At 37.7% G+C, this 114,378-nt stretch overlaps 9 protein-coding genes across 12 annotated transcripts in view; 5 read left to right on the forward strand and 4 right to left on the reverse strand.

The window, feature by feature from the left end:
- The first annotated feature begins 1,513 nt into the window (after window positions 1–1,513).
- Window positions 1,514–48,682, forward strand: LOC116708993 (probable palmitoyltransferase ZDHHC14). Of its 3 annotated transcripts, XM_032547198.1 has the most exons (11): window positions 1,514–2,045; window positions 2,597–2,895; window positions 18,020–18,180; window positions 28,061–28,213; window positions 32,974–33,111; window positions 35,153–35,201; window positions 38,268–38,370; window positions 39,323–39,432; window positions 41,395–41,500; window positions 47,155–47,177; window positions 47,640–47,852. In XM_032547198.1, exons 2-11 carry the CDS (start codon window positions 2,660–2,662, stop codon window positions 47,689–47,691), a joined length of 1,131 nt encoding a protein of 376 aa, XP_032403089.1. In that variant the 5' UTR covers window positions 1,514–2,045; window positions 2,597–2,659; the 3' UTR covers window positions 47,692–47,852. The 3 variants fall into 3 exon arrangements, with proteins under 3 accessions (XP_032403089.1, XP_032403087.1, XP_032403088.1); XM_032547196.1 differs by lacking the exon at window positions 47,155–47,177 and having other exon boundaries at window positions 47,595–48,682; XM_032547197.1 differs by lacking the exon at window positions 47,155–47,177 and having other exon boundaries at window positions 1,515–2,045; window positions 47,640–48,682.
- Window positions 48,683–49,843: 1,161 nt separating this feature from the next.
- lgals8b (galectin 8b) lies at window positions 49,844–53,747 on the reverse strand. Its single transcript, XM_032547201.1, has 8 exons — window positions 53,538–53,747; window positions 53,256–53,344; window positions 52,560–52,770; window positions 52,362–52,481; window positions 52,245–52,271; window positions 51,218–51,306; window positions 50,871–51,036; window positions 49,844–50,652 (listed from the first exon to the last, which is right to left on the reverse strand). Exons 1-8 carry the CDS (start codon window positions 53,574–53,576, stop codon window positions 50,503–50,505), a joined length of 891 nt encoding a protein of 296 aa, XP_032403092.1. The 5' UTR covers window positions 53,577–53,747; the 3' UTR covers window positions 49,844–50,502.
- Window positions 53,748–54,172: 425 nt separating this feature from the next.
- Window positions 54,173–56,287, forward strand: LOC116708996 (interferon alpha-inducible protein 27-like protein 2A). Its single transcript, XM_032547202.1, has 4 exons — window positions 54,173–54,282; window positions 54,591–54,617; window positions 54,989–55,159; window positions 55,605–56,287. The coding sequence occupies exons 1-4, from the start codon at window positions 54,273–54,275 to the stop codon at window positions 55,802–55,804; spliced, it is 408 nt and encodes a 135-aa protein (XP_032403093.1). The 5' UTR covers window positions 54,173–54,272; the 3' UTR covers window positions 55,805–56,287.
- Window positions 56,288–58,050: 1,763 nt separating this feature from the next.
- Window positions 58,051–64,613, forward strand: LOC116708994 (histone H3.v1-like). The gene is made up of 6 exons (XM_032547199.1): window positions 58,051–58,213; window positions 59,287–60,063; window positions 62,141–62,236; window positions 62,773–62,799; window positions 63,098–63,271; window positions 63,826–64,613. Exons 2-6 carry the CDS (start codon window positions 59,517–59,519, stop codon window positions 64,206–64,208), a joined length of 1,227 nt encoding a protein of 408 aa, XP_032403090.1. The 5' UTR covers window positions 58,051–58,213; window positions 59,287–59,516; the 3' UTR covers window positions 64,209–64,613.
- On the reverse strand, window positions 64,266–69,791 carry LOC116708997 (interferon alpha-inducible protein 27-like protein 2A). 2 transcript variants are annotated; one of them, XM_032547203.1, is made up of 4 exons: window positions 69,521–69,791; window positions 69,416–69,439; window positions 69,151–69,318; window positions 64,266–66,752 (listed from the first exon to the last, which is right to left on the reverse strand). In XM_032547203.1, the coding sequence occupies exons 1-4, from the start codon at window positions 69,534–69,536 to the stop codon at window positions 66,619–66,621; spliced, it is 342 nt and encodes a 113-aa protein (XP_032403094.1). In that variant the 5' UTR covers window positions 69,537–69,791; the 3' UTR covers window positions 64,266–66,618. The 2 variants fall into 2 exon arrangements, with proteins under 2 accessions (XP_032403094.1, XP_032403095.1); XM_032547204.1 differs by lacking the exon at window positions 64,266–66,752 and adding an exon at window positions 67,846–68,293.
- A 2,024-nt stretch (window positions 69,792–71,815) lies between these two features.
- On the forward strand, window positions 71,816–72,701 carry LOC116708998 (interferon alpha-inducible protein 27-like protein 2A). Its single transcript, XM_032547205.1, has 4 exons — window positions 71,816–71,963; window positions 72,095–72,127; window positions 72,243–72,404; window positions 72,504–72,701. Exons 1-4 carry the CDS (start codon window positions 71,954–71,956, stop codon window positions 72,587–72,589), a joined length of 291 nt encoding a protein of 96 aa, XP_032403096.1. The 5' UTR covers window positions 71,816–71,953; the 3' UTR covers window positions 72,590–72,701.
- A 3,647-nt stretch (window positions 72,702–76,348) lies between these two features.
- LOC116708541 (interferon alpha-inducible protein 27-like protein 2A) lies at window positions 76,349–77,328 on the forward strand. Its single transcript, XM_032546413.1, has 4 exons — window positions 76,349–76,496; window positions 76,600–76,611; window positions 76,723–76,884; window positions 77,038–77,328. The coding sequence occupies exons 1-4, from the start codon at window positions 76,487–76,489 to the stop codon at window positions 77,121–77,123; spliced, it is 270 nt and encodes an 89-aa protein (XP_032402304.1). The 5' UTR covers window positions 76,349–76,486; the 3' UTR covers window positions 77,124–77,328.
- Window positions 77,329–79,908: 2,580 nt separating this feature from the next.
- Window positions 79,909–88,460, reverse strand: LOC116709452 (cytosolic 5'-nucleotidase 1A-like). Its single transcript, XM_032547994.1, has 6 exons — window positions 87,729–88,460; window positions 86,164–86,331; window positions 85,890–86,019; window positions 82,693–82,815; window positions 82,405–82,589; window positions 79,909–82,124 (listed from the first exon to the last, which is right to left on the reverse strand). Exons 1-6 carry the CDS (start codon window positions 87,849–87,851, stop codon window positions 81,753–81,755), a joined length of 1,101 nt encoding a protein of 366 aa, XP_032403885.1. The 5' UTR covers window positions 87,852–88,460; the 3' UTR covers window positions 79,909–81,752.
- A 23,557-nt stretch (window positions 88,461–112,017) lies between these two features.
- Window positions 112,018–114,378, reverse strand: part of mycla (MYCL proto-oncogene, bHLH transcription factor a) — a 4,085-nt gene continuing 1,724 nt past the window's right edge. Inside the window, exon 3 of the mRNA XM_032547812.1 lies at window positions 112,018–113,316. Coding sequence (XP_032403703.1) covers window positions 112,760–113,316 — 557 coding nt within the window. The 3' untranslated portion in view covers window positions 112,018–112,759. The remainder of the gene's footprint in view (window positions 113,317–114,378) is intronic.

Raw genomic sequence — 114,378 nt, forward strand, 5'->3', positions numbered from 1 at the left:
AGAGACTTTTTTTGCATATCGACCAAAAGGTTTAAAGATTTTCTCATTATCAGATCACCTTCTTCCACAGCCTGTGCTCATGACAAGCCACAAAGAAGGTTGAATACAGATGAATACCACACATTTCACATTTTTATTTGCAAAAACATTGAAAATACAGGCATCATTTTACATCTACTTCAATTTAGTGTGACTAAGTAGTGCCTTGCAGGCTGTATTTGAACTCTAATAGCGTCTGAGGTTAGCATGCCTTTTGTATACCCTAAAATAACAAACATCAGAAAACAAAAGTAAAATGAGAATGTTTTCCATCTTTGCAAGCTGGAACAACAAAGCTTTCTCAGATTAAATAAAAGGCAACAAGGCTTCTTTACAGAGACAGGATAATTGCACAGCTGTGGGAGAGAATGTGCAGGACTGCCTTGGTAACTTCGGAGAAAAATGAAGAGGTGGGCAAGTGTGTCTGTGTCTACGTAGGTGTGAGGAAGGGGACGGAGAGCTTAGGGAATGTAGGCTGAGAAGGCAGTCAGAAGCTGGACAGGAAATTGATTCATTGGTAACCTGAAACTGGCATTTGAGTGGGGCACGAGTTGTATGGTAGCATCACTGCCTGTTTGTTTTCAGAGAAACGCAGCCAATATGACAAACACAGACTCCATTTACTGCACAATTTTCTTTCAGTAAATGTTGGTTTTGTCTGGTTTTAGTTATTTAATAATCTTTCTTCCTGTTGACCATTTGTTTCAAAGGACACTGCAGAAGAGGTGGAATACAACAGGAATTAGCTCTCTCTCATATACAGATAATTGATGGAGAACTCTTAAGCATCACCTCATACAATATTTAACATTTCCTGGGTTTGTTGTGAACATTTCAGACTGCAATGCGAATTATCAAAAAACCACACTATTATCTTGTGGTGACAGTATTGAAATGTTTAATCACGTATTGTCTAGACCATTTTATCAAGGTTGATTTCTCTCACAGCGGTGTACCACCAGCTCTGCTCCTAATGCAAATAATTAACGACTACTCACAGCAGAAAGACTTGAAACGAATATTCCAGTACTGTTTTACGTCCTCTTATGATAGACAGTCATGTGAAAAAATTAGGACACCTGATGAAATATTCAGAGAATTGATTGTATTTTGATGTCTCACATGTTACTTCTAATTTATATCGGGAAAGGAAACATTTAATGTAGGCCAAGCAAAAAAAGGGACCTTGTTTTACTCATTAAAAAGATATCGATATAAACGTAAATTCTAACTGATGGTAATTGAAGTTGAACCCACTCAAACTACTAGAGAAGGCATTCCATTTTTGATTTTCCCAAATGTACATCTGGAGCATCAGGTCTGTGTTTTAAAAGAATATAGGAACCTGATCTCCAGCTTTGGGAGCGGAGGATCCCCCGCCCCTTGAGCGGACCCTCTAGTGGTCCCCGCACCCCGTTTTGGGAAACCCTTAATCGGCGCTTCCTGTCTCTGCACCTTCATGACTTCAGCCCCGGCTGAAGGGGGAGGAGCAGGCGGCGGAGGCTCTTCTCTGCTCCCATGTTGATGTTTGTTTGCGAGGGTGGCATTGCCGTGTGTGGACGGGGATTGACGGAGGGTTGTCGAGTGGCCTGGCAAGACGCTTTGTTGAGGAAAGCTGCAACTTTGCCCTCACCCCTCCGAATATGAGGTTGAATAACGAAGATTTAACATAATGTCTCATCGATTATTGCTATGAACCGCTTTGCCATATGGCTGTATGATCATGTTTGACTCGCCTCTCTTGACTGACGGCCAGTCCGGGATTTTGGAGCTCGTCTGAGGGCGCTTTCTCTGGATTTTCCTTCCCCTTTCAAAAAAACAAACAAAAAAAAAAAAAAAACGACGAAGTTCCCCCTCGACGACGAGACCCTTTCCAACTCATTTGTTCACCCCTAAACTTCCAAAAATGGTCTTCTTCGCTTTGGCACGAAACAAACCGGGATAACGACGGGAGAAGCTCCGCGACAACACCCCTACCAAGGACAACCAGTGTTACTTTCCCCCTGGTAAGGCAGCGCTTCAGCGGGCAGACCAGACGAAAGCAGCCGGGATGCGACGCCTCGCTGCCTGTTTGTGATACATGGTTGACAGCGCCGCTGAAAACTAGACTTAAACCTTCTTCTTCCTTGCTCACTTTCAGCGGGAAACACTAATGCCAAATAGTTAATTCAAAGCTTTTCGCTATATTTGAACGAACATGGTGCTAACATTTGAATACACAGGCTTATATTAACTTAAATGTATCTCCTCAACTTGTTAGCCACGCTAGCCTGTTAGCGACACTTTATTTATTTAGTTAGATGGAACTAGCAATGTTCCTTGGTTGCAAAGGCAACATAAACTTTTAATTATAGAGCTTTTAAGACTTGCTTGTTATTTTTACCTTCATTGTATTAAAAACAAGATTATATTTAATGTCATGTGGCAAACTGAAAGCTACAACCGAAACGTTAAGGTTAGCAGAGGTATTTTTTTAATAACAGGAAGTGCTGTACTCTCAAACTTAGTCCTATACCATCTTACAAGTTGAGCTAAACTGAACCTCTCTTCTCCGCAGAGGCTGTCCTGGCGCTGGATTTATTCAACTCCTTATTTTTCTTTTTTATTTTTACTGTAATTGATGCATCTTGGGGAGTCCATGAGAGAGTGCGAGTACAGTCAAATCAGCACTCGCAGCTCCACGCCAATGGAGACCCCCTACAAGAAAAGGACCCCAAAGAGGAAGAAATGGGAGGCCTTCCCAGGTCGGAATAAATTTTACTGTGATGGGAGGATTATGATGGCCAAACAGACGGGGGTTTTCTACCTCACCCTGGTCCTCATCCTTGTAACCTGTGGACTGTTTTTCACCTTTGAGTAAGTATTATCTGCTCACATCTGGTACTTGGTTGTGCAAGATGACAGTGTGGATTAGGGATTTCATCTCAAAGGCTCAGATGCCAGAAGAGGAAGTTGCACACAAATCATTGCATGGGTCTGGAGTGAGTATGTTTCCCTTTATCTGACCTGCTTTAGGGAGATGTCAGTATAAACTGGTTGGAGATTAAAGTATCTCATACGCCTTTTGTACAAGAGGATTTTCAGAAGAGCTGCATGTGGAAACTGCAACCAATGTGATGATATTTCAAAGAGCAATTTTTTCCCCCAGTCAGCTGAAGCAAACTCATTTAGAGCCATTTCCTGATATTTTTTTGGTTCATATCTACTCTGTAAAATGTGTTGACATTTTTAAAGAACCACCATTTAAATTTCTTTTATTTTAAGGTTTTAAAATGAAGAAAAACACAAATCCTTTTCTACTGTGGGTGTTTATTTGTCATAAAATCAAATAGTTTGTAACCTAATGACAAGAATGTAATCTAAAATAATATTTATGTAACTTCTCTTCTGTTGTGGAAATATTTCTAAAATCTGCATGAAGTTTAGTACCATTGTGGAAGGTCCAAAAAGGCACTTGGGACTCCAGAGGCAACATCTAAAAATGTTGGTCTATGTTGTTGCAGTTCATCACTGACAAGTGGGACAAAATGAAATTTGAAACAAACAAAAAAACCCATTCTGGCCATTGCTGACAGATTTATTGTTCTTCATATCCTCTGGAATTATAAAATTATGTAACTGTTTTCCTTTAAAATTAACATACAGTAATCAAGTTTGTCTAAACTAACTAAAAATAAATATTTTTATTCCTACTTGTACTATTCCTCTAAATCAATCATTCGGAGGTGCCTAAAAGCTTGCTCCCAGAAAGCGTCACCTAGTTCCACAAAGCTCCTCCTTGGATCAGCCCAACGCTTGTAAGAATGGTTGTTAACAGTATAATGAGAAGCGTTATTATAACGTGCTGAGTGTCTGAAAGAGTAGGAGCTTTTTAGAGGGACAGAGACTCTAAAAAGCTCTGTCCCTCAATTTCAAGGCGTCATATTTCGTTTAAGTTATATTTGATATGTACAGCATTTTAATAACGGAAGATAATATAGTTACTTAATTGTGCTATAAAATGTGCCTAGAAAGTACAGAATACATCCCCTTTAAGTGTCGATAGTAGGCCACAAAGCGTTGAGAGAGTGCAGTTGTTATTTATCAGCGGTTATACAATCGCTCAACTGCTATCAAGATCTTGTCCGTGACTAAGATAAAAAAAATTTTAATTCATTTATTTATAAAGCTCTTCTATAACCAAAGTCCTGTACAGGTGAAAAGGACAATATTATTATTTTTATTTTTCTTATGCATCTCTATGCTGTAATAAATGCTCAGAAAGCTGACTTTTCTATAATAATGCTACACGGGTTCAGTTAATTACGTTCCCAGTGTCGTTAAAAGAGCATTGTTCCTCTTGCGCTTAAAACAATTGTCAATAAACGTACAGTGTGTCCCTCTACATGCTACTCTCCCCCAGATGTCCTCATCTTTCCACTGAGTGGACTGCATAAAGCAGTATGTGTATAAAGGCTGATGTGCTGCCATCGCTGGAGAGTCTGACAAGCGAGTGTGCATTCTTTCTCTGGTCGTTAGCCCATCATTCTGTCATCTATCATGTCAGAAACCCCCTTCTATAGTAGATAAGAGTCCTGCTCTGTCATGAGAATTGTGGAGTTGGTCAGTGTTTTCATCACGATAAAGTGCTTCACAGCCAGAGGATGCTTTATGGGGAAAATTGTGCTGTGGTTGAAGCCTCCTGCACTCTGTCTGCACAGCAAAGACAGCATGTACTACATTACACTATATTTGTACCGACCTTCAATTTTTTTAGATTTATTTCTGAAATTCTGCTGCTCTGAAATCTGAATACATTAGGTGCCCGCATTCATGATTTTGTTTTTTATTTTTTAGTTTGCCAAGCGAACTTTAAACTTAAACTTACTTTTAAAGTATTACTTTTAAAGTTTTTTTCTATATGGGTGTAGGGATGTAATTTTGCAAAAGGTTTGTATCACAATTCTTTTGTATAGATAAATTATTGCATGTATCATCAGTTTAAGGCAGGGGTCTCAAACCCGCGGGCCAACTGCGGCCCGCGGGCCAACTGCGGCCCTCGGGACGATAGTTTGTGGCCCCCGCCTTAATATGAAAGTTTAATGTTAGTGCGGCCCGCGAGTTTGATATAATTGGCACTTTTCAGTGTTGTGTGCGGAGCTGAACGAACTTGCCAATCACGGTGGAGTATATTGCTCTCGGGGGCGGGACATCGGCCGGGCCTATTTGCATTTTCTATTTGTCATTATTTGCTTGCGGTACATGCGCAATTTCCGCGGCCGCTCCCGCTTCACGTGCTTCAGCATCCAGTCTAGACCCGGAAGTTGCTGATCAGTGTAACGTAATTAAGGTTAGGCGCTGTAACGCTTGGGTTGTGTTTAAGGGAGGAGAGGAGGTGGCAGATTCGTCAGGACGGTCAAAAACTCACAACCACACTGGTACTAGGAATTCCACAGTGTTGTCCTTTAATAAATACGCTCTTCACCAACCTTACAAAGCCCGGTTGAACGGCTGCTATATTATCAGACATGAAAATTGAGCAGCGTCCAAACAACCCGTAACATTACTAAAAAGTTAGGGAGCTAACATGTCCGTCTAGCACGTTTCTCCCACGCTCTCTACGGAGAAGCCATACTTCTGACATCATTAGCAATACTAGAGTATCTTAAAGAAACACTACACAATTACGGCTGTTACAGCGCCTGACTACGGCCAAATATGGTAATAGGCAATCAGAAAGGTTCGGCTGAGGAGACCGTATGTGTGAATGCAGCCCAGGCTCACCCAGACTCTACCTCCAGCGGCCCCCGGGTAAATTGAGTTTGAGACCCCTGGTTTAAGGCTACATTGATGATGGTATTGTGCCAAAAGTGGAACCAATTGTATTACTTTGTACAACTGAGTATTATTAGTTTAAAAACTCCTTAAATGTCATCAGGACAATGGTGTCCTCATCTACCCATTGAATTGCACGCTGTCGTTTTGAGGGTGATAGTTAAAGGGTTAATTTAGTCCCAATAGATAAAGTGGGTAACAAGTTTGCATATAAATCAAATGGTTAAATAGTATCTTACTTGACATTAGTTCCTGGCAGAGCGGATGGAGGCCATTGATGGAGTCCAGATTTTTTTTAGATAATCCACTGCATATATATCGAACCTCAAATGCACTTTTTTGCAAGCTGTGGGAAGCAAAAACAACTTTGATTTCATTATCTGTCCACACAACGCCTGGCTGGCTAAGGATATGGTTTATACTTGGAGTCTGATCAGAATTATGTTGCTTTAAGAAAAGAGCTACATGGAATAATCTCATTAGTGATTTGTTAAGCATAGCAGCTTGCAGTGCTATTAAAATAGGTTAATAGGCTAAAAAATGAAGAAGAGAAGGATTAGTTTTTAGCAGAATTCTGAACTTACAGATCAATAAATTGCAAGACATTGAAAATTCTGAGAGTCAGTTTACACATTTTTTTTGGTACTTTCTATACAGAGAACATTAATGTGTATTGTTAGTTTCTGGTAGAGCTGCAGTAAACATTAGACTGTAATCATCATTACAATATTAATTTTTGGAAATGCAATGAATTGCTTGAATGCAGTTTTTTATTCAATGCCTTGAATCTTTAGTTTAAGTGTCAAAGAACTGAGGAAAAGACAGAAACTGGCCTGTCAGTTATAATCGATATCTTCAATTTAGGATTTAGCAATAGTATTATTACATGTTGTTTTTTATGTTTAATAACGCTACAGTTTAGAGAGATTATTTGTTTTAATAGATAAAAAGAAACCAAACTGCTGTAGATACAATATATGTATGCCCTTTGAAATTCATTCCTGCTTATCTGTTTTGTATGGCTTGTGTTTAAAATCTTCCAACCTCAATGCTGTACATCCATCAGCAGTGACCTCTGGACCACTTCAGCTTTCAGCGCATTGTCACTTGAGCATAGATACGAACATAACCCATGACCAAAGGGCAGCCTGCCACAGCACCGCAAGATCTGAGACTAAACTATCCTAAACATGAAACGCCTAAAAAAAGGGAGATGGACTTTGTGGAGCTTTTATCTAAACCTGGAAGTTACTCTGCATCTACATGTAGGATGTCAGATGCTTCCTGATGATAGCTCTCCTGCTGTTTCCACAGATGGCTTCATTTCCTACGGTGTGAGCAGGACTCTTCATTCTATCTTATGTTTGTTGTGACTACACAGGGACATTTTACAGGAACACCATAAAACAAGGTTTCAACTAAGCATTGCCCCATGCCCGAAGGCTGGCTGAGTCCTCCTGACTTTCCCACCCCTCTCCCATCAGCTGAAGGGAGACATTCATCAGACAGGGCGATGGTCAGCAGACCCACACATTGGCTTATGTTGTCATTAACAGTAATGTGTTTCGATTAGTTGTGTATACCTAAGCTCATTCACTAGTTGTCAGCAAAGTGGATTGCAGCTACTCATTCACTTTGCAGAGCTTTCTTCTTTTGCACAATGTTTCCCATCACGCTGCCGCATCATATTCTGCAGAAACAAATCTTAGGGATGAGGCCATTTGCAGTCTTTCTTTATACTTGTTTTCTTTCCTTCTGTCTGAGGGGTGCTCAGCCATGCACAATAAACCGGCCTGTTTATTATTCTGTTTCTGGTCCCCTCCAGATGTCTATGTGGCTTGTTGTTTCACATGTTGCTTTCTGTCCCATATGTGTCATAAAAGTTCACTGAGGCCAATGTCTGAAGAACAGTTTGAGCATTTTTCCAAGTTGGAAAAACTGAACATTTTGATCGCTAGTTGTAAGTAAAAATATGTTGGGTGTGAAGTTTTTTTGTTGGTGATAAATTTTATGCTGTCTTGAACTTTTGATATGGGGTTCAGAGTTAATGTCTCAAAATTAGATTCCTCTGATTATTTTCCTCTTTAAGGTAAAGACTCCAAGCGTGACTTGAAGTAAAGTTCCATCAGGGCTGCAGACAGAAGTTGCTGTTCATGGATATATTAGATATTGCCACAGGAAATGCACTAGTCCTCAACAGTGGATTCATACTTCTTTATGAACAGGGATCATTTCATATATGAGCTTTGTTGAAATTTCCAACCAGAGTATTTTTTCACATCAGTATTAAGCAATCTCCGAATGTGATGAGACTAAAAGTGTAAGAGTAATTGCACAGGATATAAAGCCACTAATCTAGTTCATGGATATTTGACATCTGGGTTTGCGATGATTATTTTTATTTTTTTAAGCAAAGGTTTTTCTCCTTGTGTAAGAATGTTTTCAGCTTGGTTTGCAAATTCACATCATCCTTGTGAATTATCTTGGTATTTTGCTTTTGCTGACTCAACAACGTTACAACGTAAGGCCACAACGTTAATTGTGGCCTTTTTTTCCAATGTGAAAAGCCACCTTATGAATCTCACTAATTGGACTGGGATTGTGCAGCCTTCCTTATTATTTGTGCCTAACAGTTTGTCTTTCATCTCAGCTGGAGATGAGGAGGAAAATTGGAAAGCTAAAGGCACATGACTGTTGGGGAGAGACTCTGACCCCTCCTGCCCCCAGTTTCTGACACAGAATCCACAAAAAAGGATAATTTCACTGCTTTTGAGAACTGCAGTGCTTCATAGATCAGGGTTTTCAAATTGACATTTTGTTCTTAAAATAGGTCTGTTTTAGAGTCCAAACGGAACAAAACGACGTGTTATATCTGAAAGGGTGTTGATTTGAGGCATTCCAGGTGGCAAATAAGGAGAGAAGAACCATGAAATGCCCCTTTACTGTCTTGCAAAATCGGAAACCAACTTGACTATAGTTTGCTTTCACTGTTAGCAGGACATGCAGATTGTAAAACCCACCTAGGTACAGGTTTTGTGTTAAAATATTCAAATACAAGCTTCTTTTTCAGATTTAAGCCTGAATAAGTAAGAAAAACTGGAAAATGGGTTTGAACCTAGTGGTGTGTGTAGTGCTATAACTTTTTTTTTTATCATGCTATGCTGCAGGAGTATTACAACTGATCCTTTTCCAATTTTTATGTGTTTTTTTAATACCACTAACTTGTTGGAACTTGTCTTTTGTATTCTGAATTTCTAATAATCTCTGTTCTCTGACAGTATTTACTTACCATTTTGGTGTGTGCATTTGTTTCTTGCAAACATTTTGTCATAAATCCAGCATATAAATTTTCTTTTTATACAACAGTGTTTCTTGTTGATTGGCTTGGCAATCCAACATTCATATTTATGAATGGAGCAGCAAATGTGATTTAGGCTCTGGCGGCTGTACTCTGGATAAATTAAATTTTTCTCTGTCTGGGACTTGAATCAAAAAAACTGCACATTTAACGTCAGAAGATGGCAACAACGTTGACATTAACAATATCAAAGTTCAAAAGAGGATCCAGAGCACGTATAAATCTGCATGACTCCAAAAGATTAAAAGAATCACAGCTTATGTTTTGTTTTGACACAGTCTACACTTGCTTTTCAGTCGCATAATTTATTGAGATTTTGTTTGAAGTTTAATAGAAACAGAAAAATGACAAAGCAAGACGGATATGGATTAGTCTTTAAAAACTCTTTGCGTATGAACTGGAGACAGAAATACAACACATCTCTGTGGTTCACATTTTTTTTGTTAGTGTGAACACAGGGTCAACATACACACAACTTTGAATAGACTTAATACATTTTTCGTGTTTCTCTGCACTTATGTATGTGCTATCACCATATATCAGTTTTTTTTCTTAAGAGTTAGAATGGCACAATTTTTTTCACCTCAATGCTGAGAGTTTGTCAAAATATCAGGGTTTTTAATGCAAACGATCCTTTATCTGGTAACATAGGTAATTATTCAGCTGTCACCATGTGTCAGCTGTCACCCATTAAGGACCCATTAATGAACATATAGGCATCTTGGAGGTCACAGTTAAGGGGTTAAACAGAGTTAAATGCTTTGCATGCGAAATGGTAAACGGGTTCTTAGTTGTCTTCACTTAAGATGTTAAGAAAATGTCTGTCTTTTCTGCCTTTGTGGACAATAGCTGTCAGTGTGGTTTTCTGGGATCCAAAACTTTAGAAATGTCTTTGTAAGACTTTGCAGGCCAGTAAATCAACGTTTTCAGCAAATATCAATTCTTGAATTTTATCTCGGGACATTATGTGTTGTTTTTGAGATCTTTTGTCCTATTTCATGTTGTCAGATGTGCTCTGTTCAAGTGGTTTCTTCATTCTACATGTCTGGCAGTTGTTAGATTTGGACTTTCTAATAAAATTGAACTCAAGCAGTAGGGTAATTGCAGGTAAATAATGATTTAACAAATGGGATAATCTTTTTTTTATATCAGGCCAGGTTGCTTTGGGTAGTGGTCTTTTCTCTTAGTAAATAAAATCATAATTTGAAAACAATTGGTGAGGTTATTTTTATCTGATATTCAAGAAAAAAGCAGATAATTTAATCTGCAATTTGGGAATCATTGTTTTCACAGTGCATTCTATAAACATCTGTGCAGTTACGTGGTACAGAAATGCTTTAAAGTAAATGTTTAGTGTTGTGTACATTTGTAAGGCTTTTTTACATACCCCCAGTAAATACTGCAGCTGCTTATTTATAGAGATTGTTGGGAACTGAACATTGTTTAGGACGGCTGTCTGACACGCTTCATTCAGGAAGAAATGGATCCTCATTTTGTGCAAGAAAAGGTGTAGAAATCAGTCATTTATCTCGTTTGTGTGACAGATTCGTCAAAAAAAAAGCCTAGCTTTATTAGTAGTTTTTAGGTTTTTTTTACTACATTATAGCAAAAAGGTTGACAGCTGCATAAAACAGTTACAAAAATGTCGCTGCAAGTCAGCTTTTTTTTTGCTCCCCTTCAACCTAATTTATGGGAAGCTGTCTATTCTGCTTTTCATCTACCTGACAGATGCAGAGTTACAGTGATCCTGTTATAATTCCCATCAGGTACATGTATTAAAACTGCTAAAATAAGCAGCGCTTTGATGAGCATTAACTTACATCAAACTCTTAACAGAACCGATTCGCTTTGGGCAACAGTGTTCTTGAAATATGGATGGAGTACTTAGTTTTTTCCATGTGTTTGACAGGTTTGCTCTTGTGGCTAATCCATGCAGCTGGAATGTTTTGGAGGTTGTTGAAGCTAAAACTGCCCACATTTCACATTTGCCCAGTAACTCTCTCAACCAAACAAATAGGCTCTGCCTTCAGTTTTGATTAAGTGGGTTGTTAAAAATGCTTTAAAGTACTTTCAGGTGTAGCTCCTTTGAAACATGCCCCAAAGTGCATGAAAGAAAATCTGTTTAATGAATACCCAAAGCATTGTATGCATACAATTACTCTCAAGATGGCTTTGCAAACATGCACTTAAAAAAGGACAAATTTGTGCTTTTTCTTATCCTCGATATTGTTAGCTTTTTGTAGAAAATTCCCAGAAAGAATGGGTGGAAAAAAGGTTTGCTGCATGGGTGATCAAGAAAATAAGTCCTTTTTTGAGTGTTGTCAGGCAAATAGTTGCGAAACAGACTTTGTCCACATAACTCAAACAGTCACACCCATTGCTAGGCATAAGGAAACAAAAAAACATTCCTCTCACACCAGTACAGTGCCACTTTAAATCTTGTCTAACTGCCTTATGGTTTTTCAAATGGGTGGTTGAATGTGGGGGAAAAAACAAGGTGATCTTCTTTCGAGTGAGTTATCAAACTTGAAACTTTAAAAGTTAGACTTGCAGATGTAGATTATTGTAGAATAATATAAGCACACTTCTTTTTCTGATACTCCAATGCCACCACCAGTTCCACTGGCCTCTCGCTTTTTTTTGTGTGTTGCGTGATTTCTTTCCCCGGGTTGCTTCAAGTCTTTAATCAGTCCTGCACTCTCTGTTTGTCAACCCCCTCCTCCAAGGTACATCCAGGCCCTTCTTCCAGGGGTGATTGAGTGCAAGACCGAGGCTGAATGGTTACACCTCAAGAATTTGTAGGTCTTTGGAAAACATGAGTGATGCATGTTTTGCAGTACACAATTGGCATCTGTCTGAAATCTGGATGAAAATCTCTGGAGACTGTGGAGGAGTTTGGGTAAAAAAAATGCAATTGTTTGCCAAAGCTTGTCATGTTCTCTTGTTTTGCAGACAAATGAGTTGGCCTATGGCTATGAGGAGATTCATATTCTGCCCTGGTCTGCTATCAAACCCAATCAAAACGTTATAAAATCCCAAGAAGACAAAGCCTTTGTTTTCATGTAACACGGATGATTAATGATACTGTAACCTGAAAGGCCAAAGAGGTATTTTAACATGGCATTAAACATATTTGAAGTTCCTTTTAGTGTTAATGTTGACATTTCTTATCGGGTAATCACCCTGAAACCGACTGCAGATTCAGATAACAGCTGTTAACTTTGCATGACAAACATTTTGTTTTTCACAGATCAGTGGATTGCTGTTTTTAGAGTTACCATAAGAAAAAAGAGACCTGTTAATCTCGGAGGACATTGTGAGGACAAACTGGGAACAGTGCAGAGTGAAGCAAGTTTTACTTGATTAAATAAAGCTCAGGTGAAAGTCCTCAATGATTAACTCCCAGTGGAGTCTTGACAAGCTTGATAACATTAGATTTGAGTCATGATTGTTTACATTGTAAGCACATTCAATGATAGGTTTTTAACCCTTTGGAAAGCAAATACATGTGACCTTGTGAGATTTTACTGAAGTGAAGCGTTACTTTTGCTCTTCAGACTTGGCAAAGTTTACCATATTTTAACTTGTTCCATTTGGCAGTCGAGTTTTGTGGTCCTGTTGCTCCACCCTAACTTTTAACTTTTACTTATTGCTTTTTCCATTAGGGAGATGAAAACACTTGGAAAAGGGCTTAAGTTTATTCTTCATTTTAGTCATGAATCAGAAAAGGAGTGGTGAAGTCAGCATTGTGGTTTCCTTTTCTCCCCACGGTATGGCAAGGGTTGTGAAATGTATACATAGGTCAATATCGGATATCGGCCACAACAGCAATATTAATATCCAATATCAATATCGGCACAAATTTTTATATCTGTGCATCCCTAATATTGATTTCTCCCTCACCTGACGTATCGATGATGAGACTGTGACCATTAAAGATGCAGCTTTCACTGCAACCCAGACTTGGTGTAATTAGTGCAAAAAGCTTCTCAACTCTTAGGTTTGTCCTGTTTTAGTCTTCACTTCAGCCTCTGTGTATTCATTGGTTTTAGCCTTATTAGATGTCCTCCTTGTTTTTTCACTACATTTTTTTGTTTCTTTCAACAAGACAGACTAAAAAAAATGGTTAAAGTTTGCTGCTCCTTTCCTATGCGGCTTCAACTCACTGATGTGGCTGTTTCCAGGGTAACCATAGCCCCTTTTGAAACTTACCATGTCTGACATTGCATGCCGTCCGTCTCTATGGCAACGATGCCTCCAAAGTCTCTGTAAATATAAGAAGTGGATTGGAAGAAAATAAAAACGACAATGTGACTTTGTTCGTTTCTGCTCTCTTAAAGTCTTCTTAGGAACGGGAGCTGCTGAAGTAGTCTTACTACCGCTGTTCATCGACAGATGAAGATAAATGTCAGAGATGTTTCATTTGACGGGGCTTGACTGGGCAAGTTTTTGTATATCTGCAGCGCATAGACATGCCTGAGTAAAGATTCACAGGAGGAGTGGGGTTAATGGATATGTCCTTTCTCCCAGGTGGGTTTGGTGTTTAATCTGTGTCAAATGTCGCTTTATGCCACACTTGATCACGTTTTCTTTATGTAACTGATCCGACTCATTGAAACGTCACTCTTAAAGTACAGATGCTGTTGCTTGTAGTGTATTTTTTTCCACTTTCTTTTAAATCATCTGTTTGTCAGTGGATAGGTTTTGAAGTATGACAGGATTTTTACGTTACAGGAGGTTGAGCACCACATCTCTTCAACAAAGTACATAGTATTAATTGTGGTTCCAATGCTGGATTCAGTAAATTTCTTGCCAAATCATTACTTTTATCCATGATCTATGTTGTCTTTAAAAAGCTTTCCCTTCCATGTGTGGAGTTACTTTCAAAATGTGTTTTTTTTTTTTTGGTTCTGCAATTGCAGATTACTGGCAGTTAAAAAAAGCTGTAGGTTTTAGCCTTCACTAATGTCCTATTTAAGATTTTAAAATTCAGAAATTATATTGGGGAATTATTGTGGAGGACTTTGTGGTGGAGTGTGTGTGTGTGTATATACTGTATATACACTTTTGTTTTGGCCAGGCAGTGTATATATACTGTATATATATTTGAAACAATACCTAAAACATGTCTAAATTTAGAAAACCAATGTTTAGCCAACCACTTTTGGGGGGTCATTTCTTCTGCTTTATTTTTGTTTTATCAAGTTTAATGCCTTGTTCAGCAGGGAACCAACAGTAACTGGCTTCAAAAATCTGCAGATTTTGTAACTGAAATTTTGTTTTGCAACAGATGCTTCTGAATTTAATGATTGTTTACACAGAACAGAGTCTTGCAAAGTAGTCTGCTGTTTCTTCACCTTTTAATATGCAATACCATGATGCAAAATTAACCATAGTAAATGGCAGCCGGCTAATTAGAAAAACAAGCTTAAGTAAGGTACAGTTCCTACTTTTAACTAGGTGTTGCTTTTAGTCATGTTTACGTGTCACCACTTAATTTCATTGCGTGTGTAAAGACTAACCCTAAAGTGTCCAACTGAAGTTTTTTTGTTCATTTTTTGGATTATTAGATTTCCTGTTTTCGTCATTTTTGTATAGACTCTTCGGTGGGGAGGAGTGTTTTCAGAGGAACTGTACAAACTGGTGATTTCTGTAATTCCCATTTAAGCAGTGTTGTAGCCACTGAATCTCTTGTGAAGCTTGCTCCTAAGAACAGGATCCTGCCATCTTGACTTACAAGTAAATCCTGATTTTCACGTTGAGACAGTCTCAAAGTGGACTGGGCCCTCTCTTACTAAAAGTATCTGTTGACGGAAAACCTAACAGCAGAATCACAAAAGCATGCAAGCACGCTTATGCCTCGAAAAGGCATTCGGGAAAAACACACAGCTTCTGACCCAGTCAACCTTATTTCTACAATCCATTGTGCATTGCAAAAAATTATTTTCATAACCTCTGGACCAACCTGTGAACAAATGGTCTTTCACAAAGCAAATGCTAATGAAAACATCAAGAAACTAAGCATAGCAGGGCCTTCATTTCTTAAAGATTGCAAGGGCCACCTGAAGAAATTGCCACTGATTATCGATGCTAGCTTAATTAGCTGCTTTGTAGACTGTTGCTGTTGATGGATAAGCTTTGAACAACCTAAGAAGTTCTGAATCAGTATGTACTCAGTTATAAAGTTGGTCACGTTTTGTTGAAGGAAGTCGGGCGCAACCTTGTGTGACTCCAAACAGACATGGAGCTCAGTTAGACTCTGAACAACACTTAGATTCTAGCTACACTGTCAAGGTAAATAAAAATATAACTTAGTTTGATGAGCAATTTTTTCCAAAGTTTTTTTATTTATTATTTTGTAGAACTCTGAGTATCCATTTAGGAGGGGAATGTCAGCGACGCCATATGCTGAATGGACGTTTCTGAAGTCTCCGTTGAGATGTTAATCCTTTTCCGAAGCTGAAATTTCTACCGTTTTTCTGTCGTATTTCAACAAGGTTTTGTGTTTGCGTTTCTGATTAGATTTAGAGACACTTTTATTTTTATCTCCTTGTAATCAAGATAAACTGAATCACACTGGATTGCAGGAGTAATTCAAATTCACTTTTGGTGCAAATTATTGTACACTTGTCGAAGCTGCTAAAATTGAGCTTTAGTTGATTTTTAAGCGGAGTCACAGACAGATGGATAAATGCCAAAACTTTGCAGGAAAATATCTGAGATTATTCCAACAGACGAACAAATATACATTTTAGCTAAACTTTAAAACCATTACTTAAGAAGAAGGCTTGCTACATATGTTTAGCTATGTTCTATTTACTATAAGCTAGTTGTTTAAGTAGCAGTTGCTTTTATATCTGTTGTAGCACTCATCTCTGATCAGCATTGGCTGTTTTGCTGATTACGCTTTGTTCTTTTTCAGATCCTTTTTCATGAAGTGTTGCCACAACCTCCCACAGTGTTGGGCTTTTCATCTACTGTGGCCTGAGCTGATGTTGTAACACAGACATAAGGACTCAGTTAATGATACAGTCAAACAGATTTGGGATCAGTGGATCAGCGGATTTTGTTTTTAGAAACATAATGTCATGCCATAAATCAGTACAGATGATATCTGTGCTTATATTTTGGCTTTACTCCTGTTAAAAATAAGTTTGAAAAAGTTTGTTTACATATATGGCTTAGGGTTTTCCTCTGAAGGAAAACACAAAAAGTGAATATTTGCTTGCATTTTAGGCCTTTCTGCACCTTTAGCCGCAAGTAGCCACAGTTTGCCAGGTTATCACATTGAATGCCTTTTTATTTAATTTTTTTCACCTACACAAATAACTGTAGGTTGTAAATCTTAACGTGTAAAGCAATTTTATCAGAAGTTATGAGGCACTCGCATCTCAAAATAGGGAGTAATGTCTGGCGTCAATATCTCGATTTAGAAAGTCATGATCCTAAATCACCAAATCAGAGGTGGAGGCTGTTTGAGCAAATGCAACCAATAGCTTAGAAATGACACAAAAAATGGCCAATTTTTTTTTAAACCTAAAAAAAATGTTTTTGCTGAACTGTGTTGCCCTGCCTGCTTCCCCCTGCTGATGTCCCAGACATTCATTTGTAGAGAGCAGCTGGATTGCATGTTTCCACTCAGGTTTCTACAGGTCAATGTTCATAGAGATGTTAGGATTATATCTTCAGTTTTTTTAAATTTCTCTAAACACATTTTGCTGACCAGCTTCACATTTAGGTGTGATTCATAAATGATTCATTCTCTTCCATATTTAACTGGCTTGGAAAACAGGTTAAGTTTAGTGTTGAAATACTTTTGTATTAAGTTTGGCTGTATGTTTGCTTTGTGGCTGTAAAGCATGCTGCAAGTTTAGATGGTTCACTTAGTAATTAATCTCTGCAGTAATGAACGAACTGTCCTAACTGTTATTAGGACAGTTCGTTCATTAGGTGGACGGTGCTGACGTTTGTCTTTAGCAATCATTTAGCAGTCAGCACAGGAAACTTAAGTATTCTTTTGTCAGTTTCATCAGAATAAATGTTAAATGTTTTTGAGAAAAATATGTGATATCTATGTTGCACCCTTTAGAAACCTGTAATGCATCATGGGAAAAAGACAGCATCAATTTCATAAAATACCAGAAACTCGTAAACAAAAAGCATAGAGTGCCCTAGGCCCACCCCTGTGGTACTTAATGTGATTTGTGCCGTAACCAGCTGCAGTGTATTTAAAAAAAGTCATAACTTTTTAACTTTTCTGTGTTTTGGGAGATATTTTATGTGATGGATAAACATAGGGTAGAACATAATTGTGAAAGTGTAGGAAAAACAAATCAATCTTCAAAATTCAAGTTTATCCATGTTTCCTTTTACAGTTATGAACTACTTTGTGTTGGTTTATTACATAAACTCCCAATAACAAGTATGAATATTTGTATTTTTAAACCATTTTAAAAGTTGTTAAAGGGGTATACTTTTGCTAGCCAATCTAACCTGTTAAATAGTAAATTTTGAAAGACACTACTTTGAAAGATCTGACTTATTCATGAACCTTTGTTTGACTCTGTTTTGTGGTTAGTTTCCTTTAGTTGTTAAGCAAGAATGTTACTTTCCTTAACCTAAATACCTTCCTCAGTAATTTCCAAGTGTTGTCTTTTGTGCTAATGTTGAAATGGGGGTAAATGAAGTTTTGATGTGCTGGAACATAAAACTTAAACTTTTAGCTTTTCTTTTAGTCTATCAGAATTCTGCATTTCTGCTTATGGTTTGTTGCTGCTCTTTCTTGATCATCTGTTTTTATTTCACCAGTTGTCCGTTCCTGGCACAGGAGCTGACCCCCATCATCCCAGTCCTAGGAGGAGCTCTGTTTTTGTTTGTACTGGGGACTCTATTGAGAACCAGCTTCAGCGACCCCGGCGTCCTGCCTAGGGCCACCCCTGACGAGGCAGCGGACTTGGAGAGACAAATAGGTAAGCGATTTCATTTCAATCATTTTTTTAAAGAAGAACAAAGTCTATGTTAAAATCTTAATTTTGAGGTTTCTCTTCTTGTATTTTTTTATTGTTTTTGCTCCAGTATATAGTGCCACAAATATACTGAGATCCTACATACTTACTTCGAAGTGCTGAAATTCGGTCTCAGTGTAAACACGTGATGAAAATTGTGTAATTTTTGTTCCAAGAGAAATATCCGCCTACCAAACTCTACTCCAGGCCTGGAGCGAACCAGAAAGCAACACTTTGCTCTCTGTGCAAAGTGTTGCGTGACTGGTCAGAAGTTTGTTGCCGTATTTTATGCCTAAATGGGCTCGGACAACAATGTTGATATTTCTATTCAACTATTCTGCTTCCACCATCTTGCAGCAGGAGACACAACATTTTTTTTTGAGGAACACTCATCAGACGTGATAAGAAATTATGTACATTTTTACGGTTCTTCACTAAAAATCTCCTAGAAAAATGGCCAATGGCTAATAACTCTTGGATGGAAATTGTAACATTGTTTTCCACAGAGGAGGCTGTGTGTAGAAAGTGTGATGCTCTCTTTGTGACTGCTACATAAAAACATAACCAAGGATGGAGGGAAGCAGGGGGAACCCTGGTGAGTAGGGACATATACTGAAGCAGGAGGGGTGTCCCCCAGGTGGTCTGTATGAAAGGTGTATGCGAAAACAAACAGTTCGCAACCATGTGACTGTGTCAACTGTTCGGCATCAGATGAAGGATGTGGGATCCTTTAGTGATTCTCCTTTGTATGTTAGAGGAATCTTTTGTGCATGTCCTGTTTACACAGCTCCCATCCGTCTCATCTCCCCTATTTGAGAAAATGTTCCATGCGTAGCTGTATTCTGCTTTTGTGTGGGTGTTTACTGCCTCCCTGACATATTAACTGGATAAGGTGTCCTTGGTAAATCTGCACAGCCAAAGAAATAGGGGCTTCAATTGACTTTAAAGGCACTCTTCATCTTTGCTGGGATGAATTATTGGTACTGCACTGAACTGCTCTGCACAAATGACCTCCGATCTTTTTATTTCAAAAAAGCTTCTCCAAATACCCCCTTTTTGATGGATTACTTGGTCATAAATTGCCATTTGATAAATATTTTATCTAATATATGTTGGCACAAGTAAAACTATTGGTGCATTAGGAAGCACTACTGTAATATTGAACTAACTGAATTAACAGGAATTATGAGGATTTTCAGAAAAATTCAATACTTAATTTTAGTAAATTTGTTCAGTCTGGAAAAAAATCCCATATTAGGAAACAATTCATAACATGGAATAATCTTCCTTGTGCAATTAATACCTCCTACATTAATCCCTTTAAAATGTATTCAGCTGTAGGATTGTTTTTGAAGTTGAGCCTAATTTCTAAGAACATCGTTCTGTTTTCTTGTCCTAGAAGGGTGACATGACATGGAGGCCCATCACTTAGTCACAGGAAACTAGATTGGATGAGGGTCCGTATTTACTTTACCACCTTGCACAGTAAGCAGGTAGGGAAAAGAGGTAATAAAAATCTTCATAGCTCATTATGGGAGAACTGAAGCAAAGAACAGCATCTTGGGGGTCACTAAATGTCCATAACAACCATTAGACAGTGTGTACGTGCCAGTTGTGTGGGAGTGATACAAGAAAAAAAAATCTTTTTCTGTTCAATCATCACAAATATAAAAATGATGAGTTTGATAAAGATCACTGGAAAATCTGCAGTCTCAGCTCAAGTCCCAAACACTCCAGGTGGGTGTGGTGTGAAACAAAGAATGAGTAGTTGGAAAATTCTTTGATGGGCCGGTTCCTAACTTTGGACTGCATGACATCAGACTATTTGAAATAGCTCGAGGTTTTAAAGAAGAACAAACGCTGCAAGTAAACAGAAATTGGGTCGTCACCGGGTCTTACTACAGGTTAATGATCCATAACAAATGACCAAATTTACTCAGAACGGTTAACCAGGCACAAATTCAACCTTTTTCCTTGGCCGTTAAACTAAACAGTGTAAGATAGGATTGGATGATCTAGAGGTCGATCTTATGAAATGTTGCAGGAAAAGACAAAGCAGTGACTTAAATCAGGGAACAATTTTTTTCTACTAGTCACACATACAAAAAAATCACAGAGCTTAATGTACTGCTTTATAAATAGACAGAAGCAGCTGATAATAATGATGGCTCATCTCAAATGGATGTTGCCTTGGCTTAAGGTGATGTCAGGAACATTTGAGGGCCAGAAAAAGGACAATGTGTAAAGCACAAAGGGATGTCATCCTTAGAGGTTAGTTTCTTGGCTAATAAAGATGGTAAATATCCTTTTAATGATTAGCTGCGGGAAAGTTCCTTCACAGTAAGTTAACAAGAGAGTCAACATTTGTTGTCAGTACAAGCAAGAATCCATCCGCCCATTGACTTTATTTCTAGGATTTATTGTGGTTTGCTAAAATGCTTTGTAAGATGTTAGTGACTATGTCAACGTTGCAAAACATATATTCAGTATCAGTGACTCCCAGTGTATTTTTTTTCCTGTTTTTCCTTTACGTTTCCTGCTTCTCTGACTTAACCAATTCATGATTCAAACATCAGTGCTGGTTTAGTGACCAACTCTCAAGGATCTGTTGGTGTCCTGCTGCCCAGTAGCTAAATGGATTATCACAGCTTAGCTCACTAGTTTAGCTGACTTAAAGTGTTCTGTGTAATTGTATAGCTTTGCTTGGAATGTGAAACTTTTCTCAGCCATCATCCTCTTCTGTGCTTCAGGCCATTAGGGCCTCATTAAACAAACTCTGGGCTAGCTTAATTAATTTCATTAGGAGACTTAAAAGCCTTTGGAGGAAAGTTAGAGTACCGAAAACCAGTAGCAGTGGCAGAGACATAGAGTGCAGAATTACCATTTTATGGTGAAATTAAAAAAAAAAATTTAAATAAAAAAGGAATTAAAATATTCTGGCTTAAATCTGAATTCCTTTGGTTGTTGAGTATTTTATTTTTCCTTTGAGTATTGTTGTCTGCAACTGAATTTAAACAAGAGCTGTCAAATACATTTTATTACCAAATATCTTGTCCTGATATTTAGCAAAGTAGTTTTTATTTTTAAGATTTCTATAAAAATGTGTTTGGCTGCTACAACTATATGTTAATGATTGCTTTGGTGCTTAAAGTAGAGCCACAAAATATTATTATGCCATATGATATGAATTCATTTTCCATTCTTCAACCATCTTTGTTCTCAACCATGCTTCTCAGTGTTACATTAGTAAATAAATAATTGTGATTACAAACTTCTTCTTAATTGTGGACATTTTTACCATTTAAATTTTCCTCAGAAGTGTGAAAAAAACCTAAACATCTTTTTCTACTGGTGTTAAACTGTTTTTGTTAGCATTCAGGGATTTGGCTGTTGGATGTTCAGAATTGTAGTGCTGCCATTAGAACATGCCTGTTAGATGAGCCACATGTTCATTTTGCACATAAAATTCTAAGTATTTCCAGATGTAAGACATTATCTAGCATTTAAACACATTTGCACTAGTTTCACATTTCTAACCACACCTCTGGCCTTTCGGTCGCCCATAAACTCCCTTAATTTCCTACTTTCTTCTCTTAACATCAAGTCTCTGCATGCTGCTTTGGGTGTAGTAGTGTGGTTTCTTTAAAATGTGTCCAAATACACCTTGAATGTTGAGGATCTACAGAACAAACGTAGTTTTGGCCATATATATTAGTATAAATTTCAATTCTACGTAAGTGTTTGGATGTTGATGCATTTGTATCTTTAATCTTAAAATCAGATTCCTGTTCTTATCAGCTAGTCTTTGCGCTGCATTGAGCAGATTTTGTTATCCGTAACCCTCTTGTCATTGTGGAATAGACCTGTCCTGTAAGTAGATGACAATGTTTTCAAAACAAAATACCACAAGGCTCAGGTTCAGCACACATCTTATCGATCTGTTGACTAAGCGGTGTTGGGCCTAATCTGTGAACAGTACGGGGACATTTAGGTCTCTCACGTTCCATATCCCAGAAGGGTAACTTGATATCTCTGCTGACTGCCAAACACTTAAGTTCATGTTAGAGTGGATAGCTAAGTATATATTTATCATGTCTTACTATTCTGTCCTGTCACTGAACTGAATGCAATAGAGAAAAAATGTGTACAGCAATTAAGGATCACAAGAAAAATGTGGCCAATATTGTTTAATATTTGTTTAAAAAAAAAAAACATGCTGAGTTTCCCCTTGCCCTACTGCATTTCATGTCCATGCATGTCTGGCTTCCCAATGTGTCGGAGCTAGACAGGCTGGCGTGATTTCAACTTCCATATGCCAGATTCAAAATCCTCTCTGAAGCAGCAATCAGAGAGAAGGATGGATCAGACGGCTTGTTTCTTTCTTTACTCTGAAATGCTCAGAACCTCCCTTTGATTTTCCAGCACAAGTGCTGTATTTTTTTTCTTCTGTTGCCATCGGAGGAAATAGATCTTGACGTGTGGGATTTGATTCGCAGGTGGAACATGCCAAAATTTTAACATTTCTAATTTTAGAAATCATTTACAGTGGGTTGATACAGGAAAAAATTGTGACAGTTTTCTGTCATCATTAAAATGACAGAAAACTGTGGGGATTGAAGCTTGTTTTTCCTGTTAAAACTTTTAACTGATGTCTTTTGTTTTGCTTCATTTTCTTGTAGGAAAACTATTTCAGTTGCCAAATTTGAATACATATCCTATGAAAACAGAGTGACCAGCTAGAGTCTCTTTTTCAGAGAGCAGAGACAGTTTTATGGCATTAGATGCAGTTTTTTTCTATTGCAGTGAGACTCTGTAAAGAAGCTTGTTGGATTTAAAAGCCTTGTAGGTCTAAATCTTGAATTTGCCCTGGCTGGATTTTTGAGACCACAGCACAGATGCATTAACGTGGTTGACTTTGAGACATCTGTGTGTGTAAGAACTAAATGTCATGTATTTTTTACAAGACTTTTATTTATAAGGAAATTTCAGTGACGTAAAATATCAAGAAAATATTGATTCAATTATTTAATACGTATGATGTACAGTATGATGTATTTCAAGTGTGTTCATTTTTAATATTATGGCTTGCATCTAATAAATATTACATTGGTCCAATAACAAAGAGGATTTTTGTTACAGACATGTTGCAACCATTTCATTGGGCTGGTAAATCATAACATAATAGCCAACACTGAGTTGATTTGAGTTATATGGCCAGTTGAATTGCCATGTAGCGAATATGTGTTGATCACAAATTTTATTGATGTCAAAGTTTATTTTAGTCAGTCACCTGACTGTATCCTGTTCTTTTGAGCCTTGCATGAAAAATTAGTAAAATATTTCAGTTAGAATAAATCATTGACTTTTTGATGATCTCACATGAGCCTCTCAGTAACTGGGCATATGGGGATGTACGTAGTGTTTTATTAAGCACCTGTCTGACCTGTTTAATGCTTGTGCAATAATGATTAATAATTAATGTTGATATTTCCACCACCACTGAGATCCCTTTACTTTATAATGGCACATAGCAATCAATGTCCACCTCACTTTCCTTTAACGGGAAAGTTACAAAGCAAAATGCCCCTTCCCTCTAGTATAATGACTTGGCTAAATTATAACTTTAAAATGTAAATATTGAAGACTGGGGCTTCTTCAGCTGCTAAAAGTATTGTCTGATTAATTGACATGATTATAAAGAAATTATGCTTTTCTGCAGCTTTCTTGTGCAAAACCGTTTCATCTTAGTTGAAAACTTGTATACACTGTATTCTTCACTCAATTTTTATGGAAGGAAATTTTTATCATAAATCAAAGTTGTGAATTAAAGCCTGCTTCACTAAAAGTTGAATTCCATTCTCAGGGTTGTTGATGCCTCTTGGTGGGACAGGGCTACAATGCAACATTGTTGTGGGATGGAAGACGAGGCTTTAAATACTTGACTTCTATTATAAGCATTTTTGAAAGAAACGTAATGCTGAACATTTTGTAGTACTTAAAGAGTGGTGTTTTATTCTCCATGAGAAAAATGCCATTTTCAATTCAAAAGCTATTTGGGATTTCTTGACTGAGATGAAGTTTCATCATCAGGCACAATATTATTTTGCATAGACACCGGTACATCAATAATCCTTTAATTTTAAAGGATTGCTGACACTCTTTATCAGCCATTTTACAGTCTTGAAAGTGCATGAGTAAGAAATACTTGTTTTCTTTTTCACTCCTTTTCTTCTGTGTTGTTGGATTTGCAGTGACAGGAACATGAAAAAGATGGACTGAAAAAGGAATATTGTTTGTGACAGAGCTGCTGCTGGGGGAAGCATAAGAATAGAGCTGTCACTGTAGAGCTGTTTAAGTAAAAACTTGTTAGAAAAATTTTACTGGTCTGGACTGAAAGGATATGCTTATCAGCAAATACTCTCTAAACCAGCCATTTTATCTTTGAGCAAGACACATCTAAATTTATTTAAGCTGAAACACAAAGTATACCTGCTGTAAACATCATATACGGTATATTAGCTGAGACATTTTCATGCGTTAGTCTTCTCATCCTTCTTTTATCCAGATAGATGTTCAGCATGAAGCCGCCTTCACTGGCATCCTTTTTAGAACAAAATGCCCCTTCCCTCTGGTCTAATGACTGAACTGAGACTTCATGGTCTCAGTTAAGACATTTCTCCCTTGAGACCTTGTGGACCAGAGGACGACAATTCTGACTCTGTACTATTCTGGACAGAAGGTTCTCACGGATGTTGGATTTATTTATGCCATCTTTCTTCTCATTCTGTCTTAAATATAATGAGATTTGTGTATATATTTATCCCATCTTGTACTAACAGGTGCTTTAAGGTGCCTTATATTTGGTAAATTGGGTTTAAAATATAAACTGTACCCAACAAGATGGCTGGTTCAGACAGCAATTAGTTGATGATTTACTACGTTGAAAATCTGTAAAAAATCAGCTTTTTTGTTTAATAAACTATCACCTCTGAAAAGAATGCTCAGTTTCAGGAGCTTTTATAAATGCTACCTTTTTTGTATGCAGTGTGGGCACATCAGCGCAAGCACAGAAAAATCTAATTAGCTCAGCAAACAGTAATCAGGAATCCTCATGGAAAAACAATGAAATAAAATGGCATCCCACAAGCTTTGCACTGTGGCAACTGTTCAGCAAAACTTGATCTTTTTTTCTAGCCTGCTCAATTTTTATTATTAGTAGACACCTCCAGTTGAATGACAAACACCTTTCATGAGTGTAAGGGGAAATCTTAGCGTGAGGATATTTAATTAAAATAGGCATGTAGGTTTTTAGGCATTTTGTGGAATCACAATGGGCAACATACAGTATATACCGGTAGCAATCCTGTATGACTAAGTTTAGATATTTAGATCTAGTTGTGTGTCTCAAAATAATGATAAACTTGAGAATAGATGGCTTAATTATTATTGTTTTAATCTTACATTTTTGCAGGTCCCTTGTATTCAGCAACATAACAAAATAGTGAATGTAACTATGGTAGTAGGAAAGTGGAGTTGTAGTTACTATGAAGTCCTTGGTACAATTTATTTACATGACAGTGTATGGACATGAAAAGAAAAGCATTTCTGTCGCTCGGTCAAAGTCCAGCCTTCAATGTTGCATAAGGTCTCAAAATGATTGATGTAATTTAATTAGCTAAAGCCATTGTTAATTATACTGTTAATGCCACTGGAACAACATTCCTTTACAATGTGAGGATTAAGGTAAGACGGAAGACAATAGTTTCATGTTAAGGCTGCTTAGAGGGTGTATGGTGAACTTAGTCTTTTTAAAACAGCCGGAATTTAGCTAGGCTGTTAAATTGCCAAATAAAAATGAAAATTTAAGTTGTCTTGTTTATGAGATTGCATCCGAATCCTATGAGATGTGACCCTGTAATGATGATTGTGCTTATGAGTGGGTATGCCATGAGCGTGCATATACAAGTGCTGTTACATCACTCTCCATTGTAACTTGGCCTTGTTTTTTAGCTTCAAGCTCTTAGACCTGGCCTGTCTCTCTAGGGAATCTCCCTCTAGGCACTGATGTAAGGCTAAACTATTGCTGCCCGGATAGCTAAGTGTACAAATGGCTTTGTTCAGGAAAAAAGCTACGTTGACACCCCCGCTTTCACACTACTTCACTGCATGTGGACTGTCTGCCCAAGGAGTACAACAGTAAGGTTCATGCTGTAGATTTGCAGAAATTAGAAAACTTGATCTTCTAAGCCTTATTGTATGCAGAGTATTTATTTTATTAGGTTATCAGGTGGTGGTTTGCAATTTTACTTTTTGGTGGCTACTTTATCAGCACATGTGTATATTAATATATAATATTATAATATAATATTCTACTCAGTTGTAAAATATTTATTACCAAAAAATCTTAATAATTTAAACTTTAACAATTAATATAAACCCTCATTTATTCTGCCTTCAAGTGATGTGTTTTCCTTGTTCTGGGTCCTGAATTCACATCACTCAAAAGCACATTGTGTATGTTAAATATTTCCTTTTCAAATTAAAAATCAAATTGAACCACACACATTACTGTGCATGAATTACCTGTTAGGGTCATTTGATATAAGACCGGCAGAAACTGATGGCTTTGTTTCCAGTGTGTATATTGGTACAGTAAAAAAAAAAAAAAGAATATCATAAAAATTTTAAATATTTTTTTTTTTGCTGTTCCTTTCAGAAAGTGAAACATGTATTCAAAATTCATTCAAGAATTTATAGACAGCTTTGTGTTGGGCTAGAACATAAAATTGTATTGAGATTCGCAGCTGCAACAGGACAAAATGTGGACGACTTCAAGGGACATTGATATTTCTGAAAGAAATTGGTTTTTGGTTTGGTTTTACATTGGTATAAAAACCCAAACATGGTCATCTCCTAGCAGGAGCTGTGAAAGCAGATCCTCCAAATTGCTCTCAAGTTTGTCATTATTGTCCCTCTGAATGTTCTGAGGGCAGGCGATCGGAGCGGAGGAGAGAAGAGAGCATGTTGTAGGCATTCCTCACAATAGGGGCACATTCAATAGAAGCTGAATTTCCAATGCTCTCTTTTAGAAATGTCAAACACCCACATAAGCTTTGCAGTCCCTACCTCCCCACTAATACACACACACATATTCTACTTTAAAGACACAGGCTTCACCGGGATCTCAAAATTATCTTCCTACACACACTATTTTCTTCTTTCTCTATAAGAGTTCTCTGAGGAGGCACAACAGTGGTAGGATACATGCTCTAGTTTTTATCTCATAAAAAATTACTGTCATTGCTTTCATCCTTGCTGTTTAGCCTCTCACCACTGCTTTCTTAGTCCTAAAATCATTCATAGCAGCTTCTTAAGGGGTTATAGAGTGATGTTTCAGTTATTATATTTCTAACTGATGCTAGTGTTACCTGAACCAGCATTATAGGTTTAAAACGGAGCCAGAGAATCGGTGCATACCGCTCAGTAAAAAAAAAAAAAAGCTTTAATGGAGAAGCCATCCATCCAAACAGTCTGAATAGAGACCCCCCGCCCCTTCCCTCAGCTCAATCCTCAAGCACTTCCAGGAGTCCCCACTGGGACTCCATCCCAGCTTTGAGATGTGATGTTGCCAGTCGCTTTTGGTTCTTTCAATAGCTCACCCGTCGGGGAAATTATTGTTGATCTGTCAATCAGCATCACACCTCTACATCATAGGAAAATTTGAAAATTAGGTGTTACTTGTGTCCCACAAAAATATTCATGCACACATTAAAGCCTCATGCACTGAGCTCTGCACGGATTCTCATGCCTTTCTTTGGTTCCCTCTTTCTTTTCTCTTGCCCAGATGTGGCCAACGGCACCACAGGCTACAGGCCTCCTCCCAGGACCAAAGAGGTTGTCATCAATGGCCAAACAGTCAAGTTAAAGTATTGCTTCACATGCAAAATCTTCAGACCACCACGTGCCTCCCACTGCAGCCTCTGCGACAATTGTGTGGGTGAGTTATGGCGTTTTCTAAGTTTTAGCTGGAAATTTTAGTCCTGCATGCTTTTAGCATGTAAGTGCATGTTCTCTGTAGTTTGGAATTTGTATCACACTTCCAAAGAAAAGTCAAGAAATTAATTTTCTCCACTTGGAACATAAACATCAATCATAAAAGTTAAATGAAAAGTTCTCTTTAAAAAATAGTTGTGGAAAGAAACCAAACAAATTTATAAAAACAAAATTCCATTTGTTTGTTGTTTTTTTTTTACATGGAAATGAAGGTCATTGTTTATGCAGTAGAAATATGCTCTTGGTCTTTAGTTTCTCTTAAATGTTTCATATTCAACAACTCCTGTTAGAAATTGATTGGAAGTACTCAATAGTTTTAGTGGACAATTTGTTTCTATGTGGTGTCTGGTCGATTTAGTTAGCTTTTTCTCTAAATAAAATAATTTAAAAACTTTTAGTATTGACAAAGGTTATCTTTATTTGATATTTAGCAGTTTTTGATTAGATACTTTTGCTAAGTTTACCAACAAAAAAAAATCACAGATCTGATGGGTGAAATATTTTATTTCATAATGGAGTACAGTATGTGGACGGAGACCACTGTGACTTCACATTGATTTTGGAAAGATTGTCACTTGAAGTCAAGCTAAATATCTGGAATATGACGCAGACCTGCTTGGAGAAGGGCATCAATTGAAAACTTGTTTACTGAAATTATACTCAGTTCATCCCTCAATTGAATGGAAAAACAGTCTTCATAAAAAAGAGAAAATGTAAAGATTCATTTTCTATTTTTTTTAATTAAACACTATGTGTTAAAAGAAACAGTTATCAGAAGCCTCATTGGTCAGGGCTTCCCACTCTTTAGAGTCAGCTCTGTGTTTCATTGTCTGTTTCCCTGTTAGAGCAGTTGGGCAACATTTGAGACAAAGACAAAGAGCCTATAAAAGAAAACGATGAAAAGATGGTAATCAGACAGTTTATGCACACTGGGAGAAATGAAGGAAAGACGATTTCACAAAGATGGAAGAACAGCTGACAGGCAATTTATATTCTTACATAAAGTTATATTTTATGAATATTGTAAGCAGATGATTCATGTCTAACAAAAAGAGCCAATGAGACTTAGCTGTTCTGTTTCATTTATTTTTTTTAAGATGAGACGGAGCAGGAGGTTTGCATCCAGGCTGCGATGAATTGATTTCTGAAATGACATTGACAAAGACCTGCAGTGTTACAGTTGTATGCTTTGTCTGCATTGTTTAAACACAAATTTAAATTTCCATGCATTCATTATCTAAACACACTTATCCCTGCAGCGACATCAGGGGGGCTGGAGCTCATCTCTAGCAGCCATTGGGCGAGAGGCGAGATACACATCTTGGACAGGTTGCCATGCCATTGTAGATTTTAGTTTGTGAATTGAAATAAATGCACGACACAGATTGGAGCATAATATTGCATCGATTCACAAGGAATGCCCTCTAAAGACATTTGCACACAAAAAACATACAATTTATATACACACAGTCAATTAATTCCAGACTTATACAAAGATTCAGATTCAACTTAAACTGCATTCCAATATTCACTCCTGGCTATTTAACAATGCAGTCAAGTTTAAATTATTATTTAAATTGGTTAAAACTTTTTTGTCCAAGGAAACCCTGCTGATTGCATCGAGCCACTGAATTTGCATCATTCACTCCTCCTGGGTGAGCATGTGGTGCGGTGTCTCTTGCATTGTGTCGCCGACTTTGCATCAATTCCTCACGCCGAATATCAGGAAGGAAAACTCCCTTTTAACAGGAAGAAACCTTCAGCAGAAGCTGGAGGGAAACAAAGCAGGAGAGTCTGCCACAAATTTAGATTTAGATTATTTAGGTTGAGTGACACGGTTGAGGTTGAGTTTTCTGAAAATAACTTTTTAATCTATTAATAAGAAAAGCATTCCAGGCTGGTCACAAATATGTCTTTTCTTAACTCGTTAGCCTTAGTTTTAAAAAGTAATTATGCAATATAAAACCTGAATATAAACAAAACACAGATTTAAAAGAAATGACTGGAACCCTGTGTACAAGTCGTGTGTAATATTTTTTTTATTCATGAAAACTGGGATAATGACTGAAAAATAATTGTTGTGATCTGAAAGTTCATTATTTCCGTTTTTTGGTCCATGTAAAAGCCGGGGGAAAAAATGTCACAATTTCTGGTGGTAAATTTACTAAATTTCCTGAAGCTCAACAGAATCACCATTACAATTTTAAAAATGTTTGACAGGGACAAGATTAATAACAAAAATAGCAAAAAAGCAACAGTAGGTTGTAATCCGCAGACCTTTGGGCAGAACTGAATTTAAATGGACAGTATATTGACTCTAATGGATTTATAAGCATAAGTGCAGAATCCCTGCAGAAAACTGTTCCCAGTAAACACATTCCATCTCTGAATCCAGAGCTACAAGTCTTAGCTCTGCCAGCCAAAGACAAATAGCGCATATAAACAAAAACCAGACATGCAGCTGCCTTCTCAGGGCTAAATCTGAAAACTATTTTTAGACCATTTTGGAAATCCTGGACAGCACATCCGCTGGGTTGAAAAGAATAAAGAGAGATCCGGCTTGTTGTTAAAAGATCTGGGGTTTTTGTGGCCAATTTCTCATCAGAGATTTCAGATTTTCTGACCTGATGATGCAGTTTTTTTTAACAGATTCTGGTGTTTTCTGGAACTAAAAATACAGCTTTGTGAAGATCACATTAAGGGTGAATGAATGTTTTCAGAAGAAAACTTTATACACCTGCAAAGCTCTGTGATCAACTTAGACTGCAGTTCAACCCTACCATGTCCTCTAACTTTAATTAGGATTATGAGGTGAAATAGTACTGATGCAGGTACAAGTGTTAAAATACGTGTTTTAAAAGTAAAATGTGTCTTTTTAGTTAAAAAGGCAGTAAATATTCTAACTCAGTAGTTTGAGTCTTTTATTAAAATGTTTTTCTTTTTATAAATTGCAATTTAAAAATGCTTCTTTTTTTTTTGTAGATTTCCCAAAAACTTTCGCGCCTTCATTTCTAAACATGTAGTAACTGTAACATTTTATCAGCCTTAGGTCATGTGTCTCTAAATGATTATCGTTGAGAACAAGCGGGGTGATATTTCTTCTAAAAATTAAAGAGTTTTCTTGTTCCGATAAAAAAGTAAGGAATGTGTTTCTAAGTTTTTCTGCTTGTGGTGTTGTAAAAGCCAGAGGGATAACATGCTGTTAAATAAGTAAGAAGTCAAAATGGATATCCTCACCCCAGTGGCTGTCCAGGGTAATAACATGGAAGATTCACTGCCTTTTTATTAAGGTTCTTCTATCCCTTTGGGTATGATAGAAGAAGGTTATGGCATGCACAGAATTATGACATACTATTGCCTGTGTGGTTTAAACTGGCAGCTCTCTGTGTTTTTAAGTCTGGATGAATGCTGCTGCTTGTCTGAGTTAACAGAGGGTTGGAATTGAATAATTGATTTTAATGGTAATTTTATTGCTCTTTTGATGTGCTTCAGTTTGAGGACATTCATAGCTGCAATAAGCCCTTTGGGGGATTTGTGTAGTTATATAAGCAGAAAATAAATGCATCAAAAGAATTCTGGTAAATAAATAGGAATATATTGCATTATTATGAAGCCATTTAGAGGCATTGTTTCCTTTTTAAAACCATATATTGCTACAGAGTAGTTTCATCATTCTTTATTAGATGTTTTTTTTTTTTCTTTACCAACTATGATATAATGTTAACATAAAATGTTTATGGTTTCCAAAGGAAGAAGAATCTGTCAACAAAAGCTTCACTTTCTCTTCTAGTTGCATTGGTCACTTCATAAAAACTCTGACAGACTGTCGCAATTAGCTTCGACTAGTTGTAGCTGTCCTTTCTCAGAGGAGGCTCCAGCTCCAGACGTGTTTCAGTCAGGCATTGATCAGCGGAGACAAAAGCAGGTCATTTCACCTCACTAAGCTAATAATGGATCTAATTAATTAGTTAAGTAGCTACCACTGAGCACGGCACGTAGTCTGCACTCAGAGATTAGACTGCGTTACTCGTGGGGATTAAATAACAACACCAAATACTTCTTTCTCAGAGTAATCAGTGAAATAAGAACAATAAAATGGCTTAATGATTAAATAAAACATTGCTGATCTATAAAACACTACAGAAAACGTCTTTTCAGCTCAGTGGAATATTTTTAAACACTTTCTACCTGGTTTGTTATCATCTCTCATGTGATCAAATATTCACAGATTGACGTACCAAGACTACCACTTCATTTGTTAAGTTGTGAAAGTGTTTGATTAACCATCTTGATTGTTTTACGGTGGTGTATTTTCTGTCCCGTGATAGCCAAGCCAGTCAGCTTGTAATTTGCTAAATAAAAAAAAAAATCAATTTTTGGCGTATGTAATTTTTTAAATATATCTTTCTATTTATTTTCACAAACATTCACACTTATTCTTCAGATATTCAGGCCAACTTGTCAATCTTAAACTTCTGTTATGTCTATCTCTAAGCCAAGATGGGGGCATCCCTTTCTCCAATCAGTGAAGCTTAATTTGCAGTAAGACTTTGGCTTACACAAATTCTCAGCAAGGGTTATATAACCATCTATAATCTTGTTTTTTCTTTTCTTTTCTTTTTTAAGCTTTGGATGGATCTCAAACTTCAGTGTTTTCATTGTGTCACCAATAACTTTCTGATCTCCCTCTCTGTGTCCTTGCAGAGCGTTTTGACCACCACTGTCCCTGGGTGGGAAACTGTGTGGGAAGGAGGAACTACCGTTTCTTCTACATGTTCATCCTTTCCCTCTCCTTCCTCACCATCTTCATCTTCGCCTTTGTCATCACACACATCATTTTAAGTAAGCAGCTCACTGGCACAGTGCAGACACACACTCTCCTCCTGACTGCGCTCTCAGAGTATTTCAAGCCAGCAGGTTGTAAGTGGGCGGTGTGAAAAGCTGCAGAGTTCTGGCTCGTTACCGGCCTTCCAGCTGGGAGCAGCCAGTTTACAGCTTAGTACATCGCCCTTTTTGGTTTTGTGGTTTTGAATCATACTTTATGGTGTAAACCTGATCTGAGGATGGAAAAAAAGAGCAAAAATAATAATAATAAACTCTTGAGAGCAATTACTGAGAAACTTATAGATTTATATTTTTCATACTCCCACTGGATCCCATGAGTCACAGCTCAATCCTACATTTGTTATATATAGTTGTGATAAAAACCTACCTAGTTTATCCACAACTCTATGGGTAGTGGAGTATTAGTTGATGTTTAAATAGCGCTTAACTGATGGAGGGTTTTTTAAGTATAAAATTGACCTTAAAGATGTCTCCTAAAACTGTCTCCTAAAGCTAGAGTAAAGCAAAAGTATTTGCCTCCTTACAAATTTTCTCTGTTTGCTTTTCTTGCCGCAGGTGAAAGATTTATGGCTTTCAGATCATCAAACAGTTGTAAACACTGGTTTGATATATAAAGAGGAAAACACGTTCTAAGTAATTTTGGCACATTTTGTCAAAAGCTGAGTTCAGCTGAAGTAGACTAAAATATGTCAAAAAGCCACGACATTGCCTAAATCCATATTTATTCAAGAATGCAAGAGAAATAAAGTCATTACCTCTGTCAGACTGGAAGGAGTTTTAAGGTCCTTTAAAAAGATTTGGGACTTTGGCGAACCACACAGCAAAACATGATGCATAAAAGGTGAAAACTTGGAACAGTAATAAACTTTTCTAGACTCTGGAAATATTAAAACACAGATAATAGACTATTATATGTTGCAATACAGAAGTATTTTATCAAGCTCTTCATTAGTGTCTTTCTCTGAAGTGTATTCTTACTGGAGCAGGTTCTGCGCTCTAAATACCTTCCTTAAATCTGAGGAGAAAGTTTGGACAAGAGAAAATAGAGGAATTCAGTAGGAAGGAGACCTTTAAGGTCCATCAAGTTCACACATAGCTGCCACAGTCATGCAGCTGAACAAGAGCCTGCCCGCTATTTAGGGCTACATCGATCCATCTGCTCTCAGTTTCCTCATGTTTTGGGTGATCGGCTGATACTTGCATCTAAAAGCGATGTTATCTACCTCTACAAAGGTGTGAATATTAGCCACTGTCCCTTTTTGCTCTGCCATGAGAGAGGGCTGACTGACAAATCCAGCATCAGGCAACTTGCTGTAGAACTATGAATTCTGCTCTCTAGATGTTTTTCAATAAAATAAGACTGGAACAATGAAGGTGTATTGTGACTTGTATAACACCTGACAATGTCAGTTCTAAAAAAAAAAAAAAAAAAACTGTAAAAGATGGAGAATATTAGAAAAAGAACATGATGGAGACAATCAAACCCTGGTGTTGGTCGTCTGAAGGTTTGGGTCTGCTTTACTGCTTCAGGCAACTTGCTGTAGAACTATAAATCCTGCTCTCTAGCAGAAAATCCTGCTGGAGTGTGTCAGTTCATAGATTTAAGGTCAAGTACTGCTGTATTATGCAGCAGAACAATGATCCGAAGCAAGTCTGCATTTGAATGACTCTGAGGGAATAAAAACAAACAATTAAAAGTCAAAGCCTGGACTTAAATCTAATTAAGTAGTAATTGTACATGCTTGAACACCATTCAGTGTGGTTCAGTAAGAAGAATGTGCTAAAACACAGTGATGCAAAAGACTAACTAGCATTTTTTTTGTGTTCACTCAGGTTAATTTTGTTTCATAAAAAATGTTTGATCTGAAACATGCAAGTGTGCTTTTTTACAGAACCAAAAATAGAAGAAATGTTTAGGGGGTAAATACTTACTGCTTCACAATACTATAAGTGAGCACTGCATCCAGAGCTTTTGCACATGCTCCAGAAAGGCAACTGCATTAAATGTCTCACAAAAAGTGCTTTTTTGTGTTCACAGGTTCATATCGAAAAGGATTCCTCACTGCACTTAAAGAAAGTCCTGCAAGATATCCTTTTGCCAAACCCTGAACCGTGTGAGCTGATGAATATTTGCTTTATAAGAGTGATTTCTTTGATGTTGTCTGATTATTGCCTTAATACTGCTAATTATAACACTTTTGGAAAAAAGATTTTCTGCAGTTTCATAAATAAACCAAGCAGCAAAGAAAATTCTAATCCACTGGAAAAAGGCCAGTCGAATATTATTTTGCACTAAATGCAAAAAATATAAAGAAAGTGACTGATAGGATATATTTTTAATTATTGACTGTACTTTGCAGCAGCTTTTTTTCAGGTCTGAATATGGACATAAAACTGTATGCATTACAGTACAGTACATTTTGCCAATGCCAGAAATAATTGGCTTTCCAGCTTCCACAGAATAAACATCATGGCTGTAGTATGATTAAGTTATCTTAAATTACATTATGACTTTAAACCCAGTCAATCCCACAATCTGTCATAATCATTAAACATCAGTCTGCTACACAAATTGTTGACCCTTTGATCTAGCAATCTGACATATTTACAGAGAAATGTGGAGATTTCCTTTTAATTTTCAGAATGGAATTTATTTAAATACTTCGACTGAGAAAATAAGAATCAACAAGAAATTATTAATGCATTCTATTATTATTAGATTGTATTTATTATTAATTAAAAAAAATAGAATACCACCATAAGACCACAATAATAAAGACAGACCAAACTATTTATACTCCAAAACTACAAGGTCAAATGAAAGTTTTATGATTAGAGAAGTAATGTCTAGAATATTCTCTAAACTGATGAAACATACAAAACGTTTCCCAAGAGCTTCAGGTTTTATTAGTGTGAATAAATAGTTTTTTTGGACACACATCTTTTTGTGATGTTAGTGGTCTTTATTGGCAGTGATCTTACAGGAAATGGGCAGAGAGAGAAATGGGAAAGACATGGAGCAGATGTCTGAGGGTCGGGAATCAAACCCCCTGATGACTGCGTTGAGGACTGGAACCCCCGCAGGCATCATTTTATGTCTAAATTCTGCATTTATTTAAGAAGGGAAATTAAAAAGGGAGATGACCGAGGCTTCAAAATAATTTGATTCATCAGCTTTAAGCACCAGAACAGCAGGAATAGAACTGAAGAGTGATTTATATGACCTGAAATTGTTCTGTGGTCTCACTTACAGAAACATCTGTGCTGTGGTTCCCTCACTGCTATCTACAGCTTGACTAATGCGGAAATCTTGGTTCAAGCTGCTGCTTTTTCATTCAAAACTTCTGCCTGAGTCAGTAGTCTGGGTGTCTTTATGGTATCTCTCTTTACGGGTGGGATTGAGTTGGATTTGAAGGAAGCACACTAAGCACGTCCAGGGTACATGACACAGACGTGCAGTTTTATTCAAAAATAAATGCAGTGTCTGATGGAGATTGAGTCTTAAGATCTGGAGCTCTCAGGGGAGGAGACATCAGAAAGACCTGATCAGCCAATCAGGAGAGGGTTTGTGGCAAACAGAGCAGTGCTTTGTTAAACAACCAATAATATATTTTTTTCCCCTAAAATAATTTTAGATTCAGATTTCAAAGTTTAAAAATATCTATCATGACTGGAAACAACATCCTGTCTTCACATTACTATATATTCTGTTTGTTTGACAGTCTGCAACATTTTTCTTTAAAAGTTGCAACAGATTTTGTTAATCTAAAACATCCTGAATTAAATTTATCTCATTAGATCTATTTTGGAGGATGCTACATACTGTATGTGGATGTTATTTTCACCAGGATAAAATGCATGTTTTTTTTCTTGTATAACTTTGTTTCCATTTTAGTACCTACTACATTTATGGCAGCCATATGTAGCTTTGTCTACACCTTCATCATCTTTCTGATATACTTCCAGTTACTCTAAATCAAATTGCAATTAATTTTACTTCTCTATTAACTGTATGCTGTTATACTGCCTGTTTGAACAACCTGCATCTGTTTATTGTTTTTCCATCTTACTAAAAACAAACACAAGCAACTCTGTTTTGTTTTCCTTCATTTTAAAATGACACTGATTTCATTAGCTTTTATCTCTTAACAATAATATAAGACTTAATGCAACATTAAAGATGTTTTTTGTTAAACTTTGTGGGATCCAGGCACTAATTGCAGCAAAGTTTCTCCTCATACCATTTGGAATTGACTTTCAGCTGTTAATCATTGCCATTTTAATTAAATCTTTGCAAGTTATTCTGTGGAAGTTTTATAAAAAGCTGTTTTGCCTTTAAATCAAAACAATAAAATATGCCAGGTTTATCCAGAAGAGATGAGGACTTTGATATATTTTTTAAATATAGGATGTAAAGGATGCCAGGTGTGCAAATGATTCACTCCTAATGACATACAGTAGACAGCATGTTTAAATATTTAAATATCCCCTTTCTCTGTGCTTGAGTGAGAACTTTTTTCTGGCAGAGAGTGTTTGCTAACCTGATGATGTCCTGCCAAAGGAAAAATGACTGTTGTTAGTATCAGTGCAATTCTTTGTACCAATAAATTAGTGATATGCTTTGACTTTGCTTGCAGGGAAGATATTGATGGGTGGAAAAAAAAAAAACAAGGTTAAAGATTAATTGAGTTTTGAAGGATTTTAAAGTACAGACTCCATGTCTGTGAGTAACCACCTCTGGCACTTCTTTGAGACAATAAATTATGAAGTAGTACGATCTGAATCTTTGTGTGTTTTTAGAATAAAATACACTCTTACAGAGACTACCCTAAGATGTAGTACATGCCCTAAGGGGTCTTTGTCATTGAGTTCTGTTAATGTGAAATGATTTTCTCCAAGTGTTTATGTATTGTGGGCTCTCAAGTGAGCACATGAAATGAGTTGCGCTCTACAGCTAGATCCAAATGAACTGCTAGCTGGGAAATGTTGGCAAGTGGACGGCCCTCAGGCTGTAGGTCAGTATAGTCTCTGCTACCGCTGCATTTTTATAGTCCATCTTGGCTCCAAATGGGTCTGTTATGTACCAGTCTGAGCTTTTAACATTGTCGTCCGTAGTGTTGTTGAAAATGATTCCTTAACCTTGATGGTGTCACTGTGCTGGAGGTGGTGGTGTGTTTTTTCTCTGTCTGGTCCATAGTGGGCCTCTCAGGCTTCCATACCTACCTGATCAGCTCCAATCAGACCACAAATGAAGATGTGAGTATGAACATTGAATGAGTTTTACAAAAGTATTTATTCAAGGCGATTTGTGATCTATCACAAATCAACATGTTTTGCTCTTGATGTGTTTGGATTAATTAGGTATTATTAAATTGAAATAAAATGGGAGTGGAGATCTTTATACCCACTGTCTGACATTAAGTCTGACTAAACCTTTCCTGTTTACCAACGTTATTTCTGCTTGCTATATGCACAAATAGCGGGAAATATTTTAGTGAATTTTTCTATTTATTCCATACAATCTCTAGTATTTGGTGGCACTGCCTTTTTAAAAAGACTTAAAATAAAAGCAGGGGTTTTTTTTTCTAAATCAAAGTAGGATATTTGGAATTGTATTCAGAATTATGTTTTTTTGTTGTTGTTGTTGTTTTTATTAATGCGGGTAGATTGAAAACCTTTAAATGGCTGCATGTACCCAGATCTGTTATAACAAATAAAAATAAATGAGTATTCCCAAAAGAATAAATATAATATATTAATAATTGATGATGTTTCTGGTATCAACCCCTGGTTACAACAGGGTCCCACTGCTATTGTAGGTGAAAGAGTCTGCAAGATTTGGGAACCAGTTATATAAAGTGTAAAAACTCATGTTTTATGAAAAAGTCCTACTCAAAATGTATCCTTAGTTTGTGTTTATTTACTTGACATGGGTAACCTTGCCGTAGGATAGGCTCCATGAGAAATATAGTTTGTTGATGCTCACTCCTAACATGTGCACACAGCTTGAGCTCTGGATTCTTTTCAACTCAGAGCAGAGAAAATGTTATCGCAGCTTGGTGCAGTCCATTCTGCTCGCCACTGCATGTTGTTAATAATGTCAAGGACACTTACTTGAACTCTGTATGTGCCACCAACACTGCATCACATATTCTGTTTGGACATGACTCTAAATGCCTGCTTGTTTAAGATGTGCCATCTCTTCCAGATAAAAGGGTCGTGGTCTTCTAAAAGAGGGAAGGACAACTACAACCCTTACAGCTCTGGCAATATATTCACCAACTGCTGTATGGCGCTTTGTGGACCCCTGCCACCAAGGTATGACGAGTGTGTCGATGTGTTTTTTATGAGCTTGTTTGCAAGTTTCCAGATGCCCACATTATAACCTGTTCAGCATATACATGGTTGTCACCCGTCATATAAACAGAGCCAATCTATTTCGCAACCCCACTGTGAAAGTGACATTTAAAGGTCTCACTCAAGATATGTCCTGGATTTTGAGGTCCTTGTCTGTCTTATTTTATGTATTTTTTTTCTCTTTTTACTGAAATAATTAACTCATTTTTTCCCCTCATTGTAATTCTTAGTTTTCTCCAGAGGCCAACTTTGAAACGGTCCATTAAGACTCTGTTTGATGTGAGGAACTTCTTTGAAATAAACCTCCAGGCAGCCTTTTTCTAAACTTAGCAAAGACGAAACAGGAAGAGTGTAAACAATTTCAGGCCTATTCTAACCACATCCAAGATCAAAGCTTTTTAGACTTGTTAGATTTCATCCTTTTTCTGGTCATTTACGAGCCAGCTGTCACAGCTATGTTTTCCTCTCCATGTGACTTTAAGCACTGCTCATATCCTCATTGCTTCAGTAGTTTGAACAACCGTTCAGATTTCTTTGAAGCTGTGGTTCTTGGTGGCCTTTCCCTGATTACTGAGCACTGACTGAACAGATAGCTGTTATTGAGTGTCTTTCCTGACTGCTGTTACCTTTTTTTTTTTTTTTAAGAAATGAGACTCAAAAAATGTAAAAAAAAAAAAAAAAAAAAAACTTTAAACAGTCCAGCACCTTACGTAAGGATGTAAAAGCTCCCTTTGGTAATTTATCACAGTGGTGATTACTGGTTGTGACAAAAATCTGAATCCTTGAAAAGCTGAAGGTGTTCTAAAATTACTACAAACGCCCAAGATTTTGTGGTTCTGTAATATGTTTGTCATATAAATGTATCCATAGATGCCCACACCATAATGCAAACTAAGAAAAGTTCTGTTGAAGGCTTTTAGAGACTTTCCTAATAAGCCGTTTGGGTGCACTGTGCTCTGGCCGTCTCAAGCAATAAATCTCCAGTAATGATTCCTGTGGGTGGTGAGGAGAGTCCTCAGTACACAGGTGGCTGCCATCTGGGCATTTGTGTCTGTGTTTGTGGCCACAGGCACCATGCAGCTGGATCCAACAGTATTATGGGAACTTCTCCCCTCGTCTAAAGTCCAAGCAAGCAGTACCGCCTCTCACATTCTTATGCGCAGATCGTCGTGTAGCATTCTCTGCTGAGACCTTGAATGGTGCCTTTAAATGTGTGTTTTAATGCAACTCAGGCTGCTGCTGCGTTCTCCTTTTAGTTGATTTCTGATTCTGAGAAAAACATTTTTCCCTGCAGCCAACTCAGCCCCACTGAAACTGTCTGTCCAGACTTCCTTGTGTGAAATGATTATCCTGTTTATGCAGTTTAACACCTCTCTAGCTGCATGCTTGTCTGCTGGATATTACTCTGTATCTGATCAACCTCTGTCTGGTTGATAAATGGCCTCTGTGTGCTGTATGTAGCCCATTAGCGCTCATGTGTGCATGTGCATACCAGAGTTCAGCAGGTTGGTGTCTAAGCAGCCGCGTCAGGGCTCTGCAGCATTAACGATGGGACAGAAACAATGATTCACTCCACTGCCTCACTGCAGGACTGCAGTGATTTATCACCAAGTTCTGGTTTTATGGATCTCTGTTGGCGGAAATATGGGGGTCTGTGCTCGCTCAGCCTCTCTCTTGGTCAAGACTTGAATAATAGAGTTTGTGCACAACTTTATGCATCAAAGTATTTACAGTGTTTGCACATAAAGGGTCATTTCACCTGTCATAATTCTCTCCACCTTGAAGGAATTATGACAGTTTATCTAACTTTAATGTCTTGTTAGATTATCATGGTTTTAATAAAGATAATCTTGGAATCTTGTTGCTCTGCTATGCTGTTTGCTGTGTTACCTTTAGCTCATCTATTCTTGCATTTCTCTGCAGTCTCATTGACAGACGAGGCTTCATCGAAGCAGACGCACCACAGATGGCGCCTCCTACCAATGGCATCACAATGTATGGTGCCACCCATTCCCACCAAAGCCACATGGTAAGACACAGACCTGAGATCCCTCTTGTTTCCTCAGGGAGATTTAATAAAAGTGAAAAATACAGATTTGAGTTTCACCAGTTGATGTGGATGTTTATACAGTAGTGCTCAGCTGGTTTACGTGCAGTTTTGTCAAAAATGGAGCAGAGGTGAAAACAGGATCCCCTTGCCATCTCACTATTTCAATTGAACAAATCTTTTCTAATCTCTGTTGCACAGAGCAGCAAACTGCATGTGACGCTTTAGTAACATCGCTCTTGGCAGCTCTGGTCAAAGAATTTAATTTTAAAATGTGAAGATGGTTAAAAATAAATCCTAACTTTCGCAGTTTTTGTAAGGTGTTTTCAAGTAATATGTTCAATATTTCCACAAAGAATGACACTAATTGTGTAAGGAATATTCCTTTTTTATAAAGTAATTTTTTTAAAGATTGAATATTCTTTTGAAGATAAATGTTTGAAAACTAAAAATAAGAATAAAATTGTTCTTTACTTGAAAAATCTAAATCTTCATATCGTGGGTACGAGTAAAAATAAGCTTTTTTTTTTCAGATTCCTTCTGAGCATATTATGTTTAGCTGAACCAAAGGCAAAAATGCCTCTCTGGTTTGTTGATTTTGGTTTAGATCAAAGCATATACATATTAGAATTGCTTAGGCCTTGCATCTGTAATTGCTGTGAAAAGTTGTTTTACAACGTATAAAATACAAATATGCCCATACTTCATATATTTTTTATTGTATTTTATGCATTGATGCATGCCTTTTCTTTCCATTCAAAATGATGCTCTACTCTGTGTTAAGCTATGACACAAATCCTAACACAACACACTGCAGTTTGTGGAGGGTACTTCGGATTTGGGAACATTTCATAAAGGTATTACTGGTTTTGAAGAACTCTAAATATGCTAAAATAAGGAAACACTTCTAAGGGTACACACACAGACTTGTGTATTGTTCATAGCTAGATAATTAAAGATAATAAATTGTTTAATTTATTGCTGAACCACACATGTTTGGAGCCATGACTTGTGTTCCTGTCATGGCTATTGTTATTGTTATTGTTGAAAACAACAACAATAATAATAATAATAATACAGACCTTTGGGCACTTAAATAACTTAAAAACAACATTATATGTAGGAGAAAACATAAGATACAGAAACCCTTCAGCTGTGAGTTTGACAATGAGGAACAGCAAAAACAAAAACAAGTCTATGATTTTAACTAAAATGTGCAGATTCATCATACTGTGATGATTTAAAAATGTCTGCCGGAGCTCAAACATTTCATCCAGCCTGGTGGATCAGCTGAAACCTGGTGGTTTCAGCTGATTTCTTTAGTTTTCTTGTATTTAGTTGATATCACAAGGAAGGAGTGTGTTTGAGGTGTTGCCTTAAAAATGTCTATAGGCGTGCCTCCGATAAACTCAAATAATGTGGATTATTTTATCAGTGGCTTACAAACCCATGATAACATCTTCTGGGTTTTTCCAAGTTGTGTAAAGGTGGGTTAATTTTAGTGTGCAAGCATTAAGTTGCCTTATTTTTCTGGCATATAACAAATATAAATAATTTTGGTGATCGTAACTGACTGAAAACAGGAAAAGACGTGCTTAAATTTGAAGATGTTGCGCATATTTTTACGAAACAACCCAAGATAATTTAAGCTATTTGTCCACATGTGGTTAATTTCACTAAATAACCCACCACACAACAAACTCCACTCATCTTTATTGCTCACATCAGAGAAAGTAAATCTAGTTGGTGTTTCTCTCTAGATTTAAATTGATGGTTTTGCTCTGGATTCCAGTGAGCAAGTCAGCAATAATTTCAGCTGAGTAGGAGACGCTCAGTGTTGCTTGTAAATTAGGTCAACAGAAGCAGTGCTGAGTGTTTTTGGGTTTTTTTCCCTGCCACCACGCTGAAAATCTCCACATTGCAGAGCGACATGAGTTGGACAATGAGTCTGTCCATTGTGCTCCAAAAGTCAACAACCCTTTTCTTTAAAGTAGCGTCAGTTTGGGAGAATGTAGTTGGTGTTGTTCAGGCGATGTCTGTGTCACTCTGACGCTTGAATGGAGGCAACTGGTGTTTACCTCACACATTGCAATCTCGCCTTTTCACTTCTTCCACTGTGCACCACAGTTGTCCTCTTTGTTCTCACCAATCTTGACCTCATCATACTTGCTTTTTCATGAGTGTGAGCTGTCTCAACGTCGGATATGTGTGTTGGGAGGAAAGCCGAAGGTGCATTCCCCTACGTTAGCGCATCCAGAAATAACGGCCATCTGTCTGCTATAGCTGGCCTGTAAACCTTGCATCGCATTGCAAAAGTTCTTACCAGTCATCCAGACAATAGTCCACTTCTATTATGTAACACCAAGATGTGTTTGGAGCCAAGTAAACAAATCGCATATGTTCCCTTGTTTTGTCGCATGTTGGGTTTGCCATTTTTAGCGGAGTTTCAAAACGCATCTAGATGTTTCCATTTGTCTGACGATGAAAGCTTCGCTTCCTTGTGATGTGTTTTGTCTGTGAAGCTACTCAGAAGCCTGACAGCCTGCCATGCAGAGAGGGGCCTTTTAAGCTGTTGCTATGGTAACGATGGATAATATGAAGGCACGTCACACCTTGATAACAAACCCCTCCGTTCTGGATTCGCCTCAGTTGAGGAGAGGCCTAAGCACTTCTTTGTGTCTCCACCTGAACATTGACTCCAGTCTTTAATGAGATAGAATCTAAACATCTACAGTCTCTGAGTAGGATGGAAAAAACCTGTTGTTTATATCATGATGCAGTTTTCATCCTTACTTCCTTCCACATTGGTCTCTGACACCCAGAGACCAATGTGGTCAACCACTATTTCCGTGTTGATCATTTCACCATGAGAGACTGTTAAACCCACATTATTTTCAGTTTTACTGCCCAATTTCCTTCCTTCAGTTGCATGACTTTTTCTTTGTCATAACAGCTCAGATCTCTAGTGAAAAATGTCACTCAGAAAGAGACAGTTTTTAATTCTAGTTTCTTGTTCAGGCTGGACTCCATAAAGTGTTTACCTTCCATTTAGAAAACCTAAATGGGAGATAAATATCACTGACTTGTGAGTTTTGTCTCATATTAAGACCTTTTTAAATTGAATAACTACAAACTAATAAGTAAGTAAATAAATGGGGAACGGACGTTTTGTACCACAGGGTTTCTGCAAGATCTTGTAAAAATATTACATTTTGTAATTCTAATTAAATGGAGGCAAGTTATTGGTACTAGATCTTAAATTACATTAGTAGAAATATTGAATTTGTACTTTTGTAAGGAAAAATAACTAATTTAAAAAAAAATTTTCCTGGTTTGTAGTTCTGGCAGAGGTATGTGGATGTTCTGCTGTGAGAATGAAGGAAACAAAAATTCATTCCCAGAAATGCAGCTTTCTCCAGTACTGCTAAAACAGATTTATTGAATGTTTAGGCAATTAAAATCAACATAGTCTTCTTACATTATTCACCACTGCCTTCTTCAGCCAGGATGGGTTTATTTATATCTAGTTCAGTATTCTGTTAAAATGTGCACCAGTAACTTTTATGAAACTAACTGCTCAGGGTTTGGCTGAAGTTTGACCGCTTTGGTCTAAAGCTCACTTGCCAAAGCACACAAATTTAGGTTTAAAAATGTTTTCTTGCCTTGTGAAGTTAAATATTCATTATTAGTTCAGTTATTTAAATTTAAATTGGTCTGATTTCAAACTTCTCTTTAAAGATTTAACTCCAAGTTCCCTGCAAAAACCTTGTAATAGCTCTCAAGTGTGAACATCTGACTTGTTGCATCACGTTTTTTGTCATTTTATTTATTCTCAGAGGAATTTATTGGTATTAATTTCTCAAACCTTCTAGATAGTACAGCTGTGATGGAACTACGAGGCCCTTAAGACAAAGCAACAAATAAACATGTCAAAGTGATTTTATTGCTGAGTATGCTGCCTTTCTCAAACCCTCTCAAGAGAATTTATATACAAGATTTGGCTTGAAAATCTTTTATAGATTTTAAGACGTATGAATCTGATCAATCTTACTGTATTAAAGGAGTTGAAGTAAAAGAAATGCAACCACATGCCAGAGGTTTTAAAATGCCAACATACCACTGCAGAATATATTATACTTGCTACTAATATTAAATTATATTAGTGGAGATCTTTAATTCACAATGGATTTAAAAATAAATAAATCTTCACCAGAAACATTTGTGATGCATTTTTTTAAGTGGTCTTTTCAAATGAATATCTTGGATCTCAATTTACGACTCTGAGGCGATCGGATACATCACAACGATCTATGACGAAACAAACAAACAAAAAAAAAATACTGAGAAATGAATTCCATGCTGCAGTCTGACTATGCCGTTTTCCAAGGGTAATCGGTGAAACTGGGAGAAGTTGGGATGCAGAGGAGAACCATAAATAAAAGCTTAAGTTCTTAAATATAAACGTTTGTTGTGTCATCATGGCTGCATGTCAGCAAACCAAAACACATTTTCTCTGGATCACCTGCAGTTCAAGGCTGGTCTGAGCAGTCTTGTCCCTGCTTGTTCTGTTGATTCCTTCTAAGGGAAAGTGCTGAGGCGCTTGGTTAATATTGTTTATAAGGAAAGTAAAATTAAGTGATGTTTGACTTTCTTTTTCTACTTAAAGGTGCGAACACAGCAGACTGAGGTTTCTGTATTGCACATAGAATGCGGCACTTTTCATAACATTAAAAACCACAAACTTGCCTGTATTTTGTTTGGATTTCACGTGTGAAGATTTGTGTAGTGAATAAACAAATGTGCATGGCTGTGTCAATTTTTTTAACAAATAAAAATCCAAATTCTGTGAGGTCAATTTATTTTCAACTCACCGTTGAAAGTAAACATTGACCTATAGTTATGATAATACCTATAGGTACTTTTGGGGTATATCTTCATCAATTTGCACATTGGAGCTGAAATTGTTGCCCATTATGTCTGTACTTTAACTAGAACTATGAACATGCTTTGATCTAAACCACTGGGTTTCTGGGTACTTCTTCAGAAGCTTCCCTGCAGAACTAAATCTTTTGCAGCTTCTAACACTTTATTCCCTGCGACATGCAGTGTTTTTCTTCCACACATACTGTAGGGATTTTGTATATAGGCAAAAAAATCAGTTTCTGTTTCTTTAAATTAAGCTCTTCTTGTCAAGCCTCTACGTTTATGTTGATGCCCGTTTTAGCATGCCATTCTTTGTCTAGATGATTGAATAATGCTCTGAGAGATTCAGAGATTGGGATGTTTTAAAAACTTCTCCACAACTTTATCCCTGACCTGCTGCGTGCGTTAGTCTTTTTACTACATAGATAAGTTCTGAAACTTGCTCTGGATTTTATTTTAGGAACATCAGAGTAAATGGAGGTGAATTCAAATGCTGAAAACTTCAGCTTTAATTTGGAAAAACATTTTGAAAACCATGTATTCCTTTTCTTCTAGTTCACAACAATGTACATGTTTGTTGGTTAAAATCCCAGTTAAATACATCTGACCACAACATGTGAAAACCTATAAAGAGCCATTAATAGAGATGTTATTGGGGGGGGGGAAACGAGTTCCGTTGTTTTGGAGTCACAAGTGTCATCTGTTCTTTTTAGGTCAGTGACATTGAGACAGAAAGGTGAGCAGTTGAGGCCTGACCTTTGCTCTTTTCGTCAGAAGGTCTCTTGAGTGCTGTGGAATGAAAGGCTGTCACCTTTGTTCAGCTGATGATTACACTCTGGTGATAACTGGCTGTTGGGGTTTAAGCTAATTCTGTAGCAAAGTTGAAGTCCTAACCCAGACCGATACATTACAGATAAATAAACCATGAAGTGGGTATTGAGTAGCTCTGTCTTTGGGTTTTCTCTTTTGTGTTTTCTGCATTTCTAACAATGCTACTAACATTTATTTTTCTTTCTCCCTCTTATCCAATCACCTCCCCCTTCATGTTCTGATTTCCTTCATTTCTCCTGTCGTCTGTATGGTGTCTTGTCTGTCTTTGTGCGTTGTACACCCCCGCCACTCCCTTGCATGTTGCTGTTTTGTTTTTCCTCAGTGTGATCAAGACCAGTGCATTCAGAGCACCAAATTCGTTTTGCAGGCTGCCGCCACCCCCCTCCTCCAGCAGCAAAGCAGCGAGCCAGTCATCATAACGTCTTCCCCTGAAAACGGGACGTCTCTGCCCGCCCGGGCCTCCCTCACGCTGGGCGGGCCTTGCACCTCACTGCCCCTTGGCCAGCCAACCCCGCCAACGTCCACCCCCAGCCTGAGCTGCCACGAGGCCGCAGACATGCTGCCGATCCACGGACACACACTAAACCACACGCACACCCTCCAGGAGCAGGCAGCCCTTCACCACTATCTCACGCCAGAGGAAGTGCCGTCACCGCCGGGCATGCTTCACTGCGGCAGCCCGCTGGGCCACAGCCACACGGTGCAGGCCAGTTTCTACAACCCGGCCAGCCAAGACTCGTTACACGAGGACTCGGTCAGGGGGTTGGTGAAGCTCAGCTCTGTCTGACAGTGGGATATATAAACCCAACTCCTTCTGAAGACTTAAAACTCTCCTGAGCTGCTTTGGTATTGGCTGACTTCCTCTTGAATTACAGACTCCAGCTGCTAGAACTGTGTTGAAGCTATCTGAAGTGAAGAAAAACGTGTTCTCCTCAGCCATCATGTTGCCAAACCTGTCTGCTGGAACTGTGAGAGAAAAGTTACAGCTTGTGTGTGACAACTCAGATAAAGTGTTGGGTTTATTTTGTACTTCAAGGGAAGATTAGACAACTTTAATTTGATAATCTGCAAACTGGACTTTGCTTTTCAAAGCGGTATCTATGCCTGTAAGCCATTTTGAGCAAAAACAAAGGAACTGATTCAACACTTCAGGTCAGAAAGCTGCATTTCTGCCACTGGATCGGACCGGATTTTTGTTAAATATAATTGAACCGACTTGCCTGTTGCTGATCTGACCATGTCTCCTGCCTTTATTCTCAGCATTGTGATGGTTTATGTCATTATGTTGCATATCATCCTGCTTTTTCTATGTAAAAGAAATCAAAGACTGTTGTACTGTACCATAGTTACTACAACTCTTACAAATTATATTTCCTGTGGATATTAATAAAACACCAACTTTTTACCAGATTCTAGTGCATATAAATTTAAAGCATGAGTGTGTATGGTGAGTTCGTATTGTGCCCACTCATTTTAAGATCATTTTCCAGTAGTTTCCAGAGGAAGGTAAAAACTATTAGCTCTCTGCTGCCACTTTGTGGTTGATCAGACGTACTGCAGGTAACAGCGTTGTTTGTATCAGCAGGGTTAAATATAGAGACGTTCCCTTTCAGCTCAGAGTCCAACCTCAGGATCAGTGAGTATGTCGTGTCTGCTGCGTGTAGACCTTGTGGTCAGCCTGTTGCATCTGTTGGACCACCTACAGGTCTGGTTGTTCTGCTTTCTGGAGAAGTTTGAAACTGATATCAGTTATTTTTTCTAGGTCTGGGTAAATATGGACAGACCAGGGAGAAAGATTTGTATTTCTTGACACGTTTTCTAAACATAATATTTGTTCCACTTTAATTCTTCCATGTTTTTCATCTTTCATCACTTCTGTCTTCCAACCAAAGAAATATGGACTTTCACTATTTCACAGCCAGATCTGGATGATAAATATTATTTCCATACTTTATTCTCTCTGTCAAAATGTAGTGACCTTACCTCCTTGTGTCTTCCCTCCATCTCTCTCTCTTTATATTATTTTTTATCTTTTTCCTCTTTGTCCTTGTGGTCCCTCTTTGACTTCTGTCGTCTAATTCCTTGTATCCATTCATCCTTCCAGTTTCTGGATATTCAATGTCCCATGTAAAAAACCTACTATACTTTCATATTGAACATTTCATATTTTAAAATTGATCTAAAGGATTTAAGAGCTTTCACATATTTTTTGGGTGTAAATATTCTACTGTGTTCATCCTTCTTGTCTGTCACTTTTCTGTCCTTCCTGTCTTCAATGTTTGCAGGTTTCATGTTAAAGTCTGAGTTTCACATTTAGATCTGCAGTGTTTTCAAAATCAACCTTTCTGCTAGTCTGAGTTTAGAATTGGTTAGTAAACATGTATTCAGCTAAACAATAAAGTAAGCAGTACAGAAATTTTCAGTCAAAGCAGAGAGCCGTGGAGTTCAATGATTCTGCATTTCACCTTAGGCCTTACAGTTTGTGGTAAAAGCACACAACTTAAGAGTTGTGCCGTTGTGTAGCAGCAGCTGTAATTTTTAAAGCTTAAACTCAAACCCAAGAATACAAAATATCAGTAAGACATTCGGTTGTCTTTTATTTATCAAAACATGGAGGATACAAGAGCTATTTCTCTTCTTCACTACAGAAGGCAATACAGACAATCCAGAATTTATATCTATTTTTGACTTTAGAGATATATTAGATTTTAAATAGTCACCCTGGACCACAGATTATTTAATATTGGCTGAGTCTTCACATGATGAGTCGTTGTATGAAGTGCATCTGATATTTCTACAGAAATTAAACAAGTTTATTTGAAAAGGATAAAGAATGGGCTCTTTTAAATTTGAAAATTAGTTTTTTGATCAAATACGTTAATGAAATGTAAACTACAATCGTGCACAATGATGGTGCAAAGATGAGATTAGTTATACAGATGTTTTGTTTTTCTGTATTGCACATTGCACCAGAAAACGAATATTAATTGTCTCCGTTTAAAACCTGAATATAATTTAAATTATAAGCTAAGCTTAAGTGCTTAAATATGTGTGTCCTGTTTTCTGTCATCCATGAATCTGTCCAATCAGGGCCACAAAGACAAACCTCATCAACCACAATAACAGTGCTAGAATAGCTTAGACCTGAAATTCAAACCTGACGTCTATCATGTGGGTCAAATAAACTTGTAAGCTAACTGAACCCTGACCAATAACGCGTTGGCTTTGAGTCACCATAACTTCACATCATTGAGCTCCAGGTCTCCCATGATCTCCAGCTGGTCGATGCTGCTCAGGTCCTGCACCCGGTGCCTGAACTCGAACAGGTGTGACCCGTTCACTGCCAGCTTGAACTGATGGGGCTGACAGAGCAGGAGCATCTGGAGAGGGAAGAAATGTTGAGGAATACTAATCCAGAACGCACCGAGGTGAAAGTTCAAAGATGAACTGACCAGAATTGGGCCACTTTTTTTTGTCGTCAGTGAATGATTCTGTTTTAATTTGTAATATTTATGTGGTCAGTGATAGCTCTTAAAGTAAAAATGGGAAAACTAATTTGTGCGTCTCTAAAATCTTGAAAGTTGCTGATTTCTCCTACCTCAAAGTACTCGCCCGGCGAGAAGGGAAAGAAGGGCAGCTCCCTCTCCTCCTGACCCCAGGATCCGCCCAGGTACGAGTTCCTGATGAACACGCCCAACTTCATCCGGGGGTTCAGATGGAGAGCAATGTTCTCCGTCTTGCTGTTGCAGAGGTTGACAGTGAAACTGGAACACAGGTAAAAATATGTATTTCTTTTTTATAGAATGTAATGGATATTAGATTTAGAAAAAAAAAATCTTACTAAAATAATTCAGCTACATCACACAATTTGTATTATTCCATAGAATGTTAATAATTGTAATGTGATAAATGAAAAGTTCAAAAACTTTGAATACATTTGCATACCTGTGAGGGTACATGCTGACCTGTCCTTTTATTGTGATGTGCTGTCCTGGGTTCAGTCCTTTGAGTATACTGCCTTTGTAAGGAAGACCCTGTAACAACAACGTTAACTGTCGCTATTATTTTTCTCCAAGTTTGTCACATGAGCTTCTATAACTGAGCTGCATATGGTAGTGCATATGGAAAGTATTCACAGCGCTTCGTTTTTTGTCAGTCTTATTCCAAGTTGTACTAACCTCATGTCTCAAAATTCTACATACAAAGGCTCCATTATGACAATGTGGGAAAAAGTTTAAAGGGCTGTGAATAAATGTGATTTCTTGGTTTTTATAGTTTTGCAAAAATCTCAAAAAGCTCCACAATGTCATAATGGGGTATTTGGTGTGTAGAATTTTTAGGCAATAGATTAATTTATTACAATTAGGAATAAGTTTGTAATGTAACAAATTAAGGAAAAACAAAGTGCTGTGAATCCTTTCCGGATGCACAGCGCATCCGCTATTTACACGTAGCGCAAATATAAAGTTAAGGGCCTGTATTCTCAGAGTTTTAGATTAAGAGTGACTGAGTCAGCTGCTGAGAGTGACTATGAGCGATGAGTCAACAGAAATTCCCATCTTAGTGAAGGACGTGATTGACCGCGTGACACTGTCTACTACGGTTGATACACAAAACAATTAAAAAAAACAAATACACACCTTGTAATCAGTTGATAGAATTAACCAATCATTGAGTTTAGACTAGGTTTTAAAAGAAAGTATCATGATGATGAAACTTTGAAAAATTGAATTATTCACCATGCAACAACCATAGCAACTATAGCTTATTTACATCATCGTTACTTTGATTTGTAGGATTCATTGAGAATACCTGCCCAAATAAACTGCAATAAAGTCTACAGCATGGTAAATAAGCTTGGGTGACCACAGACCCATAAACATTCAGGACGTGTGATGCAGTTTTTATTGCGTCATAAGACACCAAGAAAATTCTAACTTCATGGACCCGCTAAAAAACAGAAGAAACTCACCAAATCACCTGACTCTGAGTATATTGCCTAAAAGAGAAAAACATGTTTAGAAATGATTCAGAAAAAAAAGAGAGAGAGAGAGAGAGAAAAAAAGAAAATTGGAAAGGAGTTAGTTACTGAGTTTGGGATATAGCCAATAGCGTGAACCCTGACATTCCCAGAAATAGAAAACGTGTCGACCCTGGTCAGAGGAATTCTGTGTTTGTATTCCAGCAGGTGAGTACCATTTACTGCCACCTACAGGTAAAGCCAGACATTCAGTTAGTTTATGTTCTTCAGCTACAGCACACACAGGCTGATGTAGGGATGCTTCACCTTAAAGCCATTCTTGTTTACTAGAATGATGGTCTCGAAGGGGGCTCCACGTTTGTAGGGCAGCTGGTGGAGCGTCTCCTCTTTACCCCATTCCTCCTGCAGCAGGGAGTTACAGACCACACAAGGGGAGTCACTGAAACGAGGGCTGAAGTGGAGAGCGACGTCTGAGCTTGGTTTGGTGCTGCAGCCGCTTGACAGGTCCACCTGAAACCTGCAGAGAGGACAAACACACAAAGTCACGGTTAAAGTTATAAACACACGCTCAGGCATATACATACATCCATTTAAACTTCTCAGCAGTGCCACAGGATGATGGTGTCCATGCCATGCTGCACTGATGCAGTAATTCATGCAACAGGAGCCTTGTATTGAGTGCATATACTCTCCACAGTGTATATGCTGTGTATATGCTTTTTTAGTAGGCTGACATACTTTTGTTGCAATTCCCTTTTCACTGAACTAAGTCAAGTTTTCAAAGATCAAATCAAAATCAAATTTTATTTGTACAGCATATTTCAGCAGCAAAGCATTTCAAAGTGCTTTACGTCATTATTAAATATACTCTAATTTATGCAGAATCACCAATAGGTGTGGAAAGTTGGGAAGGCTCTAGTAAGAAGGTTCGAGTTTAAATGTTTCTAAACACAACAGACAGCTCTATAAATGCCATCTGCTCAGTTTGATTGGAAAAATCACCTGTCAGCTTCTGGTGGCACAGTACCCTGGATGATGATGATCTCCCCTGGATGCAGGCCTCCAGGTATGGGACCAGTGTACGGGATCACCTAAAAAGGAAAGGAAAGTTAAAACCACTGTGTCTACACTGACGGTCTGGCTTCTGCTTAATATCTGAGAGCTAAAACATCCCTCATACTCGAGACAGATTAATCAAATGAGAACAGTAGCGGCTTAAGCTGAGAAATTACGAGAGTTCATTAGGAACGGCTGTGAACATCAATAATAAACGAAACCTCTTACCGGATCCAGAACGGTGTGTTTTGCATTGGCCACAGACATCGAGCCCCGGGTGTCCTGACAAACTGCAGCGGGTGACGGACAGCTGACAGTCGGTGGTTTCTGCAGCAAACAGCGGCAGCTTTGGGCTTTGCTGCGCTACCAGCTGATGGTACCAGTGGCCATATTTACTCCATCAACAAGCAGCGCATGCGCACAATCTACCATGTGATCAGGCTTACATATGAAAACAGCAGGCTTGTTTTTATATGCTCAACTACTACTGCTCAGAAAACAACACGTATGCTTGAAAATAATCTGAATGTGTGCTAAAAGTTTGAAGCAAGTTCCTTTGCAGCCAGTCAACAAAAAAGAAATAAGACTAAAAGACGAGATATTAATTACAATATTGGCAAAGGAGAGCGTGTCTCCTCTGTTTTTTATTAGGTAACTAATATTTAAGTTGTGTTTGAGAGCATTGGGAACAATCTAAAATAAATAAATTAAATTAGCTGTCCATGCAAGGTGGCTTTGTTATACATTTAAGAATTTTTTAGAAAGTGTTTACTGTTCTACATTGAATAAAAATCGATGTAGAGTTTTTATCCTCGACTAGCAACATGTTTTTGCTTTATTTCAGAATGCCGAGTTGCATTGAATGCAACACGAATTAGAACAGTTGTCTAAAATAGCACTTGTCGGTTGCGAGAGCAGGTTTCTCTGTCTACTGGTAACAAACAAACTGCTTAAGAGCAAGTTATGGGTCTTGGTAAGTGTGTTGAGTTGAATATACTTTATTATTTGCAATGATATAGATACTATTTATTATTTATTATTTAGTCAGAAGCGGTTTAGACTACTAATAGGGGTTCCCAATATTTTGAAGACGTGAGACGCTCAGGACCTGTAGGAACCTACTGTACTCAGGTTCAGCCCAGAACCGCAGCTTAGTCCACCCAGATCAGAACTGCTGATAGAGATTCCTTATATAATTTATATTATTATACAATTTGTATATAAATCTATTATTATTTTACTACACTTTACATTTTCTATTTTCTTTTTCTTTTTTAACAGAAACTGCTGCCATCACAGGAGGAGCAGGTAGATGCCCGGGTTTATCAATTTCTTCATACCATAACAGGACAAATGGGGCTACACATATTATTTGTAATATCTAGTTTTGCAACCTTGTGAAAAAAAGTTAGATAATTTTAAGTTTGTGCACCTTTTTTTTTTCTTTAAAAAAAAAAAAGTGTGAACATCTGATTACAGGTGCAAGGACAAAATCTTTTTAGATCTCATCCTGATGAGATGAGGACCTATCAGAGGTCACTCAGGACACATCTTGCATTTAGAGCTTCCCGGAAATAAAGCATCATCTCCGTTTGGCTTCAAATGAAATAATTTTCTTGATGAACTCACAGGAATATCAACATATATTCTAACATCAGTAAAATGTGCTTTGCATGCAGTAGGAGCAATGGGTGCAGTGCTCATGGCTCCTGTGGCCTTGAGTGCCATCGGTTTCACCTCAGCTGGGATAGCTGCGGGCTCCTACGCTGCAAGCATGATGTCTGCTGCTGCCACTGCTAGCGGAGGAGGGGTGGCAGCAGGAGGCCTGGTGGCGATTCTACAATCTGCAGGTATCTAATGCTGTAGTCAACGCTATAGTTGACTTGATTCTAGTTTTAAGAATTTTGCTTGCCTTTTTAAACTAGATAAAATACTGTTCTGCTCAAAATAGCAGCTACTATTCTAGTAGTAGCAACAGCAGTGATTTATTTAATTTAACTTTATACAGCTGACACACCCTAATCTCCTAATGTGTTTGTTAATGTTGCACTTTTTCCAACATCCACAAACAAGGAAGCAGCAAATACACATTTCTTCCTGTTCACATCAAATGGGGAACATTTGAAATTTATATTGGCGTTAATAAGGCTTATCACACAACTATGTTTACTGTAACCTGACTTTAGCTTCGCAAACTCTGCTTAAAAAAAAGAAGAAACCCACTAGAGCTTATGTTTTTCCCCTTACAACTTCAATAATCCTGTTTGGTTAGTTTATGGGCTTTTTTCCCTGCAGGTGCATCTGGTTTTACAGCGATCGCCAACACTGTTGTGGCCAGCATTGGAGGTGCTCTTGGAACCTTTGTTGGAGCTGGATTTGGATGGCTGTCGAACATCTTTCAGAAACGAAGGGAACAAAAAAAAAGGGAGGAAGAGATGGAAGCCTTGCTGTTTGGCATCGCTGCAGGAGCTTTATTTTTGTGGTCAAAACGCTAATTATTATTCTTGCTTTCCCAGTATTGGTGACCCACGCTATACATTTCATTGGTGGGGAACTAAAAGAGCCACTTCATCATCTCATTTCTGTTTTGTTGGTGCTCCAGTTAACCAAATGAGACAGAAATCAAATTTCATTAATATCTTTACATAAAGTTTAAAATATATTATTACCCTGTGTGATGCATCAATACAAAGCATAGTTGTGAAATAGAAGAATCATGATTCATGGCTATAATTGGCTATAATGTAAAACTAAATTTGCATACACTCCCCTCTGGGTCTGTATTTTTTTTTTCCTGAGCTGCCTTTCGCTACAGATTTGAAATTACTTTTTTGATTTAGCTTTTTTTCAGTTGAAACCATAAGTTTACATGTAGCAAATAAGTATATGTAAACTTCAGGTTTCAACTGTACATGGAATCTTATAAAGGAAAAATAATCCCTTACTACCTGAATAAAGAAAATATTTATTCCGGTAAATAGTATGGTGTGTCGTGTTTGGCCTCCCTCCCATGGGACGTCCAAGTTGAAGGAGTATTTAAATAACAAAAATGTTTTGAAATAACAAAAGGTTATGTGAAATTAGGAAATATTATTTTGACTGGCCTACAGGGTAAAAGTACTGTGAAGCAGCATTACTTATTGGTAATTGTAACAATAATCAGTAATAATCATGTTTAGTGTATTTGCGAATTAGAAATGACCTATAAGCTCAGTTAAAGTTGGTCAGAGTTTAATGAAGGTTGTTGACCTGTAGAGGTGTAATGTGTCTCAAGTAGATGGAAGAGGAAAGGTTGGGAAAAAGAGGAACTGAAAGGAGAGCAAGGGTGATCAACCGGAGTGCGAGAGGGCGGGGACAAAAACACAACAGGAGTTAATTAACACACTAATGCACATTTTGAAACAGGATTATTTGGATTTGTTTTTCCAATAAAATTTGGAAAAAATTCCTGAATAAAACTGGTTGCATCATTGTTGCTCAGATATTCATAGTGATGCCTATTAATCCCAGTTGTAGTAGTTACATTTACTTGCATAATTTTTACTTTTAGGAGTAATTTTACTAAACTTACTTTAAATTTTGTACAATTTCTACATAATCTTCTCACTACAATGAACTTCATTTGATAATAAACATTTTAAGGCAAAATGCATACGATACAGACATACCTCTAAACTTTCTTTTTAAAATGATTGTACATATAAGCTTTGCTATTCTATAGTTATTTTCTGTCTGCTGAACCAGCTGCGCCACTAGAGCTTATGTTTTTCCCCTTACAACTTCAATAATCCTGTTTGGTTAGTTTATGGGCTTTTTTCCCTGCAGGTGCATCTGGTTTTACAGCGATCGCCAACACTGTTGTGGCCAGCATTGGAGGTGCTGGCCACACTGAAAACGCATGTTAATGAAGTACGTTAACCTGTATTGTAAGTATTGGTGTAAAAAATCTTAATAGGAAAAAAGGATTTGAACATTTTCTTCTGCTAGAAATTTATTGTCATTTTTTTTTTCATTTGTCTTTAAAATATCAGAAAATGCACATAAGCTGTGACAAACAAAAAGTAAAAAGATAATTTTATACGTTTAGTTTTTCTAATTATGTCATTAAGCATTAAATCTTATTAGTTAAATTCAGTATTTGAGTTTTACGGGATACTTTTTTCTTACTGAATAATTTCTTGGACGGCTACTCTTTACTTTAACTTGAGTAGAAATATGTTGAATTAGTTTCGGATACTCCACCTCTGGCTAAGGAAATCGAAACTCAGTCAAACCAAAGTAGCAGTAATTTTTTAGACGACGGCATCTTCATGACGCGTTCAAAGTTCCTTTTCTTTTTTTTTTTTACATTCCTGTCGGTAAAGGACAGCTCAGTACAGCCAAAGACGGGCTTAGACGCAATCTCTTAATTCAGATATCTAAAACTGTAATTCTGACTAGTCATAATTACGTTCGAGATATCTTAAATGATAATTACGGATGTATGACCCTTCCAATGACGGATCCGGTAACGTCATTTGAGATCTCTTGAAAGGAATTTTGACTAGTCAAAATGCAATTGAAGATATCTTGAATTATTATTCTTCCTAGTCAGAATGTAAATACAGATATCTTAAATTACCATTCCGGATAGTCAGAATGTAGTTTGGTCTAGTCAAAATGCAATTTTAGATATCTGGAACGTAATTACGGATAGTCAGACGAAACCGAATTTATGTTAAAACGGCTTGCCATACACGTTGTAGTCCTACTTCCGAGGTTTAGTGAATGGAGCAACCATATTTGTTTTGTTTTCCCACACTGGGCAGCACAAATGACTCGGCGTGAGTATTTATGTCTGTGAGAAGCTGAGTTTCAGCTTACTAATAGACTATCCAACCAGAAATAAGGACCGTCTTATATGGGTGAGTACATCTAAAGTTTAGAATCGATCTAAATCTGTCTGAAAAGCTTATTTTTGTAAGCTTTATATGTTGGTTTGGTGAAGAAGAAAATTTAGATATTTATTTAGAATCTATGGTTCAACTCAAGGCATCAAAATAAGCTGATTTCATTCCCGTGAACTTAGCCAAGGCATAAACGAATGTATTTATTTACCGCTAAGTGTTTAATAGACTTCTGTTTGTGTCGTTCCATACACAGCATTCTTTCAAGCGTAGCAGAGGCACGGTGATTTTACTTACATACTTAACTGACATAGTTTAATTCACTTTAAAAAGACTTTCTTTGTCGCAAAGGGTAATTAAATGTCCTAACTCATGTCATCCAGTAAGTCTTCAGTCTTGCATAACAAATCTGAAGAGACCTCTGATTGAAGACCGTTCCTGTTGAACAGTTTCCTGGCTGTGACAGCATGCGAATAGGTCCAGGTAGCAAAAAAGATGCATAGTATCAAATGTCACCATTTGTTGCTTCTTAATGGAGAAATGTTGTTGTGTGACATGCTGAAAACTGAGTGTCAGAAAGAGCTGGATCTTCTTAAAGAGGCACAGGCCCAATTTCAAGGCGTTGAACTGAGAAGTCAAATTTCTTCTTTTTTTTTTGAAATTCTTGCTTTTTTTTAATATCTGACATTTCTGTAACAACTGAAGGTAAGTTACTTGATTGTGCTACGACGTGACACTATGTGCCTGGAAAATATGTAAACTTTTTGTAAATGTAGTACCTTTTCTCTGTTAAATTTTTTTAAATTTAAGGTTAATTGATGCTGATTTTCATTTGTAAAATATAATTTTGATATTTATAGTTTATACAGCAGTCACCTGATGGCTGCTGGAGATGGGCTTCAGCCCATTGCAATCCTGCGACTGTGTTGTACTTTCTATTTAATTATTTCTTCTTTTACTTGTGAAGGTTTTGATTTTCTTTTTTGCAAGTAATGAGCACTCAGGACCTTGTTTGGTTGTATTTCTGTGACAAGTGTGCTATGCAGAGTGCACCCCAGAATAAACAAGTTCTCTCTCTCTGTGATCCACAGTGTGTTCAGTGTATTGGGTACACAGTCCTCTCTTGCCATTGTGCTGCTTGGTACCGGTCCAGATCTCCCCTACGTTTGGCAGCAGTAATAACTGGGGTCTCGTCCGGGATTTTGAGTCTCCTGTTATGAGAGGTTGGCACTGAGACAACAGGAGACATTTGATAAAACTTCAGGGAAGACTCCGTTGAATATATCATCCAGTGACCCAAAGCAATCTGTGAGACGTCAACATGGCCAGCAGCACTCCACGGCAAGCACTGATATCCAACCTCAAGAAAAAGCTTATTTCACTGAGCAGAGATCAACTACAGATGATTGCGTCTTTAACTGACGATGGCCCCATTCATAATGTTGATGTTTTAAGTGTACCAGAACTCTACAACCTGATTGTTCACTTCATCGGAAGTGAAAAACTGAGCTCATTGGAGGATGAAGGAATGACTCAGCTGCATCTCCTGGATGACCTGATTAGTGACCTGCTTGCCTCTAATGTTGGTGCAGCTGGAGATGACCCATCCACACCTTTAAGAACACAAGATGGATCAGCCAGTCAGTCTGGATGTCCTAATCTCAGCTATTCAGACCGGGAATCAGCTCCTCCTGATACAGGCATTCCCTTTCAGCCAACACATACAACCAGCAATGTCAATACTCAATCACCTGCGCACCTGGACAGTGACACTCATACCCCCATGTCCCAAACGGACAGGGATTGCTCTCCAGCAAGACTCTCCACTGCTGCAACACCAGCAGAATCACCTAAAGAAAGAGAAAATGGTAAGAGGAGTCCCTCTTCTAGTGTGTGACCTGATTTTTTGATTAAATAATGCTGCAACTTTGTTTCTCCTCAGAAACAGAGACTTTAGGCTTCATGGGGGACAAGTCTCTCTTGCAGTATTTTAATTCTGATGTGTCATACAGTGACCTATGTAAACAAATAGATTAAGGTTTATTGAAACTGATAAATACGCAATCCTTAAGACAATGAAACCCTCCTCCGTTCAAAAAGATGTTATAAGGTGAACACTGATTAGCTGGAGAGGTTTCTCCACTCATATCAGATACACTGCCTGGCCAAAAAAAAAGTCGCCACCAAAAAATGGTCACACTCTCTAATATTTTGTTGGACCGCCTTTAGCTTTGATTACAGCCCGCATTCGCTGTGGCATTGTTTCAATAAGCTTCTGCAGTGTCACAAGATTTATTTCCATCCAGTGTTGCATTAATCTTTCACCAAGACCTTGTATTGATGATGGGAGAGTCTGACCACTGCGCAAAGCCTTCTCCAGCACATCCCAAAGATTCTCAATGGGGTTAAGGTCTGGACTCTGTGGTGGCCAATCCATGTGTGAAAAAGATGTCTCATGCTCCCTGAACCACTCTTTCACAATGTGAGCCCGATGAGTCCTGGCATTGTCATCTTGGAATATGCCCGTTCCATTTGGGAAGACAAAATCCATTGATGGAATAACCTGGTCATTCAGTATATTCAGGTAGTCAGCTGACCTAATTCTTTGGGCACACAATGTTGCTGAACCTAGACCTGACCAACTGCAGCAACCCCAGATCATAGCACTGCCCCCACAGGCTTGTACGGTAGGCACTAGGCATGATGGGTGCATCACTTCACCTGCCTCTCTTCTTACCCTGATGCGCCCATCACTCTGGAACAGGGTAAATCTGGACTCATCAGACCACATGACCCTCTTCCATTCCTCCAGAGTCCAATCTTTATGCTCCCTAGCAAACTGAAGCCTTTTTTTTCTGGTTAGCCTTACTGATTAGAGGTTTTCTTACGGCTACACAGCTGTTCAATCCCAACCCCTTGAGTTCCCTTCGCATTGTGCATGTGGAAATGCTTTTGCGTTCACAATTAAACATACTCCTGAGTTCTGCTGTTTTTTCTTCGATTTGATTTGACCAAACGTTTAAGTAATCGCCGATCACGATCATTCAGGATTTTTTTCCGACCACATTTCTTCCTGGAAGACGATGGTTCCCCACCATCCTTCCAGTTTTTAATGATGCGTTGGACAGTTCTTTACCCAATTCTAGTAGTTTCTGCAATCTCCTTAGATGTTTTCTCTGCTTGATGCATGCCAATGATTTGACCCTTCTTAAACAGACTAACGTCTTTTCCACAACCACAGGATGTGTCTTTTGCCATGGTTGTTTAAGAAATGAGGAGTTACTCATTGCATCAGCTGGGGTTAAATAACTTGTTGCCAGCTGAAAGATAATCGCCTATGCAGTACTTATCCAATAGGAGGCTTGTACCTATTTGCTTAGTTAAATCCAGGTGGCGACTTTTTTTTTGGCCAGGCAGTGTATAAAAATACTTCTGAGACTCGAGTTACGTGAAGCAATTTATGTACAAATGTTCCCTTGGTAAATGTTTACCCAGGAACATTGGGTAAACATCACCTGCGCACCTGGACAGTGACACCCAGTGACAAGTCAGCCTACACTTCAGAACCAGCAATCAAGCCAGCACTAGCATAGTTTCATTTTGCGTGAAAATATGGAGTGATACTGTATTTTTCTTCGTGGCCCACTTTCAAAACATACAGTACTACTAGGACATCTGTTTTAACATGTAACAAAAAAACGTTCTCCAAAAGTTACATGAAATTTGACATTTTCGTTCTAATGAAGTTCTTGATAATATGTCTTTTACATTTGTGTTTTTTCATGAAGTTGTTTGTGTTCAGATAAAGATTGTTTATCTATCTGAAAATAAACCACAGTAGCTCTTCCTCTGTTCCTGTAAGCAGAGGAGGGGTAATATCACAGAAAGGAACATGTATTTGAAAGAGTATGTCTCCCTCTGAATTAGACTTTTTCTCTCTTTTAGATCCTCAGAAGCAGCAGGACCCACCAGCTCAGGACTCTGCTGATAAAAAGTCACCATCAGGAAGCGGCAATGGAAACTTCTTCTCAAAGCCAGCAGGTAGATATAAGTTACATGATCTGGACTTTTTTTATATTTTCATATTAACACATTTTTATCGTAATTCTTTGCTATTAAAACAGAACTGATGGAAAATGTGTTGAAAGTGGATAAATAATGTCTTTAATGCTGATGCTTGATGTAGATGGTCGCAAACTTTAAAGGTCTGCACTGCAGCAATAAACTCTGTAGCTGATTTAAGTATACAAACTGAACCCCAAAATTATTCAGACCCTATCAGATTAAGTTTTCAAAATAATTGTAATGAATCACAAAGACTTTTTTTTTTTTTTTAAGGAGAAAGACATCTCACAGAAGATAATAAAACTCTACAAAAAAATCCCCGGTTTTGTTTTTGTACATGGTGTTTTTAATGATGCTTTAAAGTAAAAACCATTAAGACGATGTTTAGAGATTCACCGATCTGTGGCTAGCACTAATTTCTGCTGGAGGTAGAACTGCTGCTGATTAATACAAGTCAAACTATTCCTGGCCTCAGGTGAAAACTAACATTTTATGTTGGTGTTGTGTTTCAGGAAAATTTTTCTTAGCAGGATCTGCAGGTATGACATTTTTTTTCTTCTTTTTATGCTGGTTATCTTGATATACTGAGGTGTTCTCAGTCTGACAGAAAGTACAGCTGTGTGTGTGAAAAATCATGAAGGTTAGCACTGACCATAAATAGATCTTGTTACTTATTCTGCAGAAACATTTTGATTTGTTTTCTAAAATCAATGTTTTATTTTGTTTAGACAGTTTGCAATTTAACCACAGAGTAGACAAAAAAATATATATATTTGCCTTAGCCTTCTGCTTTTGTACTTTATTAACATGTTTATGTCAAATATTTCTCGTTCTAAGTCTTAGGGGGAATCGGTGCAGTGGCGCTGGCTCCTGTTGTTCTGGGGGCCGTTGGTTTCACCTCAGCTGGGATAGCTGCGGGCTCCTACGCTGCAAGCATGATGTCTGCTGCTGCCATCGCCAACGGAGGAGGGGTGGCAGCAGGAGGCCTGGTGGCGGTTCTACAATCTGCAGGTACTTTGACTTGATTCTAGTTGTAGCTACTTAATTTACTTGCTGTAATAAAACAGGATAAAGTACAGTACTGTTCAAAATAGTAGCAGTCCAACATCACTTACAGGATTTGGTCATGTTCTTGATAGAAATTATGTTCCTACCTGGATGATAATTTACCAGTAGGGGAAGTAGAAGAACAGAAAACCAACAGACATGGCATACATGCTGGTGCACATGTATTCGTCTGTGTGTATCAAGGTTGGGTTTTGTTTATTTCTTATTACTATAATGGTTATTGTGCATTTCTCTCTGGAAATCTAAGTAAAATTAGTCATTCCAGTTTGTTCATAAGATGAAACATGATTAAATATTTGATTTAAGTAAACATATGAAGAGGACCAAGAATCAAGGCGCTGTTGTACTTTGAGTTTCCTTGTTAGAAAAACGTGTTGGGATATGATGAGCATTAATTGCATGGAGTGACCAGCCCAAACCCGAGACTTGTTGAAGTCAGTTCATCCTGTACCCATCAGACCATCTCACATTTGAACACCATTTGACATTTCCTGCAGGTGCTGTTGGTCTCTCTGCGGCCGCCTCTACAGCTGTGGCTGGTGTTGGAGCTGGTGTTGGAGCTGGTGTTGGAGCTGGTATTGGGGCCACTGCAGGGCTGCTGGCAGGCAACACCAACAAGCAAGAGGAGGAGAACAAGGAAGGCAAAGACAACAAGGATAAGGAAGAGAAGAATGAGGGGCAGGACAAGGATAAGGAAGAGAAGAATGAGGGGCAGGACAAGGATAAGGAAGAGAAGAATGAGGGGCAGAACAAGGATAAGGAAGAGAAGAATGAGGGGCAGGACAAGGATAAGGAAGAGAAGAATGAGGGGGAGGAGGAGGAAGAGGAGAAGAATGAGGAGGAAGAGGAGTCAGGCAGAGAGTACAAGAAGAAAAAATAGAAGTAGAAGAAAGAAGGATCAAATAAAAGGACAAGAACTAGAAAAGTTTTGTTCCTATTCTTGTCCCGACATGAATAGTTTGGTTTTTTTTCACTTACTAATCTGCATCAAGTTGTCTCAGTATTGACAGTCTATCCTTACATTTACCACTTACTGGTTATGTAATTCAAGAGACCTCACACCACACAACTTCTAATACTGTTGAAACAAAACTGTTAATCTTTTAACTATGTAATTATAGTACATTATGTAAATAACTACAGTTTTGCATTAACATGTTTTCTTGCCTTCATGTTGGACTTTGTTTCAACAAGAAATGAGACAAAATGCCAAAATCTAAAGCAGTCATCCTGTTTTGTTTCTTTTAAACTATTTGTGTAATAAACTTGTAATTTTTAAAATATACTTTTGTAGTACTGTGTGTGTCTTAAAAGAAAAACAAAATGTATATAATTGGTCATCAACCTTTTCAGTGGTTCCTCAAAAATCTGAAAATGCAGTTTGTTGAGCTTAGTGAGAAAGATTTTAACACAATCATGTAAACACTTGGAAAGCAGGTGGTGATAAATTACTTTTTTTAATTCACATCACAACTTAGTATTCTATTATTTTCTCACTAGATATTTACAACAGCTTGTGTGACTCAACTTAAAAAAAAACACACCAACATTAGCAGAGATTAGATAATGTTTCATTTGAGTAGGACTATCAATCCTAGGTGATTCCTTGGAGTCTGCTCAACAACATAAAAAATGTCTCTGAGGTTCAGGAAACTGTACTGTAGTCTCTTCTATACATGACTGATTGTGACAAAAAAGTGGTTGCATTGCCGGCACCTGTGGTAACTCGCAAATCAATACAGTTCATGAAGCTTGATATAAGTGTTAAAATGAATAACTATGAAATATATAGTATCTCTACATCAAATAATGTGTTTCACATAATTTTATGATTACTTTCTGGAAATTTCCCTCTTACATTGTTTTGTTCATACAACAATGTAAGATTCACACAGCCAGAGGGGCAGGAGTCAAAGCCACATCATCTGCACAAAAAGCATAACTAATTAAACTTTTTCAAGATCTTTCAAATAAAAACTAATAAATCCGCAGTACAATTTGATGTACTGCGTTTACTAATTAAACACAACAGCCTAAGAAAACACTTGCCAAGAACAAAAAAGCTGTCATGATTAAGATGAGTAGCTTTGAGTATTTAAAAATACTTACATGGAACGTAACTTAATTGTTATGTATCCTTTCGGGAAAGAAAATCAACACATCCATTGACTGAAACTTTGTCCAAACAAACCAATTTTTTTTGTTGTTGCACTTTTGTAGTTTTGGGCAGCAGCCTTGACCCAGAACGTGGTGTTGCATTCATGGGCAGCTGGAATTTCAAATTTATTCAGCGGTGCGGACGAGTGTCGCACAATGTGGACCAAAATATGCTATACTGTATATCGTCAATTGCAAGAAGGAAAAATTGTGAAAAAATTATTTATTGAAATAAAGGGTGATATCATTTTGTGATTTTACTTCAGAGTGACAGTGAACGCACCAACAGGAAGTTTCATTTTCTCTATTAAACGCAAAACATACAGTGTTATATATGCAATGTATGCGCTTTACACAGAGTTTACACCTACTGCTTACTTTCAACTCTTGTCTCTAGTTGGGGTTTTACATAATCAAAACAATTAGCTCCAGATGAAACTGCACTATACAATGCAATAAAATAAATACACATTAGGACACAAAATTTAAAGAAACAAAGTCTTATTCAGTGTAGAATTCATCCTTCATTTTAAAGGATAATTATGCTAAATGTCAGGACCAGGTTTTGTTTAAGTTTTTCCTATTATATCATTCTTTCCCATTTCTCTCTTTATGTCTAAACAACAAATACATCTTAAAATTACAATGTCAAAACAAAAAGTACTTGTTTGGCATTCATTTCGAAAAGTTAAACTCACATGTAGATTTATGACACAGAGTGAAGTACTTCAAGGATTGCGTCTTGTATTTTAGATTACTATGCCCCACAGAAAATATCCCCGGCCCCAAAAGTAAAAATTTGGTGTCAGTAAGCTTTTACTGACCACCTCACAGAGCCACAGGTTAGATGTAAGGACCAGTGAGTTGCAGCTACACTTGGAGCTCATCACCCAAAATAGCAGTGAAAACATGCTGGTCAGCGTCAAACCTTAGACTGCTCTAATCTCAATAAAACTTTTTCCATAATCATTAAAAAGGGTGTAAATAAATTGGGGCATTCCTTTTTTTCAATAAAGGATAAATAAAGACATTTTTAATGGCTACTCCTTTTCAGCTTAAATGTAACTTAAGTCTCAGATGTTGCATAGCCTGCTTTCCATAGTCTGTGTTTAATTTGCTTCAAGCGGGACCCGTCAGAGCTCATCTGCTGCTTGATCATTTGAACAAAACTGTTGTTTGGGTTTCTGCAGGTGCTGCTGGTCTTTCGGGTGCAGCCTCTGCTGTTGTGGCCAGTGTTGGAGCTGGTGTTGGAGCTGCGGTAGGGCGACTGGCAGGAAAAACACGCAATCAAAAGGAGGAGGAGAGAAAAAAGGATCAAATGAAAGAAGAAGAAAGACAAAAATGAAAAATAGGAAGAAATTGAATTAATATAACATTAATTATTTTTGTTTACTTGTCTGGTTGTTTTGTATCCTCGTCTCAGTATTGATGGTCTGTTTTCATATTTTTAATTGACAGGTTATATATAGAGATGAAATGACATTGCATCACTGTCTAACTGGTCATGAATACAACAATTAAATAGAAACACATATAATTAACTACTTTTAGCTCTTTTGCATTGACATGTCTGCTTTTTCTCTGCATACTGGATTGGTTGGACCTTCACTGGCTCTTTTAAATCATTTCAACAAGAAGTGAGCCACAAAAAAATAATTGTATGTTTATGAAGCATCTGCAGCACAATAGGAATAAATACCTTTTATCAGGTTCAGGAAGTTGCACATCTTAGTTTCTTTTGCATATTAGTAACTGGTTGGATGTGATGGTCACATACAACCAGCAGAGGTACAGAAGTTTACAATTGTTAGGTGCCAACTCGTCAGCATAAGTGAACAATCTATATTTTACCTCAACTCTTAATGGTTCATTTCTGCAACCTTACTGGGACCTACTTTAGACTTAAGGGGATCTTCCATGTTACATATTGCAGCTTTCCAGGTACTTTCCTGGAGAACTTAAATGGTATTTTTTTGGAACTTTTAAAAAACTTAATGGATATCTTTTTTTTTTTTTTGAACTTTCTAAATATGCTCCAGAGCCAGGCTTTATTGTGAAAAATAATTAGTATTTAATAAGTTACATGAACATTTCAAGAAAGTTCATTGATAGTTTGAAGAAAATATATGGTGAGTTTAAAAAGAAAGCTCTATGTTCAAGAAAAGTACCCATTGCATTTCATAAACAATGGAGAAATACTTGGAAAGGTTTGTAAGGTAACCACTATGTCCTGAAAAGAACAAGACTTAACAAAAAGGCCCTCTTAATTAATGTTTCCTGGGTCCCAATTATTTCGCCAAATGTATCAGCAAAGAGAAAAACAAATATCACAATATATTAAAACACTTTTTCTTTATTGATTGATATATTATTTACTTATTTATTTATTGAGTACAGGTTGAAGTTTTACAACTGATGCACACACGTACAAAGTTTTTTTTTTATTCCACTCTCTCAGAATGATGAGTAGAAATAGCATTCCCTCAAAATTTAGAAAATGCCTACAGCAATATCCACACATCACAATGACCTTTAACAAGACATGTTCACAGCAAAAAATAATGTTTCTTTCATTCTTAATCAGATTATATATGTTTGAATTTCAGAATCTACTCTTTAAGACATGATTATATTATATAAGAACAACATGACTTTAACTCTACTGGAATGAAAAGTATATTCCTTGTCTGTGCTATGGACTGTCTTCTACTTTTACAGTTACATTACAAATGCTTGATATCATCGACCCTACTATACTTCCAATACCAGCCGCTGTTCCAGTTCCAAACCATCCTAATCCTGTCATACCTATAAAGAAACAATACATTTGAGAAAAAGTCAGCATTCAACTTTTGTAGCATAAAGCAACCTTTAATTTGAACTTTTACATCTTTAAACATCTTTTAAGTTTAGCCAAAATTTAGCATTATTTTCAAAAAGAATAACTCAATTTTCAAAACAGAAAGCAGGTTTACAGCCTCCTAAACTGTTGTAGCATGTTTCTGTTTATGAAACCTATCTGCACCTGTATTAGACCATTGTATGAAAAGATAAAATGTCATGAAAGTTAATCATCATTTCCCTTTTAAATTAAGATAGTTCAAAAATTAGCATCAAGTATGATGCTGAATGTTACTGTCATAATTCTGAATGTCAAAATGTATATTCAGCAGAAGGACCAAATGCTACATTGCACTGAATGAACAAACCAAACTAGCTGGTTTTAGTCAAAATAAGATGTTGTTGGTAAAAACCTCTGTGAAATTCTCTGGCATAATTTTATTTATATAGCAAGAAATATAAAACGCATATAATCACTGGTTGGTGAGAGATTTTAAACTTTGAATAAATTAAGCTGAAACAAGTTTTACATTTAAATGACTTTTTGTTGTTATTTTGTATTTCACCAAACACAGTCTTCAATAAAAGTTTTTATTCTGATCTGAACGTTCTTTCTAGTCCTCCAGACTCTGCAAACAAGTAAAAAAAGCATCTATGGGAGGAGTTATAAAATCCATTAAAAAGTAGAAAGAAACATTCTTCCTACTCTTCCCATATATGTTTCTTTGTTTCTTTTTTTACTTGATTGCATTTTTATCCAAGATTGTAGAGTCACGAGTGTTTGCGCTGATAAAAAAAAAATACTTCTAAAACTCTATATTTACCAATAGACTGTAAGGTTGCCACCAGGCCTCCAGCTGGAATTCCTCCTCCATAAAAGAGTGCAAATAAAGACATCATCTTTGCAGCGATGGAGCCTGACGCAATTCCAGTTGCGGTGAAGCCAAGTGCAGCCAGAAGAGCAGGAGTCAGAACCACAGTTGCTACACCTCCTGCACAAAAAACTTTTTTCAGTTCTTACAGTTTCAGTTTAATTTTAAAAGATTCATTTTAAAAAAATGGTTTAAAAATAGCGTGACAATGACTTGCCTGCACCTACAACGATGTATTTACCTGTCGATTTAAATAAACAGCAAAGTAAGTCACATATACCAACAACAACTATGTATATATAGATGTACTGTATATACTCACAGATTTCTTCCTCCATTCTTCCAGGGTCGATGTGCCGTTCTTCTGTCTGATTCAGGAGGAATTGTGGGCTGATTTTATAGGTTTCATTTCTCAGGAAAAGGGAGCAATTACCAACATGTAACAACAGGAGGCAGCAGAAGACGGACTGAAAGTGCAGTATTGCAGGGCGAGAATCTTTAAACTCTTATTTATTTCCAGGAGCTTTTTAATCGTCCTATTTACTGCCCAGACTTAACTTTGGACTTTAATTTGAGTAGTGATAAGCCATGGGTCTGTGTGAGTATTTTTCAAGTTATTATAGTCTGTCGTTTTTTTTTTGTTTTGTTTTTTATATATATATATTTGCTTTGCTTTAAATTGATGCTATTTTTTCTGCCTTTTCTTCATTTTAGTTACAGTTGCTGCATGTTCTGTGGTTGGCGCAGGTGAGATTACATAAAATAATTCCATCATCTGCAATACAATTGTTAAGGAATTTTTCAAAACTGTCTCTTCAGATGGTGTTAAATAAATGTTCCTCTTGTCCTCATGAGGTGGAGCGTTGCTGGCCGCCCCCGTGGTTCTGGGAGCCGTGGGCTTCACGTCTGTCGGCTTCGCTGCAGGTTCCTAATGCAGCGGGCATGATGTCTGCAGCAGCCATCGCTAACGGAGGAGGGGTAGCAGCTGGAAGCCTGGTGGCTGTTCTACAGTCAGTCGGTAAAAAAAATAAAAATCGGGTTGTACTTATAAACTTATTTTACAAAACAAAACAAACATGTAAGACTGACATGGAGTTCTGATCATCTTCGTGTTTACCTGCAGGGATGGCTGGTCTAGGTACAGCTGCCACTGCCGGTGTGGCAGGTACCGGGGGAGCTGTTGGAGGACTTCTGGGCCTTATTATTTAAGACAGACACCATTCTGCCATTTTACAGAGATGACAAAGAAGCTGTCCAATGGAGAAAAAAAAAAATCTACAAATATTCTATTGAGTTCAGGTTTTATTGCAAACAATCCTATCAAATGAGTCAATAAAATTATTTAACAAGTTTTGACTGGTGATATTGTGTCAGGGGTTTTTTTCCCTCTTTCTTTTAAAAGATATTTCTGAAGATGAATATTAGATCTGTGTTCAAAGGTTTCATTAAATTTTCTGTTGCATGAATGTGGTATATTAGCTTTTCTCTCCTCGATGAGCAATGTGATAGTAGATAGCAATGGGTGGTGCTAGCATGGGTGTCAAATTCCAGTCCTCAAGGGCCGCTGTCCTGCAACTTTTAGATGTGGCTTTGCTGCTCCTCACCTGAATAGAATAATTAGGTCATTAGCAAGGCTCTGGAGAACTGATCTACACAAGAAGGAGGTAATTAAGCCATTTCATTCCAGCGTTTTGTACCTGTGGCACATCTAAAAACTGCAGGACAGTGGCTCTTGAGGACTGAAGTTTGACACCTGTGAGCTAGAGGGACAAATATCCGAATAGCTCTTTTAAGAAAATGTTTCTATTTTTCTTGATTTTTAATTTTGTTACTTTTTATCTTTTTTTGCTAGTGGTTGACTGCTGTGTTGAATTTGTGCCATAAACAAAATGTAGAAATTAAACATGTATCAGTAAGAGAACATGTGACTTTTTGAACATTAATCCAATGTCATCAGGGAAGCACACACTATCAATAGGTCCATTCAGGGCCAGGGTTATTAGTGTTCATGTTAAAAGGTTCGAATCTGAGTAAATAAGAACAAAGAGTGATGAGCATAGCTGTTTATAAAATTTGTTTACAAGTAAAATAAATGGCGCTGACTGTGACCTTAAACTGCTCTGGTTTTTGGCAGTGGAGTGTATTCAACGCTCTTATTTTATATTACATTTTAATTTAAATCTGATTTGTTTTTGTTTCCCTTCAGTCAAAGTAGATAAGAAATTAAATGGCATCAAAAACAAAACATGTTTTGTGCTATAAGTTTTTCTCCCAACAATCCTAAAGCACTGTACAGCTGTGAAGTCAATAAAAAAAACAACCACATGACCATGAGAACCTGCTGCTATTCCAGCTGGAGTTCAGCCAGAAGAGCAAAAAACATGACTAATTAAATCTTTTCCGTTCTTAGAGTTCCGCATTGATAAAAAAATAAAAATGTGTCATTTAAGAAAAACATAAAGTCAGGTGATGACTTAGGTGCATCCATAGTGGGATATTTACCTGTTAAATAAAAATAAACAGTTTTTTTTAATGCTGTTTTCGATGACGTAAGGGAAAGGGGCTGGGCTCTATAGATAAGGTTTCGTTTCTCAGGAAACTAAAGCAATTACCGTCATCTAAACAGCAGGGGGAGCAGAAGGCTCTGAAGTCTTGAAGCAGTTTTGTTTTTTTCCAAGATTGTTTTTTTTTTTTGTAGGCGTCCTATTTAAAGACCAGGCTTAACTCTGGACGTTCAGTTGAGAAATCGCACACCATGGGTCTCTGTGAGTAAAGCTTTCTTAATAATTCAATATCTCTTTTTTCCCCTGCTTGTTATGGCTTAAAAAAACAAAACAAAACACTTGCTTTGCTTTGGATTGATGAAAATGTTTTCTGCCTTTCCTTATTTTTTTAGTAACGATTGCAGCAGCGTCAGCTCTCGGTGCTGGTGAGTCTGCAGAAAATCTTGTGTTCAGTTCGTCGCTATAATAATGTTTTTATGGTGTACTTTAAAACTATAACTCAAGAAAGTGATGAAAGCATTTTTCTCTTGCCCTCATAAGGCGGGGCGGCCGTAGCAGCACCTTTTGTTCTGGGAGCCATCGGGTTCACCAGCGCAGGAATAGCGGCGGGCTCCTATGCCGCATCGATGATGTCTGGAGCAGCCATCGCTAATGGCGGCGGCGTGGCAGCAGGGAGTGCTGTGGCTATTTTACAGTCAGCCGGTAAAAGCCTAAAATTAGGTTATCCGTGCAATTTATCACACACACAAAGTCACATGTCTTCGGTGTGTTTGCTAATCCTTACGTGGTGTTTCCCTACAGGGATGGCTGGTCTGGGTACAGCTGCCACATCTGCTGTGGCCGGTGCTGGAGGGGTGCTTACAGGACTTGTGGCCCTCATTTTTTAAGATGCACATCATTCCGATGAAAATAAAAACCTTTCCAAATGAAAATCAACTTGAACTCAAGGCAAACAATGTTGTCAAATGAAGGATTCTAAATAAAAGCATTTGAGAAGTATTTACTGAGGGTTTTTGTCATTTTTTTTGCCTCTTTCTTTCTTGTACAAAATATAATAGACTAAAAGTAAACGTCAAAACATTTAACAAGATTTCTGAAGATACTAATTATGTTTCTATCCAAGTCTCTGTCATCCCATTTTGGTCTGAAAGCAGAGCAGGTCATGGTGAGTAATGTGATCATACAGAGGGTGATACTAGCACCAGATACACGAGGTGCTGAATGAAGAAAAGTTTTTCTATTTGGAGACGTTTTTCACTAATTTTGTAGTTTTTATGGACATTCATCCAATGCCGTTATGAATGCCCACATATTATCGATGGATCCATTCTGGAAAACTTTATGTTAAAATGTTTCAATCTGAGTTGAGAGGAACATCTAGTAAAGCGTAAAATTCACTACATTTACTTACAGATTTAAAGTTAAGTAAATTGCACCCGTTTTCTACCGCTTGTGGCCCCAAACTGCTTGAATCTTTTGGCAGTAGAGTGAATTGAGCAAATATATTTTAAAGGGTGTCTTAACTTAAATTTGATCTCCTCATGACTCAACAAAAAGCACCTACCTTGGTGCCCACATAGGGAAAATAAAACAAAAAGTGCAACAAGATACCATGTAATAAAAAGAACTGAGGTACAAATTACAGAGACAATTTTAAAACCTGCTTTCTTAGTGTGAAGAATGGCTGTCAATCTTCTGTGGGTTGAGTCGTTGCATTCAAATTGTTAGATAAGTCTTACAGTGAGGGACATGTTTATTGTCAGTGGTAGTTTTATAATGCTTACATGTTAGGCTGCAGGATATTAAGTAAACTTGTGATATTTGATCTGATAGCTATGATGATGGATGCTGCCTGCCACAATCTGATTTTAAAAATAAAATGTGCACAAACTGTTTTCTGCTTTGGTCAGAAACAGACCAAAAACTTCAAAAGTAACGTGACAAATCATGTTGCTTTTGTAAAGGAGAAAATTCCAGTAATAACTTTACATATTTGTGTTCTTCTTTAACATTTTCAGAACCAAACTGGAACAGAGATCTTGACTGTAGGGTATATTTAGCTTTTAGATTTATACAGAAAAAATATTTGTACTTATGCTCTCATGTAAAGATTTATTCACTTTTTTAAGTTTATATTTCAAGTGAACTTAAAATGTAGCTATATTGTTCATGTGTCATTATTGTGGCTTTGCAGGATTCTGCTGTGTTGTGAGATGCGTAGAGTCACCAACCTGTAAAACATTGTGCTTATGTTTCGATTATCAAGAAAACCCAAAGAATGTAAAAAAACATGTCAGTCAAGTAGATAAGAAATCATGACATCAGAAACAAGACATGCATTCATGATGTCTTTGTGACCAATAAAGTGAGAATAATACAGTACATACCATATTTCAGGTTTTCTTCATCACAATGTTCCAATGTTTGTGCGTCAGTACAAGTAGTTTCTTCCAAGAACCCTAAAACGATTCACAGCTCTGAGGTCAATAAAAAACAAGCAGCTTAAAATGAGCCCATTATTAAAATATGTTTTTAATATTTAATTTTAAAACCTTCTTTAAATATAGATCTCCCCCTCCCCTGACCCCCTTTTTCCCCCTGAGTCAGAATTGTACCTACATTTACTAATTATTTTGCAGAACTGCTTTTCAACTGTATGACTTGGGTCAAACATTTAGTTATCTGTTTATTTGCAGCAATATTGATAGATATTGCTTTGCTTTAAATGCCATTATTCTGGCATTTAGTTAGTAGAAAAAATGTGGTACTTCTTACTTCTAACTAACCTAAAAAGAGAGAACTTTATTCTGACATCACTTCAGACACTTCAAAATATTCATTATGTGTCTTTTTATATTGTGTATGAACACTTCTGGATTCAGCTGTATAAACTGATGACAAACTTAATTGATTTTAATTAAATATAGCTTACAAGTAGAATAAACACCAACCATTGACTACAGTTGCTTTGTTTGTGATGTCAAGATGCAGTGACATTCAGCACTCCTAATAAACTTAAAATGCAACGAGATGTGAAATTAAAAGAACTGAAGTAAAAAAATACAGTCAGTTTTAAAACCAAATTATCATTGGGTGTTGGTCTTCTTACAGTGAGTGTTATGTTTACAGCCAGTAGTGCTTGTTATACTGGTTACATGTAGGTCAGCAGGACATTAATTCAACTGGATACGGTGCAGCTCACACATAAATGTCATGATTTGACGTTACTTTCTAGTTACAAAACATAATCAGTCATAAAGACTTAATCACTGCCTCACACACACACCCCCACACAATTAATGATTGACTGAAAGTGATTCCAGATTCACTTGATAGCCAACCTGTTGAAACTGTGGCAAATTTCAAATTCCTTGTGTCATTCCTGGACAGTCAGCTCAACTTTGCTGAAAACACTGGCTATCTCTTTAAGAACTGTTCTCAGAGACGCTATCTTTTAAGAAGACCTAGTGATCTTGGGGTTACCCAACTTGAGGTTGTGTACAAAGTCTAGTTAGTTATAGGTTGTTGAGTTAAAATGTTAAAACTTAACATTCTAACTTGAGTTTTAACTCAACTCAAGTTAAAACAACATTTTAACTCAAGTTTTAACTTTTCATCTCCTTGGCTGGTTTGGTCACATGAGCTGCAGACTAAGTATAACGGTAGGTAAATGGTGGTGAAACCAAAGACAACTCTGTCTCAACATTTTGCTGAAAGAACATGGAAGATGGCAGGAATATTTTAGCAGAGAGCATCCATCTTGTTTTTTGTCAGTTTGAACCTCTGAGCTCATGAAGGCGTTACTGTGTTCCTCTGGCAACTCAGAACATCTATTAGAAGTCATTTATTGACAGTGCAATAATTATTCTTAACCAAACTAAATGATAACATTTACCTACAGTGTGCTAAATGTTTTGCTCTATTCACAAATTGTTGATAATGTGATTCTATGAATATGATTTATAATTTTAGAGTCAAAGGAAAATTTCCATGTTAATAGACTAAATAGGTTTATCTTATTTTTTCCTATATGTAAGACTCTACCAATAAAATGTCTCTCAGAATAATATATATGGCACCGTAAAAACAAAAATGTTAATATTTGCTTATATCTGTTTAACAACCCTGGTTGTAACAACCTGGGTTGTTATTCTGCTGTGTACCTAATTAATTTGTTTGTTATTGACCTTTGCTCAATTAAATTTCTTACGTATGCATTGCAAATTCTATTTTTATTATAGTTGATCATGTTGTTTTTCATGTCTCCTTATTTCGTTTGTTTCTCCTATAACTGATGGCGATATATAGATATTATTTATAATGTATAAAAGTATTGTTTATGTCATTTAAATGACATAGAGGCAGTAGCTGGCCCTGAAAGATGCGACTATGGAGCAGATTTAGAAGTACACCGAAAGCTACAAAATTGGTTTTAAAAACTGTGAGCTGCGCTGAAGTAAATAAAATAGACAAGTTTAAATACATGCTGAGAGTGAAAATCCTTCCTAAAGGTGAAGATATATCAAAGATTTCAAAAGAAAATAAAAACGGGAGGCCGCGGATCATATAGGAAATAGCGCCTCCTTCACTTCCGGAGTGTAATGGTCCCATTTCCAAATAAGGTATGAGACTAACAATGGTCCTTCCCCGCCCCTTTCTGCTTGCTGCTGCGAGGTCCTTCTCCGATCTTCTGCACGGAGTTTTGTTTTCAGAGAAAAGAAACCTAAGTGCTCTTGGTAAAAGAACACAGTTCCTATTCAAGGCTTGTTGAACAGAGGGCAGGCATGGATCCAAGTGAGTGCTCTGTGATCTGACTTTATTTGTGTTAATTATATAATAATGAGTTTTAATGTGGAGAGATGAACTGATATATTATGATTTTATCTTTCCGTTACAGTTGTGGGAGCAGGTGCGACACACTCGACGAATCACATTTTAGCTTTGAGCTTACTTCGATTATTTATTTTTTATTTATCATTATATTATGTCTTTTCATTCTGCGGTGTCTTTCCATCTGCAGCAGTGGCATTAGTCGCAGCACCTTTCGCTCTGACAGCTGTAGGTTTCACGTCAGGTGGGATAGCAGCAGGTTCCTACGCTGCGAGCATGATGTCTTCAGCAGCAGTTGCCAACGGAGGCGGAGTGGCAGCTGGAAGCGTGGTTGCTGTTTTGCAATCAGCAGGTTAAAAACAATGTTGGAATACATTAATTGTGTTTCTTTATCTTCATTTGCTGCAAAACTTGTAATAATCTCTTCATAAGAATATATCAAAAATGTTTGTAGTAGCTTGAGATTCTGTTTTTACTTATCAAGTATCAATGTCAAATGTTGCAGGTGCTGCTGGTTTGTCAGGCGCCACCAGTGCAGTTGTAGCCAGTGCAGGGGCAGCTGCGGGTTGGGTGGCCAGCTTCTTCGGCTGAAAATCACCTACAAAATACTTATATTGTTTATGTGTAGGGGACTATACGTATGTGCTAATACTCCTGACGCATTGTGTTGCATTATGATGTAAATCAAAATAACTGTTTGAGTGGAATTTGAAACAAGACAAAGTTTTTCTCTATCTCACAAAATGTAAACAATTTGTTACAAAATGAAAGAGCAATAAAAGTCTTATTGAAAGTTTTTGGGGTTGTGGTCTTTTAAGTGTATCAGTTTGAAAACTTTTTTATAGCATAAGTGAACGCCATCTATACTATGTCTTATTTTCAGTGCCTTGACTTGCTATAAAAGTGATAGTGAGGATAATTTGACTGGAACATAGAGATTTAAAACTGCTTTTACTTTCTCTTAGTCAACATGACAAATGTTATCTCATGGCTTTGGAAATAAGTGAGTTTTGTTGTTTATATAACTTACTTTTCTAATATTTACAGCAAAGTAACAAATATTTCTGGTGCAAATACTACGGCATATCATAACACCCCAATAACAGCAGGTTCTTAATGCTGCAGGGATATCATACTGTTGCTAATGGAGGAGGAATGGCAGTAGGAAATCTAGTATCTCTTACAGTCAGCAGGTAATTGTGTTTAAATTTAGCTTTGACTTCCCATGTTGATACTGAACAAGATTTTGGATTCCTGCAGTGCGGCAACAAAATAATTTGAACAGATGTTTCAGTTTTTTATGTTTTGTCACTGTAGTGGCGATTGTTTGTCAAACCAAACATCCAATAAAAGGTTCCATCCGCCACTATGAGGTACTGGGGTCCAGATTCTTCACGCAGGCACAAAAAGTTTAATGTCCAAACTTGTTGATTATCTTGGTTGCTTTTATTTTTCTTTTTCAGCAAAACACTTATAACGTTCAAACTTTCCTTTGTTGCTCCTATCTACTTCTGTCTACTTCTGTTGCACTGGTGCTCTGGTCACCTGATCATTATCAACATTGTTTTTCTGTTCAGTATATGAATCTCCTGCTTCATGCAACCAAACCTATACATTGTCCATAAAATCAGAGAATGTCGTCACCTTGGACTGAAAATACACAGATTGCCTTTTCACTTCTTCTTCTGGTAATGGCAAGCTTAAAAAGGATTCATGTAAATCGGTTGCATCTTGATAGCATTTAATAAACTTGACAAAGTCAGAAGACACTTTCTTAACATTTTCTTGTGACGTCATTAATGCGGAAATTTTCTCCACTAATTTTGAAGCTTGTTTACACTTTAAACTTCGTTTTTCTTGACATGTTTTTATGTAAAACTCAAAACCCTTTTGTGTGAATTTGATGTTTCTTTTCTCTTGCGACATCTGAGTGTCCTCCTCTTTGCTCTTTACATCAGACATTTTTAGCGATCCTTTGAATTATTTCAAACATTTAGAAGCAGCATAATCTACAAGGAATCCACAGGACAAAGCACAAACGTGTCTCTTTGTTTAAAGAGGTTGATTTGTGTGAACAAACATTTCCATGATGGGCGTCGGCACACGTCTTTATCCAATTAAGCGTCAACTTGTCACATCAAACTCATCTCATCAGTCTTTGCAGTGAAATAATGTCTTTAAACTCCAGTAGTTTCACCGTTTTCCTTTACGGCTTGAACAATATTGCCACGTACCAGCTTGATGAATGAGTGACGTGTCGATCCAGGCCTGACGCTTGATTTCAACGACGATCCAAAACCTTTTGTTTGACGGTAATCCTTGAGATCCATACATCCAACATGTCCATTAATGCGGGATTATTCCTTTTAGTCCACGAGTTGGTTCTTTACTTGATCCATGGGGAGGTTTTTACTTGATCCATGGGGAGGTTTTTACTTGCTGTAGTGGCGATTGTTTGTCAAACCAAACATCCAATAAAAGGTTCCATCCGCCACTATGAGGTACTGGGGTCCAGATTCTTCACGCAGGCACAAAAAGTTTAATGTCCAAACTTGTTGATTATCTTGGTTGCTTTTATTTTTCTTTTCAGCGAAACACTTATAACGTTCAAACTTTCCTTTGTTGCTCCTGTCTACTTCTGTTGCACTGGTGCTCTGGTAAAAACCATAGGCCCCAAACCCAAATGCCCGCTGGTCCTTTACCAGGCCCCTACACTTATAGAAAGTGGATTGATCCACCTCACTTCCTGTCTTTAGAAAACAAATAAATAAGAACAAATAATAAAAACAAAAAATAAATAGAATTGACAATTATTAACCTGCAAATAATACAAAAACTAGAAATGTAAAAATAAACTAACAAAATTCAAATGCATAAAGAAATAAAGAATAAATAGCTCCAACAGTCACAGTTAGAGGTTTTGGATTATCAAGCAGATTTTAATATTAGGCAAACATAATCATACTGAATTTCAAAATGCAGTTCAAATGACTGATTCAGTCATCTGAGGACATAGCTATTCATTTTGCTCTATTTGGGAACATAATTGCACCAATTGTTAAATCACTAACTAGCTATCATTAACCTCACTTCCTGGAAAGCTGAGCTCAAGTTTGAATGATTAGCGCCCGACTTGGACATTCAAGACATGACCTAAAATGAACCTGTCTAACAACAGGAAGGATGTCAAAGAACAAAACGAAAAAGAAACTTAGCTAAATAAATTTAAGAACAGAGAAGAAACAAAGGCATCTATCAGTTTGGTCAATTAGAAAGACATTATCCACATGGGGAAACTATCCTAGAGTAACTTCACATCCCAAAATGATCACCCAGTTGTTACACACATATATAAAAAAAAACAGAACATCTAAACCAGAATTTGATTCATTTATGGTTATTGTTTCTGATTTAACAACAGGAAAGGGTTCAATAAAGTGCTCTCAAAGTACTTTTCAAAACATACATACACACACAAACATGAAAAACTGCAGACAACTTGGGGTTCAGTGCCTTGCTCAGGAGTACATGTGACAGGAGGAAGCTGAAATCACAACCACAACTTACAGAACGCAAAATCCCTCTTTCTACTGAGTCACGGTGGTCTAAGTCTTGTTTATGCCAGATGGTAATAAACATTAAAAGCAGCATTTTCTGACGCACCACGGTAGGACGTTGAAGCAGGGGAACAACATGAAGTACTGGTGGAATATCCACCTCTGATGATCAAGACTCATTAAATTGAATGAGGTCACTAAATGTCCACTTCAGGCTTTTACAGATGTTTTACTAAGAAGCCTGACGTAATTAATGATCTTTGAAAAACAGAGCTCTGTCGCCCCCTGCTGACAATTGAAAAGAAATGCAAATATTTAGACAAAATCCCTTTGGTATATTTGTAAAAACTCAAGGAGTTTCTCTCTTGATCTTTATTTAAATAACTTACATAAAAAGATGAGGAGAAGCTAATTTCCACAGCAATTAATAGATAAGCAAATAAATAAAATCACCGTTCTGATGAGAGAACTGGATACAATGATTTGTTTAATAAACTCATTTGGTTTTAAAAGCGATGATATTGCACACTCCTTTACAGAAACTGACACAAATTCCACATTTAACAGCAAACATTACCTTCACCACAAGTCTGTTTTGCCATAACATTTTAAACATCACATGAGGCAGGCTTTAGCATTGGACATGGTTAACATTCAGAAACAAGCAGCAAACATGAAGAATGTAGCAGTGATTTTAACAAATGCTGAAGCTCCTGTGGCCTACATAATCTATTTATCAAGGGCAAACAAATTCAAAAGTGATATTTGCACATGATTTCATGTTTTGAAACAAACATGAACATTAATTATTTTTGCAACAAGTATAATGCACAAAAAACAAACAAAGCACAAAAAGAAGCAGTATCACCTAAAGGAAAGAACTGGGATAAAAGGCACACTTTATGAAGTAGAATTGCACAAATCTCCTAATTTGCATAAAACTGGAACTTACAAAAATAGTCATAATTTTCTTTTTCTTATTTCTCGATAAATACTGGTATTGATGGATCTTTCAGTTTTACTACGTCTATATTTATTTATTTTTTATTACATTTCTATCTCTTGATGGGGGTAAAAATATAAAAATCCAGAAAAATACATACTTTTTGTATATTAGGCACATTTCCAATTGAAAATAACCTTATAAAACATTTATTGTGGTCACTGAGGCTGTTAATAAATACTTGTATTTGTTAACCTGGAAATGATCATTTCCAGGTCAGTTTTGATCCAATAATGAAATAATAAGGAATCCTATAGCTTCCTCATTTTAGCAATGTTAGTAAATTTTTAATTAATTTCAAAAAGCGTATTAAAATCTGTTTAATTTCTTTATCACAAAATGGCAAAATGATTACAAATTAATGTTGGTGAATTATTATTAATATGCAAACATTTCTCTGTCAAATGGCTTAATGTTGCTTTAGGAAATACAGCTAACACATATAATAATAAACATTTATCAACTATTTATCTACTCTAAGGTGCTGGTAAGGTTATTACTATAAGTATTTTTTGGTTGATGTAATGATACATATCAAAAAGTGCATCAGTTAGATTTTAAAATTAAAAATCTTTCACTCTTAAACAGTTATTACACTTATCATGCAGCAGAAAATGAATTCCTGGTGGACTCCTGAGCCTCTAAAATGCTACATTTCTGTTACTTAATTGAAGAAATCTCTTTGTCTTTTAGTCCTTTTCTCTCTGGAACCCTTTGAGCGATCCCATAGGGCACATGGCATGCCACTGTTCCCATTTCAGCTGCTCCTTCCACATGAAACATCTGGTCGTCAAAGAAGATGTGCGGCCTTATCTTCTCTAAGATGGGACCCTTAGGTGCCCCTGCGAGAAAAAGGGCCTCGTCGATCTCTAGACCCCACGACCGCAGAGTTTTTAGGGCTCTGGCGCCGGAACTGGCTGCACTGCGAGCCGTCACCAGGTAGGTCCTAATGGGGCAGTCCATGCGCTGGCCTTTGGCATAAAACTTCTTCTGGAGCTTTCCTAAAACTTCCAGGAAGCCTTTCAATGGTCCCTGTGGGAAGAATAGAATAAAGTAGGTGATATACTCCACACTTTGAAATTCTGCATTTAGCCAAAACATTTGCATTTGACTTCAAAAACTTCAAAGAAAGAGAGATGTACTTATTAGACTAAGAGCTCTCTGTAGATACTCAAATATTTGTACTGTTTCCACAGTACTATGAAACAATTTAGGAATAATGCAAACAAGAATCAATGTTGCCTTATAATTTATGTAACTATACAAAAACAGGTTTATGGCAATGATAAGTGCCCCATTTTGTGTACTTTACATGGTCCAAAGGCTTGTTCTCGTGAGCCTTCTCATGCTCAAAGAACTTGTCCAGTCCGTGAGCCTTATAAATCTGCTCCGATTCATCTGAGAAGAGCACGGCATCACCATCAAAAGCAACGCGGAGCTGAGTCTCTGACACTTCTGTCATCTTCTCCGGGGTAAACATGGTGGCTGCTGCTATACCTGGTTCACAACACATTTCACACACATATAACTCGTCAAAAATAAACTAGTCAAATGTCGTATTTGGAGACCTAGAGTGTAGGTCCCTCTGTGTTTATGATACCTTGTTCCAGAGCTTCGTGAACTTTGAATGGGTCAGAAGACAAGTAGAGGTTGGTGTTGTAGGCCTTTAAATAACCGATGGGACTGTTTCCTCCAGTCATACAGAATCGCTCAATGAACAACTCTGGAAGAGAAGAAACGTAATGAATGTTCACAAATCTGCAGATGTGCACATTCAAATGCAGATGTTTGACCCAAGCTAACCTGGCAGTTTAATCACTTTGCACCAATAAAAATGGCTCAAAGGAATCAAATCTCGGTTGCAGACCGATGTCAGCGTGAGACAGTTGTTGCCTGTACCAGTCCTTCAGCTACAGATACTCCCATTGCTCTCTTCCAAAAAGAGCGCAATGGCAATGATGGCAATGAGTTGCCATCAAAAAACTTTAGCAGGAAGCGTACCAGAAGAACTGCACAAGAAGTATACCAGTCATATGCATAAATATTACCTTATCAGTTTTACCTTCAGTGGATGTTAATATTAAAAAATGCAAAAATGCAATTTCTTTGGTTTTGTTCAGTAGTATGATTCCAATGCAAACTTAAACGATCTGCAGATGCAAGTTGTCCAATTATACCACTGCTGTTAATCTGAAGCAACTGAGTTGTGCGCCGTAACCAGAACTCCTGGGTAATGCTGCCTTTATATTCAAAAATAGCACAGACATGACAGAAAATCCCTCTCAAAGCTTGTAAGATTTATTCCTTTGTGTTGCATTGTTATGTGTGAACGATGAGAAAGATCCCACTATAACGACAGTCAGTCCCAGTTCAGCCAGCAGGAAAACACCTCAACACTTTCACACGCACATCAACACAGGAGCTGATTGTGATTGTGAATGGGAGATTGTGAACAACTGAGGCTTTAAAAAGTCATTTAATAGTGCAGAATTAGCTGTTCCACTGTGTATTTTTAGATCACATTCAGTTTATTTCTGTTTTTGGAGTCATCTTGTAGTCAGCAGCAACATCTGGACTTCATTTACAATATTTCATTACTGACCTGAAGAGAACTTATGAGGGAATAAAAAGACCCAGCTGCTGAGACACTCTGCTTTTTGTTACGTCCAACAAGGGCACAACATATTTGAGGACAAGTAGGCAAAACTGAGGGTTCAAAAAATTATTTTATTTTAAATCTCTCTTGAACTTTTCTTTTGGCTCAGCTGCTTTAATTCTCTGTGGAGGAAAGAGAGAGAATTAAACGTCCTCAGTTCCCTGTGTCCCAAAAACAAAGAAAGGAACAAACAAAAATCCCAAAAGTATAAACAGAAAGGTGGACCTGGTGAGCCGATCAAAGAGAACAAAACGGTACAGCAAAAAGGAATTATCCAAACTCCAACGTATGTTAAACAAAAGTCATTCAACTAAAGTCAGTACAAAACAATCTAGAAAGAAAAAAAAGCAAAAATGATTATAATGTGCCCGAAGCACATAACACTTTTATACAGCGGAAGATGGATCCACAGACTATTCTAACGGGGAGCTACAACCAGTCATGAAGAATAAAATAAGCATAACATCTACTGTAAGTGTAATATTTTCATTCCCTCAGATTAACGTGAAAATAATCTCTAAGAGGAAGGGCAAACCTGGGTCAAACTGTGGCAGTTTAATCTCAGTCACAGATCTGTTTCCAAATCTTCTGTAAATCACTTATCACCTGCTTAGTCTCTTGAATAAAACCCAATTCATCATCAAGCTCTTCCAACACATCTGCAGTTTGTTGTTTGCTGTCCTGTTTTATTTTTGACTCTAACTTCAGTGATGTGCGAAGAACGTCAAAGCAGTCAGTGAGGTTACTGTGAGTACATTTTAAGAGAGCTACATAAAGAGATATAAAATACCTCTCTAAAGAGGTTTTTTCTTCAGATTTGTACATAAGTTTATGAATAAGGTAAAGAAATCTCTGAATGCTTCTGAGAGTATGACTGTTTTGCTTTTTAAGAATGTCATCCTGTTAAAACTGCTGCTGCTTTCAATTGTTTTGATCAGCAGATTTAGCAGCAAAATGGATAATCCTGCATACTTGAACAAACACACTTAGCGGTATAAAGTGAGGCGTCATAAATATTTAATTTACTCTACAGCAGACAGGAAATTGGCTGAAGTGGTGGGAGGAGAAAATAATATATAAAGGACACTACAAGATAATCTGTTCAGGTTTTGCTCTATTTTAGAAATCTCAACCTACTTTCTGTGCGTTCTGCAAACCCGCTTGTTTTTAAATGCACCTATTTATATCTAAATTACTTTTTATTTCAAATATAATTTAATCAGATTAAAGTAAGACAGATTAAATTTGAGCAGATTTAAAATAACAGTAATAATAATAATTTAAATTATATATTTTAATCAAAAGAGCCATTTATTTAGAGACCTCTTTCTGACATAACAAAAAGAAGTAGATAAAAAAAACAAAAAAAAAACTTGTGTTTATGTTCAGTGTAAAACAAACAACTTAATAAAAAGCAGAACTGGTCAGGAAAATGGCATAAAATACTTAAAAATATGACCAAATCCATTTTTTGTACATTTCTTTCTAGACAAATTAGAATATTATTAAAAACATATTTGTTTCACTTATGTGGTTTAAAAGTCAAACTCATATCAGGAATTGTTTTCACATAGAGAGCTACTTATTTTGCGAGCATTTTTTTTTTTTCTATGGCTTTTGATGATTGTGTCTAATAAAACACAAAACTCTGTTTCTCAGAAGATTAGAAATTATTATATAAGACCAGAAAATTAATTTTTAATTGATTTTTTTTCACGTAATACTTGATTGAGGTTCTTTTTGTCATAATTACTGCTTCACTGAAGCGGGCCAGGTAGATTAATTATCAGCACCTGGCTCTGCTGAGGCAGGAAGCCCAGGTGGTTTCAGTAGCACCCTTTGATCACATGACATTTGAATCAGATGCATTGTTGGGCCTTATGTCTCTTATCTTCCTCCTACTTCATACCCTAAAGATTTTCTATTCAGTTTACCTCAGGTGTGTAAATTGGGCCAAATTAAACACTGTACTTTTAGCTTTCACTCAACTTTTAATTAATATGCGTCCTGTCTCTGTGTGGTTCTTGAAGGGGTTTTTGGAGGGTTGTAAAGAATAAGAAAAGCATCAAGTTGCCCTGTAGTATAGGTGACAGTAGGAAAGCCTTCACATGCTAGGAATGATCAGTGTATCAACAACTTACGGTGATGATTGATGGTATTGATGAGTCTCAGGCCGACATAAGCGTGGTTGTTGGTGATGAGAACAACGTCAAAGAGCTCCTCACTCTCAGGATAAAGGTCCCTCAGCTGAGTGTTGACTGCCTCCAGGGCCTGGGAATAAAACCAAACCAGATGTGTGTTAAACTAAAGAGAGTTTGAATTCAGTGCAATAAGGAGAAAATTGAGAGGGAATCAAAACAATGACACACCAAACACTGGCTTTGAAAATCAGCTTTCATTCAATGGCCCTCTGACCTTGACAAAGGAGAAGGCCGGTCCAGGGCTGAAAGGCTCGGTTTCATGCGCCACCTGATACTTGATGTACTCCTCCATACCCTGCTGCTCGAAGATCTGCTGCTCCTTATCCATGTTGAAGAGGACTCTGGACGACACAGCGATGGTGATAGAGTTCTCTGGCTTGGGCTGGAGGGTCGCAGGTTTAACACACGTCATTTTAAACTGGACCTGTTATTTCTATACGTAATTATCTAAATCTATGCTGAGAAGAACAGACAGAACAAAAGTAAAGCGAGAGAACTGCTGCGACTGAAAGTGAGTGTGACATGAAATGCCTTCCGATACTGATAATGCTGCTTCACATACCAGAGTTTTGAACCTGTTAACTCTTTGAGTGTCTGTTGCCCACTGTAGTGTTCACTTGATTACGTTTGAACACATTTTTATGAGAATTTTAAAATACTGTCTTAACTGCAGCTTTAACATGTTTGCTGGATGAGACAACAAATATAATAAACATTCATTTTTTTAGAGTTGTGTTTTAATTTTTTATGGAGCATAATTTTTTATGTTGCTCATTTACTGGAATTCACCATAAAATATCTCTAGTACAGATTTTCACACAATTATGGCAAATAATACTGATTTGACAGTCATCGAGCAGATAGTCACTGACATCATTCACAGGGATGAGATTAAGGAAATGATAAGCATGCTTTATCCAAGTACATCATTGGACGGTTGAGTGCAAGGAAAAACTGTGATAAAAAATATAAAGCTGTGTAATAAAATGTTGTTGTTTTTTTTCAGAAGACTCTAGACAATTTCATGCTTCCATTCCTCTGGCAAACTTGATGGACATGTGTTCATTTTCCAGTATGACATAACAACCTGCTCACCTGACCAAACAAATCAAAATTTCCCTTGTGTTGCTTTATCTAGAAGTTTTTGATTGCCTTCATTCTGGGCTGCACTGATGTAATATTTCATGTAAAGTAACTTTCAGGCAAGTATAGGGGGAATATACTGTGCACTACACAAACTGAGCTGATATTTCTATGATATACCTAATTTATTTTATTGAGAAGTGGAATTTTCAGTTATAAGTTCTAATCCTCAAAATTATGTCAATTAAATGTGGATATTTACTCTGAGATGCAGAAGCTTGCCTGTGAGCTGCGTTAGCCGGTCACACTCAGGTCACTGTTTGTCTTTATCTACCCTCCTGATCTGAAACATGACCTCTGCAGCTTGCTCGTTTGTAAGCTGGTACAATGGAGCATCCGATCCTGTTTCACATAGAATCATCAATTTTATTTACAACGAGCTGGAACCTTTAAATAATTAATTGGCTATTGACACCAATTTCAAACTTTTCAGTGAAAAACATTTTAGATGAAATTTAAATATTCTCTTTGTTGCTCTTGTCTAAGTTACAATAAATTAAGGCCACTCTGAAATTATTTGACGCATATACTGTATCTGACTTCATTTTGACCTCATATAATAATTACCTTTACCAACCCTCTTTATGCTCTAGCTAATCCAGTATTAGGGATGATGAAATCTATAGAGATACTCACAGTTTTTTTTGAGGGTGTGGATGGCTTCAAAAGTGCCTTAGCATCTTCCGATGAGTTCTGGCTGCCGTTCTTGACCACATCTTGTCCACTGATTGTCAGAGTCTGAATGCTGCTTCGGCTCATTGTACTGCTTCAGTTCACAGCTCACACTCAGGATCACACCGAGTCCCAGTGTGTCCCCCCCCCCGCCCCCCTTTTTAAAAAATGTACTTTAAAAATACTCTTATAGCAAAAGCTCCAAACAAAATTCACTCTTCCCAAATTTAATGCAGTCTTGCAGCCATCAACACGTGAGCTCCTGGGGCACTTAGATATAGAAATATGACATACTGCAGTAAAGAAGGAGGATGCAGACAAGATTCAAGCTGTGACCTTGGTTTGATATATCCACCATCGTTTGGAGGAAAATCCTGGATCGGGTCTTCAGTGCTGCACTATGCTCTCCTCTTTTGCACACTCTGTCCTGACTTCAAGCCATTCTGCATCCTCCCACCGTTAACTCTTTCAGTGTCAGACTCCCCTGAGTCATAGCAGAGCATGTGATTGAATCTAGATGACAACCGGTTGCTGCGCATTATGGGACGTTAACCGTCTGAGTGTCCTGATACGTAAAATGTCTTTATCTTTCACCTCTCCTCATGCAACAGCTGACTCACAATTTTCTATCAGATCACGTGTGCTCGTCAGAAGGTGTTAAGTATTACAGCAAAAGGTACACTGTAGATAAACTATTTCATAATCCTGCAAAGCATTGTGGGAACTGCAGTCCATCTTGGCTCTCTCGTTCAGAGTCTCCTGAAACCTCGCCAGGTTGTCGCAGGGACTGAGTTACAAAGCAGCAGTCCCAGTTTCCAGGCAACAAGCATGGAGTCGAAGCAAATGGGACACTCCCATACTTTCTATACATCTGATTGGCTGCATTGACTCCATTTGAAATACATCATCCTCCAACCCCAGCATCCAGAAACAGGCAGGTGAGGCAAGGAGGAAAGATGAAAGTAGATGCTGTGCTTTGAAGAGCATTAAATTATCATTAATAGAGTTAATTTAGCTTTTATCAAACCAGAAGGCAAGGTGGTTTCTGGCAGGAGATACTAAGCAGGACCATGGATTAACTAAAGGAAGAAAAAATAAAACAGACACACTTTTAAAGATAACAGACCACCACAAGCATCGTCTTTATACGACTAGCACTTTTGGAATAAAACATTGAACTGTTATATATTTTGATATTTATGTTACTTTCTGTGTTGGACCAAAACTAAATGTATAAAATACAAACGAAATTTCTGATATAGTTAAAGAATTTAAAAAATATCAGAAAAAGTGTAAACTTATTTCTAAGATATAATATTGGTTTCCTTAAAATACTTAATGTATCAGAGGTGTATTTCATAGAAACAAGGGAAAAAATATATTATACTAGGAAAAAAAGCACATCTATATGTCTGTTACCGGTATATAGATATAGTTAGTGATCAATACAAATGGTTTAGTAATATTAGACATAGAGAAATTTTATGAAATTTATTTTAAAAATTATACATTTTTAATGAAATTTATAAAGAATTTTAAAAAGCAATAATAAATTTGATAAAAAGATCTACAATTTGTATATCTAATACAAATTTCACAGATTTTTTAATTAGAAACTTTACAAAGTATGGTGCAATAAATGAAGTAAGACTGGCGATTCTGTAAGCAGTCACCTCTTGTAGTTGATAGTTAGAGCCACTAGAGTGCAGCAGAGAGCCTATAGTTCCTCCCTTAATGCTTCAGTTTCATTCATACCTTTGGGTGGCTGTAGACAAAGAGGATGTGAAAGAAACACTGTTAGAGGAAGTTGACTAAAAACTTTGTGTTCTAGTATCTTTAAAAATGCAGCTAGTATGCTGAGTCAATCAAAAAGGGGGATCCTGAATCTATGGTTTCATACATTTCCTGATTTACAAGAAATAACTTAAGTGTAATAGTAGAGATAAAATTACTTCTTGAATATCTTTGCAAAAATAAAAAGGTGACACATTAACTTCCATGGTTTTATAAGTGTTGGAGTTCTGAGTTAAAAAGCAAGCCTCTGATTTCTGTCTGTCTTCGTGTCGGAGCCCAATGCTCAAATGGGGTTAACAGGGCATGGAGACAGTTGGGCCGCACCCTCTGAGCTGATTTGAATAGCACCGGCTTTTTGGCGCGAGGCTGAGGGTAGGCCGTCTTTCTTCATGCCGGCTGTGCAGCCACTCCTCCCTCCCTGCCCTTGCTGAGCACCCTGCAGTGGCGGGAAACGCTGGCGGGAAAGAAAAGCGGTAAAAGGCGGGTTTTGGGGGGGAGCTTTAGCAAACCTGCGCTGTACCTTGGAAACATGTCAGACATTAGAGGACACCTCGGAAACAAAGGTCAATAGGAAAAAAAAGCAGGAAGAAAGAAAGCAACTCAACTCTACCTCTTGTTTCTGCTTTAAACTGGAAGACAGATAAAGATAGCTGTGGGTGGAGACAAAGAACTGAGCATGGGAGGAGAAGACCAGAACAAAGAGGGTAGCAGCCTGGACAACCCCCCCTACTCTTTACATGGCCCCACCCCCCTAACACAGCCTGAAGGCTTGAAGCAAGCCAAATGACTATTATAACCTTAATCAGACCTTTAAAGCAGCTACTCAGGCATGTTCACCACCACTAGATTCTTTGTTCTCACAGGGATTCTGCTTAAACAATGCACCATAACCAAAGTCGAGTAAAGGTCTTTCTTTCTTTTACTGCTGAGAACAGCCTTCACGCTCCAAACTAAAGGATCCGGAAAAAAAAGTTCATTTGCGGACCTGGCAGCGCAGGCAATCAGCAGTCACATAATTGGATTTGTTGTTATTAGCTTTCAGAGATTGAGGGTTACCCCAGCCTCCTAATCCATTTTACCAGTAAAACAGGTATCACCTGAGTGGGAGCCAGTGTGGCAAATTTCACCCATTACAGAGCAAAATAAGCAGCGGTTCCTCCTCACTTCCTGCCTCCAATGAGTTTAACACAAAAACAGGAAGCCTGCAGAGCTTGTGCATTTCCTAGATCTTATTACGCTGCGTCTTTTCTTGTGTTTCACACATACCAGCCTTCAGTGGGGTGAGCGAAGGAAAACAGAGGTAGTGATTGTTACATAAGCAACATGGTATGATGATCTATTAGAGGCCCTGACGACAAAAGCAGTTTCATGGAAGAAGGATCTGCAGTCAAAAGAGACAAAATGTGCAATTAAACACAACTTACATTCCCCATCTGATAAGATAGAGCAAGGTATAGTGAGGCTTTTATCTGCAGAATGATGCAAATACACCCCAACGCTGCAGTAATACGCAAATAAACAGGACTCCTGACAGAGCAAGATGTAAAAACTAGCAGAGAAGTGTTGGTTGGTGGAGGAGCAACAACTAAGAGGGTTGTTAGGGGTTGAAAGGGGGTAGGGGGAAGGGCAAAGTCTTCAAAGTGGGGGGGTCAGAGGGTGACGGCACTGAAAGGGGCTAAATTCAAAAGATGCAAAAAGAGTCCTAAACTCAACAGAAGCAACCTTACACCGCAGGGCCAAACAAAAGGAACATCTGCCCGCTTGACAAAAGTTTAACACTCACCATAAGAGCACCAGTAGCTCTATTTTGAAGGGCCACAGTCACTCGTCAACAGAGGCAACAAGTTTAAACCTATTTACAGCTTTATTTGGAAGATTTTCAACGTGGCGTTACTTGGAAAAATTGACAGCTGCTTTGGTTATTTTGAGTATGCAAATCATACACAAGTGCACTGTAACTGTAACTTGCTTTGAAATCTTTTAGCGTAACTGTTCCTTCACAAAGCATTTGGCAGTGTGTGTCTACAAGATGTAATTGGTCCCACAAAGTCAGAATAATCTTCACAAAAATATGCAAACTGCACAGAGAGAAAGTAAAACGGAAGATTTCTCAGACGGGCCATGTGGTGGAATGTGTAACTCTGTGTTTACTGTCTCTGTGGGGAAAAAGAGGACTGGTAAAGACATGAGGATCCAGTGGTGAAGGTTTCAAAGTAAAATATAGTTGGTGTCTTTTCCAAAAGTACAAAACGTACAAAAACAAACACTTAAATGTTTCACATCATCAAACACATTTTTACGACAAAGAAAGACAACTTCAGAATTCTAATCCTCCACTCATCTATGAAGGAAAAAATAGATAAGATTGCCAACCTGTGAAAATATAATTACCATTTCTAATTCAGGACTCAATTGTGACTAACCACAATTCATGGGCGGATTAGGATTTAACCCAACTCTGATTACTGTCACACCTAAAGTATCAACATATCAATTACTGGTAAGTAAAACCAGGATGACTAAATGAAGTAGATTAAAAGGTCAACAAAGGCATTACATCATGCCTCGATCTGAAGAAATTCAAGAGCAGATGACAAACACTGTCACAGACATTGACAATCAGTCAGCAAATAACCTTTAAAAGTATTTTAATGACAAATTAATATTATGAAATGGTTCACATTTTGCCTTACTACGACATTTCATATGTTTTAAAAAGTTTAATGATGATTGCTAAGACCTTTGGGAAAACACTCTGGACTGGTGACTCAACCTAGTCGATTGGAGACACAGTTACATTTTTGAAAGCTGCTTTTTGAACTTACTCAGTAAACTTTATCCATACTAAAATGTATTTCTCAGTTGGAAAAAATTAGATAATAATAAGTTATAAAAGGCAAATAAAAATCAATCTGTATTAATGAAAATATATGTATCAATATTACAAGATTTTTTTGGTGCCAAGTTTAGTGCTAGAATTCACATATGGAATATCTTTTCTACTCCACAATATTCTTACAGTGGGTGTCATGATTCAAACAGTTAAATCTATGCAGTATCTGCCTTTTGCTGCATTTTCATCCACTTATAGAATAGAAAGGTGTTAAACTGCAATACTGTCTGTGGGAGCCCCAGACTTGCTTAAAAAGATTTACATGAAGAAAAAGAGCATGAGATTAAGCAAATAGGCTGCATGAAGACTACCAAGGCAAAATCTCTGACTGAATCATAACTCACGAGTCCTCAACTATCTACATTGAGTAGATGACATAAAAATAAAATAAAATTGGAGCATAAAATGAAACAAACATTTATCTGAGGGTTTTCCACCTTCTGCTACTAATTTTGCTTCCAGTCAGTGCTCACATTAGAAAACGTAGAGGCAAGAAAGGGTTGCTAGGATTCAATCCTCTGTGTTTCCTGTAGTCTATCCATTAACCAGCATCATGGCTGAATCACTAAAGTCACTGCTGCCTCTCTGGGGGCCAAAAGCACCATAGAAACAGATTACTCTCATGTCCTAACATAACATTTTCATGTACATTTTTTTTTTAAATCTCACAGTAGGTGTTTATACAAAGGTTTGCAAAATTATTCAAACCACAAGTTTTTATTTTCCATTACAATGAAAAACTTTGCTGTGTTTGTATTTCACACACAAGTTGAGACAAAACAAAACATACACACCTGTATTTGACCTCTCACCTACATGAGCAGACTAATCAATTTGAATGGCATCAGGCAACATTAGATTTAATCATAGCAAACCCTCAGTCCATTAGTGAGTGCTTTTTAATTTTTTTATTTAGTTTTTTTTTTTACAATGAATGCACGACCTCACTTGTTGTTACTGTCCTGTCTGTTTATATAAAATTTTCCAATAGATAGAAAATTTCTTCCAAGTGTGAGACAAATCAAAGTATTTGTCTGTTTTTGGTAAATTTAGAAAAACAGAAACTTTAAAATATTCCACAATTAACTGTAAATCACTACTGTTAACATTTTAAAGTAAATGTCTCTTTTATTTAACGGAACGAGTACATGTCTAAAATAGGTTGAATATAAAAACAGCTGTAGTAATGAGACGTCATAATGGCTAAAGTGATAGACTTTGGACAGCTTGGGATGTACGAGGTCTCAGACAACTGAAGGAAGTGTTTATGATGGGCTGCAAGATGGGGTGTAGCTCTCATATTTCCTCAATTCTGCTTCAGGTTGACCCCTCCCGTCTCCACTTGGGACAAGGGTGTACAGAAAATGGATGGATGGATGGCTGCTTCAGGCTGGTTGATTAGTCCCTTCTGAAGACTCCATCTCCTCTCCTGGAAGTGTGGTTTTCAGAATAGCTGAGTTCTGGGGCTCTAAGAAATGTAATGCACCATCAAGAGCAGGGGCAAAAACATACTCTGCAAGAACAAACACACGTGTACTCCCATGGCTGCAAGAACAAAAGAAAGTAATTCTATTCTTACAGATTGTGTTTTTAAAAGTACTTGCAGCTTGTTTTTGAAAAGAGGCCGAGTCAACCAGGACATCTTGTGTTCAGTATTTTTGGTTGCCAGTATTACATTCATCAATATTTCTGTCGTTCTAATAGGATTTAGTTTTATTTCTTTTCACACACTCTTTAGAGATTCTATTATCCGAAGTTGCCTTCTTCATCTGGGTGGAACTTTCCACTTTGACAGTGATCATTTGATTCCTTCATAACCCAAAGTGGGGGCAAACTACAGACACCCAAATGTCTGTGGAAGAAAAAGATTGTAGATGAGTAACATTGAATTTGATTTCTGATTCTGTTGCATCCGAGAGTTGTTATTGTTTCTTATTCGAATTTTAAGACAAAGTATTGAGTGCTCTTTGATTAGATAAATTTCATAAACACATTTTAAATCTTAAGAAATATACAGAAATTATATTCCTTTGATTGTATCAAGTATGACTCAGGAAGAAGGAGAAGACATTCATTATTCTGATAAATATTTTTAGGAGTTATGGGACTGGATTGTTTTGGGAACATTAATACATTTCAACATATGACATATCTTTATATAGCTACATATTTTATTGGGATTTTATATGACAGACCAACACAGGTTGGTCTGTGTTGGTCTGTCATGCATAACAAACTCATAATTGTGAAGTCAAAGAAAAATTATGCATTTTTGCTGTTTTTAACAAGTAAAAAGCAAAATGTTAAACTGTATTTAACCACTTTTGATAATCTCAAATAAATCTGATTCAGTGCAGCCTCTAGAGGCCACTTGTCTTTTTCTGTTATTTGAACTCAAAGTAATATAATTATTGTTCTTTTGAGTTAATTTATCATGTAAAATTTGTAAAAAATAAAAAAAACACACAAAAAATTTTTTAAATAATGAAATAAAATATGGAATAAAGTAATAAAATATGGGAGATTCACACGATCCCTAAGAAAATACCCCTAAGCCTTTTTTTGTACAAGTTTAACATGAAGATGAGTCCCGGGCAGCTCCCCCAGACGGGAATGATTTGAAGAACTTTTGATGCGTTTTTTTATAATCAGATAGTGTCTGGACCCAGATGGTACAAGCGTTTGCACTAACAGGATTAGGATTAGCTTTAGATTAGATTATTACCTTCTTGAGTTTGTCTCTGAAACTACTAACCTTACCTCCCAAGCAAGAGGCGCTGTAAAAGATTAAAGAAATTAAAAATCCTCCAGAAAAATACAAAAGGTTTGACAAATTACATTGCATGTGCCCCTCGTGATTATTTGACTTTACAGTGGATCCATTTACTTGTCTGTTTAAGGTTTAAAGTAAAACACAGATTTGAGAGTAGTCAGCTGGGGCCAGATGTATCCAAGAGGAACATGCAGAGTCTGAATCATCGCTGTTATGTAACTTGGGCCTTAGCAAGGGGAGGGCATATAGCATGAAGGGGGAGTAAAACCCAAAACAGACCACTGACCTAGATCAGCAAATGGTGGAGATAAGTACCTGAGGAGAGGGAGGCAACATGGAACAGCCGGGTTAAAGAGAAAGACATGAAATCGGATTAAAGTAAGTCGAAGAAAAATGTGATGAGTTTCCATGCCAACATGTGGTTTCTGCTTTGCTGGAAAACAGCATCTGAGTGGTTGTGAGCTACAGTGACACAAGCGGGCAGGAATGTGGGTCAGTAGGCAGCAGAGTTTGACAACTGAGACCGGGCCGAGGAAAGTTTTGTTACAAGCGCTGGTGGGTATGTGTGGAGCGCACACTCATGGTCATCTGTGTTTCTTTTCCCGCTTGTGTTTTCCACATCTTCCTTGACCGTCAGCTGCTTGAAAATAGAATAAGGGGAAGGGTGTGCGTGTTCTGAATTGAGTAAGAGAGGGATGACTATGTTGAGAAGCTCTGTTGAACTGCTGTCTAGTGAAAAAGCATTTGCACTGTACAAAGTTCTTCTGATTTTACATTTATGTTGAAGTCATCAGATTTATGTGACCAATATAACATGAGAAAGCACAAAATGAAATTTTCAAATAATTTCATTTAAGTACAAAGCTTTGTAAAAAAACAAACTGGGCCAATGTGGAAAAGTATAACATAATGAATTGTTGTGTCACCCTTGGTATTAACGACTGCTATCAAGTATTTGTAATAGCTGGCAATGAGTCCTTTACAGAAGATTTGCCCCACTATGCTTTGCAGAATTATTTTTAATTAGTCTACAGAGGATATTGAAGCATGAACAATCTGTAAACAGGTACACCACAGTGGCGGTGTTGAGTCGATTCAAGTGACTTAAAAGTTGGGCTCGAGTTAAAAATTAAATGACCATGTACTTGACTTGATAAAATCATTAAAGACGTTGGACCTCCACTCCAATGACTCAATTTCAGTATGATTTGAACCTTTTGACCTAAAGAAAATTGAGAACTTACACCAAACAATGTTTTACAAAGGAAGGAGTCAGGTGTGATGTGATGGAACCATGACAGGTGAACAATGCAGCCTGCTTTGTTCAGCCTGCTCCTGATATTTTCCAATATTTTCTCCTGTTGTTCTGTGTGATTGAGACAAATTATTTCATCACTAATGAAATAAGATTATTAATATTATGTTGTGTTTAATTGATTTACCAATAATGTTTGTTTCTTGTTTTATTATTATTGTTGTCATTTATTCTTGGTATTTTCTTTGAGATTTAAAATTGCTGATGATAGGTTTATTTTGTCACAACCTGCAAAGAACCAGCCAGAGACAGAGATTAGGTTTCTTTTGATTTCTTTTCTGCAGAATAGGAGAATTGAGAACAGACGCGACGAATCGCTGTCAAACACTGTCTGGACTCAATTCTACCAGTTCTTTCTTTGCATTTCTCTTTATTGTATAGAAAAAGGAGGTTGGGCTTCTCTTCACACAGTCACACAGAGAATTGACCAACCGTCTTTACATTCTGGAACCTCTCATGGACATGCCCTTATAAGGGCATGTGGCTGACCACAACTAATCAGTTACATATGGAACTAATAACACATGAATGTTTAACGTTTTTAGCTTCTAAGCAAACATCCTAAACAAAGTTAATAACATACTACAAAAGAAAGAGAAGTTAAGTAAATATAAAAAGAAGAATAATATGAGAGTAATAATATAAAAGAATAATATGAAAAGAATAATATGAAAACATAACTTGTAAAATAAACTCATGAGTAAATGAACAGGAGGATAATTTTCCTAACATTTCCCACCTGTTTTTCATATTAAGCATGAAGTCTAACACAGACATCAGGAATACATCACTTGCTGGCACATTTTCAATGCATCCATCATAACGTTAGACATCAGGGTGCCCCTCAGTGATAGAGGCAACAAGTTGATATTGATATAGAACATGTCCAACAGTTTTGGCTATCAGAGATTTTAGACATGGGATTATGCAGGCAGTAAAAATACAAAACAAGAAAAGAATAATAAGAAGAGGCATCATTAATTTCAACAGCAGGTGCCACCATGGTCCAGATATGAACCAAGAAAGGAAATCTCCTTGTGAGGGAACAGCATCCTGTAACATGGCTTGTTGCAGGTTCTTTAAGGCAGACATGGCTTCAGCAATATGAGTTTCATTAGCATCAGAAATATAAGTACAACAAGATGTTCCTATCATTACACACACACCACCCTGACTAGCTGTAAGTATGTCTAACACCATCCTGTTTTGGAGAACCATCAGTCGCATTTCACTAAGTTGTTGATTCTGTCCTCTCTCAATGTCCATGGTAATATTTACCAGGGTCTTCATCCTGTAATCCAAAGTTTCAATCATCAGCATAGATTTTGCTACTCCAACCCATGGAAAAATTGACAGTCCCCATTTCCCAGCAGTACTCCAATGTTTGTGTTCTTTGGGAACATTTGAACCCCAGATAGGATCATGTGGCTGGAAAACAATTTCTGAATTTCTCCGCCGTCGCAGGTGATGAGAGTGTACTGCTGCAGTAGATACAATGATGGTATGATCAGAAACAAACACAGGAGCACAAGTACCTGACCAGTTCACGGGTAGCGATGCATAGATATTACTTCCTCCACACAGAAACCAACCACCCTCAGTGGGATAATTTCCTCGAGGTGTCCACATGGGACATGGAATAAGAGTCCCATCAGCACTTGGACAAACGGAGCTAGGAAATAAATCAGTGATATTTTGCTGGCATCCAGGTACATGGCCTACCCGAACAGTCCAGTTTCCTGGTGGAGAATGGATACAGACCGGATGTTTTGTCCCTGGCATCGTGACAGCTTTCATCCGTGATGGGTATCCAGTAACATTACTGTAGGTGAAGATGGGCGTCACGCCAGTGCACACTCTTTTCATCAGGATGTCACCATCTGAAGTGTTGACTGGAGTCGCTGGCATGAAACGTAAAGCACAAGAGGCAAAACAGACAGCTTGGGACCTGTTCATGGGACTGACATACAGAGTAGGTTTTCTGGTAGACTTTGGCATCACCGAGCAGACGTAGCAGTTGGTCATATTCCGTTCTTTGGCCAACATCTCCACATAAGTCTGCCATATGTTGTCATGGTGATGGTCTGGAAGGTGTCCTAGCCAGATCTTCATAGCAGTGGTATGGACAAATCTTCTCCCCAGATGGATTAGTGAGGTTGGACTGAAAAAACAGGACACGCACACAGCAGCCACAGCACAAAAGAGGCCCCATCTCCATGAGGACCCCATCTTTGCTCAGTTACAGAGATGTTAGAGTTTACCTAGGACTCTATGGAACAGGGATGTGATGAGTTCTTCTGCTGACGTTGAGATGTGTGACCCTATATAGCCACACCCCTTTGTAGTCAGAACTTCCCCACTGCCCCCACCTAGGTCTCCAACACTCTCTGCAACTTACAGTGGCTGAGGTGAATCCAGGATGGTCTCTCAGCGATCTTTACTGCAGTGGGAGTGGTCAAAAGCACTTGAAACGGTCCCTCCCACCGTGGGCAGGCCCAGTTCTGTCTCTTAATGGCCTTGATGAAAACCCAATCGCCTGGTTTCACCACCTGGAGGTCCTGTGAAGACAAAGGTTCTTCTGGCAGTGAATTTGCATTGGACACTTCTTTAGACTGTAACATTTCTTTCATGTAATCAGCTAAAGTTTTTTCACTGTCATCTGGTGGTGGTGTGGTGTCTTTAAATAAAGGAAGCTTAAAAGCTCTGCCGTGTACTATTTCAAAAGGAGTTAAACCATTCCCAGTGGGCACAATTCTCATGTACATTTTCACTAAATCCAGACACTCTGGCCATGGCCTTTTGGTTTCTTCCATACATTTTTTAAGTCTGGATTTAACAGTAGAATTTGCCCTTTCAATTAACCCAGCGCTTTGGGGATGGTATGAACAGTGATTTTTTAATGTTATCTGCAATCTGTCTGCCATTAACCGAATGACTTGATTCACAAAATGTGGACCATTGTCACTGTAGATTTTCTGTGGGATGCCATGAGTTGGAATGATAGTTCTGCATATTGCTTTAGCTACAGTTAGTGCATCCGCATATTTTGCCGGGACAATTTCAACCCATTTAGAAAAAGCATCAATCATCACTAAGCAATATTTATAGGGACCACTTTGAGAAAGTTCAATGAAATCCATATGCATAGTCTCAAATGGGTATTGTGGCTTAGGAAATTGACCCCTCTTTGGTCGAACATTTCCTTGTGGATTATGTCTTACACAGATTGTACATGCTCTACAGAAAGTTTTAGCATATACATTAAACCCAAACACTGAAAAATGCTGCTGAATTATGTGAACCATCCCACCTGTGGACACATGGCAACAACTATGAGTCAGAATTGCTGCAGCATTAAAAAGACTTTTAGGAAGAATAGGTTTATTGTTAAGCATATAAAGGCCTGTTGTGTTCTTAACAGCACCCTTACTGAACCATGAGCGTTGTTCAGCACGGTGAGCAGCTTGTTGGTGTGACAGGAGAATTTCTAGATCAATAAGAAGTTCCTGTGATGTCGCATGATATATCTCTGACACACCAAAAGCGCCTGTAGCAGCTAGCTTAGCCGTGTTATCTGCATAACGATTACCAGTTGACACAAAATCAGTCCCTTTAGTGTGAGCAACACATTTGAGAAGGGCCAACTTAGATGGTAAAAGTATGGCCTGAAGCAGCGATAACAGAAGCTTAGCATGTGTAACAGATTTGCCAGTACTAGTAGTCATACCCCTGCGTTCCCATTGTTTAGCAAAAAAGAAAACTGTAGAAAATGCATATTGACTATCAGTATAAATAGTGACATCTTGACCTTTAGCCAACTCGCAAGCCCTGGTCAAAGCAATTAGTTCAGCAGCCTGGGCTGAATGATGTGCTTTGATCTGTTTGGCTTCAACTACTTCACCAGCAGAGGTCACCACTGCGTAACCTGTTTGAGTCTCCCCTTTGTAATTTTTGGAACAAGATCCATCCACAAACCATACATTGCCAGTTTTTAATGGCACATCAGACAAATCTGGACGAGGTAATTGTAATTTTTCAGTTTCAAACACACAGTCATGTGGAACACCATCTGTAGCAGTTGGAACAAGAGTAGCAGGATTAAGAATAGTACATCTCTGAATTGTTAAATGAGGCTGAGAAAGCAAAAGTGCTGTGTAGGAGAGCTGTCGAGCAGGTGACAGAAAAGACATTTTTGCCTGCAACAACAGCACATCTACAGCATGAGGAACTAATAAATTTAGTGGGTGATATAAGACCACTTCTGCTGAACTTTCTACCGCTAGAGCAGCTGAGCATACAGCTTGTAGACATAAAGGAAGTGCAGATGCGACTGAGTCTAGCCGTTTGGAATAATATGCGATAGGTTTTAATTTTCCTCCATGAGACTGTAACAGGACTGAACACATAAACCCATTTTTACAATCAACAGTTTGAACGAATGGCTTCCTGTAATCAGGTAGCGCAAGAACTGTGGATGAGATAAGCTCTGTTTTCAAATCTGTGAACTGTTTTTCAGCTTCAGGTGTCCATGTTATCACCTCAGACATGGCCATAGGAGTCTCATAAATGAGATTAAGTAGCAGTTGTGTTTTTTCTGCAAACTGTGGGATCCAGGCTCTGCAATAATTACAGAGGCCTAGAAAAGCCATCATCTGTTTTTTTGTTACAGGTTTTGGAGCATTCGCTATTGCAGATTTACGCTCATCATGTATTTCCTTCCCGTTTTCAGAAATCTGATGTCCCAAATAGCGAACTTGTTGTTGAACCCACTGTAATTTTGATTTGCTAACTTTATTTCCAGTAGATGCAAGGTGATGTAAAAGTTGCAGAGAATCTGCTTTACATGCTGCTTTACTTTTAGATGCTATGAGAAGATCATCTACATATACCAGGATTTGACTACCATTTTGCGGAGTAAAACTTTCCAGACAAGTCATAACTGCTTGTGTGAAAATAGTTGGACTATCAGCAAAACCCTGTGGCAAACGCGTATAAGTATACTTTTTTCCTTCAAAAGTGAAAGCAAACCAGTATTGTGAGTCAGGATGTACTGGTATTGAGAAAAAAGCATTACTTAAATCGATCACGGTGAAAAATTTGCTTTCTGGGTCTAGGGAATTAAGCAACGTGTGTGGATCTGGAACGTTTGGGGCTCGAGTTTGGACTGCTGCATTTACAGCTCGGAGATCTTGGATCATCCGCCAATTTTTTCCATCAGCCTTTTGTACTGGAAAAATTGGAGTGTTACATGGTGAATCAAAACATGGTCTAATTATTCCAGCATCCAAAAGGTCCTGTACAACAGGTTTTATTCCTTCCTGTGCATCCGGTTTTAACGGGTATTGTTTTATTCTGGGCCTACACTGTGATTTTGGAGTAATAGTGACTGGTTCCACTATAGTAATTAATCCTACATCTGTTGGCCCTGTGGACCATAATGAAGCAGGCAAAGTCTGTAGGTCATCCTCATCAGACTACGATAGTAGGACTGTAGAATCTAGATTAAGTCAAGGAGAATCTGTAACTTTTGGTTCTGTATCGAAGAGAACTCTGTACGACATTCTCCAAAGCTGTGTACTCGGACTGTACATCCAGCCTAATTTTTGAGAACAAGGCAGAAAATCAGATGCCATTTCTGCTGCTTTTAAACGGGGACCTGTGTCTCTGCTTTGTGTGTCATCAGCTTTAAACAAAGACAGATGTGGGACCCCTGGTAGGCAATAAAGAGATAGCTGTTGTGTGGGCAGAAGCACAGAAGCTGCTGCAAATGAGTTTCCGTCAGTATATAAATACTGAGTAGTCACCAACATTGGTTCCTGCTTTAAGAATTTTTTTGCATATCTGTCATCTGTTGTTAAACACACATTCATGATAACTTCTAGTTCTGCTAACGGTGTTTCATCAACAGGGACAGACAGAGACTCTTTTGCTTTGATTAAGAGTTCACTTTTTTCACTTATCTGTTTAAGAAATGGCAGCTGCAGAGCATAATACATTGGTTTTTCAGTTACTGTGGCCATAACGTTTTCAACTCTTACAGCTTTCATTCCTCCCTTTGTAGGGAAAATTGCAATGCCTAATTTTCCCATCAAATCGCGCCCTAAGAGATTAATTGGGCAGCTAGGTGAAATTACAACAGGGGCGTGCAGCCTTTTTCCTGTCTGAGGATCACAGATGTCAATACAGCGTGACATCCACTCCTGTGAAGTTTGACCATTTGCTGATTTTACAAATATAGGAGTATTGGAGGATTTGAGTCCTACACTGTCTTTAACGCAAGTTTTACAAGCTCCAGAGTCACATAAGAAAGTCACAGGCTGACCATGGACAGTCAGAACAATATACGGCTTTTCTTTTAATGCATTTAATAGTTCCATTGTCCCATACACATTAACAACGTGAGTCTGAACTTCGTTTTTAACAGTTGATTCATCTAGTCACGCCTGATAAGGTCGTGAATTGCCCCTGCGACCTCTCCTCCTCCCCCTTTGGTGTGGCGCCTGTCTCTGATTAGGACATTCTTTTGACCAGTGATCTAGTGACCCACAAATCCAGCACCCCTCCTCTGTTTGTGGTATTCTATTTCTTAACTGAGACAACCCCCTAGACCGAGGGCCACCTCTATTTCCTTGAGGGGGTCGGGTGCTTTGAAATGAAAACACTTCCTCTGGGTCAGAGGTGGAATCTGCCCAGAAGATGTGTGCATCTCCCCCCTTTGTTTTTGCATGTTTCTCTGCATGCCGTGCATACTCCATTAACTCATGAACGGTGGAGGTGTTAAATGCTACCAGATGTTTTCTAATCCATTTAGCAATGTGTGGGAGAAACCCGGACATTAACATATTTTTTAATTGTTGTTGGTAAGGAGAGCCGTTGTGATCACTGAACATAATGCCGCTATGAAATTTATATTCGTTTTCAAAACGGATTTTAAAATCATCGACATCTTCCCCTGATTTTTGTTTAATTGAACCAAGGTGGGAATAATCTGCATGCCTAGCAAAAACCTCTCTAGCTTTTTGTTGAACTTGATCCCACTGACGTTGCAGTTCACCTCCCATAGTCGTTTGGTATGGTAAAGCAGTTCCTGGAGAACGGATTGAGTATCCAGTATAAGTGCCCCGGACTTTTGCCCAATCTTTCCCTAAAGAAGATTGCAAGGCTTGGCCAAATTCATATCCATTTAATCCATAGGAATTATAAATCCCTTCCATATCCATGATCCATTTATCAAGATCTTCTTTTGGAGAAGTTACACCTTCTACAGCTTTTCTGGCTTCTTCAAGAGACCACGGACGGAAAACTAGTATTGTAGGTTGTTTATTTTCCTCTCCCGGATTAGGATTTGCAACCTGAACCATCGGATATAACTCTTCTGATGGCTCAGACAGTGATGGGTACAACTTTTGATATGAGCTAGAAGAACCCGGAGTTTTAGAAGAATTATATGGAGGAGGATTTTCCATTTGTACATGGATTTTAGCAGTTATTGGGGTTGTTTTACTGCGAGTAGATTGAGAGGGACCCAAGGTTTCCTCTTTTTTTTCTAGTTTTTCAGGCTGGCCTGTTGAAACCCCCCTTAATGCCTCTGGAGCGTCCTCCTTTGGGTCAAAGGCTGGGGGTGGGGTTTTTTGTGCACATACTTGAGCTCGAGGTTGAGTTTCATTATCTTCTGGTCTAACAAACAAAGCTTCGGTTTTTCGGCCTAATTTATTTTTAGCACGCGCATTATGTCTATTTTGTGCCTGGGTTAACCACTTACGTGCAACTACAAGTTCCTTTAATTTTTTCTGTTGTCTGGTACCAGTTTTTGAACTAACACTTGTTTCTAATTTACACACCACGTCCTTCCATTGTTCCACTTTCAATACACCATTTACTCCGTACTTTTTTTTCCATTTAGCGAGGTATTTTAAGTTACCTGGCTCCATCTCACACATAAACTTTTCATCCCCTTTAAGACTTTTCACCTTCCCATGTGAAGAACCCATTTTTTACAGTGTTTTCGTCCCGTTCTTTATGACACCTAGGGTGGACGCTACAGAACGGGGGATTGGAAGTGGGGTGGTGGTTAAATTCTTGTCGTGGTAATCCTCGCTTCGACTCAACTCAATAAATGATTTGAGTGGAGGATTCTTGCTACACATCCCCAACAAGGCCCACCACTTGCTTTCCCACTGTGTTTTTAAAGGTTTCACAGGTTTCTTTCCCTTCGTGTGTGTTTAATACTTTCCCTTATTTACTTTCACTTTACATCAAACGGGGGACTGAAACCACCCGGATACCACACATTTACTTACTTGGCTGATTCCTGCTCTGTCTCGGTTCTGAGTCCCGTCAATCCGCCGTTGGCTGAAAGAGGTTGACCTAAGACACTGGCCCAGCGAGGAATTTACCCCCCGGGACTTTCAGGTTAAAGAACCTGACTGCCGGCAGTTTTCAGCGCGTCTGTCCTCCGTCTGTCAGCGGCGGGTATGTTGGGAATCCCGGACGAGCCCCCAAAAATGATAGGTTTATTTTGTCACAACCTGCAAAGAACCAGCCAGAGACAGAGATTAGGTTTCTTTTGATTTCTTTTCTGCAGAATAGGAGAATTGAGAACAGACGCGACGAATCGCTGTCAAACACTGTCTGGACTCAATTCTACCAGTTCTTTCTTTGCATTTCTCTTTATTGTATAGAAAAAGGAGGTTGGGCTTCTCTTCACACAGTCACACAGAGAATTGACCAACCGTCTTTACATTCTGGAACCTCTCATGGACATGCCCTTATAAGGGCATGTGGCTGACCACAACTAATCAGTTACATATGGAACTAATAACACATGAATGTTTAACGTTTTTAGCTTCTAAGCAAACATCCTAAACAAAGTTAATAACATACTACAAAAGAAAGAGAAGTTAAGTAAATATAAAAAGAAGAATAATATGAGAGTAATAATATAAAAGAATAATATGAAAAGAATAATATGAAAACATAACTTGTAAAATAAACTCATGAGTAAATGAACAGGAGGATAATTTTCCTAACAGCTGACAACATAAAAGCCAGTTTTTGCTGTTTCTGTATAATGGCGTTGCTGCAAATGTGACCTGCAAGTTTTAAATAAATCCACCTCAACCTTATTTTGTTGTCATGCCTCCTTTTAAATATTGAGCTTCTGCTGGTTAAAGTGACATTGCAACAAAAATCTCTTTGCATCTACTTTGCTGCTAATCTGCTCTTCTTCTGCCATATGTGATGACAGTGAAGACTATGTCAGCCAGTGTGCCTTGACTTTGGACTTTCATCCCTCTACTTGGGTCTTGTAGAGGGATGACTACAAGAGTCATCTTGAATCTTGTAGTCAGCTTGACTTGAGATTTTCTCAAGTCAAACTGTATTGCAGTTGAATATGCGCATATAGATTCAGACTTTGATTATCCCACTATAAAACCTGCAACTGGTTGATTTTGGGGGGTATTGGGGATCCTCAGAGGAGGAGGACTTCCTGGTGTGCATCAACAATGGCGTTTAATCCAGGTCCCCAGGCAGCACAGGCAAACAAAAGCATCCCAGTTCCACCACCACCATGTTTGACTTGAGGATCATTAAAATTTGGAGGGTAAGCGTAGGATGTCTTCCTTTTCCTTTTTGTTTAGACATAGTTTTTTTCACTGTAATGCTCTTCAAAAACATTTTTGCCCACCCTCTTTGTAATTGTTGAATCACCATTGACCTTAACTGTCGCACGTAAGGCCTGCACTTAACGTTCAGGATACTTTTGTGTTGATTTTATTAAGACGACTGCTCCTGGGGGAGGTTCACTGCTGTTCAGTGTCTGCTCCATTTGGGGATAATGGGTCTCAATGTGGTTTGCTGGAGTCAGCTTCTTTTTAAGTGATTTCTCAATTATAAATGTCTGGTAGTAATCAGGCTTGGGTGTGGTGAGTAAAATCAAAGAGAAAGTGTGATTAGTCACTGTAAATTCATGCTTTGACAAGGGGCGAAATTATCTTTTTCACAAATGGCCAGGCTGGATAGATTTTTCCTTTAAAAAACATATATATATAATTTAAAAATTTTTGTTTTAAATTTAGTAATTATTTTTAAATTTGTTTTTTTTTGTACTCTCATTATCATTATTTGATATTAACATTTATGTGGTGATCAGGAACACGTAAAAGTAATTCATTACTTTATGGTTTATCTTAAGTTTTACATTTGTGAAATAATTCTTATTAAAGGTAGCTTGCATTATCCTGACATTCATTCAGATATCACGTTTTCAGCAAAACACTTTAATGTCACAAAAATAATTACAATTTGAAAATTCATGGTCATCTGTCATAAGAGATTTTTATTGCAAAATTTAATGTATAGACTTTTATTTTCTAAGTGCTTCCTGTATTTAGTCAAATTTTATGAATGGGTGTCATCCATGTCGGGATGTTTGTGGTTATGCTTTGTGGGGTATTTAAAGTAAAAGCAACCCTTTGTTTGGTACCCAATATTTCTCTGTTCTAAAAGATTTTAATTTTTCAACACCGCCTTTGAAAGGCCTTAATGTAAATTGCTTCCTTCAAATAACAAAAAAGCATCTGTCTGAATGAACCGCCTGCCACAAACGACCTGAGAACCACAGTTTATATGGCCCTGCTGTAAAGGAAAAGCCAGATCTCTGTGTGATAAACTGTAAATCTAGTAGTCATTCCCTTTTAAAGTTCATACATAGGCTAAACTTTCACCTGTTTCTTCTTGGTCTTTATCACATCGCCCTGTTTACCGCCAGCATGTGGATCAGAGATAAGCAACTAGTTGTACCTGCGCCTTAAAACCATAAACCCATGCAGAGAGTTTACCTGCATGGGACCTGAACACACCCACTCAGCGATGGTACAAATATTGCTCAATGTGTTTGCGTTATTCCGCCGAAAAAAAAAGAAAAGCAAAACTGCAGAGGTAGGAGAATCTTCACTGCAACAGCAAGAGGATGTTAACAGTTGCGAAAGTTGATGACAATCTCACTTTTCAGGAATGAAGACGCAATGTTGTTGTTTTATTTTCTAATCTTTTTTTAATATTTTCTCAGTGAAAAGCGCTGCATAGTGGGCGACGGGAACAAGCCTGCAGGTTTTCACTGCGTTTATCTTGTAACCGGTTTATCTGTGAGTAATGCCAGATCGACGAGAACAACGAGTAATTTTTCCAGTCTTGGACACACGCCAGAAACATGATGTACTCATCTGTTTCTGTGGTTTTTCAGCCAGATTTACAGGTTTGAAACGGTTTTAGGTCCAAAATGCGGAGGCAGAATAGATGTATTCATTACTTAATTCGTGCATGCTTTTTGATTCACTTCTTCAGTACAGCACAGAAGTGAATCACCTAAAATATGTTTGAAAATTTGTACGAATTAACTTGGAGAACTGTCCCCTCAACCAAATCATCAATTTTCTATATTCTCCTCCTTGTTTGTGCTCATCCCAACCATCTATGTGATCTATAACTTCCTAGCTAGAAGTATGCAACCTAACATGAAAGGGTGCTTTGAAAAGACACAGGAGAACATGTGCACAAGCAATCACTCATTCACTTCAGCAGTTCAGCATGGCCAGAAAATCTAGTCTGGCAAGTTAACCGTCAAAGCTGCACAAAAAAGATGGAATAAAGAGATCATCTTCCATCCTCTTTCTCTAAGGAGAAAGTCTGTTTGACACAATGACAAAGCAGCTGAAGAGTTTCTCTTGTCAATATTTGCACACATGGGATGAGCTAAGACCCCCTCTTGAATAGTAAAATGCTTTCTCAATTTTTACATCTGATCTGAAGCCTTTTCACAAGCATTTCCTTGTAACGGACCTTGCAAAAGGAACCTTTTCGTTTTCACTTCTCCAAAAACAAAAAGCACAAGCAGTAATATGTGATCTTTTGTTCCGGACCTTTATTAATTTTCGGCTATGTCCACCTCACTGTGAAATAAGCACTTTGCATGCTGCTTGTTAAAAAAGGTCATCACATGCAAAGCACATCTCTTGACTAGATCATAGAAAACTTTTATCACCAGTATTGACATCCAGATAGATTATTTCTTGATTTGGTTGAATTTTGTGGTTATTTTGCAACAGGAAATGCATTAGGCAGGCTTGCTGCTATCTGGTCCAAAACCTGACATTTGCGCGTCATTTTCACTTCCCGATAGTGGCAGTTTAGGACAATCTTAGGAAGGATCTAGGTGCTTACTAAAACTGCTGTGCATCAGGTTAGTATTATCTGATATTCTGTTTGACTTTCCATAGAGAAGCACTAAAAATGGTTCAAAGACTTGATTTTATGTTATAGTTTGTGTCTTTTATTACTTTCAACAGCATTTCTTGGGTTCAGATGCCAGTTAAACAGGGGGAATAAAATTGTGTGCATCAAAACAGTTCCAAAAGGAGAAAGTGAACACGAAACAGGTAAAACCATTCCTGAGACGGTTGGAGTTCAGGGTGTGTCGGCCTCCTCTGTCAGGCTAGACTACCTGAACCACATGGCTGCTCCAAATTAACTAAACAAATGACAGGAGATCAGAGATAACTCATTCAGACCTGCAGAGGCTCATCATTGCTGAAGTCATTGTGAAGGCAGCAGAAACTCAAACGTATGAAGTCACTCTGTAATGGGAATTCAATTAAGGCTATGCTGAACTCTGCAACCTAAACACAGTATAGCTTTGAAGAAATTATAAAAACTATGCTAAATTTACTTTCTATTTCTTATGTATTTCTCATAAAATCCTAATAAAATCCACTAAGGTCTGGAGTTGTAACTAATAGAAGATATTGAATTAAAAATTTATGTGCAATACCACAGTAGACCCCTATTGTGTACACTGGTTTCTCCGATAATTTAAAGTGGGTTGAAAAATGTGTGCATACCAGCAACAAAAATCAAATAATTCAGTTTTTTCGTTTGGGTAAATAGACACGTGTGTGGAGTCCTGTGTGAAAGATGCCCAGCTTGACACCTCTTTCTGCCACCCACTAACCTATGAAAATACAAAACATATCTGAGATACTGGAGTGGGATATAATCCAGTCCGGTCCCAAACAAAGCAAGCAGCTGACAGGGGACTCCTACTCAAAACATGGGGGCACCAACTTCCCATTGACTGCAACAGATAACTATGGAGGAGCAAAATAAAGACAATAAACAAAAACAAGTTCAGAGCACAACTGACTGATAATTTATAATATTTTATATGGTTTTGCTGTAATCATTGCAATCAACAGTGTTGTAAATATTATCAGAACCGGATTTCGGGCTGTTTAACATTTTTATCAGCACAAGGTTACTGATAATTAGTTATCTTGTGTTTATATACAGTACAGACCAAAAGTTTGGACACACCTTCTCATTGAATTCAATAAGAAAGTGTGTCCAAACTTTTGGTCTGTACTCAGTTCAGACCAAACGTTTGGACACACAGTTGTGTCCAAACGTTTGGTCTGTACTGTACATGGTGTGGACGAAATGGACGAAATCGATGAGGAGGTCAAGCGTGCCCGACTGAAGGGACCGAAGACTGGAGCCAATTGAGGAAAACCAGGCTGCCAGTCTCTTTATGGACCTTGTGCTTTGTCCTGCTCTTAATAAGGAGAGTATGGACGATGCCACTGAGTAATATTCCATACCTGGCTGTGATTTTTTTATATATTTAAGACAGAGCAGGACTTTGCTTTGTATTGATAATAGGGTTTTAAAGATATTTTGTTTTGAATTCAATCCTTGTATTTTGCTTTCTGTGTGTTTGCTCAATTTTTCACCAGTTTATTAATCTATGGATCTGCTTCTGTATTGTTTACAACCGCCTGGGTCATAGTCACAGTGAATTAACAGCAGCAGGGAAGAAACAGTTCTGTCTTCCCATCTATTCACAACACAGCAAGAATACTCACTCCCTGATACACTGACTCCCTTCCAGGCATCTGGAGGCTGTTTGGGAAATGACCTGGTTATGGGTCAGCTATATTCTGTCTTAGTGTGGTGAAACAGTCTCAGACAACCTTAGCCAAATCAGACCACACTGGTGTAGACACAGACTTTTGTATGGATCTGTATTCTCTGCTGTGACAAGCAGGACTGCATGTAGATGTCCAGAACTACGTTTTAATAATCAGTAAATAGTTGACGATACAGCATGCAGCAAATTTAAGCAAAAAAGTTTTTTTGGGCTCAGTTTTGTCAGTGTGGATATTTGAAGCATTCCTCCTCTCAGAGCGCATACCTGCACTGGATTCAAGTAGCACTTCACACAAGGGGCATTCCTCCAAAGATACTGATTGTATTTATGTGAGTGTGACCTACTTCCTGAGCACATCAGGTGCCCAGCATGCAGCAGCCACTGCAGAGGGGAGGATCCACAATACCACCACACAAATGCGGTCTCCCCTCAAGGGCAAATCTGAAGGACAGAGTCTCAACCTCCTTAGGAGCAGCAGCTGGCATACACATTTAGAGGAGAGACACACATCAAAATATTTAGGGTAATAATGATAATGTGTGTCCTGAATGGGAAAAGACTATCAACAAATTGACCCACTGATAAAAAAAAATAAATTAAAAAAACCACTGACTTCAGTGCTATCTACATTGGTTTTGGACAGCATGACACAAAGCTGACAAAATGCCATACATTATAATAGTGATGCTTCAAAAAGAGAGAAACAGAAAAAAGATTGTATCAAAAACATCTGTGTTGGCACTTTTAGATTTTGGAGCTGTATTTAACGTAGGTGATTTATAGTAAATATAAAAGAGAGCAAAGATCATATTATGTGGAGTTCCTCAGGGTCTAATTCTTGGGCCACTTTCATTTAGTGTCTTTATAACCTCCTTAAACCAGATTATGTAGCTTTACAATATCTGTCGCCATTCATTTGTTGATGACACACAACTTTATATTTACCACATGATGAAAGTCCATAACAGTCAATGATAATGGTAATAAAAAAAGAAACAACAGGTTTGTGATCAAAGCACAACCTTGGGACCGCTTTGGTGAGAGTTTTAAATGGCACAGTACATCTTGAAACTTTAATTTAGTCTGAATATCACAGCATCTTGTTGCTCCGTTTGACATATAATAGATCATATGGAAAAGTGGGTGGGATTTTAAGCTACTGTGTCTTAAATAATGGAAAGAAATTTCAGGGTTTTTTAATATATTTTCTGAATTACTTGGTGTACAAATGGCACTATGCAAATACATTTGCTTTGCCTCAGATGAACTAGAGAGTGTGGTGGAGGCTATTTTGGGAGGATAATAAATCAGTGTAATTAGCTACTTCCGCATTAAATATTCGAAATAAGCTTTCACACTGGTGCCAGCTCAACTGAGTGATGTCTTTGTGGAAACCAGTAATGGCTGAAATGTGTGCAAACCTAATCACCTGGTGAGGCCAAAATAAATCATAGAGTTTGCTTGTTTGGAACAAAAAAAATTAAGACAAAAATGTTTGTATGTAAATATGGTATAAAAATTTAATGATGCTTTGAAGTTATCATGCTTTAAAAAATAAAAACAAACAACAACAATCAGAGAAGCATTGAAATCACAAAGTGACGTGTGAATATAAAGTACAGCGGTGCTACTGTTTTCCTTTTTTATCATTTTTTCCTACTTTCTTAACAAAATATAGAAGTCTGGTGGCACAGAGGAGCAAAGTTGTAAGACAAACCCTGGCTTTGTCTCCTTCACCCGGAGAAATATGCTATTATTTACAAAAGGATTTATACATCAAGTCATTATTCATTCACGCTTGCAAACAGAAAGGCATCCACACATTTATTCAATGTGCAATGATGAAATGAAAACATGAAATCCAAAATTTGTTTTACTGCCTCACTGCTTTAAATGTTTGTAAAATATAAAATATTTCTTATCACAGCATACCTGGAAATAGCTTTGCATTAGCAATAAAAAACAATTATGACCCATTGTTCAAAACTGTGCAACAAAAAACAAAAAACAGCACATCATAGCAAACTGCTCCTCCCCTTAGCAGGTTCACAGGGCGTGGCAGTGGATTTGACAGGAAGCCCACAGCCATATGATTTCATTTAGAACATATTTCACAGCTATTTACAGGAGGCAAGTTGCGCGTATAAAAGAATAGCTTTCTTTGAAAGTGACAAGTAATTATTTTTTTGTGAGGGTAGAAGTTATCTGCTGTCAATGAGGCAGTTGTGATTAAGTCTCAGGAGCGTTTGAGTTCAGATAATCTGCGGAGAAGCTGCTGCTGCCTGGATCGGAGGCGCTTCTTCTCCTGTAGGTGTCGCCTCTCCCTGAGATGCAGCTCCTCTAGGTAATCCGTCGCCTGGGTCAGGATAGCCACCTTGGGGGCCTTGGCCGACTCGAGGCTGGGGATTTGATCCCGCAGGGCGGTGAAGCGGGACCTGAGGTCGTTCCTCCTCTTCCTCTCCAGAAAGTTGTGGTTTCGCCTGCGGTCAGAGTCCTCCGCATCCGAGTTCAGCGGGGTGTCCGAGGGGGAAGGCGGCAGCTGGTGGGATGTCGTGCAGGCACGCTTGCTCAGAGGTTCCTCTTCGTAGTCATCGTCATCATCCTCATCCTCTTCTGGGTCACTGTCCGGCGAACGGGCTGCGTAGTTGTGCTGCTGCTGATGGATGGACACGTGGAAGCTTTTGGGGCAGGGGTCCGCGCGGACCCTAATGGTGACCGGTTTCCTCCCACTCAGCAGCCGCACTCGGTTCTGCTTGCTCTCCACGGTGACCACGTCGATTTCTTCCTCATCATCTGTCATCACAGAAGAAAATAACTCATGAATTCCCAGTGGAAAAGTTGCACATTGCACAGTCATCCTAAAACAACGGGTTTCTACAAAGAAGGTTAAAGCGTAACTAAAACAGCAACAAGGAAGAAACGTTAATAATGAGGCTCCAATCAATGGCTAGTCCATAATCTAAATGAGGAGAATCAAAGGTAGATGGCATTAATTAAGCTGGTAAATGTTTAACTTCACTCTGTAAGGTGTTCAGGAAGCGGAAGTGCAGGGGTGGTACCAAAGGGGGGTTTGAGGCATTCCTAGAGATTTGAGACACAACTGTTCTCTTGTCAGACTTTCTTGGCAGCATTTCAAAAATATTTCTTCAGCCAATCAAAAGAGTGATTCTAGAGTAGCTATGAATCACCAGCTACATCACCGGCTCGTAGCTGGTGATGTAGCAGTTTCTGAACTATACCAGAAAACAAAAATGACGAAACTCACTGATACATCTGACGTATTTAGAGCTGAGGCAAGAAAATGTGGATGCATGAATCCAGTGAATAACGTCTATCAACAGGAGCTTGAGATTATTTTTGATTGGATCTGGGTTCATACTTATGTGACCTGAGCCAGAAGGCTAAATGGGAATCAAAACCAAGCTAAGTGAAAATAGCAGTTTCAGATAATAACACAGAATACTCTTTAGTCAAATTAATTCCTGTTGCAACAATGTGCCTTGTTTAATCTAGTTTTACTTGCTAATGTTATTTCTAAATCAAAATAGATAATTGACAAGGTACAAAATGAGCACACAAATCTGGGAAATGACCGGGTATTATGATTTTTTTATAATATATTTTACACTATTTACAATATATTTTGAAAATGTATCATACTTTTCTGGCCCCACACTTTAACATCAAGATTAAATATTTAGGATAAAATAAAATACAAATAGTAAACTAAGATTGGCATGGATGAAAAAACATGCCAGCATAAATTTTGATAAAAAGCTACTCGAAACAATAAATTTATGAGGTAGAATTTAGGGTTTTTTTCTTTTCTTTTGTTATCATGGTTTATGGCAGCAA

This window comes from Xiphophorus hellerii, chromosome 19 (genome assembly GCF_003331165.1).
Source record: "Xiphophorus hellerii strain 12219 chromosome 19, Xiphophorus_hellerii-4.1, whole genome shotgun sequence".
NCBI classification, from domain to species: Eukaryota; Metazoa; Chordata; class Actinopteri; order Cyprinodontiformes; family Poeciliidae; genus Xiphophorus; species Xiphophorus hellerii.

Bases quoted from the DNA above. Each gene is read 5' to 3' on its own strand.
- LOC116708993 (XM_032547196.1), top strand. From the start codon at position 2,660: ATGCATCTTGGGGAGTCCATGAGAGAGTGCGAGTACAGTCAAATCAGC. The intron at 38,371-39,322 runs GTGAGTATGAAC...CATCTCTTCCAG, and splicing joins ATCAGACCACAAATGAAGAT to ATAAAAGGGTCGTGGTCTTC. The intron at 41,501-47,594 runs GTAAGACACAGA...GTTTTTCCTCAG, and splicing joins ATTCCCACCAAAGCCACATG to TGTGATCAAGACCAGTGCAT.
- lgals8b (XM_032547201.1), bottom strand. From the start codon at position 53,576: ATGTCTGTGGCCAATGCAAAACACACCGTTCTGGATCCG. The intron at 52,771-53,255 runs GTGATTTTTCCA...TCCTCTCTGCAG, and splicing joins GTGCCACCAGAAGCTGACAG to GTTTCAGGTGGACCTGTCAA. The intron at 52,482-52,559 runs GTGAAGCATCCC...CTTTACCTGTAG, and splicing joins TAAACAAGAATGGCTTTAAG to GTGGCAGTAAATGGTACTCA.
- LOC116708996 (XM_032547202.1), top strand. The intron at 54,618-54,988 runs GTAGATGCCCGG...CTTTGCATGCAG, and splicing joins TGCCATCACAGGAGGAGCAG to TAGGAGCAATGGGTGCAGTG. The intron at 55,160-55,604 runs GTATCTAATGCT...TTTTCCCTGCAG, and splicing joins GGCGATTCTACAATCTGCAG to GTGCATCTGGTTTTACAGCG.
- LOC116708994 (XM_032547199.1), top strand. From the start codon at position 59,517: ATGGCCAGCAGCACTCCACGGCAAGCACTGATATCCAACCTCAAGAAA. The intron at 62,237-62,772 runs GTAGATATAAGT...GTTGTGTTTCAG, and splicing joins CTTCTTCTCAAAGCCAGCAG to GAAAATTTTTCTTAGCAGGA. The intron at 63,272-63,825 runs GTACTTTGACTT...CATTTCCTGCAG, and splicing joins GGCGGTTCTACAATCTGCAG to GTGCTGTTGGTCTCTCTGCG.
- LOC116708997 (XM_032547203.1), bottom strand. The intron at 69,319-69,415 runs GCAAGTCATTGT...TTTTTTGTGCAG, and splicing joins ATACATCGTTGTAGGTGCAG to GAGGTGTAGCAACTGTGGTT. The intron at 66,753-69,150 runs GTAAATATAGAG...TTTTCCTGCCAG, and splicing joins GGCAACCTTACAGTCTATTG to TCGCCCTACCGCAGCTCCAA.
- LOC116708998 (XM_032547205.1), top strand. The intron at 72,128-72,242 runs GTGAGTCTGCAG...TGCCCTCATAAG, and splicing joins AGCGTCAGCTCTCGGTGCTG to GCGGGGCGGCCGTAGCAGCA. The intron at 72,405-72,503 runs GTAAAAGCCTAA...GTTTCCCTACAG, and splicing joins GGCTATTTTACAGTCAGCCG to GGATGGCTGGTCTGGGTACA.
- LOC116708541 (XM_032546413.1), top strand. The intron at 76,885-77,037 runs GTTAAAAACAAT...CAAATGTTGCAG, and splicing joins TGCTGTTTTGCAATCAGCAG to GTGCTGCTGGTTTGTCAGGC.
- LOC116709452 (XM_032547994.1), bottom strand. From the start codon at position 87,851: ATGAGCCGAAGCAGCATTCAGACTCTGACAATCAGTGGACAAGATGTG. The intron at 82,816-85,889 runs GTAAGTTGTTGA...CTTCTCTTCCAG, and splicing joins CAATACCATCAATCATCACC to AGTTGTTCATTGAGCGATTC. The intron at 82,590-82,692 runs GTATCATAAACA...GTTGTGAACCAG, and splicing joins TCACGAAGCTCTGGAACAAG to GTATAGCAGCAGCCACCATG.